We start from the raw sequence: 144,179 nt of genomic DNA, 5'->3' as shown, positions 1-144,179 counted from the left end.
GCTCTAGAGGTCAGTAACCACTCGCGATCGCTCCGTTCCGTTCCGGTTACCCGCTCCGGCGCGGCACGGGCGATCGCTCGCTGCCACCTTCTCTCTAGAGCTCACCTCTATTAGCGTTTTCGCGTTCGAGGAAAACGGCGAGCTATTCCGTCTAACTTTTTGCGCGGCAGAAGCTCGCCCTACGCCGTATAATGACGTTACGAGTTCTCTCGTGGCGGCACCGTTATTCGGATGTGATAAGTATCTAAATTCCCATTTACGCAGTCCTTCCGAGGGAACTTTCTCGGTCCCATCAGGAAAACGTAGAGCGCGATTTCATATGTTATAAGCAACAAGTTTGAGTTTTCTGCAGAGTAAATGCAGATATATATAAGATTGCATGCACGGTGGAGAAAAGATTGAACTGCGTGATTAATATTCTTCGCACAGTCATGTAATATACTCAAATAATTTATCTTTTGCGTGGAAAAAATGACATAAACATAATCTCCACCGTCGACTTTAGCTAACTAAATATAATAATTTTCTTTCTTTTTTTTTAATTGAGATTTGTATAGAAAACCAGCTCTCAACAGCCATGACTTTCTTTCCAATGAGGATGCATTAACATTCTCAGAGCTCCAATTACTAGATATCCATCTTCTTATTTTTTATGGAACGCGAGGCTTTAACGTTAATTTAATTCACCCTCCGATTCCATTCATTCATGATAACATCACGTAACAAGAAAATGTTTCATTACAATTTCATTCTTTGAATAAGTCGAGCTTACTAATGAAATGTGATCCTGAGGTTTAATTACCGACCGTGAAAAAAATCGATTGGAGACGAAAGAATGTTTGAGAAATTACGCCTCAAAGCAACGACATTCCATTCGCGAATCGTTCAATGATATTCCGTTACCGTGCGATTTCCTGTTCTGATCGCATCCTTCTTCCACGAGTATACCCATCTTATTCTTGCCACCCGAAGTGCCACCGGATGGTGATTGATGTGAAATGTCGGTGCCCACGGATTGCTTTAAATCATCACGTTAAATCTCTTCAGCGGCAATAAAATAGAATTTATACGTCACAATAAAATACGTCACAAAAAATTTATAAATTTCTTAATTTTTTAATATTACATACGTCAAACTTACATTAACAATCTAATAAACAAATAAAAATTAATTTACGGTTTCAAATAATAATTAATGTTAAAGAATTTAACATGGAAATTTGACATTGTCATAATTTAGTACTAATTTGTTTCATTTATTTCAATATCTTTTTAATGAAAAAAGTGTCAATTTTTTTAAAAACTCAACTTGCCATTATTGAAATACATGATTCTACTGTCGATCTCAACTCTATATATCAGTATCTAATTATAAATTCATAATGTTACAAGACTGAATTTATCCCAATATGCTTTTCAAATAAAAATATCCTGCATATCGTTATAGTACAATGATCTCACTGCTTCGTACGTGTTACGCAACTCGGGACAATCGTATAGATTTATAAATCGGATAGAGTTGGTTTCGTTGGCCGTGCCGAGGAATTACGTAGGCGTCAACTCCGGAGACTTCAATGCCAGATAGGAGACTCTGGCGAGCGCGAAGCTCACCAGATGCCGATGAAGCCATAGCCGTATCTCTATATCCGTTCGCACATTGGCAAAGCTGATGTTTTTGTGTTAACACAAAAAATACGAACCGCACAAAATCGACGATCTTCGACTGGCAAGCGGCTTTATCGCGATCGTGACGATCGGCTTCGTATACAACATAGTACCTCTCGGCTACATCGCGGCAACATAGAACTCTTACAAATTGCGGTATAATATTGCAAAGATATTACAGAGGCATGGAATTGCAAAGTACAAGGTTGTAGGAATATTGCAGTAACAGACCGCCCGATATATCAACGATATCTCGGCTTTGATAAGTAAAATCTATGCACTAAGAAATATAGTGATTACCATTGGCACGATAAAAGTAGAAAAATGACTGTGATTTATTGCAACTATTTCCACATTAATTATCTATGAGTAGAATTCTAATTTAAACAGCTATTAGCTTATTTAGAAAGATAGTACATTATATCTCAGATTGTGTGACGACATTACTCAAAAGAGTGTTATTAAAAGTAAAATTACAATCTGAATAACGCAGATAATATGTATTCATATTCAAGAATATACTTTATGTACTTGTAATAGTTATTTAAGTTTGCTTTGTGTCAAAATTTAATTTGTCGTTTTTTAGATATCTCAATCATATATAATTTCCATTGTAATTGTCTGTTAAAATGTAAATTATAACTAATTTTCGAAGCATAAATGTTGAAACAATCAAAATTAAACAAGTAATTAATTAACGTTTTATATAAGGGATAACGTCGATTATAATAAGAACCATCTGTTCACCGACAACGGTCATCGGAAACGCAGACGAAATCGAGAGGGACACATTTCTCGCGCGCGGTGGAAGGTAGACAAAGTAGTTAAAAACAAAACCGCAATATACGTTGATCGCCGTCGTTATCGGTCATCTCCGTCGTCTCATCAGCGGCCACCAGATTCCCCGTCGTTGCCCGTCGGCCGTTAAGAAATCCGAGGACTGATGGCACACGGATACTCGATGGAGCCTTACCGTTTCACGGCATCTCGTAAGCAAAATCGATGCGAATATAATGCTGGCGATCGGACGACTCGTATTTTCGGAGGTCAGTAACCAGAAGAAATGGAGAGGGCATACACATGGGCAAGCATTCGAAGAGAGTAATGCCGTAGATTGCCGTTATACGGTATTTCGTAAGAAAAAAAATTTCCTAAAATTCATCCTACTAGCGAATATGATGATCGGTTTGTATTTTCGGAGGTCAGTAACCAGAGAACGTGGAAGGCATGCTCGTTCGCCGTTCATAAGGAGGGAGACGGAAGAAGAGACCTACACGCGTATACGCTCGAGGTAGACTCCAAAGAGGACAGTGGAAAATGTTCGGGATGGAGGAGATGCAGAAGGAGAGAGAAGGACAGGACGGAGTAAGAGATTGAAAAAGAGAAGAGAAAGGATGAATTAACAGACAGGGAAAAGGATGGAATGAAGAATAAGGCAGGATATATAAAAGAGAAAGAGAGAAAGAGAAAGAAGATGCGGAGTAAGAGACAAGTAAAAAGAAGTAAGAGACAGGGAAAGGGAAAGAAGGAGAGACAGAGTAGAACGTATTTGAAAAGAGACTAGGAAAAGGAAGGATGAAGTAGGAGATAGAGGAAAAGAGGCAAGGAGAGACAGGAAAGGTAGAAGAAGAGAAAGAGAAAGAGAGAGAGAGAGAGAGAGAGAGAGAGAGAGAGAGAGAGAAAGAGAGAGAGAGAAAGGACAGAGTAAGAAAAGGGAAAGACAAAATAAGAGGAAGAGACGGAAGAAAAGAGAGAAGAAAAGAGAACGCTAGCACCCACGGAAGGAAAGAGATAAACCGAAGAGAAGATGGAACGAAGAATAAAACAAAGCGAGTCGGTGATGAGCGCGAAGAAAATTCTCAAACTTTAAATGTTAATAAAAGTGTGGAATCTCGAATCTACCTATTCTTAACACTTCCGTATTCTTGGCATTACGTCTGTACGCTGAGAGTGCTGCAAAACAATCTCATTCCACGCGCCATTGGCGTAGATATAGACTATAGACTAAAGTTAAAGTTCTACAAATAACAAAATTTGCTTTAATAATATGATAAAAACAAAAAAACTGGATATTTTAGAGGGCTGAAATCTAAGAATAAAAGAATACACGGCAAAGCGAACGCAGCGACGATCAGACACCCAGGGCACGGTGATAAGGAGGACGAGAGGGGTCCAACGCAGGCGAAAGGGAGACGAGCACGAGGAGGATGAGGTGCAAGAGAAGGTGAAGGAGGCGAGTGATAGCGTATACACACGGGAGAGAAGAACTCGATGCCGAGCGATGCTGAAAACGGGGGTGGGGAAGAGTACCGTTGCTTCTGTCGATGGGGAATGCCGGCGTGCGCGCACGAACGAAACGAATAACCCGCCTGTATACCGCGGCGAGCACCAACCTGGACGGAACGAACGAGGAAAGACAACGTGGCGCGGAGGAAGAAAAGAGGGAACGGACGATCGTACCAACAAGCGAGCGAGCGAGCGAGCGAGCGAACCAACGAACCAACGAACCAACGAAGGAACCGAGTGCGCAGCACGAGGTGTTCACCGCGTGGCCGTAAAGAGAGAACAAGCAACGCGCGCCGCGAGAGAACCAACGAACGGCCCATCGTCGTCATCGCGGCTCTGTCTCCTCTTCCTTCCTCAGTCCCCTCGCTGGTCCCCTCGTGCATACCCGCACACAGAGACACGCAGCACGCATACACTAACCGCGGTACGCACGCACGTAGGCCCGCCCGCCTGCTCGCGGCCTGCCTACGTGGGTCACGCACACGTGCGAGAGCGAGAGCACGGGCAAGGAGACACCTAGACTCACCTTACCCGCTTCGTACTCGTCAGTTGGAACCACGCGGCTCCGCACGGTGTACACGACCGTACGTCAAGGACGAGGCAGTCCTCGACTGCCGGCGCGGATCAAGAAAGGGAGAGAGAGAAAGAGGGAGAAAAAGAAGAGAGAGGAGTCCTGACGCGCGCGATTACGAGAAAGCCGCACTCTCAGTTCGACCATCTCGTCGTAACCGGCCAGCACGCGCGAAAGGGTGCGAAAACGTTCCGCGACGATAATAAACTAAACATCGGCAGCGCAACGATACAGCTGAGGGAGTCTCTTTCGTGGGTGGTGCACCGCGAATGCGGGATACCGTTAAAACATTGTGACATTGCGCTACGAGATCGTCTCCTGCCGGGTGATACTCCGATACTTCAGTGTCAAAGAAATCGTATTATAGAAACAATCGCGAGACGTGAATCGCGGCAGTACGATCGGTTGACACGATATCGATGGTGGATTATCAGCCGGACGTCGCCGGACTGGAGATATGTCAGTGACTTCGACGTGTGAACTTTGACAGTTCGTCGTGAGAGGATCCACCGGCTGCCAGGCAGACACGTCGCAAGGTAAGTCCGATAAATTGTATGATAATATCACTTCGAGAGGTAGAGTTATACCGTGTATGACACAAATATACCACTTAGACACTCTGCAATCGTTTTGTCCAATCTTGGTATACGATGCTTTTCACAATGCAAACATAAACCCACGATTAGAAAAATAATTCATAATAATAATGTCGATATACTTTCAAAAAGATTAATCAACCTTTTTACACGAAACTGAAATGACGTCAACGCTTTCTCTGGAAATTTACCATTTCGTAGAATCGGTGTTAAATTTTAATTTCACAATTACTTATTTTTGATCGAGAAACCGTCTTCGCGTAAATGTCAGATTCTAAGCTTAAATATTGCAAGTTGCATCACGTCGCGTTTAAAGGAGATAACAGGGTTAAGCTGTTTGCTTTTGAAAGGCGAATCCAAGTTATCAGATCTTGAGGTTTACGGCAACGCAAGCTTTTCAGCGATTTCATAATCAAAGATTACTACATGATGTACGTTAGCAGCAATGAACGTGAAACGATTAGCGTTCTTAAATTGCATATAAATTGGTTGATTGCCATTACAATGTATTTATAACCTTTATCTTGATATACAAGCCCCTCTTGTATCTTAATAGATTTAAAGTAATTTAAAGTAAAGTAAATATCGAATTTGTATTAAATCATTATATAAATACGTTCCTAGAATGCAGATGCAACGGATGATATTTCATTGCTATTGTAATATAATTTATAGCGAATTAAATTAATGTGCGACATAATGGCAAACGATCGGAAATCTCATTAAAATCAATTAAGTCAAGAACTAATCCTGAAAAGCGTGACGCTTTTCTTCCACATTATCGAATTAAACGCGCGCAAATCCGCCCTCGTTCGTTATTAATACTCGCATCCGCAATTTCATCGGGATATCATTACGATGCAAATCGTCGTAAATAAATCAAGAGGTATCAATGTGCATTATAATCTGGTCAAATCCCATTAAACTTGATCGTTGTTTTTTTAAGTCTCCGCGCGTACGCTGGCGGTTAACAAAACCAGGTATAACGAACCGGCAAGCAGAAAATAAAATGAATAAATTAGCGACAATGCAGCGACGGAGCCCAACAATTATGCAATTTTGCATAACGGTCCATCGGGACGGCGAGCAAGTCGGATAAAACGGCGAGCATAATCGCGCGGAACAAAAATTAATATATACGAGGCAGTCCCGAGTACTTTGAACCCTTCGATATACACGTTACGTCACGGGAGATGCTCTTCGAATACAGAAAGTGTTTCTTCACGCTCGTTCTTCGAGAGCCTCCGTGTGTCCATAACGGTACCAGGACCAAGCCGAAAGTCTGGAAAAAAACAACGGTAAAAGCAATAACACAGTCCGTGTTTTGCGGAGTACCGCGGTATACTACGACATACGGTTCATTTTTCATACAATATATATCATCTCGCTTCATTTCAATCGCATTCGAAACCGATGTTATTTTAGCAAAATCTATCTGCGATACAAAAAGTCAATTATAATCTTTTCATTATTTACGAACAAAGCATAAAAACTGTTGAATTTTTCGAAATAGAGATTCTGTAATATGAAGTATAATCTCAGTTTCATTTTCATAAGATAATAATTTTCTAAAAATGATATCCTAAAATTGTAAACAACACAATAGCAAACTAATAAAAAAAATATGTTGAACATATGTATTAACCGATAATTCGTGCAACAAATCAATCAATTAATTTATCTTTTTTTTCCGAGACAATGGGCAAAATGAGAAATCGTTAAAGAGTATTTTTTTTGCACAATGTGAACTCTCAAGAGGTCATTGAACCAAAAATTAATAACTGTTTACCGACCATTCGAACTTTTCTGCAGTGATTCTCGACAAAGCCATGAATTATAAATGATTATATTATAGATTTTCCTTTTATTTTTATTTTAGAATAAACAATGGATCTTTTTACGTGACATCATACGCATCTTGTTGCGCAGTTGTTAACCGAGCTTAATATCGAGTTATAACTGATTGTGAGTGAATGATCGGAACCGTCTGCCTGTCATAGGAACGAGAAGTGTGCGGGGAAACACCGTTAAACGCATGTATTTCCTAATATGACATAACGGTGTGTGTTGCGGCCTCCCACTTTTTCTTCGGCCGAACGAAATTTTCGTCGGCGCGTAACTCACAGTCCAGCCGAGGAAAATCTCGGCTCGGAGAAGGACGACGTTTCTTATTTGAAATAAAATCCCAAACGCGGACAACGATAAAAGAGGAAGCGAGACGGGGAAGGGAAAAGCACGGGGAGTGGAAAATTGTTGAGGCGTCAAAGGATTACGAAGTATAAAGGAAGTCGAGAGCGGAAACGAGTCCTTTGTACCTACGGCCCACGTTTCCTATCGGGCGTTGCTTCAAGAAGTACGAAGAGACTTGTCTTTATCGAATGCGCACCATGATTTAATAATCGCAAAATAGAAAGATGGGTCTCCAGAAAATCCGATAATTCGGCTCTATAGTTTATGAGACGTTATATAAAATTCTAAAATAAGGATACCAAATTTATATGTATGTGAAATCCTTTATTCCATAAACACGCCCGCACTGTTATTATTAATTCTTCAAAAAAATTATATCTTCTTAAAATAATGATATGTGTGTATATATAATAGAAATGTAAGAATATAAATATTGAAATATATATATATATATATATATATATAGATAGATAGATAATATTTGAATAAGCATTAAAAGTTGTGTGCTGAAAAATCTAAATGTAAATAACTTATGAACTTATCACTATATTAAATTTTACACGTCTCTAATTTGATATATCCAGTAAAGAATTAATTGCATGAGAAATAACACGACTGTCTATCTATAACAAATGTAAATTTAGAGAATATTTTTAAGTATGTCACAATGGTTTCCATTTTCGACCTCTTTATTGCAAATATGTAGAAATAAATAGACTATATATGAAATTTACAATAGCCGTTTGTTTATCTACCAATATAAATTTTAGATAACATTAAATCAGGAACTTTCAAGAATTTTTTAATTTCTATTTTGTGATATAAAAAACTTTGTTATAACATAACGTATACGACCCTGCTTTGATCAAATAATGTTTTAAGTAAAACCAGTCAGAAACAAAAAAAGATATCATAATTTATTATTAATAAACGATTGTTAAAATAATGTAAAATAGAAATTAAAATTGTGCGATTTCGACATAATTATTATGGCACACAAATCTATAATCAATTTTATAACCACTTTAAATAATCTCATAACTTAAAAAATACTGAGACGCATACGAAATTGCCATATGCATATGCTGTCCTATTTTTGCAAATTCTTCCATATATAATTTTGAGAGAATAGTCTTTATATATTTACCGAGAATGCGCAAACGCAAAAATCCATTTAAGATATTTACGGTTCGCGGCATTCGCAGCGTCGCAAATCGAGCTTTTCCGGAATTGTACCGGTTTTGATTATCGATTCAACATCCTTCGTCCCGTGACGCTGCAACGCCTAAATGTCCTGCAAGCGTGATGCCACGCTAGGATATTTTCAGGTGCCGGTTCGGCCAATCTCGATGGCCAGTACCGTTTTCTCGCGTGTTACAGGATAAGTGCTTTTCGATTTTGAGAATGGCACGCTGTGGGAGAGGATAATAATTTTAACGCTTGCAGGTGCCTACTAATGTGACATAACGGTATCCGCAGCCGCGGTTCGTAGCCGCGGTCACTGCGAACTTGCGTATATGTAATCATTTTGGGACGGGTGGTGGGGCGAGGGATGGGGGAAGTGGAGGTAAGAGAGAGAGAGAGAAAACGAGAGAGAAGGGCAAGGGGAGGGGGACGGTCGATTTATTGGAACGGTCGTTGCACTTTTCGTACGGGGAGCACTGATCGAAAAGATCCGTACTTTCTTGTATGTCCGCGAAGCGCCCGAAGATCGAGAGATATTCCCAATCCTAGCATCATTCGATTCGACTTGCTGCTTATTTGCTTCTATCATTATCAATTTTCAATTAGGCACAATAAAGATTTTATCTTTACGATAATAATAAGGATTATTATTGCTTCTACTCGATAAACTCATTACATTTTTATTGTAGAAAGCAAAAGCAGAGAAAGAAGGTCAGTCTGATGCAATGTTTTCGGAAAGGATATATAAATTTCAATAAATATATTACAAACACTCACGCGCAAACACACACACACACACACACATTTAGCGATATAATTGAGGACGCAGATAATATTTAACTAAAAATTATTTTGTATATATAACTAAAAATTCTCGATTATCTTCGGGAAGGTAATTCGCGCGTGTCTTGAGATATGTATTTCGCCCGGCGCCGCACATACCGCAACGCGGTGTCATAATCTAATCAACGGGAAATCGGACTGTGCGCGCGTGGCGGCGCGGCTTTCTCCGTCTTTAGAAAAAAAAAAAATCAAGGGTGGTCGATGACCGTGTCGTTCCTAGGCCTAGCCTAGATTCGTCGTCCGCCGCGGACGAGCGGCGAGGTTGAAAGTACCGTAGCGCCATTTTCCATGCAAAAATTGCGCTTGTCCTGTGCGATTCCGCGATAATACGCACGCCGAACCGTAAAGTATTACGCGCTACCGTAACGATGACCGTCCGTCGCGCGTATACGGGGTGTCCCGTTCGGCGCGTCGTGCCGTCGTGTCGTTATGTTCAATGAACGAGTGTATATCGTCTCATAATGCAATTCTCGAAATCTCGTTTTGTATTATCTCGACGGCGAAATAAGAGATTATCGACGTTATTTGAAACTGTTTGAAACATGATAGAGTTACAAGACTTGAAATTTCATTTTAAGAATCTGTCGATTATTAATGAACATTATAATACAATGCATGTCCATTATGTAATAAAATTGCAATTAGCATAAATGACTTAAATTCGTTATTATTCATTATTAGTTTTTGTAATGTTGGACAATTTCGACAATTTCACTTATTGTTTTCATATCTTACTCATAATAATATTAAATTTTATTCAAATTACTGGGACCGTGAGCATTTCACATATTTACATTTAGCACTTTGGAAAAGAGGGATTTATTTCGGTGAAGAAGGTTTTCTCATTCGCGGTGAAGGCTCTAGCGGACAGAAACGCCGAATTAGTGCAAATTTTCTCCCGGCGATCGGAGTAGTGCAATAAACTCGGCCTGCATTTTCTGCGGCGCGCAGGCTAGACTCTCCGAAGTATTACGCGGTACCATAACCCCGATTATGCTATCTATAGGGTGACTACGAAATGTACTAAGCCTAATTCGCGATTTGGATTGTACGAAAAAAAATGTTCACACACAATCAATTTCTCTCTCTTCCTCTCTCTTGCTCTCCCTCCCTATGTCTGTGTTTCTTCTCTCTGCCTCTCTCTTTCTCTCTATCTCTCTGTTTCTCTATGCACTGAACTCGGAAGTGTTACGTCCGTGTCTATCGGGTGCCGCTAGATCGCTCATGAACCTGCGGCCCTAATGCGTACGATCAGTATGAGAAGATAAATTCAGGAACAATAGAAATTAAGTTGAATTCGTGTCAACGTACTGTACGTGATGTGACACAACTCGTAACAAATAAAAAGCGTTGGCACGATAATTATGTGGCACATCCGCGAAAAAAATTAGCATTTGCTAAACGAAAAATTCCAAAACGGAATGAATCCTCTTCTTTGCCGTTTCTATTCTCAGCGCGAAACGATTTTAAAATATACTATTATCTATGACAAATGTAAATTGAATATTATGATTTATACTTTGTTCCTCTTATCATATTTTCTATATGATTCATTAATCGCGCAAATAGAAGCTCACCGTAGTATCAAATCTGTCACGTTTCGTTTTGGAAAATCTTACACCAAAAAATTGGAAATAGATTTCTTAATGATGATAATGCGAGTATTGGATGGGTCATTTTCACCAAGATTTGGCAGTCCATCAGTGAAAGCGCGATTCGCTTGACAAAATGAGCCGCGTTGATCGTGCGTGATCATTATATGCGCGCTTCCTTATTGTCACTTACGCCGCAGCCTGCGGAATTCGTCGCGATAAAATTCCCATCGCGAGCCGTGCGAAGCACCGCACCTCGGATCGTCAACATCTCGGAATACACGCGAGCCGAGTTATACGAGTGTTTATCGTAAGAACGCATCGTTAAATCCTCGTTTATTTACGGACGAAGACCTTTTTAAGTTCGCGCTGTCGCGTGTATCGTCGATCGTTAGTTAAATTGCCAAAAAAATATTGTATAAACAACGATTCGTTCGAAAATCAAGATTTATCGTCATATAATTTACTTCTCCGTGATGTATAATTATAAATAAGAAACTGTAGACTATTAAATTAAATTTTCGAAATTTTAAAATCTCGGAAATTGTAAGCAACGCGTTTAAATACCAGAGAACATATACTTGGAATTTGGAATCGAAACTCCCGCACGACGAAAAAAATTCGACGAGAGATACGAATATTTATATAGAAATTCATTGAAAGATATAAATTTAAGATACTTAAATTCAGCGGACTGAGATTCGGTGAATCCCACAGTCTGGCGTTCTGCATTTAAGGTCGAAGATTTACACCTGTATATAAATGTAATTTATTTAATTTGTATATCAATAAGTCCTAAATGCAAGATTAATATTGTATTCTGAAAAAATGTTACGAGACTATCATTGGCAGCAAAAATATGGAGTTTACGCGGGAGTTCTAAGGCTACCCGGTATACCAAGTGTGCGATCTAGATGAAAATTAGCGTAAATCGGTAGAGAATCGAATCGCGGAGGTCAAAGCGCGCATCGAGCGTCGAAGTATCACGAGTCGCGTGGCGCGCTCATATACCGGGTGTCCACCGGCGAGAGGACGACGTCTGCGGATGGGAAGGAAGGCTCGGGCGGCGCGGAATCGACTCAGGCGCTCGCGTATATAGGAGGCTCGCGAGGCGAGGAGTCAATGACCGTTCTACATTGACGCGTTGCTCCGGCCCGAGTGCCGGCTGAGTTGAGTAAAGTCACGGCCAGCCGTCAGCCGTGAGATTCCCTCCCTTCACTTCACTTCGCTTCGCTTTAGCCTTGCTGGTCGGCCCAGCAACGGCGACGAGTCGCGCGCGAGTAGTAAACTCGTCACTTCTTCCCCGCGGCGGACGGAGTCAAATTAAAGTAAATATACCGTTGAACGACCAATCTTAGGACAATATGTTACTGAATCTGGCTATATACGAAATACCGTAAAAATTACGGGAGTATATCTGACAAGATAACCATTTCTAGAAGAAAAATTTCTTGCGGAGAATATAAGAATGTTTAAGATTTGTGAAGAGACTATTTGTTTCAACATTTTAAAGAGCAAAATAGACGTAAGGAATCAATCTCTTTTCTTAAATAATTAAATTTTACTTTTAAAAATTCTTTCTTCTCTTGACATTTAAAATTTCTTTTTTATCAATTCCTTAATTTATACATGCAATATTATTTTAATATTGCTATTGCTTTTTTTTATTAAAAAAGTAGGAAGAACTTACAACTGTATTCTTTTATTAACATTTTTTATCAGCGGTATGTTGATATGCCGTTGATCTTGGTGCATGGAGGTTTACTTGCAGAGATAATTCTATGGAAATACAACACTCTCTCTCTCGCGGTCTTTTATAAATCAAGATTTCAATTAGCACGCTTAAAGTATCCTATATTATTCCGCGATCACAATTAAATTGATATATTATCGATGCATCAGGGTCGCGTGCGCGTGGAACAATGAGAGGTGACGATAAATTGTTGCCGGTAACGTTACCGTGGGATGAGAAATTCAGTAACGCGGAATTCTTTGCGTTTTGATTTAATCGAAGCGAGCCGCCACCGCGCCGCCGCCGATGAGAAGGCATACCATTCTTATGAAACTTTGGATTGTATAATCATCCCTCCATTATATTCCGCCATTCCGTATAGACTGTATTCTTAATCCGGCAAAAGGCAATTTGCATTCGGCCGCTCGCTTTGACGAGGGTAAACCACGGAAATAACTTTGCGATTATTTTATCGGGGACGAGCAAACTTTACGAAGCGGTTTCCACGCGCGTGGGTTTCAGGACCGTTCGCCCTTTCGAAAATTCCGCGGGCGAATACGCGAGAGAATACGACGATAATTAAAGACGACGTGCGCTCGCAGCGCAAAGAGCGGACGAAATACTTGTGTGATCCCGCTGCGACCGGCGGGTACACAAAACCAGAAGACTGTAAAGCAGGAAGCGGTCCGGTAGGAAGATGCGCGAACGACGCTTGAGCGCGAATAAAAACAAGTCACGGATCCGTTATTGCTAAATGCGTCTCTCTCTCTCTCTCTCTCTCTCTCTCTCTCTCTCTCTCTTTCTCTCCGGATTCTGATGTGACAAACGATGAATACGGTTAGAGGATTGAGTAAATGAGGCTCGGAGAATCAGACACGGCCGCGCAAAGATGTGAGAAAATAGTTCGCGGCGCGAGGGATTGTGTCGCGCGAAGGGATTTTTTTCACGTCGCGGATTTACCTACTTTTCTCGGTCAGCTGCCGACTTCTTCCACTGTCAATGCTGAAAAGTTAATCGTCCATCTTCCGAGCGGCGCTAAATTTAGTTCGCCAAGCGATACGCGGACTCGTGCCGTGAACGTATCCTTTACTCTCACCACGGTCATAAACGCATTTTACTATCGCCACGCTGCACCGAAGAAGGTACACTTACCTAGAAAGATACCTCTAGAATTTCCATTTTCTCAAGTACACGCTGCTGGAATATACGCGGGTGGACGGAAGGAGCAAGCCTTGTTCGATTAGCAATTTAAAAAAGCCGAGATTACTGGGCGAATGGTTAAAAAAAATACCCTTCAATTTCACAAACGAGTAACAGAGCAACGTACTTCGAAAGTCATTTATGGCTTCGCTTTAATCTTCCCCAGCGAAATCAAGAAATTCTTGGAGAATTCTTAAAAAGTCTCAATCGACACATGAGAGACCACAAATATTTAAATAATTTAATATCCTAATTATATCAGATAATTATTACGTGTATAACTCGTATATCCGAATGCGAGAGAAATGAGAAAATCCATAAAATCAATTAACTAGATAAACGAATATAAACAAACCCACTGTATTTAAAGGTACCTTCATTGGTACACTTATCCTTTTAGTAAAAAGAATTTAATTGGAACTTCTATTATCAATATTTTTCTTCCTTGACATGAAAATAAGTGAGATTTTATTGTAATTGATAGATTTAATTAACGTAAGTGTATCTATTGACGTGTGTCAATTATTCTTATTCATAATTACTAACCAATCCTTTAAGTCTGATAAAAAAATATTATATCTTATGACACAAATTTCCAAAGAGGAATATTTATTTCCAAGAAAGGAAGACTATAACTTTTTAAACCCGACCAGACTTATACGAAAACAATCCAGTGAAATTATTAAATTTGAAAAAAATCAGAAAAATATTTTCAAGTTCCCGAGGTAAAAACGGTGAGATGACTGTGGCTCGCTTCGGTTAACTGTCGTGTAATGTTACACTTGCTAGATAATTAGTCGGAGCTGCCGACCGAAACAGGATACAGCTGGGAGCCGACGGAAGAAAAAGAGAGAGAGAGAGAGAGGGTAGAGACACGGGAGAGAAGATTCCAGGATTAGGAAGGATTAGACACGCGAGAGCGCGTAATTTTCGCATTTCCTGATTCTTCGGCGAGCGGCAAAACAGGCGGCGGAATTATTTCGTCGTGTTCCACGGCGCGCGCGTTCGAATCGCATTAAGCGGATAATATGCCCGAGTCTCGGCGGCGAGTCAGCCGCGCTCATTCGTTATATAAGGTGAAAGGGCGACTGACATTGACATTGAAGTTCCGAGCCGCTCAATGCGGAAACGCATAAACTCCGTTATTTAATCTCTTTCGCAACGATTACGGGGTGTATACCGCTTTATCGTCGTACCGAAGTTATATGATTACACGGACATTTCTCGCTTTATCGACGATTAAGAACGTATCGTATGCAATGTATACAGAAATAATAATATGATAGTTTCGACAACTGACTTTTCTATTGAATCTGAAACGATGATTTGTGGCTTTAAAGGAAATTTAGAGAAAATTGTTATCATTTGCGTTGCAACTTTCTATTTATGTTAAATATTTTTGCATTTTATTTTACGTGTTAAAATGTGAAAGGAATAAAATGCAATTGAATTGAACTGATTGTGAATAGTAGGAACGGATGATAGTCTGAAAGCTTCAATCTTCAATTCATTTTATAATTCCCGAGTTATTTGCATCTCGATATTTCAGTCGCGGAAAAATCGGTTCTAATATAATCAAACCGCCTTAAAACTCCGCTATTAAAATTCCCTATGGATAGCTTTCGGTTTTATAAACCGTGCGGATAAACTAATAGTTTCCGTTTTTTTTAAATAAACTTATATATAACACCGAAAAAAGTTTCGCGAAATTTTTCAGTTTGTCCAATCTCCATGATATACATCGTTACAGCGTGCTTCGTTATTCGCGTTATTCAACGCGAAAAAAAAAAAAACAATTCACGTTGCAAAGCGCGCGACGCGCATTTGATAGAGTCTCAATTTTCTCGCGGCCGTTCCGCGCGCGTTCGATAACCCCATCCTGAAAGCGAGAAACGTGTGCGTAAGATATAGAAACACTTGACCTGCCTCACTCTCTCACGCCACGTCGAGCACAATACCCGAATATAACCGACGGTTCTTATCTGTTCGCGACAATTTCTCCATTTCGACGTACCAGCACGTGCTACTACCAGCGCGTTATCAGTTTCGTCTGGGAAATTTTATAACGCACGTGCCAGCCATCGCGGAAGCACAAATAAGGGCGCTCAAACGTACATTATACAGCGCTTAGGGGAGACCGGGGCTCGTTGGCACCGTTTTTACAATTTCGGCATTTGAGTTTTTATACAACTAATTATCATGATTAAACAGTACTAATATGATAGAGAGAACCTTTCTTTACATTTTCATGTTAGGAACGCTCCTGTATACCGTATAGTTTCTTTGTAATAAATGAAATATGAACATGCTGCATTGTGGCCAACTTTCCCCGATAGTAGAGTAAGTTGGCTATGCGACAAAAGTCCACGTTAAATTAATGAATACGTAATAGAAACACAAAACGGGTAACACATACGTACTTCTTGATAAAGATTGTATCTTTTAAAGTTATTTTGTAATGATCGAATGTCAAAACGTTGTTGCAGAAAAATAATTGTGAACTATTTTAGATGTAGCTTTCTTCATCATAAAAATATTAATATAAATATATATTTAGCTCCTATCAGCATTGTAGATAGTAAATCACGTGCTCAAACAGGTCTCACGCGCACGGCAACACCAAGTCGAGCTAAGCGTGTCTTGATATAAGCCAACATACCCCATCCCTACATACGTTTTATTTCAGTCGTTTTATTACAATAGATTACTATTGTTAGTCAAAATAACATGTCGTATAATAACAGAAACTTTTCTTTTAACTAATGATACGTCACTTTGATTTACTTCTCAAGCTAAAGAACATTAATACGATATTTTGAAACGCTCGAAAATTTACTTGTCACCTCTTGACTCAGACTTTTCTCTTTTTCTATTGCAATACTTGTTTGATTAAAATAAAACTTTGGAAAAGTACCTATGTCATATAAGAAATATTTTGTGATAACTTTTCCATTGTTTTTTTCGCTATAAATACATAAAAGGAACGCATTGCCAACTTGCCTCTTGTGCCAACGAGCCCCGGTCTCCCCTACATGTTTTTCAAGTCTTATCTGTGTTGTTTAGTTTTACTAATCTCGACTGTTCTTTCATAATTTTATTCTCGCATGCACTGCTCTTACATAACATATCTTTTGACAATGAATGTTATAATTTGAAAATTGTAATTAAAAAGTTTAATGGAAAAAGAGCCGAGAAATAGTATATATTTAAGTCCATTTTTCATCAAATATCTATATTTAAAAAATTCTGAATGATTTGTTTTGCGGAACTGTTAAATTTTAATTAATTAATGTTTCCATAAGAATTATTAAATTCAATTACAAAAAGATACTTTTTTGCTATATATAATACAAAAGTAATTTAAAAAATAATACATTTTTCAACATAATTTTAGATGTGATTTTAAAACTCGGTCTTCTCTATTCCTGACTTTTGTGCCACTTTGCTACTTGCGAAAAGTCAAATATACTACTTTAGCTTAAGTAAAGGAAACATATCGACACCGGACACATTCAATCGACCTACTTTATTCTAATCAAATAATCATGCAAATTCATTAAATTAAAGTCTTGGGCGACATGTCAATTTTTATAGAAAGATAAAATTAATTTCCTTTTTTAAACAGAAATTTTGCGGTAAATTTATGCACAAATTCATATATCATTTAAGAGTTTAAGAAAGATAATGACAGTTAAAATATACGGAATTTGAAAGTTATTGCATTAAAAAAACCAGACATTATAGAACATAAAAATTACATACAAATATAATTTTTGAAATTAAAGAATAGAACATAAAATATAAAATTGGATTATAAATTTTAAAACAATAATTATTAAACTTAAAATAATTATAAAGTTAAAGCGTGGAATTAAATTAAAATAAAAAATTGTAGAAAATTAATGTACCTAATAATTTCCAATATACTGTTTCATCTCTTTCTCTCATCTCTCTCTATAATAAGATTCCAAAAAAAAAATCTTGAATTGGAAAAATTATGGAAGATAAGAAAGAAAAAGTGCAGGACGTTCAATTGGCAGCACGCCACGACGAGCAAGCGTGAACGCGCGCAGCCCATTTCGGAATGAGGATGTCGCGCTGGTGTACCGGTTAGCGCGGCACGAAGTGTGCTATTACAAAATAGGTTATGCAGCGCGCAAAGAGAGTCGGGTTCAACAACCGGCGAGAACGGTGAACCGTGAGGCGCGCAGCCCGGTAGCGAAAATGATATAGCGGTCGTCCGTGACTGTGCGCGCTCGCTCGCTCGCGCCAGCAAGTAGAGAGAGGCGCGCTTTGGTCGGCCGCGAGCCGCGAGCGAACGCCGCCGCGGCCAAGAACCGGCGGCGGCGGCGGCGGCGGCGGCCGACCATGAGTACGCGCGATCACGTGTCCCCATTGAAAGCGGCCGTGTCGTACGGCCCGGCGTCGAGCGGCACTACTCGTCGAGGCCGGTGCGGCCGACGTCCGTTTCCACTTGTACTTTTGCGAAACGGCGCGGCGGCCGCGAGGGTCGATGTACTCGCGGCCGAAGGAGATCAGTTTCGGCGTGTTCGCCATGCTCTCTCGCAGGAGACGACGTTAAAGAGAAACATGCGGCAACCGAACGGAACGGCAATTTGTTATGTCCTGAGGCAGCATGCCATACATTTTGGATCTCTTTCGAACAATGGAATTGCTTCTGAATGATTGAAAAATTAGAGAAACACGGTCAACCAGACATATAAGTGTGTATATGTACGAATTACTCGGACACCACACAAACCATAGTTAAATATATATTACTTTTTCCTAAAATAAATAACATTATGGACAAAATCCAAAATGTAAAACATTTTCAATATTTCTCAAAATTTTAATGAACCTTTAGACCTTATCTTCAATACTTGAAATAACAACTTCACAATAACTTTAAAATTGTTTAGATTATATTGTACTTCGCTGTACTATGAAATTCATTAGCGTAAAATAATTATTCTATCATATCGTAACGCGCTTAAGGAGGGCATCACGCGATTAGTGAACTACATCTTGTCTCGCTTCCATCATCCGTTGATCAAACGATGCTCTCCTTTTGCCGTTGCCATTGTATAAAGACCTTTGCGAAAGTGAAGTGCGCGTAAGAGCGACACAGATGTAAATTACAAGCCCGTCGTCCTTTTTAAGCGATGTTTTCTATTTCCCTAAATGCACTCGAGAAATGCGAGTAATTTAAAGTTAAGAAAATCCATGCTTTACAAATCAAAATTAACAGCTTTTCCTATATTTATAAAACGACTCATCTCGAGCTCCTTTGACTATTGAACGTAAATATATACATGTAATTACAATTGTTCAAAATATACATCTAATTGTATTAGTGTAAAAAAAAATTATTCCGGAATAATATTAAAAGACATTTAAACAAAACTCACTATTTAATTATTGCAAGTCTCTTCAAAGAGATTACTTTTCGATTTTATCAGTTCTGCGTTTTTTTCTATTGCTGAAAGCAATTTTTAAACTTTTTCTTTTCTCACTATTTCTCATTGCTTCTGCCAATTTTACTTGAATTTTGGCACAATAATCAGCAAATCTTTTCCTTTTCAGCTGCATTTTTATTTTGAAAATAAAAAGTCACATGAAATCAGGTCGACAGGAGAAGTAGGACCTCCCCTGGTTTTATTCATGTCACTTTTTTGCCAAAAACTTCTAGACAAAGAAAAAGAGGAAGGAAAGAGAGAAAGAGAAAGAAGAGAGAAAATGTATCAGCACACTTCCTGCCCAGCAATTTTTAACAGAAAATAACGTGTCTTTGGTCTTTCATTTATTTTCCCGATCTGACTTCATGCGGCTTTTTCTTGTTCCTAAAAATAAAAATGCAGTAGAAAGTACTAGAAAGGGAAAATTTGTTGACATCGCCGAGATTCAAATAAAATCGCTAAGACATTGAAGAGTATTGAGAAAAGGGAGTTTGAAAATTATTTTCAACGGTAGAAAAAGCGTTTGAATTAAATCATTCTGAAAACGATTGTAATAATTAAGTTTTAGATTTATATATAAATATATATTTTTTAATACACTCCCTATAATCTCTATACTATAATCTCACTTAACGCTGTTCGAACTGTATCTTTCCGTAAAGCGTAAAAGTTTTGTTAATTTATAGAAGTACAGACTTTAAGAAAGAAAGATTTATTTATTTATATATATATATATATATATATATATATATAAGCATTAAAGATTTTCGTGAGTGTCACATATTTGAAAAGCAAAAAATTAAACGGAGATTAAGACAATAAAAGATTAAACACGCAAGATTTGCGCAGTTTCAAGAAGGAGCTAGAAAGAGGCACTCGTCGTTCGGAGTAAGAATGCACAAGAGGGCATCATGCGTGCGCGCATATATTTTCTTATATAATATGCATAAAGAGAAAACGCAGACACGCGTGACAAGGAAGATCCGGAAGATACTCGTGATAAGAAGATAAGCGAGTCAGCCGCCTCGAGCCTTACCGAAAACGAATTCGGTTTTACTTTTGGCCATGCCATCTCCTGCTCCTCCTTTTCCACACTTCCTCCTTCTCCTCCTCTTCGCCGTACAACGGTGCTTTTACGCACCTGTACACGCATAGACTCGCGACGCGTGCATAGTGTGGGGCCCACGTGTACTCGCCGTGTCTTCGCGTATTCACGCGTTTTACGACCGTTCGGCCGCGGCGCACGGCGCTGTACGTACCTGTGTACGGTACTTTCGGTATATACACAAGGCGCAGGTATGTACAGTTAGGCGAATGACGTGCTCTCCGTCCGTTGGTTCCGTTTCGATGCCGGAACGTGGTAATATGCAGGGCCGAATCGCGGAGACATCACCCGTGTATGCTGGAAAATCCTCTCACGTTACGCACACATGCACACGTGTGCAACCCCGCGCGATTGTATATCTGTCGCCGTTGCAAGTAAATAATAGCGGTACCGTTCGTGCGCCCAATTCACTTCGGTTTTGAGGCGCGTTCTCTATGACGACGCGTTCGGTTTTTCACGTTTGAACGCGCCTCACGTCATCTTCAAGGATATGAAGCGAGCTGACCCGCAAACCGTACAGCAACCATTTGCCACGGTTGCTGTAAAATGAGATAACTGAAGAAGAACTGCTTACGATTCAAGACAGTCCTTTATCGGGAATTAATATTTTCTATTGTTTTTCTTATTTCTAAGAAAAAATCTATTGCTAAGAAAATAATAAATTCTTCGTTTTTACTCGTCGTAAAAATTCAGCATGAAGATTCGCGCTTCGTATTGTACTATTAAAATTAAAAAATAAATTATATAAATTTAAAAAAATAATTATTAATCATTAATTGTTAGTCTTAATATTGTACAAAGTAGCGTGCGATTATTATGATTTTTTATTTACATATACAGTAATACTACGCGGAAAACTTGTTGTGAGGAATTGCAGAGCGATGACAATATCAAGAGAGAACGTTGCTCGATGCAGCGGAAATTACGCAAATCTGCACGCGTTAAAGTTTGTTCACCAACGCGATACTATTTCTTTAACCGCTCTCCTGCGGCAATACATATTATATTGACATATTGGATGTTTTAAAATCTCACAATTATCACTTCACTTAAATTGATTAAAAATTAAATCTATAAACGTCTTCCTCTATAGTTTTTAAAATCTTTAATGACATATTTTTTAATAATATTTTAAACTAAATTTTCATTGCACAATTTTCCGTTTCAATGATGTATAAGATTCCGTTATTATTTTTCATATCCGAAGAAATCTAGACATCTCGGCGTCTTTCTTAAAAGACAAAAAATGCAAGAATCCGTGTATAGACAAAAGTAGCGACGATAGTTCCGGGACACCCCGTATACGCTATGCAGGCGCGAAAGGGGGTCCCCTATGGGGGTATCGGAACCTCGTTACTCAGTGCACCATGCCTATGGTGTGGTCCAAGTCCAAGTCCAAGTAGACCTCCAAGTGGGACAACGACCGGCAGAGACCTTCTTTCAGATCCGTGGCGAAGAGAGAATGGAGAAGGTGCCGTGGCGAACGAGGAGAAAGAAGGACGAAGCTCACTCGGGCGGGATGCGGGGAGAGTGAGGTTGGTCGAGCGGGGGGGGGGGGAGGCAAGGAGGTGGTGGCAATCGCGAACTCACTTTGCTAATTCACTTGCTCGTTGCTTTTCCGGTTTACATTTTGCTATACCAGCCGGGTACGACGGCCTTTAAAAGCCGCGCTCGGCCGACTGGAAAACGAGATTTTCAATGTTACGCGCCGTGAATGAGAACTCGCCGAAATCGAAGACGCGGATTTTTCGCCCGTCATTCAAAAATGGCGAGGATATAGGGCAGTTTATGAAAACGCGCTACATCCTGGTGCTAGAGCATTTAATATGTTTCTACGGTTTTTCGTATACGCAAAATCTATGAAATAACGACTCTAACTTCGTTTCTCGCAAATTTAGATTATATAAGGTACGTAGCTTGATTTTTCGTCCTCCAGTTTAGATTGATATTTTTCTTATTCGAAAATATTGGAATGGCTTTCAAATTATAGTCGATCAAAAATCTAAAATTTAAATTCAACTAAGTAAATATGTAATATGTTATGTGTGTGTGATATATATATTGAGACAAGAATATTTTTCTTAATAATATTTTATAACGTAAAAAATATTTATGAACATCAAGATCCGCGAAAATAACAGCAAGTTTTTCTGCAAATCATGAGACGATTCTTTATAGATGCTGTCGGGATATTGCAACTGTCGCGAGCAACACTGGACGTTTAGACGGTAAACTTTTTTAAGTGACAGGAAACAACAACCGATAGTTCCTTGATGCTCAGGATGCTAAATATTTCAGTGAGTTTCCTGCTTGGGGTACCGTTATCGATAAGCGAGAGTACACAAAGTGTCCAAGCAAGTTAGACAGAAGCTAGATTTGACGTCGTTAAATCGGCTTCGTAATAACGATATTTTATTCGCCGAAAATCCCTACCATTGATATTTAAACACATCAGGCATTTAAATATCATCAGATGAATAGCAGAGATTGAAATGTGTAAATTAAAATTAAAATGAGCAAAGTTTGACGCAAATTATCGTAACAAAGTCAACCAGACTTTGTGCGTTAAATATTTTCGTGAACTTTCTTCTGTTTCGTAAAATAGGGAAAATTATTCTAGCCAACGTTTCAATTAGCGTTTGCCAGATTTTAATATCTATAATAGCGGATGATGAGAAAAATCAGGGATTTTACCGAAAGGTGGGACAACTGCATGGTTTTATATATATAATATATATGTAATATTCGTTTCATGTCCTCCGCAGTTAAGAAAGGTCTGGACGTCTGTAAGAAGGTCGATGCTTCACCGACAGTGCGAGAGGTCGATGACCCATAAGGCTTTGAACCGGGACACGTTGCGTTTAAGCTTTTTGTAGAAAGTGCTGTTACTCCGCGTTACTTTTGTATTAAAGTGAATCCTCGCCGGCCTGCCGCGGAACAATTTACCGTTTTTCGCGTGCGATTCGTCTCACTGTGGCGTTTAAATTATTCCGCCCTTCAACTTGAACATGCACCTATGTGAATGCACACGAGAATCCGAGCTGATCTATTTGCGGTGGAACAGTAATATTGGAAGGGCAAAATTATGCATTTAAAAACACATTAAGCTATTTACTTCGAGATATTAATGATCCAAAAGAATTGAAAGGGTGCAGCAGCCCTTTCTCTTTAATGGGATCCTTATATATATAACAAGCACATATTCCTTTTTTAATAATATACTGTAATAAAATTGATAAATATATTTTTTTAAATATATTTATAAAATGTTCTCCCAGAAAATTTATATAACATAATATAATATAATATTTTATATTTCAAAATAATATTTTTTGATAAAAATCAAAATACTGAGATCTATAATTAAATTTCATTAAATATAACAGGACTATATAATTAAAATAATCTCAGTAATGCGAAATAATGCATGCCATAGAATCAAAACATACACGAAAATATGAAGAAAATAAGCATCTTGTTTACATTTACTACTGTGTAATTACTACATTTACTACTATGTAATTATGACTTCCTTAATTAGGTAAAAACAAATACAGCTATATCGTACGTTCCATCAAATCAGAAATTCAATGATACAATTTCGTAGTTGAGCTCTAAGGACATCTCGCGCAGCAAACAAATTTCTCCCCGTTATTCGCCGTAATCTTTACGCACACGCAATCTACTTGATAAACACGCGAATATACGTACGCCGGACGGTCCGTTATATACTCCTAAAGTAACAGTTACGAGTGCGCGGAGCGCGGCAGGCGTGCGCGAGGGGAGGCGAAACACCTTGCTTCGATCCGAATGGGTTCCATGGAAACGACGTTTCCGGTTCACATTCGGTTTTCTATCCGTGGTGGCCGCTATTACGCGTCTGATTAGAAACCTACGAGTGACGCGCGACATGTCGCCGTCGCCGATTTTCCGACTTTTTTTCACGCGGCGTCGTGCCATCCCAATTTCTCTCTTAATTGAAAATCGATATAAACGATATTTTTATTTGGAATTATACAAATCTACGGATGAAATAAATTAGAGATGCGCAGAAATTATCTTTGGCGCCAATAGCTGAATAAAATATTTTTGTTTCATTGCATGTAGAGATCGATCGAAGATCTCGAGAGCGAGAAAAATTAATTTTTATTTGGCGCACAATTATTTTTATATCTTCAAGAAAAAATTTTTATTAACTAACGTTGTGATAATCTTTTTAAAAAAATTTTAATTTAATATTCTATTTAATTAAATATGAATGATCAATATAAACATTCGTTTTTTCGAAGAAAATTTCTTTAATTCATAATTTAGAGATTATTAAGAAGTTAAATATAAAATCTATCAATAAATTTTATTTTATTTATAATAAATTTTAATTCAATCGCAATGCGGACACATTGAATATTAATTCGTCGGTTAACTTTATTTAGACAAATTTCTTTTAATGATGGGACATTAAAATCAGATTGTAATAACAATTATAGATCGTAACAAATGTTTCCGATTTGATTATAGCATCACTGCGATGCCAACGTTTGCGACGACGCTCGGATTCTGCATCCGAGAGTATTGACCTACGGAAAACGAACTATTCTGAAAGTTTGCAAGCGCCGACGTTCGACTGCGATTCGTGTGCAAGAAGCGGTCGTGCCGTAGGAAATTAATATATCTGGTACACAGTCGTTCTCCTGCCGAGGAGAGAAAAGATCGACGACCCCGAGGAACGTATCTGGGTTAGTAGTCGTCGGCGATTCAGGCGGAAACTTCTTTCGCTAGGCGGGACTGGCGTTGTCGACTGGCTCGCCATCGTGGAAATCGCATCGAGGCGAATCGCACGTGTTTCTCCGTCGAAAAGTGAAATTCGGCATGAGCTGTCGTATCGCGTATATGCCCACGCCGAAATTTCGTCACACTGGCGGTGGAGGAGGTGAAGGAGGAAGAAGAGGAGGTCAATGGCTTCGCCAGCCATATAATCGTAGCGTAATACGAGAACATCGTTCACACATAGACCGGATTTGCCACGGTGCGTGTGTGAACGACACATTTTATTGGCACGTATAGTTCTGGGTCTTTATATTTACTTTATTTTATTTATTTATCTATATTTGCAATGCTTTCTCTGCGTATGAGAGAAAACATACACTTTTTTTTTAATGATCGCTCGCCACACACGTTTATAACGATCGGTCAAATGTAAATTTTGTAATGGGAGTTTGGAATAAAATACATAGTCGAAACAGCGTTGGAGAAAAAGTCTTGCTCGCAAATGAAATTCTACAGTTTGCTCAATTTCGATAAAATTGCGAATAAATCATGTGTAACCCAATATTCTATTAATATCGGGATCGGGTACAACGCAAATGAATTATAGCGCTGGTGCTGAATCGTCCTGCGGTAAATATGTATATTTTGCTGCTTCTGTTCTCTATTGAAAACCCCTATTCTTTTTCCGTATAAATATAAATAATAATAAATTATGACACATGGGTTAATCGCTAAATAATGTTGAATTTATATACGTTTTTGTGAGTATTATATATGTGTATATATCACATACTATATATGTACCAAGAATATGGTTAATATAAAAAAATGTAATATCAGATTAAGATTTATTACTCGAATTTTTACGACATTTAAATTTAGAAAGAATGTTTCTCCATTTTCGCAGAATTTTATAATAATCGACTTCTTTGTATTTCTTTTTCAAATTAATGATTGAATTTGTCGAGGTACGGATGGGCCCCCGGTGATCGCTCACGTAACTTTGCGCGATATGATCGAGAGACCGGTCTTTCGGATTAGGGTTCGAGAGTTTCGAGAGTTCCGAGAGTTCGACGACCTTGCTTCCCGATGTGTCGCGATGTGTCCACGGCCTCATCGACTAATCTCGCGATGATTCGAAAAAGACTTGTCAGAATCGCGCACGTTCTCTCGCACAGTCGAAGTGAACGGGGTTACCGATCTCGAATGGCCGTGACTCTGGGCCAGGGTCTGGGCCAGTCGGATTCCACGTACTCGGTGATCGCGCGAAGTCGACGCGCAAAAAACCGAGGATTTGTATGCCGGCGGCGCGCGAGCATTATGTGTACCGTTGCTGTCTTCGTATAATTTGATAATAAATCGCGATAATAAATCGCTTTGTATGCGAAACAACGATATTCGTACAATAATTGCGATCGAGCACTGATGGTCCTTATCAATTAAATGAACCGCGCGTTTAGTTCGCCAAATGTTTTATAACGTAACTCGAGGGAACTATTAATATTTTCATATCTTTCGCTATCGTCATCTTTAGATAATAATAAGCTCTCTACTGATTTGTATGTGTGCATTGTACGTAGTCACTTCATGCACCAAGTCGTGAATGAGAATAGATGGTTGGAGGGGTGGTCTGAAGTAGTCGGAGGGGTTAAACGTACGTTCTCTCCCGGCGTAAAGGGGTTACGAGAGGGCGCTAGACAAGAAGAAACGCCGAGAGAAATGCACCGAAAAAAACATGAAAATAGCAAGATAAAAATAGTGTAAACAATAGGTGACAATAGTATACGACGAGAAAGATTTTTTAAGAGAAAACCATAATTCCTGAATTAAGACTATACAAGTCTCGTTGATATAAAAATTAGAGAATATTTAATAATTGATAGTAAAGAGACGCGCATTTTACAATAAAATATAATATTTAGTTTATTATCAATAGAAACCAATACGTCGATCACAAATCCTTTTCTGAAATTCTTCAACTTAAAAGTGGTTAGAATTATTTTTTATATTAGCATAACGTTTAAGATAATATTGAGCTTTTATATTGACGTGCCAATATTTTCGAATATCGAATTTCGAATATTAAAATTTCCAAGGACACTTTTCATCCGACTGTTAACCGAGTTCCTCCTCGAACTTCTTTCTGCTTCTTATAATCGTAAAAAGTTATCTGAAGAATTAAACTTTGAAACCCCGACCGGCGCATGTCTTCTGCTGTCGACAACGACGAGGGATGAACAAACAAGCGCCGCGATGACGGCGAGAGAAAGGGAGAAAGCGACGTATGGAATAGGGGTAGTGCGCCAAAGGGTTTGGTTGCACGCGCGTCGAAGCGGGCGGTGGGTTGAAAGGGATAATGGAAGACCGAAGAGAGACAGAGAGGGAGACGAGGAAGGTATAGCGATGACGAGACAAGGATGCAAGAGGGAAATGCACGAAAGAAAAAGAGACGGGGAGGAGGGAGGAGGAGAATGATGGTAGGGGCGAACGAAGAGCAATGAGCGGGGAGTGAATCGGGGTGGTAGACGAGGTTGGAAAGTGGCGTACGGTGAAGCGAGACGCATAGAGGGAAGAACGGGAGGATTCGGGGTGGCGAGAACCGAGGCAGAGAGAAAGAGAGAGAAAGAGAGAGAAAGAGAGAGAGAGAGAGAGAGAGAGAGAGAGAGAGAGAGAGAGAGAGGGGAAACCTCTGGCAACGGGTCGATCGAAAGCGCAGCGCAGAGAAATGCACCACCTCTGCTCTGGTCTGGCAGCTTTGCGGGCGCACCACCGCGTCCGCGTGCGTCAGAAAGAGAGAAAGAGAACGACGCGACGGCGCGAGAGGGGGAGAGACGGAGGAAGAGGGAGAGAGAAAGGAACTGACGGAAGCGGAAGGGAGATCGACGTATATCCGCCGACCAATACCGACGCAGGGGGAGGAGGACGAGAGGAGAGCCAAGCCGAGTCGCGTTGGGCTAGGTCAGGTCTACCCGAGTTCCACACACACCGCGCTCTCTTGCGTGTACCATCCCGTCGAGGAGAACCACACGAAGGCGGAGGCGCAACCCCTTCGCGAAAGAGAGGATCGTCGCGGATTCCCAGTTTTTCGCGAGTGAGTTCTCCGTAAGCGCTCCAGATTTTTCAAAAAGAAAGAAAAAGAAAGAATTCGCGCGTCGCGTTCGCCAGCTACACGGTCTTGACAGCGAGAGATCGGTGCCGAGGAGTGTGAAAGCCGGTGATAGTGCGCGTCGTCGAATGACGCTTCGACGAGAAGGGTAACGCGAGAGAGATACTCCGATCGGTGCGGTGAATAATCGCTAGTGTTGACGCGCGTGTGTTAAGCCTTAAGCCAAAATCGATTTGCTCTCGATCCGTTCTCGAGGAAGGTGGAGGAAGTAAAAGAAAAGTGAGAAACGACTTTCCGAGGAGGAGATTCCGATCGGCGATTCGCTCGGTGCGGCGGCGGCGGCGAGAATTGGCATTGTTGACAAACAACGAGCGCGACGGCGACACGGACCAGAGCAATGTCGGCCGATCGGTGGGAATCGATTGCAATTCCCTTTTTCCGATGTCCTGATAATCGATAAGCGTCGTCGACGCGTAGGTGGCCGCGTAGGGACCGCCTAGGCAGCGAGAGAGCCGGGGCAGCGATCGGCCTTACCGACGTAATTTCTCGCCCTCGTCCTCCGTGCAACCCTCGGCGCGATATCAGATCGAGCTAGATAAATGTTGAGGGTAAACGGCGCCCTGCGTCGCCCGCTAGCGCGAGGCCAGAAGAAACGGGCCCTAAGTGCAACCGGAGCCGGCGCGATGCCGGTCTCTCTGAGAAACCACAGGATCACGTAAAAAGCGGCCGCCGGTTTATAGAGCCCTTCGTACCGCGCACGCACGGTCGCGCAACGGCGAAGGGATCGCGACGGAAAAGGGTGTTCTCCGGGTGATCCAGGGTGGTGAACCTACCTACGTCTCCACCTCGAAGAACAACGCTGTCGACGTGGAGTTTGTCTGGTCGCGTCCGATGCACCAAAAACCGTGAGTACCATAAACCCGACTCGCGACGTTAAGATTGCAAAGCATGAGGAAGGGAGTATGTTATGTTCAAATTAGAATATAAGAGTCAATGTAAGTCCAAAATAAAAATACGGATTTTCGAGTAGTCCTTTGCTATGTCCTGGAATCTAAAGTGAAAGATACAGGGATGCAGGCAGCCGACATTGCCGCCTCGGAACTAACGGTGGTGAAAAAATGGAGTTTTGTGTAGAGCTCTTCGCTATTTCAAACTTGACAATGGTGAAAAAAATAAGTTCTCCGATATACATAATGCGTCTTCTTTTCATGTGCGGATAATTGTTTTAATAAAAACTACACGAGAGAGAGAGAGCAGTAGATAGATGGATTCGAATAGATTTAATTGAGTATTGCGAAAGGATAATAAGAAATTGAGATAACAGATATTATTTTCATTACAAAAAGATTAATGATTATAAGTAACATAAGAGAGACAGAAAAATTCGTAACGCAACGCGTACCGCGACCGACCAAAAACCATATATATCCTTTCGCTAGGGATCGATCCTGTCGCGGCTGCAATTTCTGCAATGTTGCGAGTGCAGCGATCTTTTGTGTAAAATGTGATGCATTGCGTGTTATTTGAACAATTTTTTGCAGTTTTCACATTTTCTGTTTGAAAAGTGCAAAATGAAAGATTTGGAAGGAAGAGAGCTTTGTTATAATTTGTGTTGAAATAAAATACCGGTGTGTCGACAAAAATATTAATATAGAAATAATTTAAGTTAATTACTATATTGAGAAACAATCGGTTAATTCTCTATGGCATAAGAAATTAATTCTCCCGTTTAAACCAGAGTAAAATAGATACATAAATATAACTGAAAGTTGATGAAAAATAAATATCACACGGAATATGGAATAACCGGGAAAGAAATGTCTGCGTCGGAAAACCGCATTATTATATTCGTGCTTTCAATATTTTACGAGACAAAAAGAAATAAAGAAAACTTAGGACTTTGGATACAAAAATCAATTTCCGAAAAAGCTATTACAAAAAGGTAAAAATAACCGATTGTTTGTCGGTTCAATTAAATTAGCATCAGTAAAAAATGAAATTGTACAATGTTCATTTAAAAAGGATCGTGAAACACACTGCCTAAAAATCACGAAGCTTCCGGGATGTAAATTTACATTTATTACGGTTCAGCGAACGAATTAATTTCGAAAATGTAATATCTATTTTGTAAGAAATATATTTCCCCGAGAATTCGGGAACGTGATAAAACGCTTTTGGTCGGAAAATCGCGTCGAAAGCATACGCGAGCGAGCGGTTTGCGATATCGGCGGTGCGCGATTTTCATGGAAATCGAAATCCACCGGGTAGCGAAAACCCTCAGCGGGTGGTAGCGGACGGGGAGGACTTCGGAGTTTATGCCCCCGTCCGCCCTACCGCCCCCTGCTACTCCTTCCTTTCTCCCTCCCTCCCATCCCCTGCAGTCGATCAATGCGTGGACGGGTTTCACTTTCGCGGTGTTAAAGTGTTGCACCACCGCAAATTGAAGAGTCGGCACTGTCGAGGAAAACTGGATCGCGAATCGCGATTCGTTCAATGACATTTATTTTTCATATACCAGCAATTATTTGATATTCGGAAAATTCGTTGTTATATTAATTTGATGTTTTAACAATCTTTAGCTGCACGTGAACGGATGAAAAATCCTTTGGAATATTAATTCGATGTTTTAACAATCTTTAGCTGCACGTGAACGGATGGTATTATTCGAATTTATACGATCATTGATTATACGTTATTTCGGGTGACTGTCTAAACCAAAGCATCGAGAAACAATTTGATTACTGACCGTTAACTTCATTTCATTTGTTACTTATTTCTACATCAATTTGGCCAGTTCCAAATAGTTTGTGTTTCGATTTGAATTTATTGCAAATTTATAATTTCCCGGAGTTGCGCGAATGCATGAAGCAAGAAATAGAACTGCGCACCGCCAGGACTTTTAATTATTCCTTCGATAACGATCGCGCCGGTTAACTTTTGCGAGACTTAATGATGACGCTTGAGCTTAATCGAGTGTTTGCTCGACGATAAAAATAAAAAAACGTAAATCTATAAAAAAAAACAATATGGGTAAAAAATAGTGGGTATCAATGGCGAAGCTTCGATTATTCATTCGGTGTTATTGAACGCATAAGAATGGAATATACGAGTTTGCTTCCTAGAGACCATTAGCCAGTAGGATTGAATAACTAGTGGTAGATAACACGCGTGTGACAGCGATATATACGATAGAATTAATAATCTCAGAACATATAAAAATTCGAAGCCTCCTTAATGTATAATCCCCGCTTAAAAGGACATTTAATCCGTCACTCGATTATACATAGCTTTTCGGGGATGCCAGAGGGATATAAATTAGCTTCTACTATTTACTAAGATTATGGAAGAGTTTCTAAGATCTACTTAAACGTGACTTCTGCTATTCATAACGATGAAATTTAAGAGCATCTTGCGATAAGTGTATGGCACGAAACATTCCGTGGAATATTTGTTACTTTTGTTAACCTAATTCATATAGTCTTGTGCATTGTAAATGCATCAGATATACCAAATATAGTAAATAAGTACATTGTTAAAATAAAAAAGTTACACTGTTAAATTCGTAGTATCAAATTATACTCAATTTGAGTCATTTTTAACTATATATTTCTCTAAGTCGCCACTGTTCCTACTCAATATGTTGTTAATTTAACTAGAACACTGTTAACTCAACTAAACCAATGGAGTTAAAATAATACTGTTTTGTGTTAAAATAACAAATTTCGACATATACGGTAGTTGAAAATAACAAAATGTTATTTAACTCAAGGTATTGGCTTAAATTTTTCCCTTTAACATCTAACAGTGTAGCAAATATTTTCGCGAAAATTTCCCAATGTCAAATCAAATTAACAAGAATTTTCCGGTTCTATTTGCAGCGAAGGATGGAGGCCAGCGAGTGGGATCACGCGACCTTGAGGGAGGAAGAATTCGAGCAGCATGCCGTATATTTGGTACCGGATGTGTCGGCATCGCCAGGCGATACCAATCGTGCGGAGGCGTCCTTGCCACGGAACCTGGTCCTCAAACCCTCTCAGGCCCTCAACGATGTATGTTCTTTCGCAGAAGAAACTTATTCCGAAATTACCTCGGTAGGCGAGCCGCATATTTAGTCGCGAATCGCATCGAGTTATTAATTTCTTTGCGTCAGTTTAATTCTTTAAACTCGCGCAAAATCACACAAGAAAACTGATAATTTCCAGAAAAAAAGACGTAATGTCCTAGAGTAAAACGCTAAGCGTTATCAAATTGCAGAAACTTTAGAACTTAAACAAATATTAATACACGCGAGTAATATTACCTAATAGCGTGTAATATTAAACTACACTAAGTACTAATGGAAACCTGGAGATAATCAGACTTTTAGTCTCTCATCCATTAGAGTTTTCCCTTTCTATCTGTTATAGTTTCTAATTTATAAACAGAATCTTCCAATACTAATTACAATTCATTTAACTTTGGTTTTACTCAACAGAGTATTATATATCATAACTTTTAGGAAGTAATCATTTTTTTCAATTTTTTCAATTTCTCATCAAAAGTTTTCTTGTGAAGGGAGATAAATGGAAGATAAATGCATGAATTTCAATGACTGACAAAGAAAAATAAGTTTTTTAGATAGGTTTTAGATAGATATGACATAGAATATGTATAGCATGAAAAGGCGTTGGCCCCGAACGACGCCATGAAATCAAACTTGACCGAGAGACGAGAGGCTAATTAACTTACGAGGCATGACCTAGAGGCGAAGTCGAATCGCGTTACACTTTCCTCAGCGCGGCGAGAATCGAGAACGTTCGGTGTAATCGGCGCGAAACTTTTGCTCGAAGCTTCTCTACGCCACTTACGAAATTTCGAGTCTGGCGATAGAAGCCGAAACGTTCGCGAATCGCATCGATGTAATAACATTGAGGAGAAGCGCACGATGGGCTAATCGACGTTCGTCAGTCGAGCTTCCGTTTGTCAAAAGAGAAACAAAAGCATCGGAAGAGCGCCGCGCTGGACTGAAAGCACCGAAGAGTTAAATTAGTTTTGCCGAATGTACGTTACTATGCAATAGGGTGAATTCCATTCTATTTCTCAGTCGGAATGAAAATAGGTTCTATCTTCTGCCGATATCCGCGTATTTTAACACAACGCTGCGATAGGATGAGAACGGGCAATGAGAATAACGGAGGAAGCAAACAATACGCTTTTACCAATCACCGATCATTTATACATTTTTCGGCAGCGCAATTTCTCTGCCGAACTTTGCGAATCCATTATATGAATTACAGAATTGATTTATGATTCCAAATTATTCAATATAATAAGTGCAAATATAACTATTTATAACTACTTATTAATTCTTTTTACTTTAATTATTTTTTGCACATTTTTTTACAGTACCTTTTATCAAAAAATAAAAAATTGATCAAGTTATAAAATATTAAATCTTATTGGAGAGAATTTTCAATTATAAAATTTGATGTGTGGATGTATAAATTACGAGATGAGAACTAAGAGGCTAAATTGATATTTAAGCTTTCAAATATGCATCATCCCTCAATTTAAGTCGACTCGATTAATCGGAAATTACGTATGTGACAGGTGTTGGGTGTGTGGAGCACCGGTTACATCCCCAAAGGGACACGTTTCGGCCCTCTGGTCGGCCAGGTGTACACGAAGGATTCGGTACCGGCAGACGCGAACCGGAAGTACTTCTGGCGGGTAAGGCCAATTTTACATCTCTTATTCAACCGAATTATTTTCAGATTACGCGGCGAATGACTCTTCGCCGAGACCGTTAACGTAGATAGATTCGAGAGACGGACCGGTAAAAATTAAAAAAAGAAAGAAAACGTAGAAAAAAAGCTAAAATGGAAGGAGAAGCCAGCAAAGACCAGAAACTGGTTTCAACCGATCTAGCGAGCCTTAAAGCGAAACCCGCGAGAAGCCGTTGATGTCTCGTAACTTATCAATTCGTTACGACTACTTGGTTCCTCTACGATCTTCGCACACGATACATACATACAATACATACAAATCGCGATGAGATCTAACGAACGCGAACGTTAACCAGTTTTTTAGTGTTTTCTTGTAGTAATAATTCAGCGTTTCATAATCATAATAAGAAAATTTGTGCGTATTTGCAATAAAAAAAGATTATACAGAATAAATATAAAGATTTGGGTAAACTTTTGAATTGTAACCCTGATTGAAAAAATACAAGCGCCTTTGATAATCATGGTCATTAGCAAAATACATTAATAATTACTGACAACATGTTACATTATTAAGAATGGGCTAGCAATGGGCGATGTTTAGCGTCAGCTAAAAATGCTATCCAAACTCTAAGAATATATAAAAAATTTAAACGATTTTTAGATATTCATTTTTAGATATTCAAAAATGTACGTCATTTTTTAGACGTTTATATTTTTTGGGGACATGAGATTGGAACATATCTATAAACAACGAATATGCATGCCTATAATTAAAAATTCGTCAATCGTAATAATATTCTCATGGAACCGTTTCAATCATCGCGAATATAAAAATGATTTTCGAATTGTCCATCAGGTATACAAGAACAACGAGCTGTTCTATTACATCGACGGTTATGACGTCCAGAAATCGAATTGGATGCGTTACGTGAATCCCGCCTACTCGTCCGAATCGCAAAACCTAATAGCATGCCAGTATAAGGTAAAGCAATTTTGTGCAGCGTATCTTGCAAAGAAGTATATATTTTTAATCACGTCTAGATTATACGCGCAGGGAAAAAACTCACAATTGTTGCTATACCCGTGTTTCAGATGAACATTTATTTTTACACGATCAAGCCGATATTACCGCATCAAGAATTGTTGGTTTGGTACTGCAGGGAATTCGCGGAAAGGCTCAATTATCCGCTCACCGGTGAGCTGATGCTTCAGAGAATACGTAAGTAGATTTATATTCACCTCAAGTTAATATAACGCTAAAATTAAATCATAACATGGAAATTTAATGCGTAAACCGAAATCTCGATATACCGTTGACATTTGTAACGAATTAAAACGATTAGTGTTATAAAGAAGCTATCGCGAGAGTTATCGTTTATAACTTGTATTATATTTCACTTAATTATTCATGCATTTCTATCAAAAGATTTTATGACATATCTGTGTTTTATATCTTCTCTATAAAATAGAAATTATAATTACGTAAATAATAACTGGTGTCATGATACAGTTTAATTCAAATTAAGATTGTAAAAGAAGCTATATGTGCCATCATCTGTGTCCACTCATACAGCAGAGAACTTTTCAGCTATATTGAAGCAATTTTGCAAGTTACAGTATAATATGTTACAGAAATTCGTTAGACATACAGAATAGCAAAGTTACAGTAAACTTACGACAAACTCGTAATTGTGCACTCGACTATATATCTCCAATAGGTCTTATACATAAAATCCTAGCATAACTTATAAGCAGCACGGAACAAGCAGGTAAGTGTAAGACAAATAGATACATACGAGAATTGTTCCAAAATCTATATAGTGCAATCGAATGTCCGTATAATAAAATGCTATTTTGTAAACTCGTCTGTGTTGTGAACTGAAAGCTCGTAAAATAAACCTTTTCTGTGCTGCTTTTTCACCCTTTATCACATTTGTTTCTGATCATGTTAAATTTTATTTTGCGCATATGTCATCGGAATGAGAATGTATATTGAGGGGAAAGTTCATAATAAAGAGGTTGTTTGATTCCAATAAATTCACAATACGATCGTTCGACCGTAGTGGAATAAAATAGTAAAAAATTTATTTAAATAGAAATAAATAAATGGCGGCATTTTTTTTGTTCATATGTCTGAATTGTAATCTTTCTATGCTGTATGGGTTATATCCAATTTTATTTAAATATACTCGCGTAATTGATCAAACGTACTATGTAACAATTATCTACAATTAACTAATTCGAAGATGGCAATCGATGAAAATGACCTTTTAATATTAACATGACATATACAATAAGTAAATAATATCTATGATTTTGGTACAAATATATTCGTTCATGAATTTTCAAAAGATATTCGTAACAACAGTACAATTTGATCAGTTTCGTAATTTCACTGTACAACGATATTTATTATTGAAAGGATTTTTATATATTCATTATCAATTATTTTCAGGACAACAAGTACAACAATCAACGCTACCCACGGAAATTTCACCCGCCGTCGACGTGATATCGCCACTAAAAGACTCTTCGATCTACGAGAGGCGTCAGATGACGCCAACGGATGGTTCCGTGAGGTCAGACGAGGGTTATCACTCAAACGGCTATCACGACGAAATCCTGACACCACCCGAGGAAAGCAGTGAGTCTGACAGTGAAAATAACTACGTGCTGGATTTTAGTAAGAATGCCAAATCGTCAGTGTGCAACGATGAGATTCTGAAGCAAGACAACACTGCAGCGAAGAACGAGTACAGAAAAGTCAAGATCAAGATCTCCAAGACCTACGTTAACTTCCAGGCGACGAAAGGTATAGCTGACGGCCCGACGAAGGACAAAGACCAGGAGATGTCCAGCCGGGCGGTCACCCCGGAACTCCAGAAGCCGGTATCACCTATCATCCTGCAGAAGAGCACGGTGCTGTCGACCGTGCCTGAGGATGAGATATCCGAGAAGAACATGAAACCCTTCTACGAGCCGGAAGTCAAGGGTGGTAATCTGCCGATGTCCGGCAGACCCGCCTACCTAGCCAATCCCAGCAGTTCTATCCTGGAAAACATTTTGCTGCGTAACAGCACGGACAACAATAACAATAATCACAGCCATCATCATCACAATGGCGGCTCGCAGCAGCACCATCAGCATCATCAGTTGCATCATCAGACTCACGTAGACTCAGTGACGCCGCCACCCTCCAGCCCCACCGAGATGGCGTATTCTTACAAGAAGTCCCATCGTTACGGAAACATTCTACCCTGCAGCCCGGACTCCAGCTCAAACTTGCCCATACAAACAGACTCGTGCGTGAACTCGACCAGCGGCAACGGCGGCGTGCTATCCAGCATGCAGAGTCCTACTGGCAATCTTCACTCCAGTACGGGAGGAGGACTGCATTCGAGCACCGGCGGAAGTAATGGCAGCCTGCCGCCGCATCCCGGAAGTTTGCACTCGTCCAGCAACGCCGGCGGCAGCATACATTCCAGCACGAGCGTGCTCTCGTCCAGCACGATGCTGACGTCCAGCAGCAGCCCGCATTCGGCGTCCACGACGAACAGTTGCCCGCCCAAGCGGAAGACCAAATCGCCGTCGCCGTCGTCAAGTCAGAACGGCGTACCTACCCCGACGACGATTCTTTACTCCGGCAGCTCGGGGGCCGCCGGCTGTCAGATCGAGTCCGCCAGTCCGGTTTACCCCAACTCTGCCGGCAGTAGTAGTAGTAGCAGCAGCAGCAATCAGAGCGTCTCGCCGATTTCGCCAATCCAGTCGCCCTCGTCCTACAGTCCGTACGGTAGTCTGTACGGTCACCAAAATGGCTCGCTGCATCACAACATGGGCGCGTCATTGTCTATCAATTGCAGCGCCTATTCGCCCACGCCAAGTGGCAACGTCGTCTACGAGAGGACCACGGACGGCAGGCGACTGGAGGCCACCAGCAGCGGTGGCCATCAGCTACCCACCTCGTCAACGATGCAAATCGACAGTAACCAAGCGTTGATTACTGGCACGCACAATCTTCATCTCGGCCACCATCCGGGTCTCACCATTCATCCCAACTCCTCGTCATCTCTCAACAGATACTCGCCGGCGAGCTCCTTGTCGCCGGACGATCACGGTTGTTCCCAGAGCGGCGCCCTCAGTCCCAACTCTCAGGGCTCGAGGGGCTATAGGTCGCTGCCTTATCCGCTCAAGAAGAAAGACGGCAAGATGCATTACGAGTGCAACGTCTGCTGCAAAACCTTCGGTCAGCTATCGAATCTCAAGGTACACCTGAGGACGCACTCCGGCGAGAGACCCTTCAAGTGCAATGTTTGCACCAAAAGCTTCACACAACTCGCGCACCTCCAGAAGCATCATCTCGTGCATACTGGTAAGCTTACTAATCCGAGTATTAGTCTTGATGTAATTGTCGGAATAACAATCAAGTAGTACCTCCGTCTTTGTATTTCATAAGATCTTTGCTATGTATAGAGCGCTTAGTAGATTTATTTAAAATCTTTATAAATTATTTATTGTTTTTTTTTTTAATTGATATCTAACAATTACTTTCCTTTTTGTATATGTACAGTATATCGAGTTTGCAAAAATCTAATAAAGGCATTATGTTGCAAATCATAATATTATATAACATTATTAGTAATATCAGGTAACTAATTGATATGTACAATATTTTTTATTCTTTTGTTCACATCTATTGCATGTATATTTCCTACACACAAAACAAAAGAGGTATTATTGTGACAAACAAGATTTGCTTATCAAGAGTTCGATCAAGACACAAAATATATTATTATCAGATCTTCTGCCAAATATTTTAGACAATAATATATTTATACATTTATTTGTCAATGCGTCCTCAGGTGAAAAGCCGCACCAATGCGAGATATGCAAGAAGAGGTTCAGTTCGACTTCGAATCTGAAGACCCACCTTAGACTGCACTCCGGTCAAAAACCGTACGCCTGCGACCTTTGTCCCGCCAAGTTCACCCAATTCGTTCATTTAAAACTGCACAAGAGATTGCACACAAACGAACGACCCTACACCTGCCAGGGTTGCGACAAAAAATACATTAGCGCGAGCGGCCTCAGGACCCATTGGAAGACAACGAGCTGCAGACCAAATAACATCGAGGACGAGCTCGCACTTGCCGCGGCCGTGGGTTCGCCGACGTATTACGAGTACGGTCCTGACATGAATGTTGGTAAGTACGAACTCTAGATCTACATCAGATAGGTCTACAATCAAAGTAGAATGAAGAAACAGCTTATCTTTCGTTGTTGCACGTCGCTAAGACAATCATAAGAAAGATTCATGTTAATAGGCAAGCTTATCGACAAGTTTAGGACCTCGGAAAAAATTGATCGATTATTCAAAAGTATAGAATAATAAATACGTTAGGTATTAGATAAGAGGATGAGGCTAACACTGGACGGGCATATCCTTGCAGGAAATATGCCCAAGGAATGCGAGTTGGAGCACATCGATAATTACGACAGGCATGGATCGACGCATGGCCCGCACTCGACGTCACTCCACAACCTGGAAAATTCCGTGGGCCGACCGAGCGTCATAGAAACATCCCAACCACACATTATCGAGTGTACATAAGTACATCACATAATGCTACATAATTACATAAGTCGCATGATGGGGTATGAGCCCCCCTTCCGCTCGGGCGCAAAATACAATCGTGGAAACGTAAGAGAGTCGCTCGCAACTGACCAGAAAAAAGACCGAAGATAGGAGCTTTCCCTCTCTGAAATGGCAGTAAAGAACAGAGCATATAATGTCGCGCGCGAAATCTTCGCAAGTTTTCCTTCTTAATTTCGATGAAATTATGATAGATTTTTGAAACAATAAAAAAAATTTGATAAGTTTCTATTAATATTCTAAATTTTGAGAATTTAAACTCTATTTGTTGTCTCCATTCTGGAGACGAAAAATAATTTTTACTATGATAAAATAATATATTTAAAAAATGTTTTTTGTTACTCTCATCATCTTCAATTTTTATAATTCTGGAATTTTGATGTTAAATATTACGTTAGAATAATTTTAAAAACTAAACTTAAATGTTAGTAGAAATAAAGAAAAGACTAGATTTTAATTATTTCATTTAATCTGTTTTTTTTCTCCCTAAAAAACCGACCATATTTCATCAAAATTTGAGATAATTTGTGAATGATTTCTCAAAATAACGAGAAAACGTAGGAGAAGATCGTAATAAATCCATAGAGTGATCGATCATCGTTAATTGCATAATAGAAGTTGTTTAATCGACTGATCAACAACCGCCTAATTTTTTAGCGGACACTTTGTTGTTTTAATACCTAAGATGATGTGAAAAAAAGGGAAGATGGATTTTTCCCAGGAAAACCGACGAAGTTCTGTCTGGAAACGCGCATAAAGTTCCTTCCTTGTAAATTATCCTTGTAAATACTCGTTTCTATATTTTTTCTATCGTAGCGTTATCAACGAAAGGGAGAGTGATGTTCGAAATAATTAGGTTTAATCGCTTGAGAAGATCGTAATGCTGTCATTTCAGAAATAGGGAGGATGCTCGTATAAGCAATGGTACCAAAGTCACTCGAATCTCTCGATTACTCTTCCACGATGCATTTTAGAATTGCACGTCGAAGACGCATCATGATGAATGAATTCCCAATGACTCGAATAAATGTTAATCTAAAATGCCTCCAGTTGAAAAATAATCTTATACAGTAATTTTTCATGTTTTTTACATTGCGATTTTACTTTTTTCCGTGTAAAAATATCTGTGTAAAAAGATGCAAAAAAATGTATTATTATTTCTTAATTCATTCAATGCTGTATATATGTGATGGAAATCTAAAATTGGAAGCTATTAAAAAATCAATTTTAATTGTGTAAATATTAAAAATGCAAGCTATTAAGAAAATTAATTTCAATTTTGCAAAAGTGATCAAGTCTGATTCAAAGTTTTTTTTCTGTTAGACAGATTAATTTCAAATAATTTAGCAAGATTGTATTATATATATATTTTCAGAAGATCGCGATGATTGTCACGGCATTAAATACATTGCGAAAACTAACTTGAAATATATATTTCAGGCATAATTCTTAAAACAAAATTTCAGTCTTCGACGTGCTAAGGTTTTAGGTCGGTGTGTAAAATGGCGGATTTTGTCGGCACCCGTCATAATATTCGCGTAATATGCGAACGATCAACAGCAAGAAACAACAAGTAAGACTCGAACAACTAGTGACGACACGACTGCAACTATACGAGACCTGTACCTGTATATATATTAATATTACTATTAATTATTCAATAATTTAAAAAGAAGTAATATAAGGAGCTCTAATTTATAAATACCTTTATACATATATACATATAAATATATATACCTATATATGTGTATATACATCCGTGTGTGCACATGTATATGCGTATGTGTACTTGTGTGTATACGCACATACATGCGTGCATACCGTCGTCGTCGGTTGGCGGACGGTAGACTGCGCTTTATGTTAACTTCCGCGAAGTAAATTTTATATTAAAGATTTTATTAATGATATTAATTTATTAATGCGTGTGTAAAAAAGAACGTTGAAACTATCGACGTACGCTTGTGTTATACTCGTGTTTTGTGAACACGATTGGCATTTATATAAGTTATATACTATAACTTTGTTGGCACATTGAGAAAGTGCCCTTTCTTTTAGCATCCCTAATACTACGTTTACGCGAGCGTTACTTCTGTAGTAACTTACGATAATTCCTTCGCGTAAACGGGTGAATTATCATAAGTTACTACAGAAGTAACGCTCGCGTAAACGTAGTATAAGCAAGAGATTTTAGATTTACGATAATAATCGTGTTAATATTTATCAAAATTTTACGTCGAGAATTTATTTTCTCGTCGGTATATAATGGTGCATAGTTAGCAATGACAAGACTTCGCTCTTTTCGGGGTTTAATTACGGAATGAAGTGATATAAATAATCATATACGTAAAATCGTGCGCCGCAATTTTTAATTGCGCTTATTATCTCCATATTTTTTCGGCTTTCGATAAATACATCCTCGATAAATACATACGTATTTGTAATATTGCTATTAGCTTCCACATGCTGCATGTTTCTATTTATTTCAGCTATGCTGAATCTTTCTTTCTTTAATGCTCATTAACTAAAGGAGGTTGTATTTTGTATAAGTTGGGTTTTGATCGCAAAAAAATATCTCCTTATTATCGTGCGGTTTGTTGAAAATGCCCGTAGCTTTAAACTATCAAAATTTAAAGGAGGAGAGGACAATTGCCCGTAAAATCGGAGAAGTTATTATGATAGGAAATCTAGTCAAAACGTCTTGAGAGAACTATTGTGCAATTACGGCGTTTCTTAAGAAAAATGTATATTTCAAAATCGAGTTAAATCTTCGCGGAAATGATTTCTCAAATCTCTCGCGTGCGCGAATCAATTCTTCGATTACGTCGTGCTTCCTCTGTACGTAACACAGAAAGTTTAAAAGCTAGAATTAACGAATTGTCGAAAATGCTATTTTTCTTTCCCGCGCAGTTTCCATTGATTTTACGCAAACTCGGCGAATTCGTACTTCCATTAACGCTAAGATCGAACGAGTTAATTCTGAGCGCAGCTTACCGTACGTGGTACGAAACAACTCACTCTTACTGAGAGACGACTCTGAGGTTTCGTCATCGCGGAAGGGCGGGGACGGAGAGAATTTTTTAACGAACGATAAGAATTTTTAAACACGATATCGAGATCTCCGAGTCGTCGTTCCGTAAAGATATTAATCTAAGGGACGTATCGCAGACTGATATACACACGGCTATCGAGCGTTTGTGAGATTTTTAAGGAGTCACGTGCATCGCGATACGATTCCGTACGAAGCGAGAGAGAGAGAGAGAGAGAGAGAGAGAGAGAGAGAGAGAGAGAGAGAGAGAGAGAGAGAGAGAGAGAAAACGAGAGCGAGAGAGCGCGAGAGTGAGAGAATGTGCGATTTTCAAGAATGCAGGAGTGTATTAACATTATCGTTCTAAATTTCGGCTTCCTTCGCGAGATCATCCCCCGAGGCTTCGGTTTCGCAAGAATCTCCCCCTAGCTCGCGTCCAGACGTTGCGACGCTACGCCGTAACAATTTAAATCCAAAGAAATCCCGTTTTTAGCTGAATCCTTCATCTTTCGGGACGTGGCGGGAATACGCGACCACTATTCTCTCCCCTATGCCGAAACCGCGGTGCTCGCGTGCGAGATCCTTACGAAACTGACGAGATCCTCGTTTCTCCATACCCCGAATTACCTATTACCCTCGTACTATTCATCATCTACCCGCCGGGCACCGTCGAACACACTCGAACGAAGAGTCTCCTCCTCGACTGTCCCGGCAATTATAACCGTAATAAGTTTAACGAGCGTTCGAACTGGGTCTCGCGAAATCGAACGCGAGACGATGTATCGTAGATTCACAAGGCCTTTACATTGATTTGCTGATATACCCTTTTAATAACCAGGCAACGTGGACGATTCGCGGGCATTCTACGGGATGTCGAGCAATGAAAAAGTTTCTGTACAATGTAGCGTACGCTGTACTAGCGATAGTATTCTAATGACGCTGCCCTGATCACGCTTCAGGAACTTTTCGGATGTTGTATGAGGAATCTGATGCGCACGCAGCGCACGTGCTCTCAGTATCGTTCTATAAGGTGCTTATCTTACAGAACGACGCTGAAAGCACATTAGATGCGAGACAAAGTGGAAGCAACGACCTAGAAAAACATTTTTTTCAGGACTCGTTACACAATAATATCGCAATTACAAGCAATAATGGAAAAATTTATTTTGGTGACGGTCGCGATTCCTAGTGACGTTCTTCACGACCGGTGTTCGAGCATCATTCCGTACATTGCCTTCGATTCCCCGCCTTGCCTGTATTTTGAGAGCACTATTACGAATAACAAAGTTAAAACGGAGCTAGAGGAGAAACCTAGGTGCTTAGGACTTTGAACACTAATAGCGATACGGGAGAAGGGAGCAGCACACGGCGCAGCGCGTAAAGAGGCAAAACGGTGAAGACCATGTAAATACATACGCTGAAAGTAGAGAAATATCGAGAGAGGAAGCGACAAGCGCGAGGGCGACTAACCGCCTCAAGAACAAACAAGCAATATTTAGTTCTTATCATCTCGTAATAATTAAACGATAACGATCCAACTGTACCGTGCACGCACACGCGCGCGCACGCGTGCACGCGCTCGTACGTATTTAAACGACTATAAATTAAATGTTAATTATCCTTACACTTCGTATACATATATATATATATTATATATATATAGTGAAATTGTTACGCATTTATTATCATTATAATTATTGAATAGGTAATGCTCAATTAGCATTTGTTTCTTAAAATAAAGAATAAATATATGGCTGTTGGATATTTATATGCACATATCACTACCACACCTATACATATATGTCGTTATAATCCGATATCATTTAAGGTAAATGTACCAATGCCTGGATACCTTTATCATTTAAGTTTTTAAATAAGTATAACGCGAATTAAAATCAAAGATAAAAATATAATACAAATACAAGAAAAAAATTTTTATCTTTGATTCCTTGATTTTAATTCGCGTTATAACTTATTTGAGGACTAAAATGATAAAAATGTCTAGATACAGGTAAGTGTCCAGGCATTTACCTTATATCATAAACCGCTCATGCTTGAAATGATGCAAGAGTCACGATAACGATCACACTTGAGGAAAAAAGAATAACGAACGACGTGGACATGGACGTGAACTGGATATGTGGAACCATGGGACAATAAATTTTTCAGCTTTTATTGTAAATTGATCTACAAGTCATAATAACCCGATTCAGCGTTGTTTACATCATCATTATCATAAATAATAAAATGCAACAGCTACGCTGCCACTTATTGTTTCCACATACATGTACAATCAATCCGAATTTGCCTCGAAATCCCCACCAATGGTTTCGTATAAATTCGTGGCATAAAACAGGATTTGTGTTATTCGAATTTCGCTAGTCTTTCGTCATAAAAATCAATACCTCCGGCGAACAAGTCGCACAAAACTGGCAGTCGCCGAAAAATAAAGGGGGGGAGAAAGCTATTTCTAAATTATCATATATAAATTTTTTACTTGCATTATCGATCTCCCCTAAACGGAGATACGAATACGACCTTTCTCTGATGCATATTGAGAGAATAATATACATTCCTATAGTAATTAGAAAAATAATACAATTTCGCCTTATTAATGGAAACAATTAACTATATGCATAATGTATAATCATGCATGTTTTATATGGGTACGGTCATTTGAGTATGTTGTCACAGCTAACCAATTCTCTGGAAACAATACGAAAAGTGGGGCTTTTCATTTGCAAGATATATCGGGTGACGCGACTTTATGTCGCTATTGCGAGTTCGTTTAATACATATTAATTTGTTCCATTAAAATGCGAACATTCTGAAGACGGCGACAAAATTCAGATATACCTACCTTATCAAGGTACGGGACTGTCTGTTCCACTCCCACTGTTGGTCCCAGCTTCCGTTTTAGTGGCGGCCACTCTATCACCTCGCTTGGACGTTTTCGATAATGACGCTACTTCCTTCAACAAACTAGAGATCTTGTGCTGCATGTTGGAGATTTTTGTCTCGTACTCTTTCTCCGAAGCTTTCATCTTATTGCGCAATTCTGTTTCGGACGTGAAGTTCTTCGCCTTCAGGTCAGTAATCTATAATCAAAATGTTGGTTACGCATTGTCCACTTGAATCGTTTCTAGAGAACATCCAGAAAATCTTTCACTTACTTGTCTATCTTTTGCTAGTAATTGGCCCTCTTTCTGGCTGATTTGCTTTTGAAGATGCGCTATCTTTTCTTTGAGCTGCGTGACCGCTACCACGTGATCCGAGCTGTTCGGATCATGAGGGTCGTGAACGCCGGCCATCCGTGCTGCTTTCGCGGGTGTAGGACCGTTCGTGTCTCCGGCTTCGGATTGCGGCGGCAGCTTTGTCACATCGACTCTGTGCGGTCTTTTATTGTAGCCCTTCAGTCTGCAACAGAAAACATAAGATAAATAATTAAAAATTTAGTTGGTACAATTTAAAATGTGTATTTATCGAATATACATGTCGCATGAAACAGGTTTGGAAAAAAATTGTGATGTACACGCAATATTAAGGCTATCAAGAGTTACCTTGTGATATTATGTATTTGGATAATTACTTTTGTTCTTTGTGCTTCGCAGCCCGCTGTTGCGCCAATTTCATATGCGCTCTTCTTTCCGCGTCCGATTGCTTAGTCTTTGCTAACGCTCGTTTATACGACAATGTACACAGCCAACATAATAACTTGCCGTCTACCTAAAAACCAAAACATCACCGTAACCAATTAAGTAGCATTGCGGTAGAATAAATTCATTACCATGTACCAACAAGAGAGAAAGAGAGAGAGAGAGAGAAGTCTTAGCTGTAGAAATTACACTTGATGCTTATTCGCTCTCTAAAAAAAAAAAAGAAGTCGTGACAGAGAGGAAGTCAAATGTATGGACTCAGAAAATATAAGTATTATAGCGAAATAGCATACACAGCTACTCTCAATTATTCAGAACAATAAGAGGGATAATAAAGTGTTGTATTTAAAGTCATATTAGTTTGCTAAGAAATATGTGTATATAGATCTCACTAAAAATTAATTTATTACATACATAAATTTAGAACACAGTATTTATTATTGAAAGTGTTGTGTCAGTGTATATAAACAACAAAAAAGAAAAAGCATTAGGGAGAAAAAAGATAATAGTTCTCAGTATAAAATCTAATTTTTATATCGGCAGATACATGTCGCACAGCTAGAGATCGTCTCCTTCAAATATTGAGAGCTACAAGCATACCGCCTTTGCATTACCTTCTTATCTTCATCCTGTCTGTCAAAGGCACACTTCTGCTTGCATTGCTCGCACGTGACCGGCGGTCCATAGCGTTTCTCCGAATTTGTACACCGTTGGCATTTGCTACCGATAAACGCAGCAATGGTATTGCAGTACTCGCAAGCTGACGGCTTTCCATAAGACTTGACATTTTGCTCACACTTTTTACATATGGTGCTTGTGTTACCTTTTCTGTGGAAATAATTGCAATACAATTTTGTTACATTTTATAAGCAATTTTTATAAGGGAGAACAGAAGCGATTTGTTTTCTCACTTACATGGTTTGCTGGAATTCCGATCTGCAGTACGTACATTTTACTACAGGAAAGGCTCCCCTGCATTCCTATGTAAACAACAAATTTTTCTAATTATAAAAACTATAACATAATTGTTAATTTATTCAATATCTCTTTAACTTTTTTCATATTCTCAATATCTTTCACAATTTACTATTACACATTTATACAATATAGTGTGAAATATTCTAACAAAATAATCTTAATAATAATCTATTTAAAAATATTTATTTCTAAGCCATGTATTTCAAATTTCTTAATCAAAAAAACATTTTTTCACAACCGCGCTACGATGCAATAAAGAAAACTAAAATCATCACAATTACAATAATATTGTTTATTTATTAAATATTTTTATTTCAATTTTTTTTCCATATTCTTCTAATATTTTTGCAACTTTTATAACTTGCTGTTATTCACTCATTTACTCCGTAGTAAAATATTCCAAAAATATAATCTTAATAATAATTTACAAGAAAGTTAATATCCTAAGAAATATTTTTAAATCACGTATTTCGAATTTCTCAATTCAAACACCATTTTCCCGCACAATAAAGAACTAAAATTATCCGAGTGCTAAAAATGCAATTTATTGAATCGAATTGAAATTTCCTCTCCTCAGTTACATATGCAACATATTTACACAAAACCCATCGACCCACGACGCGTCGTGGAAAATTTTATCGAGGGAAAGAATTTCATTCATCCCTACGGCACGTGACAAGTCACATTCTGTTCCACGGAAGGTTCGAGCAACATGAGGAATCCTTCCGGAATCCTCTCGCCTCTCGATGCGACGGATTCGTCGCGTCGATTTGAGAGACCGACGAGGAACGGACGGACCCTGCGGTGTGCGTACCTTACACAATTGTTGACCGGGCGATAGATCCTCGAAGGGATGCCTGGAGAAGCACCGGGAACATGCAAAGAGCGCCTGCACATTGTTGGTGCTCATTCTCGGCGACTACTCCGCGATCGGCGGCGATCACGACTCGGCGATACGTTGCCGCCGTTGCCGGACAACGGGACAACGGGGAGAGGCGGTAGCCGCGCGGCAAGAGACGCGATATCGAAGATGGGGAAAGTCACGACGCGTGGCACCCACGCCGGACAACCGGACAAGGAGATTACGGAGACGCGGAGTAAACGTAAAACTCGACGACGGCAACGCGGCAGGAACGATTATCCCGACGAATCTCGATTGCGACTGCTATACTCCGGCGGAACCGGTTGTTGACTTTCACGTAGCCATCTGTGTGTGACCGCTGCGACGGAGCAACATGGCCGACCGCCGACCGTGGCGGCGGAGGTGGCCGTCCGAGGACGCCACTGCCGCCCGCGGCCACGTTCAGACCGATGCGATCGGCGCTAATGGCGCGACGCGCGGCGTTTCGAAAACCGTCAAATAATCCGTGCACTTCATATGTGCACAGCTGAAACTGGTTTTCGTTGCAGCTGCATTTTCGTCTTCCTTTATGTCTATTTCTATCAATGCAGATTAACTTTAATTTCGGTTTAACTTACTTTTTCAAGTTTTAAGAATTAGAAAAAGATAAAGATGTAAAAAGTAAGTTAATCGACAATAAAGTTAATTTGCTCATCTTTGAATGCGGAAGGTGCAACGTAACGCAGCTTTGAAAAATTTTGATGTACGAGTCACAATTGTATATATGTATATATACACTTTTAAAATAAAATCTCTTGCACTGGAGACGAAACAAAACAAAAGAACGGTCAAGTTTTAGATCGTGATGTCAGTGTAGCGAAAAATTTGGAATGAAAAAATACTTCTGATCGTTTTAACACGTACACTTAACATTTAAAATATTCCGAAAAATATCCTTTTTTTATTGATAGTTTAAATAAATTCGTAAAATGAATTAATTAATGTAATCTAATACGAGGCCTAGTCATGCAGGTTTATGCGCAGGCGGATTCGATAGCTTTGCTTACCGGCTTTACGATAGTCTAATGCTCGAATCGGCTTATCGATTTTTATTCTTTTGGCTTGATCCTTGAAATCATTCGCAAGAGAAACATATATACATATAATATATTATAATATATGCAAATTCTGCTCTTACAGAAAAGTCGCAAGCTGATTGGCCATCACATGGATAACGAGAACGGAGATAACCAAATAACAGAGATAACGGAGATAAGATAGAATTCGGTCGATCCGCGATCGCAGTCAGTTTTGGTCAGTTTTAAAACACAATCTCATGGTGGAAGAGCGATCACCGCGAACAATCCCTCGTCTTCGTGAATACTAATAATTGCTAATTGCAGTCGGTAGGAGGATCAGTCGGTAATCTCGCTGGATAAACGACGAACGACGTGAAATTTACCTACGACCCAGAATGATACCACGTCGACCGCGTGACTCTGCTGCCGGGGCAAATGGGATCGCCTCCGCCTCCGCGGCGGTGCGGAATCCGTTACGTGGTCGTACCGTCGCGCCGCGCTCTTGTCCTGCTTGTCCAGCGTTATCGCGGGGAGGCGACACCGACCGCGGGGTGTCGCGGTCGCGCGTGGTCCCCGAACCCGAACTCACCGTCACCGATCCCTTCGCGAAGAGTGCGAAGACGCTCCCAGCGAGAATGACGTCCCGTCACGAGAAGGAGCGCGCCAAGCAGATCCAGGAAAAATGTCAGAATCTGCTGACGCAGATGCTACGCGACGAGGATAACAAGTACTGCGTCGACTGCGACGCGAAAGGTTTGTTCCCCGTCGGCCGCGACCAGCCGCGACACGGATGCGCCTATCTCCGCTTCCCCTTCGGGGAGTCCTCGAATCTCGAGCGTCGTTCCTCCGCGTTGGACGTGCCGTCCGAGCGTACCTTCCTGAGGGCTCGGGTCGACTCGTCGATATCGATCACGGGAACGACCCGCTCTGTATAACGCGCCGAGACGTTATGGATTTTTAATTTCCGCGTGACATACCTGTCAGCGCGCTGTCACTCGCCGATATCAACGTCAAGGTCCTCCCGAATTTCACGTTAATTTCATCGGGTGTTACCTCAAAAAATCAGAGCGCATTCCTTTGTGCGCCTCTCTCTTTCCCTCTTTCGAGGATCGGTGGAAAAAAAAACGCATCCGTTGTTGCGCGACTCGATATGTCATCGAGTGTTGAGAACTTATAATTAATAGCCATGAATATTAGATAGCTCGGTCGGCGTGATACTTTTATCGATAGTCGTTTATCGCACTGCATGTGCGTCGAGTCTCCAAGCGAAATGCGCGCATGAGAGATAATGGAATTATTTATTGTCTTTGATGAAATTACATTTCGCAGGACCAAGATGGGCTAGCTGGAATTTGGGGATTTTCTTATGTATTCGATGTGCTGGTATTCACAGAAACCTTGGGGTACACATAAGCAAAGTAAAGTCTGTTAATTTAGACACGTGGACACCAGACCAAGTAGTGGTATGTAACAGACATACGGTTCATAGTTTTTTAATGGAAGATGTGATTTTGTTTACTTATTAAACTTTTATATCGAAAAATATTTAAAAATGTTAAAAATTTGTAAACTCATATTGTGAAATAGAATTGGATACAGTTGCAATATGATTTGAGCAACATTTTCGTGATTTTTAGTTCTGTATTGATTTTTGTTCTGCGTTGTGGACAGGAGTTTTTCTAAAAACTCATATAACGCGTGGAATTGTATTTGAAGAGGATTACAGTTTGGTCATTATATCTGAGATAACGTTGATAGATACAGAATTTTATTTCTAATGTTTGCGAAATTGCTCTAACGGAAAAGTAAAATTTTGGAGTTGGTTCTGCATTGACATATAGGACTGCGTTCAATTAATCTTTCACACACACATAAAGAAATAGATATAAATAATTTATAATATTTGCTTTCTATGGAAAAATGTCAATTTTTCTGTTTTTATATAATATTTTTTGTATTATATCTAAGGTTAATTCTTATTTTTTAATAAGCTTTACATGTTTCTTTAAATGTTTTCTTAAACATTTTATAAATATTACAAATAAAAGCAATATTTCATATTTTGAAGCTATGTTTTTTTTTTAATTTTTATTTGTTATCGTGTAACTTCTATAATTAATATAAGAATATTTTAAGCGTTAAAAATCTATATCTAACTATATGCTATATGTATAACGAATTTAACCATGTTCAACTTTCTAGAGTTTACAACAAATGGGCAATTCTCGTGCCAGAGCAGTCTACGAAGCCAATCTTCCAGATAGTTTTCGAAGACCTCAAACGGATTGCAGCCTGGAAAGTTTTATTCGGGCAAAATATGAACATAAAAAATATATAGCTAGAGAATGGGTGCCACCTCCTTTACCAAAAGTACGATTATCACATTCTGTTTTAATACTTATCTCTCTCTTTCAGTATATAATATTATATATAAAAATGTATAAATGTTAAACACGCCAAAACTTGATGATATTTTGTTATATAGATACGTATATATATAATTTTTATCTATTTATGCAGAAGATTACATTATATTTATTGCTTTAACTAATAAATAATTTTCATAGGTAAATTGGGACAAAGAACTTGATGAAGAAGCCGAAAGACAACGTAGACGAAAAAAGGAAAGTACGGAAGCTACGTCGACTGTACTTCCACCTGTAAAAAAGCCGGAAGTAGTGCCTCAATTGCCAAAACCTCGAAGTTCTGTCAGTCCTAAATTGGGCAGAACAAAAGAAAGTTCTGCAATCCTCGATCTCTTAGGTCTTGGTATGTTTTTTATATGTTTGGAATGTGCTCTCATTTACTATTGCTTTAATGTAATTGTATCGGAGTATAATTGCTTCTCGTACAGAGAAAATTGCATTGTATATTCTATGTGCGTAAATTCTGTCACTATAATTCATGAAATATGAGCTTTCTTCGCGTCATTGTCATTAACAGACGCACCAGCAACTAACCAAACAAATGGAAATGGTTCTGGAGACGACGTATTTTCTTCCTTTTTGTCTGCACCGCCTGCTTCGGTAGCTTCAACTGGAAATGACGCTTCTAATGGAAGTAAAACAACCACTATCGCAAGTAAAAGCGAAGAGGAAAGCTTCTTTAACCAACCGACTCCGCTACCTCAGGAAAAAAGCAAGATGACAAAAGACAGTATTTTAGCATTATACGGTACTCCGAGTCATCAACCAGCGATTTATGGTGTCTCGGGTAATGCATAAGATAGAAATGTGCAACATTAATAAGATTGTATAATTAAATATATCTCATTATGTTTTCTAACGTGTGATATATTTCAGGGGGAGTGTATCCTCAACACTCCTTACCATATAAACAGCAAATGCCTAATGTGGGTGCATTTGGGCAACAAAGCTCTTTGAATCAACTTGGCCAACTTCCTACGCAAATGCCGGTTACAAATCAGATACCTGTCAATCAAAATCAGACTATAGCGAATCCTAATTCGATAGGTGTTATAGGAGCCAATCCTTTAGGGTTGCATATAGGACAAATGAATCAACTAAATGGCGTACCTAATGCTGCCATTACAATGCCACCTCAAATGGTATATGAACATAACGTTTCTTGCGTGATATTGCTAAATACGTTCATAATTAGTCTCTTTTTATACTTCGTTTTTTCTACGATTTCACAGATGATGCAGTTAGGACAAAGTAATGTTGCTGGTAATAATGGATGGAGTGGAATGCTGACACAGAATATTCAACCAGCTCCCGGCAGCAATCCTTTCTTCAATTTAACAGCACAGCAACAACAAAGCACTGCATTTGCTGCTCAGGTATGTAAATTTCAACGGGGTCCTGTGCAATTTATGTAATCATATTTTCCAAATTTATGTAATTATAGTTCAAACAATTTACGTAATCATAGTTTCCCCACAAGACATGGACATAAATAAAGTAACAAATTTTCGTCAAAACATAATTTGAACGAAATTAATTTCATTTTTATGACATAATCTATGTTTCAGTTGCCACAACAAATGTCACAGATGTCCCTGGGCGATATGAACTTTGCCTCTGCGACGGGCAAGCCTGCCACTGCCGCGATACCCGGGCAGACGCTTTCCACCAACTTATGGCAGTAAAATTATTGCGGATATTGTTAGCCTGTTGATTATCTCATTCAGTGTTGCGTACTAATATGTCGACAGTTTATTATCCAATGTAATAACGTTTCCATGTTCACCGATTGGACATTGCTTCGGAAAGTAATAAAACTGACGATGGGGACACAAAAATGAAAAAAAAGAGCATCTACTCGAATGCTGTCAACACATAAATTCAATGTTTATAGTGCTTCAAGTAGATATATATTTTTGTTTGACAGCCTTCATCAGCTTTCAATGTTACTGTTGGGGGAAAAAACCGAAATAAAAATAAGACAAGTCTTTGACTGAATGTAAGAAGTTCTTTGTGTGACACTAAATGTGTACCTCACGGTACAAATTATGTAGCTACAATAAGAGCTTCTTGTAATTGCTATTATAATATTGCCAGGGTCCACTTACAACAAAGTATTCATTCGAGTCAGCAGAGAGAAACGGTATAATTTTTTGATTAATTAGTATTTCGTTGCTATGATTATTATGCTAAAATATGTTCGTGAGTGTTATTCGTGAAAATGGAAATCCTGCGATTGACGTAAAGTAAATTTTCTCGCATTGAACAGAATCGAAAGTTGAATTTACTGGAATTATACCGATTTCAAACGCTGATTCAAATCAAGTTGTACACGAATATGTACAAGTTTCGTTAGAAACGTAAAAAGACTTGGATCTTCAATTTATTTTTAAGGTATATCCGACACGTGCGATATGTGTCTACATTTATTCTATATTGGTAAATAAATACAAAATAATATAAATGCAAGATATAATGCATTTTACATTTGAGTAAGGTATAGAATATATTACTGTTGCGACAATGATTTAAATGGTTCGGCAATTTATTATGAATCGCGATATCTACGAATCGTGAGAAAAATTCGCAAGTCATACACTGGTGCTAAGAATTCCGAAGCATCCTGATTGAATACGTCAAATTTTAGTTAATTTAATTTTTTGCATAAATTATTGATTATGCTTGTCTATGTATTATCGTGAAACAATCACGTATTACGAACAACAGTTTTTATTAATACATTATTCATATGCGGAGATAAATTTATTTAGTATGTGGGAGGCACTACTATACTTAGATGTATAATCACAACCTGTCTTTCAAAGTACCGATAATGATGATTACGCAGACTATCTAAGCATTGCGCACATTTTCTCATTTACAGGTTCTACATAGGGTTACAATTTACAATGAGTTAATAAGTTCAGGAATGTGAATGAAATAATCTTATTCTTCATGATTTTATGTTACTTTCAACGACTTGATTGCCAATACACAAAAGTTCAAATCTAATTTCCAAGGAACCTGTAGTCGAGAAAAAAAGAGCGCGGCACAGAAGGATATTGCAAAACGCAGTATTTTTGACAAGTATTTGCGTTAATGTAAACAGATAAATCACTCTAAGTGATTCCTGATGACGAAAGCTATACCAAGAGGGACTTAAAGGAAGCTCATTTTAATTATTGCCTACAGTATCAAGCTGTTATTTATATGAATTATTATTATTATAAGTGATTATGAAATAGTGTACTTGTGTCAAAATATAATGACATTTTATTGTAATTTGATTATTGTATTATTCATCACTCGCGAAACTTGAGCAAGATGAATAAAACTTACGACATTAACAGACGCGTTTAAAAAGACACGTTAAATCTGACAATAAGTTGCTGACGCATCTCTCTCAACAATCCTAAATTTTTAACAATTTTAAACTTATACTAATACCATTTATCACACATAACGCAAAATGTTAAATTAAAAAAAAGTTTTAAGTAACATTTTTTTGAAAAAGCAGATTAATCTTTCTGTAAACCTTTTTGGACGTGTTCCGTTTGTTATACATAAAATAGATAATTTCGGTATATCGTAAAAAATATGTACAGATATATTAGATATGTTATTCGGGTGAATCCTGATGAGAGAGAGGTAGAAACGTGGCGAGTAGTGTGTATTCTATAATATTTAGCTGTATGATAAAAAAAGTTTAGCAAATATATGAAAGATATAAACAGCATTAACATTATCGAGCAGTTAATTCCATTTAGCAATTAATAAAATTTTGAAGTATTATAATTCAACTTGAATCTAATCTAAATAGAAAAATTACGACCTATTTGTACAACATAAAACCCTACGTATCTTCGGATTTCTATTTTTACATTTAATCGTACGAAAAATCTACAAGAATTTGACAAATACGACGAATAGATTTTGAGATACTAATAACGTAATAAACTAATTAATTAATTAATATATCAACTTTGATAAAGATACAAGCTCTTATTTATATCAACGATGAAAAATCTAACGACATATGCTAATAATTTTTATAAAAAGGAAAATTAATTAAAAATCATTAATAAGTTATTGCAATATCGATTCGTATTTAGTTACTTGCGACAGCAATCAATAAATTCAAATAAATATTTCTTGCAGTAATATATAACAATTATTTTATTCCTAATGTTTAATAATTTTATTTGATCAACTGTCGCGCGAGGCGTGTGTAAAAGTGAGTTTAAAGTTAAAAAAAAGTTAGTAGGTATCTCGGTAAATATAAAATTTCATATAAAAATGAATTACGTTTATGGACAGTGGCGACTCACCGGAAATTGAGTCGAGTCGAGAACGACGAGAACTCGAGCGTTTGTCTACGCGTGCTCAGCGTGCTCTTCCATTTGCGCCAGACACCTTTACCAAGTCGCAATCCACGACATCCACGTGAGAGAGAGGCGATCACTATGGATAAACCAGTCGTTTTGGCGCGCGTCATCAAGGTCCTGGGCCGCACCGGCTCGCAGGGGCAGTGTACCCAGGTGAAGGTGGAGTTCCTGGGCGAGCAGAATCGGCAGATTATCAGGAACGTGAAGGGACCGGTACGAGAGGGCGATCTCCTAACCTTGCTCGAGTCCGAGCGCGAGGCGAGAAGGCTGCGATAATGCGGGGCTTCGTTAACGCCGAAAGGAAAACCGGTCGCCAGCCGCCGTCACCGCTACCGGACCTCACCAGCTACGCATTTCCCGAACGTGGATGTGGATCCCTCCCACGCATGGATCATGGGTCGTGCATCGCCGATTATGGATCATCGATCGTCGACAATGGGCATTCCTGACGTCCGAGTCTCTGGAGGATGCTGGAGGATCACGGAACGGGATCACGTTTTCTTGGAAACATTCCTGACGCATGAGAATTCCACTTTTGCAATAAATCTCGGCTGGTAACCACAAGTTTCGGTGTTGTCATTGTGTCCCCTTCGTCGAACGTAGCTTGTAAGATACTTGCGATGAGAACCGTAAGCTGAACACTTCTCATAACTTAAGGATTATTGGTACAATATATCTGTATTTGCTACCTATCTTTTGCATTTGTTCTTTTGTCCATTTTTCTCTTAGCGTGAGAACACGATTACCTATATATTCAATTGCATGTGATTCTAAATTTTTACATTTTTAAAATAGAACAGATATTATATATATTGCTTTTAAGGAATTCATGGAACAAAAGAAACGAAGAATGTACAAAATGTAACTACACAATTTAATATCTTGAAGCAAGAAATTATTCTGAAATTCGAATAGTATCGATTCAATTCTGATTATGGAAATTCCACATTTTTTAGTAGATGTATCAAAAGTAAATGTTTTATCAATACTAAATACATCGACAAAGACAAGGCTGTTTAAAAAGATGTTATAGGTGATATATTTACAGCACAAAGTATAAATTTTTTATAAAGTCAACTTATAGTCTATATATACATCCATGTCATTAATTGAACATAGTATCATGTATCATGTTGTGATAATTTTATACGATAAATTATGCAATTAAGGCTCTTGGTAAGACAAAAGCAATAATGCCTTTCTTATTAACGATGACTGTTATATTCTTCTTCGTTTCGGTGGAGGTGTATCGCGTGGACTGGAAGAAGCTTTGGAAGAACTATCGACGCTTTGTCGAGTTGGTCTCTTCGGGATCCTTTTCATGAGCTCGCGACCAGATTCGGAATCCTTGCGCTCCTTCTTTCCATTCGATGCTTAAAAGAAATGGAAATACAATTTTGCGTCCAGCTAATCTATTGAAGAAATTTACTAAATAATTGAGATCAAAATATGTTTATTAAAATACCGCTCTCTTCCGAATCTTCCTTCCCTTTTGAACGACCTTTCAAAGATTTATGTTCTTTCCTTGCCTCTTTTACATCCCTAAACTTATCCTTTTTCATATCTACCTCCTTCACATATTTCTTCATCTCTTCTTTTTTCTTTTCCACGTCTTTGGTTCCTTTAAAATCACGCAAGACGCTATCTTTCTTAAAACTCTCTTTCATGTCCTTTTCTTTCTTAATCTCTTTATACTTATCCCTCTGTTCCTTTAGCTTCGTCTCCAATTCTTCCTTTTTCCTAGGCCTTCCCACAAAATCTGTCTCCGGTAAGGAAAAATCCATCTCATGACCAGGAAAAGGTAAATCTTCCATGTCATCCTATCAAAAAATTCAATTTATTTATATACACACATCACACACACACACACACACACACACACATCACACACACACACACACACACACACAAAATATATTGTATTCAATGTGTTGCATTCAAAATAATCTTCTGGTAACTTGTTTATCTTGATATACCAAATGAATCAAATATAACTTTATTTAAAAAGTAGACAGATTCTATTATAGAAAAAATGAAAAATCATTCAAAAATAGATTTAATAAAAAAAACTGCTCTAGATTCCATAATTTTGTATGGAAAAACTTTTATCTGAACTCTTTCATTTCTTTACATCGTTACTTACCAAAGCCATAAGGTCGTACATGGACTCCAAGTGATCCCAAATTATTTTCAACGGAACATCTTTGTGGATGGCAGCACGAAATTTCTCCCATATACACACCATGTGGAAATATTTATTGACACCTTGTAATTGAACGATCCATTAAATTATGATTTCAAAGTATAGTGATCTTTTGTTAATAATAAATTTAAAATCACTCTAATTAACTTAATTGACAATTAATTCAAGTAATATCTGCAGCATTCCGTTAGCATAGATTTTTTGTTATTTAATATATAAAAATAAAAATTAAATTACGAATGCTACAATCTGGACAGAAATCTATCAAGTTATATATAGTTAGAAATTTTGTTTTAATCGATTAATTGCTGATAAAGTTAATTGGAGTTCGGTTGAAATCGCCTGAACATAGAGGCGAGGTCGAGGGTAAACATAACCTCCCGTCGCCGGCTTTTCGCGTCTTACCGACTGGCTTATGTCCATTCATAGCGAAGAAAAGTTGGATCTCGTTCTCCACGTTCCATTCTATCTCGTCGAACGAGGTTTCGTTTTGTCTCTCTTTGACAGCCATTTTAATAAAATTCGCTTATGTTATGCGCTCGAGATTGGGGCCAGGGCCAGTGATCCTGGCTGGTGTGCCGCGCCGCTGCGTCGGCGGCTCGGGCGGCGGAACGTGATTGGCCAGATCCGGGGGCTCGACTCACGAGCCAATCGCGTTCGACGGGTTCTCTCGCTCGACTGTGCGGCGGGCGGCGGCACAACGCACAACGCGGCGAGCCCGCGGCGCAAGTAATACGTGACACGTTCAACGTCGGATCGCGACACGTTGTCGGTCGTGTACTTAATTCCTTTCTCGTGAACGAAAAGAAATTCGATTACGGGGTATTGGAAGATGAATGTACGCCGAATATTCCGTTCCTTCGTTGTGCGTCGACTGAAACGAGTGAGATGCCGTTGCTAGACGAAATGAACGTCGAATGCCGTGCTGGACGCTGTGTGATTTGGCGGGTCTCCTGCAGTGCGCCGTGATTGAGGTGAGTGAATTTATATGTTACACATGTGAGAAATAAATGATTCAAAGCGCGATAAATCCGAAATCATAATGGAATCGTTCTGGCGCGTGTCGCAGTGAAACGATAACCTCGGAATTCACGTCTCCTGCTGTCTCCATTTCGATTTTTTCGAAAGAGTGAATCGCGCGGGAACTTGAACCTCTCGTTATAAGTGCGGGAATTAATAATTAATTAAGTGATTGAAGGGAACGATCGCGCGTTTGACGTTCTCTTCGAGCGAGCTTCGAAATGCGTATGAAATATATCGAGAGTGCGAACAAGCTGAAATGTGCATCAACGAATACAATTCCGTTTTTCGTTCAAAAACAGACGCGTAATTCGCTCGTTCACGTAAATCGTCGCGTTTACAAATGTTTTAAATTTATTTGTACGTGTGCTTTTTTATTTTTTCGAACCTCTACTTTATATAAAATTAACGTTAAACACTGTATTGTTCGTAAAAATTTCTTTGCGATCGTTCTCGCAACGCGGTGATTTTAAAATAAAAAGATACTTAAAAATGATAAAACATTCTCTGTGTTGCTTGTTCCCCAAATATATTATTCGTTTTGCTTACAAAAATTTTCCAAACGGAGCCTATTGCTATTCGGATTTTTAAATTGTTTGATAGGAGATACGTACGTATCTTTTATTTGAAATAAGTGAAAGTGAAAGAAGAGTAAGAGAGAGAGAGAGAGAGAGAGGGGGGGGAAGAGAGGGCTATTAGATACCTAACATATAAAGATATACGATACATTTATTTATCCATACATATGTAAGATATAAATATTAAACTGATCCTCAACCAATCACAATCGAGAATCTTCGAGAACGAATAGATCACAATTGTAAAACTCTCGATGGTGATTACGCTTCTCTGTGCGTGCATCGTCTTTAGCCTGTATCAGAGAAAAGCCTGAGAGAGGCCATTCCGGCCCTTTTCGTGGGACCAAAATGATGTTTTATCGGAAAATGAACGTGGCTACGTAGTATCAATTTCGTAAATGGATGTACTGGCGGTAGTATACAGGAGCTTTCGACGATCCCATGGGGGTCCCACGAAAAAGGTCGGGATGGTCTCTCTCAGGCTTCTCTCTGCCATCGAACTGGTCGAATTCCCGTTTGTAGCGTCCTCTGATTAGCTTCCTAGACTCGAATTTTCGAAAATACTCGGTTGCGATTCTCTAAATCATGTTCCTTTGTGAAATTGGTACATCGAATCATTTATAGCGCACACTACAGATTTCCACATTTTATTTTACAAGATATAAAATATTCAATTTTTTCGATTTTAGGTATTCGATTTTAAACACAAGCTACAATTTATTTTTAATGATGAATGCTCAATGCATCACTTTGTACTTCGTGGCTCAATTGCGTCTGTAGATTCGATAATTTGTTTTTTAACGCTGCGATCCCCATCATGACGATGTTTTCAGGTTTCAGGGCCCCGCTGCTCTCCACATTAAAGTAATACTTGTTCGGTTTGGCTTCCCAGTTAAACGGTGCTTCATCTGAAACATACGTGCTATAAGTATAGCTATAAAAAATTTTGGATTTTTACTAGAAACTTATGCTCACATTGATCCTCCTCTAATTCACTGTACTCTGACTTGGGCCACTCGTCTGGTTTGGGATACAAAGTATGCCTCATAGAATTGTCCGGATCATATTCGAAGCTTACACCGGCGGTTGGATTCCACTTTGCATGCTCCTTTCCGAAACCTTTCTTTGCGTACGCCCTAAGTTTCAGTTCCTGTCCTTTTCTTAGTTTCACTATCAAGATCTCTGAAACGTTCCAAACGCAATCATCGTAATTCCTTTATTTCTTTTTACGATAACTATAATTATCACACGAAAAAGAAGATACCAACCATCTGTTTCTCCATATTCGCTCGCATCGTCTTCTCTGTGTCTGGATGTCACGGGTAGCACTCTAGGATCGCTCGACTTGAAATCCGCGGTGGTCACATGCCTGGTTTGATCTTCGGTGCATTTAACATCCAGAGTGAATTCCACGCTACACTCTGGACAGAAATCCAAGCACTGGCAATCTCTCGTATATTGTATCCTGTCAACCACCTAAACAAGAAACGTTTTCTCTAATAATACGAGCCATGGTTTACCAGTGCGGTCTCTTTTTGAATCGTTGAAATTTATCTGCATTTTCACACTTTTGTTGAGAAAAATATATTCAATTTTTTACAAAGAGATGTTGACACATACATCATCGCTGATCAATGGTATCATTCCAATCCTATGCGCCAAGAATTCGTCGCTCAAAACAGTAGAATTAGCTTCCAGTTGTATCCAATCAATGGCCATAGTCGGAGTTTCGGCGATAAAGACACGCCTCATGCTGTTCGCAACGCTGACGAGGAAACATTAATTGTAAATTAATTTACAGTTGCGTGTTTTGATACCACAGCTTAACCTAACCTATCTCACCTTAATTCAGTATCTTCCACTTGAAATTTAACATTTTCCTCGGTTAAATCCGAAATATGGACCGACGGTTGATTAGCGTACGGCATTTTATTTTGCCAAGCTTTACAGTTACTTTTTTCCTGTTTACTTCATAAATTTTAAAACACGTCTCGCGAATAGAGTCTCGAACTTTTCTCTGTTAGTCTGTTATACCAATAGTCAATACGCAAATACGCACGGCGCAAGAATGGATAGTAACGACATCTGCACCAGTTTTGAATATATACCTATATTATATCATATATGTGTGTATGTTAAATATATATGCGTATATGTTCAATTGCTCGTAAAGAAATAATTTTAAAAATAAAATTATGAATTGTTTTCCTATATGTGTAAACTACAAAACAAACTCGGAAACGCAGTTTTAAATTTGAAGACATATTTATGCACGAGAATTTTTTTTTAAATAAAGAGAATATGAAATTGTTAAAATATTTTATTACAATTAATCAATGCGTATATTATTTGTCGAAGACCTGTTTTATAAGAATAATGCACACATTCGTTTAATATCACCTACATTGAAATCATCTTAATTTGTCGCTAAATTAAGAAAAAGTAGTGCTATGTGCGATACATACTACATACATATGTAACATGTTATATAAGTGTGTGTGTATTACATTATATATATATATATATATATATATATATATATATACAGTATAACACATTGATGCAATTCAAACTTAATGACGCACTATATGTAATTACAATGAGAAGTATTACTTTTGTATGTGTGTTGCCTTAATATATTTTTCTTCCCACATTCTCTATTATGGCACTCATGTTTGATAAAAAGTGGAAGACGATGGTTCGTACGTTACGAATCGTCGTGAATGTACAAGATGTGTAAATTTCGTTAGTTTTGTATGTGCAATTTGTCGCTTAAAAAAATTTTATTCTAATGACTGCGTAGATAAGACTTGAAAGGGAGATGAAGAAAAAATATTGATAAATATACTGCTCAAAACAATTAGTAGAACATTTCCTCTAATAAATTTATGATCTAGTTTTAGCAAATCTAGTAGTTTTTGAATATATTTTTCATGATTTTGTGTGTGTGTGTGTGTGTGTGTGTGTGTGTGTGTGTGTGTGTGTGTGATGTCCAATAAACACATTTATACAAACATAGTATTTTAAGCGTTTTGGATCCAAATATATAGAATTCTTTAAAAGAATGGTCTTGTTATTGTCTTGAGCAGTGTATTAAAAATATTTTCAATCATACATATCTCGAATGAGTATTATGAAAGATAACACAGTATTATCGAATCAAACTGATCGCTGATTTTCAGAGCTCGTCATTAAAACGTTCGATCTCTTGCAAATGGTCACCATAGTCCGTCGCTTCGCTACCTACGAAAGCATCGTGATGATCCAAGATCTCGTCGTAGGATAATCTATTATCGTGATCGTCATCTGAACCCGCAAACAAATGATCCACTTCGTCGTTTGCTATTTCTCTGAAATAAATGTCGACAAAAAGTTATGAAAAGGAGTGATGTTGGATTATCATGAAATTTTTTATAAAATTTTATGTGTTATAGTGTACTCACTCGTTACTTGGGACGAGCCAAGAAAGAATTTCGTCCGCATCGAGTCTTCCGTCTCTATTCTTGTCATGTTCAAAGTCAAATTTGTCTTTTTCACTCAGCAGCCATTCCTTATCTTTTGACTTGGCTCTGTCACCAATAAACTCCTGGAAACTAACGTATCCATCTCCATCTACATCTTTGTCAGCCAAGGCTTGCTTCAACAAGAGTGGAAACATTCTAGGTGTCTCCTCAGGATGTGTATAAGCTTCGAACTCCTCTCCATCTAAATAACCGTCTTGGTTCAAATCGGCAGCCTCGAATGTCTGCTTGTCATCTTGGATCAACTTATCGTCAAGAGCCAGATCTTCGGGATCGCTGCCGTAAGTGTCTTGCAGAATTTCGTCCCAGCTCACTTTACCATCTTCATTTGTATCAGCATCATCCAAGCGATCCTCAGATTCTTCTGCCGACAGCATGCTGTTTACAGAATTTAATCAACTAATGTCTTTCAATAATTGAACAAATAAAAATGACATCAACGATACTACCTAAATGAACGCAAGATCCAAGCTTTCAACTCGTTCCTCTCTATATACTTGTCCTTATTCAGATCCATTTTGGTCAGTAAAATCCCTAGTCGCCTCTTTGATTCTTCTATTGGAAGTCTGTCAAATTCTTCAGCTTCCTTTACGCTTCCTTCGCACAAGAAATAAAATATTCAAGACGACTAGTATTCAAACAAAGCAAGTGTATTAGATGACGTTAAAACAGTTCTCATCTTTGTCCTTGTTGACAACGAAACTAATTATTCTTAAAAGGAGCTTTCAAGCTTCAATAAGACAAAGCGATACACTAAACAAGCTACAAATCTTCAATTATTATTCATAAATACTGAGGCAAAATATGAAAGATTCACAAAGATGTCAAGAGAACTGTAAAAGTTGGTCTTGGAAATTGCAACGTATCCAGGCATCTCAATCGCACCTAGGATGGCTTCGTGATCGAATTCCTGGTGATGCTCGCCCTCCGTGTAGTGGTCGGCATCCCGGGGGCTGAAAGCACCGTCCTCCGTCCTCTCATTGCTGTCGACTTTGTTGTGCTGATGTGTGTGGATGTGCGCGGAGGCGGTGTCGCCCAAGGCTGGCAGCGATGCGGCGAGAGCGACAAGGAGGAGCAGAGGTCGGGTGAACGGTCGGGCAGCCATCGCGCGTCTTCTGGGAACGGCGGGGCGATTGAAAATAACGTGCCTGCAACGTTTAAACGGGCAACGTGAGCGCATAACCTTGTCAAGTCGGAGCGAGCTTCAACAGGCGCCGCGCGGCGCTTTGCCGTGCTTTGCCGGTCGACTGACGACTGACGTTACGATGGTGACGTTCGGCACTTCGGCGGCTATCACGGCTCACGGCATCACGGCGGATATTATTGATTACTTTCCATTACGCGTGACGCGACGATCGCATGAGGAAAATTTTCACGAGTAGGTACTTCGTGTCCTGACTCCTGAAGACCGTTTTTGAAGCGACGTCGGGAAATGTGCGCGTTGTCTGGGCAGTCGGGGATATGCGTGTTTGCGATACGTTTTTCAGGTTAAAAAATATGGAAAAAAGATTGAAAAAATACTAGATATATATACAATATTCAGTATTTTTTCTATTGTATATTTCATATATATATATATATTTAAATAACATATGAAATATATACAAAAGTCACGTTAGATTTACTTAATTGTTTCAATTTATTATTCGCATCAGTGTCTTTTCAATTTATATCAAATGAACGAAAACCTAAAGCCCAAGTCTCTAACTTGGCAGCACGTTATGAAAGAAAAGCAGAGGAACGTTGCCTCAACGACAACGAAGAAGTAATAGTAATAACTAAATAAATAAAAAATCGAATATTGAAATGACGGTCGTAGTCGCGATTGAAATATAATATAAAAGTTCACCGCGCTTCCGTACCTTTGAATGCGGCGCCACGCTTGCGCAACGACCGGTCGACTCCGATTGCTCTGAATATGTTTCTTTTACCGCGCGAAGCCGTTCTCGCCGATCGCTCTGACGTTGTCAACTTTTCGCAGTTTTCGAATTTTCGTTACGAGTCACGAGTCGCGACGCAGCTTCCGTTGTGTGTGGACTGACCCGCCGCTACGCGTGCTGACCCGAATCGCCGAGCTGGGTGGAAAATCTTGCCGAGTGCCAGCGCGGAGGCCGCCGAACGTGCCGTTTGCCGTTTTTCGCGCCGAGTCTTCACCCGCGACGATCGCACGAGAGCGTGTCGTCTCGAATTGTAAGTATTTAACTCGCGTCGCGTATACTGAGTGAACCGAGTGACTGTCGTGGCGTCGGGTGTCGCGTATGTCGCGGCAACGAAAGGGAAGCGATCTCGATTCTCGCGCCGGGCAGTCGCTTCCTTAAGTCGTGACGCGTGTGCGAAGTCACGATCGCGTCATCCGGGGGATGAGGCTCGTGCCGAGCGAGCGCCGTTCGAAAATAGTCGGGGCATCGGCTATCGACGTCGCGTATCGTCGCGTCTATTTTCAACCCAGCGAGGGTGTACGCGCGCGCGAGCGCGAGCGCGAACACCCGCTCATCGGCGAACCGGCCGATCCTCTCGAGCGCGTAAAAATCTAAAGTTTCTTTATTTACAGTGAAAGATCGATAAGGGCGATCCAGTTGAACTCTCGGCGTGGGCGGACGCGTTCGTCCCGGCATCTTCTCCCTGCGTCTTTTCCAGTTTCGTCGTGACGGCCGGCTCGTCGTAGGAGTTATCGGTGAGTGAATTTTCCGTTTCTGTCTTTTCTCAATTTGGGCATAACGGATTGAACGTTGTGCTCGCGATATTGCAATGTCGCGATGCTCAATATATCTGTAAAATAAAGGATATATGTTATTTGTAATATCTCGAATCTGTCGGCGACTCGAGCATAAAATTTTCTACTTGCAAAATGGCGGGTTGCGAGATATTTGAATTCGTGAGAATTGCAAGCTGCGCTGATCCGAATGCGCGCGAGTTGCTTCTGGGATCGTTATCGATTAGCACTGTCGGTAAATGTTACGAAGTGGCGACAGCTTAATTTTTAGTAACCGTTGGTCGATAAGAAACGTATCTTTTTTCGATTGTCGATAGTTCACCGGTATGCGGTATATCATTGAATATGACGATTTTTTTAATGATAAATATATAAATTGGAAAATGCTTTTTTAGTTGGTAACATAGAAAAACACGTTCTCGTATATATTTAAAAAATATTACTTCCGTCGTTTAAAATCATTTACTCGTTATAATATGAAGAGAGAGAAATATTCTTTTACATTATATTTAAATTATTATAATGAATTGGGGTTATTATTATGTAATAAAATTAATCTGTTTTTGCAAAGAAACAGAACGGAAAAAAAATATGAACTTTTAAGTGTAAAAACGTCGTAACTGCATTATTTTTTAATGACAGACTTTGGCTAATTTAGAATTCATTTTCTTTAAAGAAAATGTCGAGGCGTTTATTGTTTCCAGTCTCCAAATAATTAACGATCGAAAATAAATAACTTCCGAAGAATTAAACTTTGAAGAAAAATAGATAGTAAAATTATATCCTCCATATTTTTTATATTTTCTGATAAATATTCTATTTTAACAGATTTATTAACGCTGACTTAAAAAAATTGTGATAAATAATGACATTTCTTTACATTATCGACCTGAGAAAGAAGGAATCTAAATTGGTTACTTATATATACAAAACGTCTGTTATTAAAATATGATGCTGTGACAGAATGTGACGTTCTATATATAATTCTATGTATTTTTTCTCTGTATAGACATTTTATATATTCTCTAGTGACACATGCTATATTCTCTATATTATATACAATTTTGCATATATTTTTTGCATATATTTTGACATATGACATTATACATAATATATAATATATGTGCAGGTACATATATATATATATATATATATATATATATATATATATAGAAATAAAAATAGAAATTTAATACTCTGTAAGTGATTATTTAGCTAGTAATTAATTACTTATTTTGAGTATTAAAATCATTATGATCGCTTACAGTATTAAATTTCTGTAAGGGCATGAAATTAATATTAGTAAAATTACACAACCGCGTGCAACGCAAATACGTACCACTTTTTAAATGTAATTTGAATTAATTTCGCGTCGAATCTTGTCACAGCTTTGCTTGTGCATTTACATTATTTTCATCGCATTTCCGCAATATTCCTTTTATTATGTTAATTAAATTCTGAGCGTATTAATCTCTCCCGTATTTACCGACACGCGGGAACTCGAATACAGCGCGAAATCTGTTAACGGCTATGATTATTGAAATATGCGTTTAATTTCGCAGAGTATGACGCATTGATATACACGATATTTTACTTTAAATATATATTCCGTGCCAAAAATTCAGAATTGTCGCTATCTTTTGTGTTCATCGGCCAATCGTATGTAGATTATCAAAGGGCGAGCGGTCAGAACTGATTGGCGAGACGGAAATACGGCTGTTTTGCATCAACGTGCCGAATGTAAACGGGTTTCCGGTCTTTTCTGGGGTTCCGTAAAGATCTAGAATCAAAGGAGTTCAGTGTTGTCTCTTTTATCTCGAGGAGATACGGTTCTATTTTAGATTTTACCTCGGAAAATTCTTTCTTGCGTTACTATTCGCTTCGAAGCCCATCAGATATGATATTTCATAAAGTATGCACAAATATGCAGTTAACAGAGGGGCGATTTTTCTTCGACCCGTAATAACTAATAAAATTCGACCAGTTTCGCATCGCGAATATCTCTATTTGCGTAATTTCTCGCGTTTCGTTCCGCCCGAGCGTTCTCGCGATGAGACGGGGATCTACGGCGACGTGCTTGTACGCGGATAGTTTCTCGGTGGGGTATAAGAGAGATATCGAGGAAACGCCAATGCGAACGGGCGCGTTGCGGCGTTCCTTCTGACATTCAAATGTTGGCCGCCGCCGACGAAAAAGGATACGTACGAACCCGACGCCGCCTATTCATCGCTCAAAGGGATCATTTATCAACATATTTGATATGCTCCCCACACCCACCCCCTTTCTAGACCGATATAGCAAAGAGTCGCAAGCGCGTTACTCTCTTTCTCTCTCTCTCTCTCTCTCTCTCTCTCTCTTTCTCTCTCTTTTTCTCTCGTGCGGTTTCTGTTCGCTCTCGCGGCTTCCATAGAAATAATATGCTAATCGCACGAAGGCGGAGTTTAAAAAGTGCTCCGATAAATTCTCGAGACTTTTGACGTAATTTCGCCCCTTCTCACCGCAGCCGCAACGTCTTCCGAAAGATTCTTTTTGCGCGCGCTTTCCGGCGTCTTGAGAGAACTTTACCTTACCGCGTAACGTGCCCCCGCTATACATATATCATCGGAAGGATATACTTTTGCTCGTAAGAGATCCTCCTAGATCCCTGCGTTGCGTCACGTTTAGCGATCCTTTTTTTTTCTCGATCAAAATATCTCACCAACAAGTAGAGAGTATAACAGACGTCTCTGCAATAAATATTAATCGGTGAAAAATAACAATAACCTGATTTTTAGAAAGCTGGAATTAACTTCATAGTGCTGCAATTAGATTGTTCAGTCAAAAACGTTTCTTGTTGGTTTTCTAAAATATTGTACGTTTGCGAAAAATTTGTTTACGGCACACTTCCCTCTGCAGCTAAAATTTCTCAAGAAAATATATTCGCATAAGTTTGCTTTTCAACTCGAAACGAAAGTATTCGCGGAATAAGTAGGAAAATTGAGTTACACGCCTGATCGGCTAACAAAACCTCGTTGAAAGTCGAAACCTTACAGTTTTCTTTACGCGAGCGTGCTCGTGCGTGCTCGGAACGGCGTAAGTGATTGACGCGGAGCGCTAAGATCATTTACAAATCCCCTCATCGGCACTTATGCGCGCGGTGACGCATACGCACATATTTATGCACCCCTGCCCCTTACATGCCGCGGCCTCATACATACATCGGTCATATTAGCCGCTTTTGCGGTTAGCCTAAACGCCTCGACGTCGACAAGAGGCGTTCGTTTATTTAAAAGCGCTCGTGTTTCATTGAAACTCGAAATTAGCACATTCGACGAAGATTATAATAAAGTATAAACATTACTTTATTTCTTGTATTTGTCTCTTTGTTCTCTATTGCCACGAAAACTGACTTGGCCCCTCCTTAATGCATCTTAACAGCTTTTTTATCGCTATTCTCCGAAGCAGTAACAAAAATCTGTCAATTTTGCGTCGTCATTGATCGTCATGGATGTTTACGTCGGACTATATAATCGTCCGAACGTTTAATTTCGAAGCGCCACGTCAGCGAGAGACACTTTCAAGCATATTGAGACGGAATCCGCGGTCGAGATCATCATTTACTTTAAGCTCTCCTTTCCATATTTATCTTGATCTATTTCATTACGGCCACTTCGGGCGTTCCTTCTTCCGTCTTCTTTTCCGCCGAGTGTCTTTCAGTTAGGATTACGACTCACTCTCCCGGGTGAACGAATGGCCGCACGGTTATTAGGATCACCACCGGCGCAGATTGCTTTTGCGCGAGCCCAGAATTTATGGACGGCGATGATAAAGTCCCATGGAATCATAATCGAATGTCTTTCACGACGATCCCGCTGGAAAGTTCCCCGATGTGACGACGACTGTAAATTCCTCATCTCGTTGGATTTGCTTTCTTAAACAGAAAGAAAATTGTGAAATTGATTTCTAATTTGATCGACGATGATCTAAATTTGTTATTTGAAGTTTATGCATTACACACACATGTTTCTTAATGATAATTTTAATCCTATATTAAAGAATATTATGTTTAAAATTACTTTAATAATTGTTATACTAAAATATTAATTTATGATATTAGAAAATAAAGTAACATCTTTTTACATTTGATTTAATGATTTTAATAGAAAAAAGTAATTTAACTTCAAGTATAGGATAATAATTTTGAAAACAGGAATTGATAAAATATAAATATATAATTTGTAAAAAGCTTATACCATATATTAATATGTTGACTATATGAAGATAAAATACAATAGTTATATTTTAATTTTTTAAAATAATTTACATATTTTTTGGTTTTATAATGTAATAGCGATTACTTACAAATTGCGATTTTGAAAACGCGAAAATTGTATCTTCTTTGAGATTTTTTGAGAAACTATTGTTCAATTCCTGTTTTCTTAAAAAATAAAACAACATATATTCCAAATACGTCAAACAGTATCCGCCATAGTATTCGAGGTTTCTTCCTTCTTTCCGTCGGGGCATACGCCCCGCGATTTAAGTCGTCAACTTTTATGGGGGTAGTTTTCGCGGAGACGGTCCGCGACAAGCCAACATAAAAGGGGGTGGAAGTTTCCGGTAATATGGCGTCTTCTCGCGGAATATGGCGGCAACTGTATACAAGAGATAGCGACAATATTGAGGCGCGCGAGAGCGCTCCAAAAAAATACCGAATTGACCCTATAAACTTGCATGCGTTGCAACGTCAAGATCGATCGACGTTCTTTCTCAATATTTCTTTTTTATTTAATCATTTATTTATACTGTATCTATCACGTAATTATTGACGCAATTATTTTTACGTAATACAACAAGTTGAACCGTATTTTTATACGGTTACATATTTATAAATGCAGAGTGTCTCAAAACTATTGGATCTTTTATTTAAGAGAGTATTCGATCACTCCTTTATTATATCTTCCTTTAGCGATAAAATTCAGAAAGACCGCTATAATACTATACTAAAAGAGACAGAAGGTATATAGGAATAAATCTTTATACACAGAATTTCGAGATGTGGAAAGGATATCATAAGCTGCGTAAACATATCCTTCTCGTTGGTTGAATAGGGGGTAGAGTAACTGCACTCGATGATCGTGGATTAACACAGGGATTGCGCTGAAGTGCGCCTTCCTTCGCAATCCGTTGATTGCATCTGGCATTTGTGTCACGCTCTTGAGCGTCCGGCCGATATGCCCGGACAAATTGGAAATTGGTATTCAGCCCGTTGCCCACTGCTGAACGGCCAGACGGATTTGCGAAGGAGCACCTTAGTCCTCGGGTACTGGGCAAGAGTGCTCGTACGTGCTGGTTGTGGGCTGCGGAGTAAGCGACGTTAAAGTTGCTCAAATCGCTTCTCGACGACCGCCTAACGCCGGAATACCAACGGAAAAGACGGAAATAAAGGGGGGCAAAACGGGTTTTTTCCATTACAAATCCGTACGACTTAAAAATTTTGTTCATCAAAAGAATGAATGCAAAAGTATAAAAAAGTGTCAATAAAAGAGTGCAAAGTAGAGAAAAATTAATAAGAAAAGCATGAAAGGCATTCGATAAATTATAGATAGGTGAATATAGCAACATACTTATTATGGAATTATTCTGTATAACATAAATTATTATGTGTTATGCGTTAATAAAAAGAATTTTTAGTCCAGGTAGGAACGTGATAGAAAAATAACTTGAATAAACTCAGAAATATAACTTGACTGTTTATAAGAAATATTTTAATATGCATAGTTCTTCAAACAAAATAATTTTGAATAGAAACAGGTATTGCGTTATACAGGTAAATTCGGGCTCATTGCGCGCCGCAGTGGAAAAATCCACGTATGTTCAGCCAAGTAGAAATAATCGCTAACAGGATCCAGTGTAATTTATGATCGACCCAATTACGCTTTCTCTCCGTGCGCATTGTTGGGCATATTTGCAAAATGCAATTCATATAGTGTTATTCATTACTCTTTATGCAGAATTAAAACGGAATATATTGCACTAAAAATTTTATGCGTACAAAGACATAAATTATAGATACTTGTCGATCTTTAAAATCTTTGTTTTTTTGTTTTATCTTACTTCAACTACAAAAAGAGTTTATTATTTTTTATTTAAGTAAAATATGTTATTAATGTTTTAGAAATTATATGGATGTAAAACGGTATTGATATATTATATAAATTCTGTTATAAATTCTATTACTCTTATACGCGCATTTTTTACTTTAATTAATTAGATCATGTTTTATCACACACATATATATATATAATGATAAAAGGGAATAGATAAAAAACATTATTTAATATATAAATTTTTAAGAGCATTATTTTGATGAGTTCAATTTTTCAATAGAATTGTTCTCATAACCTATATAAAATATTTGCTATATTACATTTCGTATTTGATTGTCACGAGTAAATTATACTTTATATTATATCGTAAATAAGTACGAAGTTATTTTTGTGCTTTTGAGGCATCAAAATTTAAATTTACTAAAACCAAAGCGGAATTATAATTATATATTAGGGCTTTTAGGAATTAACATATATTATATTTATTTCAATATTTAATTTAATCTCTGATAAATAGGTGAACTATTAAACACAAAAAGATTACTATGAAAATAATAACTTTTAACACAGCAAATAAATATGTAGAATCTATATGAAATCTTATATAATTTATAATATATTTTCATATAAGCAATACATTAACTGTACGTTACAGCGTAGCCGAAGATTTCATATAATCTCAAATTAGGTCACTGAGATTTATTATATTATAAAAGTATAATTTGCAAATATCTCTTTTTCAAATATCTCGTTCTAATATGAATACTTTTATGTTGTCGAAAAATTTATAAAAAATTAATAATGACTTATTATGCAAAATAATTATAATAAGTAAGGTATATGATAGCATAAATAATTAACCGATAAGCGATAATTGATTAATGAGTGATAAAATTTAATGATAATTTTTAATATGATTTTTAAAAATATATTTAGTGCTATCTGCAGAGCTTCAAATTACAATAAGTATTATTCTGATAAAAATGTTTAAGAATATATCGGCATTGTGGGATAAACATGGATTTAAGGCGAGAAGCGTTTACGATAATATCGCGAGACAATCGGCGTTATGCATTTCGCGAAAATTATGACGGTGTCTTGCAGCGAATTTTGCCGACGACTGTACCTTGATTTACTTCCAACCGATTCGCCAGGAAATCGAATTACCCCCGCGGCGAGCACGCGGAGAAACCTCGAATTAAGAAACACTGAGACCTGCGGAAAATATCGACGCGATATAAATCAAAGCCTCCTAGAAACCTTCTTTTTCTCGTCCCTATTCCACATTCGTTATTGGCGGTGGCGATCGATAACCGTCGCGCGGTTCGTCTCGCGAAATAAATGCGAACGTGAACCTCGAAATCGTTCATTTCTCGGGCAATCGAAGAAACGACTTTAATGCTTGTTACTGGCGATTTTGCGATCGCGAAACGCATCACCGACCGCGATAGACGAGCACGTTAATCGTCGGCCATCAACGCGGCTCTCGCGTTCTGCTTCCGTTTTCGAGGCAATCGATACGTGAATATCCACGGAAATTTTATGTCCCGGAAAGGAGAAACATCTAGACAGTTAAAAACTTGATTCGATTACCCATAAAGTATCCTCGTTCGGCATTCTGTTTCTGGGATACTTAAGTAGATTTTATTTCGCGTGTTTTACGACCACCCGTCGCACTCCTTCATGTGATTCGGAATGTAAAAATTTTTAAATGTGAAAAAAAATTCGAAAAGAACACCTCTATGTATTATTAAGTAAGTTGGCTATTATGAAGGAATTACAGTTTTGACGTTAGTGTTTTCTTTATTTTCACGAAACCTAATCGCAAATTTGCGACGTTCACTTTTGCGTGCTGAAGCCGCAAGAAGTTCCATCGTCGAATCTTTGTAGATGTTAAAAGTGAAGCGATTCTTTGATTACCAAAGTGACCTTTTTACCTCTTAGCGAGTTTAAAGAGCCGGGGCACTCTCACGGATGTGCCAAGTTAGGAGGAAATACGGGGTAGTGTCCTTTAGAGAGATCCTGTGCTTAATGGCGCTGAATCACAGATTGCGCGCACCCCTAAATTTGAATTTATTATCAACCCTTGCCCGACGGAGTGCCGTGCGGTGGCGGATGGCGATCGTACGCCCGAAAGAATAATTTTCTTTCGCTGCCAATCGTCAGCCGTCTGCTCCGTCGAGATCAGAGAGCTTAAGCTTCTAAATGCCGAGATCATCGTTTTTTTTTATCAAAAGCAGCAGCGGGTACCTCTAATCGATTTCGCGGAGTTTGTCCCGAGAAATTTATTTGTTTTGTTTGTTCCTCTACATATTCGTGTACACATCAGTTTTAGTTTATAGAACTTCGATAGATATCTTCAAAAGCCTTTAAAATAAAGTAGAAGATTATAAGGTAGTATAAAGAAAGAAAAACTGTACGCCTAAAATACGCCGTTAACGAACAAATTAATTCCTAGTAAATGTTTATTTAATTGATAAACAATATACCTCGGGAATAATTCTTTTCTTTGATTTCAACATCCGTGGATGTTCCTCAAAGCCAATTGTTTACCAGTGCATTTATTCCGAACACTGCGCAGGCGACGGCTAAATGAACACGTTAAATGAAACGACACTTAACGCGGTTGCTGAGCACGTTGCATATCCGAACGAGCCGTGTCAAATGAATGCTCCCGCAGGCAACGCCGAGTCGACCGGAAGCGGTCTATCGTCGATCGCCGTTCCGTTCGATCGGTTCCGCGGCGCGTCGCGGAACGGCGCGGCGACGGGACGGGACCACGGGCTGATAAATCCTACGTGTGTATCGCGTTGGCGCGATAAATCAATTATAATATTCCACGGCTAGTTTGGGTTATATCGGTTATTAGTAAAATCCGTCGGCATTACGGAAGGCAGCCACATATATCCGTCGATCGTTTCTCCCTAACAAATTTCGTGTTTTCTCTCTCTTTTTCTCTCTCTCTCTCTCTCTCTCTCTCTCTCTCTCTCTCTTTTCTCTTGCGGATCTAATGGCGAAGAACGCGGGGTCCATTATCTCTGCGCGCTCTTCTCTCCAACGATATATCAAAATATTCTGTAATTCTAATATTAATTTTAGATATGATTGTTAAAAGAATAGTAACGTAACGTTAGTAATATAATAAGCCTCTTAATTTATCTTTTTTATTATGTAGTAATATTAAGCATCTTAATTTATGATTTAAAAAATAAAAACTTTGTGTTAGAGAAATATTATATTGTACATTATCTTATTAATATTATAATATTATTATTAGAACTGAATATCACATATTACAATAGGGAATGGGTTAATTTATTTAGAAATTCTCTGAATTATATATAATAATTCACTTTAAAACCCTTTTATATATGAGACCTTATATATCGCGCCTAATGGATAATCCGTCGTTATTCCTCTTCTCTCTCTTACTTCCCTTCCCTTCATCTCTTGTTTGTTTCGCTCTTTCTCTCTCGAGCCTACCTCACTATACATTATGTCCTCTCAACCCCGTTTTTCTTCTCTCGCTTCGATAAATACGCGATCGGCCATCCCCAGTCAGAACATCATCGGACGAACCTACGGATTCGCACTTCGGTAACGCGCCCGGCATTATTCACCCTTTATTGGATTTACCGATTCTTCTCGCGCGAGTCGCGACAACGCGGAACGCGCGCGCGATGCACCGCACCGTGACGCTTCACTGCAACGACCGCGCGATTTGTAACAACGTAGCGACGTTAGCCGATCGTTACAAAACACTGGGGGCATAAATCCTTCGCGGTCCTTTCCGTGGCGATGCGCAGGGCGGAAGGAGGCCGATAATGGTTTTCAAACTCGCGCCGCGGTTGATACGTCGCGACAGTCGCCCGCTCCCGAGAAATGTTTTCTGCACCCGTCGCCTGACATTTCCACCCCGTTTTATGTACTTACAATGTTCTTGTATTCTCCCGAACTGAGACAACAGTCAACTAAATGTGTGAAATAGATTCCGCGTAATAATCGATGAATGTATAGAAATATCACGGTTTTATTGTTGCGGATTAAAAGAAATCTAAATGCTAAATATAAAAAGGATTAAGATTTAGTTCAAATTATTTATTATGTGATTATCGATAAATATTTCAAATTATTATGTTATGTCTGGACATGTGAAGCTGCCAGTGTTTGTAATAAGGCGCATCATCTCGTTACGAAAAGCAAGTTATATGGGCATAACGAAATTTCCCGGACTGAATCTTTCGCGTATTTTTGGCGACGATATGGGAAAGTAAAGAGGGTTGGTTCGGCACTTCCGAGTTATTCGTCCAGATCTAAAGATTTGGAACGCACCGTGTATTCGCATTTGCATACCCCGCCGATTCCGCCGGTGTTTCCCGTTCCCCGTGACTCTTCTACACGGTCCACGACTTAGTTCTTTCCGCCGTCTCCGATGCAAATTACAATATTCCCGTGCCGTTCGTTCGGATATGAAAATATATGCGACTCCCGATAAAAATAGGATACGCGTTCCTCGCCCTCCTTCGCGCGGCGGAACAAAGAACTCCACTTCCATCTTTCGTGAGCAGTGCTTACACCTGTGCCCTTGCCAACACTACTCACTATGCTTTTGTTTCTTATTAATTCTTTTATTCAAATTAAATACTGCACGCATTTTTCACATCTTTTATAATATTTTTATAAAATAATTATCATAACTAAAAATTTCAATTCTTTAGATACTAATGCTTCTTAAATTGGAGCTAAATTGATAACTAAATGTTACTACGAGGATACATTTTTTCTCGCTAATTAAGATAATTGAAAAGGTATTGCATTGGAAAGAAATACATATAAAGTTTCTAATTTTGTAGAACAATTTGGATGTAATTACTAATTACAATTCCATCGAAGTGATCCAAGTGTTTTGTGTAATTAAATAAAAATTTTACATATTTCTTTTTAAAATAGTATTTTCACTCTTTTTGTGATCGCAATATAATTTTCATAGATTCCTGTTCAATGCGATTACTATTACGCGAAAGGCGTATACGTGAGTCGTAGCTTTAACGCAAGGGCTTAAGAATGTAAATCGGGCTTTGCAGCCATTGAATCACGCGAAGCGTGCTATGCAGGCGTGCAAATCTTGGCGCGTTTTAAAAGATTAAAATTTTACTCGGGCCCAATCGGTTCGCGCCATGCTAGAGATCGCACCTCGCGCCCGCTTCTGCAGAATAATGTTTCCCACGCGACCGATAGGGCGACTCCCCAGGCAGAGTCGCTTCTTTTTTTCTATGGCAATATTTAGATAAACCTCGCTACGTGTGCCGACTAGAGAGCAGGTAGAAGAGATATGTTGTAAAACATTATGTATTACCGCCCCAGCGGTCTCATTTTATTGGCCCGTAACAAACTTTGCCTCGAAACAACCATTTTCTCATGGGAGTGTCTGCCAAGACTGGACGCACAATATATAGTAAACAAATATTATTTTTATTACTTATTTATTACAAATATTTTTAAATAGCAGTATTTTTAAATTAATAATTAGTAGTAATCGTATTTATCACGCAGGTACTTGGTGAAATATTAATGTAATACTTTTTCTATTTTATACACTAATACCATTTAATACATTTAACATGTTATAAACTACTATTGTGTTATTTTTTATTTACTATAAGAATAAGTGCACAGATATTAATGATATTATCAAATAAAAAAATGTCTCAACTATTTGGACGCTGATTATACAACGAAATCGCGGTGCTAATTCGCAAAAACCTCCGCTTCGGTGACGAACGATCTAATTATTTTCAGACTTTCCTCATTAGTTACCCGCCTCTTCGGCGGTCGGTACAAATCGTTTCTTTTGTTCCCGACGCGTCGCGCCGGCGGGTTATCTAAATCGCGTCGAATATTTCCGCGGGTAGGTCCGCGGGAGATCCGCGGCGACGGCGCTCACCGTTATTCCCGTTAAAAAGCATCTCGCGTATCAATTTCACGGGACAACGCGGTGCATCGCGGGTAATCCGGCGTGGTGGATCGTCTTTTTGTTCCTGGCCGCTTAATATTGCTTGTCCCGCCGTAATCTCCAACCCCCGACGCACCCTGTTACACCCCGTGCCATCCCCCTCGCTGCTGCCCTCCTCCCTCTCCGCGTTTCGCTCCACGTACTACGTCCCGCTGTCATCTACCTCCACGTCGCAATAGCGTAGTCGAACTTTTCCTTCGCCAGTAATCCTCTTCGCGCGTGAAGGCTTGTATTTTTCGCGTGCATACAGATGTGGAGAAATTCGATGCAGTCAGAGCAGTGCGTCGCAGTCTTTCGCGATCAAAGGCTATATGGAAGCAGAATAAATTTAATTGTATTAAATCGATAGTTTCTTGGAGATTATGACATAATCGAATATGAGAGAAATTGAATTGGAAGCGTTTTAAGACAGAAGTCCCTATCCATATCCATCTTGACAGAATCGCGAATACAATCGAGACGACTTATAGACGCGCGGAACGTTAATGAGCTAGAAAAATGTAAAATCCACAAATTAACTGTTTCTTACTTTCATTTATGGTTTTTCGTGAAGACGCTACACCGCGCGCGCCGTTTCGCAGCCGGCTCGCCTGCGATGCGAACCGCTACACTTCCGCGGTACTTAACGTAAGTACGCCGGGACACACTTCGGCGAAGAAAATAAAGAAATTACTCGCCGCGCGCTCTCTCTCGCCCGGTCCATCCCTTTCGCCACCGCCATCGTCTCACCCCCCTCATCTCCTCGTTGCTCCGTATCGCGGGACAATGTTATTTTACGGCGTGGTGAGTTTGAGCCTCTTTCATCCGGCGACACGGTGGTCGTGGCGATGGCGATGGTTGCGGCGCGGTGGTTTCTAGCAAACCGCCACACCCTCGTGACTGCCTCCGCCTCTACCTCTGTTTCCTTCTCTCTCTTTTGCTCCCTCACTCCCTTTCTCCCTCTCCCTGTGCAACGTTTAATCTGATCAAGCGCGGATTATATCGGACGGCACGCTGACGAGGAGAAAAAAATCGTTGCAGCGCGACAAGAGACGATCTTGTGCGTCGTGTCGAGCTTCCGGCAAAAGCGCTGTTTCAACTATAAATGAAGTACAGCATTATTTCATGAAATTAGAACGCCTTACGTTGAGTCAATTGGACTTCGATATTATGTAATCGTTGTAGTTTAAAATTTTTTTTAAAATTTTATATTTTTAGGTCGTTATTTGACGAGAGTCAATCTGCAATGATTTTATGTTATAAAGCTATTACCTCTCTTAATATATATTTTTATTTATTAAATAAGAAACTTTTGGCAAACTAATTTTTATAGATGCACACAAACAGATAATATTATATTCTTTAATAAGAAGTTTATTTAACAAAATTTTGATTTAGATCTAATTGTAAAGACATATATAATATCAAGGATTTTTTGCAAAATAGAGACAAATGACTCAACATTTTCATTGGTTAAAGGTTAAAGATGACATCTGTCGTTAAATGAGATGCGGTAAAAAGACACTTTCTCTATATTTCACTAATTTCTTTTGTGATTATGTCTTGTGCCATCTTGTGCCAATGAATAAGATGTCATCAATATGTTTATAGAATTGATTATATATATCGAGATATTATCCCACATGTTAAAAAGTACGCGCGTTCTGACGAAATTGGACGGTGTTCTTGTGAAATCGCACGGTGTCGGGAAAATTGGAGAAGGATAGCTGGGTCTTGCTCCATTTTATTAGATCAAACGGACTGTGACCAAGCTGTACGTTCTACTTGACTCGGTCACTCGGCTCCTGTCCGACCGAATAAACGTCGCCGTGCCTTATTCCACCAACCCCCTTTTCGCCTTGTCGCTACCCCCCGAGGGCACTTTTTTATATCATTGAGAGATCCGAGTGTCGTCCCGGTAGCATTTTATCGGCCAACGTGCTCGACCGGCTTCTCAATTTCATTTTTCTCGCCCTCTTATTGTCAATTTCTTGATACAACCGAGCTACCGAATAATTCGGAACGCATACATGATTCCAAGCTGCTAATGTAGCTACATAGTGTACACGGAGCTAGATCCGCTATTTAAGTTTGAAAGAACAAAACAAAACAATTTTTATGGATCTTAAGATTAAGACAAACAATTTCTGTAAATTACATACATGTATATATAATAGATAGGAATTGTTTAATATCACACGTAGAATACACTTTATATATATGCCAGAAGGGATGGATTGTTTTTTTATGAGGGAATTTCATTTTTGACTTTAATAGTTCTTAAAGATAAGATATATTATTTCGTTAGGGACAACTTTTCAATTTATATTTAATTGTATTGTAAGAGAACGCTAGATAATAATATTGGCTCAATCGGTCAATCGATCTACTCGATCGCAAACTCTTTAGGCGATGTAACAGCCATATATCGCCTCGATACATCGCCTACGTCGCTTATTGCAACGACGACGACGAGGATGGCGTTGGCCGTAACTCGATTTTGCGTTCCATCTGAGACACTGAAAGTCCCTCCGGCCGTCCAGCCTGCCCGTCAATAAGGCAATTCGCTGACCTGAATTGGCTCCATTACTCGGAGAAGAATGACTTTCGAGACGATATTTCACTCCGTAAGAAAATATTGAGGATGCCCTCGCGACGACACTACAAAGAAGTGCTAAATGTGGCAATCTAGTCCTTCTCCTGTCGATAAAAGGTCGAGTGGCGTTATCGAAACGATTGATGGCTATGTGATTTCTCAAGGATAAAAAATACTTATTTAGATTTATCGATAAAATTAAAATCTTAAGAAAACAACAATTACTTAAATTTGTTATTTAAATTTGTTAAATATTGCTTTTAATTAGATAGTTATTAATTTTTATTATTAGACACAGATTGCATATGTAAAATATCTTTCACATAATTAGCTTTCGTGATTTTCTACAGGGTACAAAATTTTCTTTGTCGAATCTTTTTAAATCTTATATCGATATTGAAATTGAACGCAGACGTGAGATTATAATCAAAGAGTCAAATTCGATACTTGCTCGACCAAATCGCGCTTTTCACGTCCTTGCATGCGTTCCAACTTCGTGCGATCAATTCGCATTAACTTTCGGGAGACACATCGAGCACAGCTCGGAATATTGCGGAGAACATTTCATCCTCTCATGCCAGGAAAAAAAGGTTGGGGCGGGGACGGACTCTGATCCGCAAAATATTCGTTTGGACTGCTCGAAAGATCGTTGTCGCGGTTATTATTTTTCGAGGGATAGAAGCCCGGCGGGCGCGAGAAGCACGGAAGCGAATCCAGGATCCTTATCTAACCATAAAGCTTAATCCCTCGACGCGGAGGCGCTCGTGCGCTAAAATGTATTTTACGAGCTGCTTATACGTTTCAGCGGTCACCCTGACACCGAATCCAATTTTCTCGATAGGATCTTTAGTAGGGATCAGGTGTTAGAGGTCCGAAAGGTCTTCGCATGATATGTCCGCATTCACACACGTGCACATTGTAACGTACTATTCCCGTAAGCAAATCTTTTTCTCGCGATCGATGGATGGCTCGTTTGAATTTTTGTCTTTTTTCTAAACAATAACCATCATATGTAGCAACATGTCGATCTGATTTACTACAAGAATGCATGATTCTTTTTCAATCTTTTTAAAGTAATAATTATTTAAATGTTATAACATTTTTAAAAGTAGTAGATACCAATTTTTTATGGATTACAAGCATTAAAAAATGATGAAGTTTTACAATCGCCATACATAAATACATAAAAGAGACCTGCGGTACGGATTTCTTTAGCACTCAATCGGTGTGTTCTATCGTCTATCGCCATATTTGAATATTTCTCGTTCCGGCGACACTACTGGAGGCAGATAAAATGCTTTACGACGCCGAGGAATTAACCCTTGATTTCCGCGCATTACTCTCACCGTAGAGTCTACCGAGATAAAGGGGTGGCTGCTTCCTTACTATCTCCGTGGCATAATGGCCGACGAAGAAGGGCACCGTTCATCGTGAAAGATATAATGGAGCCGTGGCGTGGTTCCTCCACGGGCTTGTGCACCCACGATTTATGGTTTCTTTTATTTAGGGAAATAATGGTGCAAGGTTACCGGAGAGCATCGAGCCACGAGCCGTCAGCTTTTGGCTTTTCAAAGCGAATTGCAACGTGTCGCAATGTTGGGAGATATTTAAGCGCAAGTTACTTCTCTCGTTCGCTCATTAAAAAAACTGGGCGGAATCTTGCCATTCGTGATTGAAAAAAAAAACCATTAATCTTTATTGAGAATGTGTCTTTAATTTCGTTTATATACTTAATCTTTTTTGATTTATTTTTATATAAATATAATTTTTCTTTAATCAAATATAGTTTCTCGTATAGTTTCTATATTAAATTAATTATACGAAATTACGAGTTTCTAACAAATCAGACACCATTTGACCGATATATGCAATTTATCTCATAAAAATTAGATATTATTGCGTGTTTTAAAAGAATTAAGTTTTTCTCAGACGAACAACAGTAATCTTCGTAATCTCACTTTTATCCGCGAGATGTTATGCATTTTACGCATGGCATGTAGCAGCAGGAATTAGCGAGAGAAAGGGAGAGCGTCTTGCATTTTCACTCCCTCCTCAGGTGTAAGAGAAAATCGAGAAGAGCCAAGGCGGATAGGTCGCTCGCTTGCACGCGAAATCTGTGTATAGGTGCGAGGTGGTCCGTCGAGTCGGCGGTATCAATATTCATCAGCCATCCTATGTTCGGCTGGCTCAAATTCGTAGGATTAGCCGCGGAAACTTCGCGCCGCTCCCTCCGTGTTGTAACCGCCTGCGCGATGATACACGCACATACACGCACACATACGTACAGATATGGCGAGATTTAGAGGAAGAGGGATGCTGCAACGCGCGCTGTACCGAGGGAGACGGGCGTAGGCGGGCCGCGGGGCCGGCGCGGCGTTCACCACCGTGTGATGCTCCACCGCGGGATTCTAATCCGGATAGGTCGGGTAGGCGTGTGTGACGTCATATTGCATAACAATTAATCAACGGGCGATAACAGCTAGCCGGTTCTCTCTCGACGGAATGGGAAGCCCTGATAATCATTTCAACGGGCAGCTTAAAGTGCCACTAGTTAACGCTAAGCCGATTTAAAAGCGATTTAATATCCGGAATATTATACCTGACTGTCGCGCGGCGCGCGGATGCTCGACAATAGCGATCGCATTGGAATGGATCCGCCGACGCTTTCTTAGCTCACTTCTCGTCAGACTCATCATCTATTGCTATTAGATGCTTTTGCATCCTGCAGTTTAAGTTTCTTTCTTTTTGTGTTTAGTTACCATGTTTTAGATCCTTAGTTTTGATAAACACGATTCTTATTATATTAAATAAACATTTATAGTTTCTCAGATTTAGGAAAAGTTTTTAGTTGAACCTCAGTTGCACTCCTCCTTCGGTCAAGTGAAAAAATTCAACGTGAGTGTATTCTCGCGTAACTCCACTAACTCCCGACATCGCGTCGTTAATAAGCGGTGGCACCAGCCACATGCTCTCTCTTGCTTTTCTCTCTGTTAATACATAATGCCGATCAAACAACTGTTTAAGCAGTCCCGAGTTAAGTGCGCGTTCCATTCTTTCGCGAGTACCATGTCGTCCTGGTTTTGCCCCTAGCCTTTAATATCTACTGGCAGGGATGTTTTTGACCCTACAAGGGTCACTATATACGTCACCGTACATTTTCTTTATGTTTCCGATAGTTTTTCCGTTCGAGCGAATTTAGTGCGATCTATTTCCGATTGTCAATCCACAGTTTTCAGTATTATTACATTGAAATAAATATAAAAGCAATTTGGATAGTTTTTAAATATATAAGGCAATGTAAAAATTAAATTTGTTTGTAAAAAAATTTATCGCGTTCGTAAACATTTTTTTAAACGAAAAATATTTGTTAGTTATTGACAGCTGTAAATCACACAGAGTTGCCTTGTCACCCGTTGATCTTTATTTATCGCCCTCGCGGCGACGACTGGAATGCTCCCTCGTACACAGGGTAGGTCAATAGTTTCCCGCCGACGAAGACGTGTATATCCCATTTTCGTAGGCCGCTGATTGAGGACAGATGCACGAGCAGGGGAAGTGCACTGTGTGCAACGTGGAGATGAGGGTACAGTCGCTTACAATGACCCCGGCGAGAGAAGTACAATGGCGCACCAGCTCTTTCGAACTCTCGGGGCCACGCTGCCGCCGATCCGAAAATTACTCGTCTATGACAAAGAGCTATGTTCGCGCTGCCGCAAATATGCCGTAAATACGCCAAGGTGGAGTATCGATTGTCCAGCGACTCGATACTTTCAACTATAAATCCAACCATGAGCCGAGTACTTGATGTTAACACGTAGCGCGATTTTCTTTTGCGATATTTTGCTCAACAATGCCATTGCGTTACGATATATTAATATTGTGGGAAAATATCTCTATACTATATTTTATAGTAAAATTTAAAAACCTATTATATTAATTAAAAAAGAAATAATTTTTTAGCTGCGTCAAGTTCTAATAGAAAAATCATATCTTTTTATATCATATAAATTTCATGAAAATTTGTAATATTCAAGTCGGTCTGTTTTATTAAGCACCGTAAATTGGTTTGAAATTTGTTATTTGATATTAAATCATTGCCACATGGAAGAGGGATTTTCCCGAATGGGTGACGTTTACCCAACAGCGGAAAGTATCGAAATAAACGGTCGATTGTGGCACGGCCTGATTCGGCAGACCAGGAACGCGGTTCGTTTCCATAAAATCTGTTGCTCGCACCGACGCCCGAAATCCTAATTAAACGGCAGATTCGAAATCGTCGACCGTCCATGTACAAGCTTAATCCGCGCGCGAGCGCCGATAATATCGATCGATCGAGAGAGAGAGAGAGAGAGAGATGCGCGAGCTGAGTTAATTAAATTAAAATACTCGTATAATAGCGCGCCAGATGGCACGACCAGGACATACAAGCTGGTATTGAGTAGTCCACCCCACTCGGCTGTCCTTGGCATAATACATAACTCGTTTAGCCTTGCAGGTTGGCAAAAAAGCCGGGGGGGTAGCTGGTAGGATTGTCACGGGGTTTTGGTTGGCCAAAGTGTTTAGGCTCTCCCTTCGGTTACTTTCTTGCAATGTCAAACATCGAATGTTTTAACACATTTGTTTCGCGATTATTTTATAATGTGAAATACTGAAAGCTAAAAAAAAATGAAAAAATATAACTAAATAAAATCTATAGATATGATAGGTATAAGAGACAGTTTCTCGTATCTGAAAAGCAGAAGAGAATAATATTGGTTTTTATATTTAGTAATTGTTCCCTTTAAATTTATGTAAAAATGAAAAACAAGCTTTGTGTAAATTAGAAAATAAAGTAAATCGAAACGTTCTGATATTTGTTCATGCTTCTTCAATTTATCTTGAAAGTGGACATAATTCAGGACTTTGCAGAATTCAGAAATAAAAATCTGAACATATTCTTCTACAAAAGTATTACTGAAATACAATATTACCGATTAAATCGGAGATATTCTGTGATTCGAGATCGTCCACAGAAGGCAAAAATCCGCACGTCCTAAGAAGGCTCTGGTCGATGCTGTCATGATTACCTATTTACCAATGACAATCGAATGGTTACTTAGTTTCATGGGGTGCGGATCGAACCGCAGTTTAGCATTACGAAGGCCCAAGGCAGGTCGTTAGCGGCGTTGTCGTAACATATGCGCTGGGCAGGCTCCATATGGGCTACCATGGACCCAGATCCGAAGCTCCCGGTACCCCCTTACGCGGGATCGATACCATTTCGCTCCTTAATCGGTCTGCTTTGCGGCTTTACTCAATGCTCGCCACTACATTCGAAATGCATTCTAGTTGGATTTATTTTTGTCACGAATAAAAATAATAAAAAATTATTAAACAATATTTCCAAAAAGTACGTAGTAATAGATTTATTTATTCGCTTTTAAGTGGACTTTTCTGCAATACGATTTTACTGTATTGGTCTGAAATTCGGCAAAATGTTTTTGCTTTTTAAATATCCGATATGCTATAACGTTTTTAACCGATGTATTGGAGTTAAAAGACATTTAGGGAGAGGGATGTGGTCAATGAAGATTTTAAATGCGACCATATGATGCTGGGTGGCTAAAAACCTGGTATTTTCTATAATCGTCACGCAACGTGGAGCCGGTCGGCAAAAGCGCGGAGATGAGTTTGTGCGGCAAGTGCATGTACGGTGTATACACCGAATAGTTGGGTGACGGGGGGGAAGAGAACGGTAGCGACCCCCGTGGAGAACGTACGGGCAGTGAGCAGGTTGACTAGCTTTGTCCATGGTCGATGATGACGATGGGGTCGGTCTCGGCACAGATGGGCCGCTAATCTCATTGAAAACTCATGAGGACTCTCGAGCGGAGGGAAGGGGGTGGCCGCGATGGTACTGCGAGGGGGTGAAAGCCCCCCCGAAGTCTCCAGCGAGGCCCTCCTCGCTTCATGGGGGCCCAAGCACCGTGCTAACCACCATATGTCCTACGTATATGCATACTCGTGTACGCTCGTGATGCATGTTTACGAGAATATGCTGCGGAGTTCTTCGGCAGGCGGTATCTAGTCACGCATCCCCATGTGGCAGAAACGCACGATCCACGATCGAGATACCACGATCGGTCGTTTCACCTGTAGAATCGAATGCCGACCCTTTTTTATCTCGAATATCATCGAGAAATTGTTTCGAGATTACGACAAATCCGTATATATGAGTTAAATGATTCGCCAGATATAGAGGATTAGGAGATGATCCAATAGATTTAATCCTAGATTGTTCCAAGGGTCGGAATAATTCAGCATTTCAGAAACATGTTCGTATAATTATTTTCTTACATATTAAAATTCGCGAAATTTGCGATTGTGTTTTTACTGGTCATCAAAGAATATTTATTTCACGAATGTTTCTTTTCTTGGAACAAAATCTAGTAGCGAGAATATTTATATATTCGCGGCGGTGCGGTGTCCTGAACGAGAATCGCTCTAAAACGGTATCAAACTCACACGAGCCGCTGCTGGCTCTTGTTTCTGGACAGTCTTTGATTGTCGCGTTTCGCAGCGTGGCGCATATACATATTTAAGGTCGCGTCCACCGTTAAGATCACCGTAGCATAACTCCGCCGCCGGCTCTCTTCTCCTACCTCATGCATATTCCTTCTCGTTTAACAAACACTCCGCGTAGACGTGAAGCGAGAGGGAAGGAGATGGAGTGAGATCCGGCATCGCCGAGACGGAACGTAACGGAGAAAGAGATAGCTCCGGCACGCACTCCCAGGCATACGGGGTTGCTTTACGAGCGGACAACTAAGGTATGCTTTGGATTTTAACCCTGCCCGCGCCCCGCCGGCCCACCGTAATCACCGTACCTTTCGCAACGCGACCGTCGCAACGGGCCAGAGGTTTTATACCCCGGCATCTCCCGGAGAGCCTGGCGCATCCACCGTGACCGAGCGTCGTCTCACTCGCTGCGTCCGGGATGCTGCGCGTAAACCTTCGGGAACTAAGCAGCTACCAACTGGTGGCCGTCTTTGTTCTTGCAGACGATAAACCGCTAAATGGATTCTCGGTAAAAATCTTCATAGAATGTAACACTCGGCGGGCTACTCATTAAACTTTGCGAAATCCTTCTTTGCGAAGCAAGCATCGGAAATCAGTCTTCAGGGATTTGAATTTATTTCACTGAAAATCTAGGTGATACCTTTTTCGAAAAGTGAATTTTATGTATCTTCTTGGGGACACTGTGGAACTTACGTTTCAGTACTTGCGCTTAAAAGTAACAGCTAGACCTGTTACATTGATATAAAATCGAGAAGGGATTCGTCAGGTTGACAAGGGTGACTCCCGAAGATCAAACGTGATCGTTTCTGACAGCGCTGTTAGGGGCGATGGACAATCGGTGGATCAAGAGATAGTGAAACCCGATATCTCGTACATATGCTCGGGCGTAAATGCATTTGCGAAATATGTTCTACGAATTTACGATCTACGGATAGCTGTTTTATCACTATGATTTGATGCGCGTATTTCTGTTTAAAAAATATACATACTTATTGCTGGTTATGTTTGGCATGGGTTTTCAAATTTTAAGTTTGATAGAAAACCAACAGCAATAATTGTATTAATAGTAATTATATACAGCGAATACTAATACTTTACAAAAAATATTTAATTATTAAATGTTTTTTTAATACAAAATATTTTTTTTATATTTAAAAAAAGTTTGAGACATTTTTTTTTTACAATATAAATGTCGAAAGACATGTACGTATAAAGAGTGCATTGGGCGTTTAATGAAATGTAATATTGTTTAATTGCTTTTGACAATGAACTTCTAGAGAGTGCCGTAATACGCCGATAAAATCCGACGTCAATCGAATCGGTCAGAAGGGTGTGAGTGTTCGATCCGTTCTCGGTCGCGGAATATATATGACCTGACCGTCGCAGGAAAACCGAGTGACGTATGCGATGTTCTTCACGCATCACGTCGAGATACATACATATGTATGTACGAACGAGCATATGTGCCGGCAGCCGATCATGCATGCGTTCGGTCGCGAGCAATCTCTGAAAATTCGCCATTGCCGTACGTTCGCTCGAGTACAGGATTTATTCGCCGCCGCCGCCGACTGAATAGTTTCGCGATGTATCGCTATTTTACAACTAGAATGTATCTCGAATGTAACGAGAAAAGAGTTTATGATCGTATCAAGAAAGATGAAAATCCACGATAACGCCAAGTTTTAAGCAAAGTATCGAAATTCCAACATTCCGCGTTTGATATTGCAAAAATCTAAAATTTCGTGATTAATTAATAAAAAAATTTTGATTAATTAATATTGTTATCTTATTCTTTAATTTTATTAATTTCATTAATATCACATTTTGTGGTAAGATTTCCTGGTAAGTCTTCCTTGATAAAGCTTATAATCTTAAAAACTTTATTATTTCGTGAAATTAAATTATGCAGACGATTTTTAAAATACCTAGGAGTTTTTGTCTTGTTTTTTAATTTCTTAGTAAGCAAATGAGTATTATGGATTTTTAAATTAGTCACCGTCGAAAATATCACTGTAATGCAAGACGAAGTATAGAGTTTAGAATAAAGATTCTTATGACTGAGCGAAAATCGGAACACTATTGATGTGGTTCATGATTTCTCTTGAACGGGAGACCACAGGTGTTCGCCTGCTTTCAGGGCATCCAGCATGTCGAAGACCGGCCGAGACTTGGACAAATTACTCGCGAGATCAGACTTAATCTACGTCGGTATCTCTAGGGAATTTTGGAAGAGAATCAAGGTCGCATCTGTGAGATCCGGAACGACACTCCGCTTGTCCTGGAGTCTTTTCGCGCTAAGATTGATGACGTCCTCTGTTCCTCTTTCTCGGTCGGTTTCTCTCTCTCTCTCTCTTTCTCTCGCGCTGGGGCAACGCGATATAGGGAGACTGGTGGGCGATAGTAAGGGAAAGACGCGATTTCTCGGTGCAAATGAGACATCTCCGCCCGTGCAAGCAGCCGGAGAGCTCGCAGTTGATCCTTGGAGCAAGTGGAACGTCGTGACAAATGTTTCGCGACATTGGTTCAAGAAGTCTCATGATGTATCTCCGTCCATCCGTTCCGCGTGGCATAAATAAGTGCCTTAAACTACTTATGTCTTAGAGTTGATGGAAATTTTTTTGGTTTATTTTATAAACGAAAGGAAGGAATAAACTTTGATGTCTGGTGTTGAGAAAATTTGATGGCATTTAGATGATCGAATTGACTTATCAATAGTTCAACAATACAGTTATCGTATTAATATATATTTTTGTTTAATGTTCAACACATTGAGATTTTGATAAAATTAGCAAGTTTCCGAAATTGCATGTTCAATGATAGTAAATTAACGCAATTTTTGATAAACGTTTTAAATTCTAATACTTAACACTTGAATTGCGAATTGTCCTGCGTGTGTATTAGCCGCATTCGTTTCTTCGTATTGTAAAAAGATCGCTGCGCGATTCGTTCATAGATCCGACTGGAACGCGTCGTCCGCCGAGAAAAGGAGCCGCAGGAGCGGATCCCTCGGCGGATCTCTCGGCGTCGTCCATCATTCGTCGGAACGGCGAAACGCTCGGTAGGTTCGGGTTTTCAGCGAGCAGGAAAGATCTGCATAGCGCGAGCCGGCATCTCGGGACGAGCGAGCTAAGTGCGGGATTATGCAAAGCAGCGGCCATACAGTATAAAAATACGGAGCGACTCCGCGCCATCTTTTCCGGACCATTCTAATAACTCCCTCCTCTTATACCATCCACCTTCCCTCCGCCATCCACCGTATCTATAACCGACTCCTGCCGTTGTCGAGGGGAAGAGTCAACCGACCGACGGACCGATCGACCGACCGACCCCCCTGATAGCGGGGTAAGATTTCGGCTACTATACTCGTAAAACTGTCAACGAGTGGTTGCCACGTGCTCTCCGTTCTGCGAACTCTGACCTACGTTAGGTGGACAAATTGCTGCGCTGACGTTAATGAAGAGAACGGGAGTTCTTCGTAGTTGCCAATGAACGATTCTTCCTTTATTCGCGTTTATTCTTAGTACATTCATACGATTACTCGAATTGCAATTACATGATTAATGTAATATAAAAATATATTAATTTTTAATTATTACTATAGTTGTATATTGTATAGAATAAAGAATATGAGCAGTAAAATTTTACTGTATACGCATGCAATTAAATTAAAACACAATTAATAATCGCGATTAATAAAGGGATCGTTGTATTTACTTGTTAATCATGGTAGATCATTAATTATAGGAAGATAGAAACCGATTCTCGTTCTTTAGCTCAGAAATATCGTGAGCTTTATTTGCAATTGTAATGTTCGTATATAAATAACAAGTACGCGTCGATACACGTCAGCCCATCTTTTTCTTTTCTCTAGGATCATCAATACGAATTAAACCGGCGTTAACAGAATGCTTTTAAGAGCACATGGCGCTTCCGTCTACCGAGTCATCGTTATGATAAACGAGCAGCTTAGTACCTTCCCGTTAATTTCTTCGTTCCATTATATACCGTCGGTCTTAGTAGCGATAGACGTAGTTCTTTGACAACAGATGCAGTTGTCGGCAGGACACATTATTCTCTAAGACATCGGGACAGTTCATATAAAATCTAATTCAAATTAATTTTCTTTCACATTTATAAAATTACTTATATGACATTCAAGAAACTGATTTTTATTAAATGTAAAACTACTATATAATCACCGCTTAACATCTATAATTGAGTTGAAACGAATGAAACGACTAAATTCACCATATCATGGAACTATTCTGAGAACAGACGCGACTGTTCGCCGAGAAAGACGCTCCAAGATATCACGGTGTCCTAAACGCGCGTTCTCCGTTCGCGTGAGGCCACGATCGCACGGCACTTTCGGCGCATCTCCGTCGCTTAAATTCGGGAGCTTCTCGCCTAGGCGACTCACGTTTGCGGCGCGCGGTCGAGGCGCGAGATAGCGGCGTCTGATAGCGCCCGGCTGGAAGTCGCATTAATTTTCCTCGGTCGACTCCCTCGCGCGATGCTGCGGTACCGTCAGCTCCCCCGCGCATCGCGAGAGGGGTGGCTGGTTCATGAAATGGGTACGCAAGGGACGTCTCTCCCGCGGCGGCATTTAGGTAAGGTATTCACGTAACACATAAGCAACCGCCACGCGCAACCCACCGTGTGCACAGAGATAAGAGCCGAAGGTGGCATCTTAGGCGGTGCTCCGAATAGAATTAAATTCCCCGGAGCCATCGCGACTCGGGTGGGAGGGAAAGAGAGAAAGAGAGAACGCGACTCGATATCGTCGGGACGATATCAACAAGAGCGGGGATGCGGGACAAACTTCTCTCGTAGAACAGATAGACGGATAGATAGGGGGAATAAGGGGGCGTGAGCGGAGAATGGCGTACGTTGATAATTCTGATGTGGCATATATATACAGGCAGGGTTACAGAGTCACTGCCCAAAGAGCACCATCGCGAATGCGGTTTATCTATAAGTCGGTTAACTGTCGTTCAGTAAAGCATCTGAGAGAAATTGTTAAATCATTAGAAAATACAAAATGCCATGTTTTCGCTGACTTGGATATCTATATATAAACTGTATCAACAATTTGTTCTTACGAAAGCTTCGTTTCGTGAGAGTTTCGACAGAGCGAAATTACGAGAACGTTTAAACAGCAGTTGATTCATTTTGTATATGCATGGTCCCGACTATAAGTTAAGGAATTGCCTAAACGTCCGTAAAATCTAAATCTCCCGCACTCTCATCTCGCGAACCTCCCTCCTTTCGCCGTGAATATGTACACCATGCCAAGTTATTTCAACAATCCTCTGAATTTATCGCACATCCAATTTGTCAGGCCAAGGCCACCCTGTTTCAACAATTCCTGAAGAAGTATTACCTTTTCTCATCTCTCACCGTATTTTCTTATTCTTATTTTCGTATGTGTTGCTCAATTTTGTAAAAAAGAGCAAGATAAATTAGTATCAGATACAGATGAGAGATATGCTTCATAAAATCTTACATTTTTAATACAACTTAGATTTCCGAGTTTCAAAATCTTTGCTTTTAAATATTCAAATTTTCGAAGAGCTCTACTTTTTTGTATTTTTAATGTACAATTGTGTCGGTTGCTATATAAAGAAAGAAAATTGTTATTGCGATATGTTCATCAATATTTAGTTATTATATTGATTGAATGACTTTCCAGTAATTTTTAAATTTTTGCTTTTACACGTTGCTTGCTTTTGAACAACATGGATAGTGAATTTTAATGGAAAACCGAACGTGCGGCCAAAGCGGCCGGAAGGGAATCGCGATGATTCTGTGAAATATGGCTCAGGAGCGAGCAGGTTTTCGGTGGGGCTGCGTTAATGCTGGATGATTGATAAACGACCTTTTCTCATCAACTGCATCGGCTGCATATTTATCACTATGCAACCCCGACAAAAACGCGCGTGCACTCGCTCCATGCAGCCGCGTCAGCGATGCGAAAAGCGGATGACATTACTCCCTTCGCGCGAAGCGCAAAGCATGGCATAAAAAAAACATCAAAAAGTATAAGCTTAAATAAATAATCATGGAGTATGCTTTTACTATGCTAACGAGCTCATATCATATGAATGTTATATCCAACGATGCAATTAAAAAAATTTCATAATTTCACCTACGATTTACTTTTTTTTATTTTATTCATTTTATTTACTTTATAAATATAGTGGAGAGAGAATATGTACAGAAATTTGTATAAAACATTTAATACAAACTAATTGGCGAAGAGTTCTAAGAATATTTTCTTCTGATTTATTTTTAAAAATAAAAGAGCAAATATGCCAATTTTCTTGTAATGTATATCTAGATGATATACATACGCAGATCATGTTCGCTCGATGACATATTAATTCCCGTGTAGGAGTCAATCGAGCCGAAGTACACGCGTCATGTATAAGGTGTCCCTTTCGCGGACCCCCACGTAACAGATACAGCGTCGATGTTAAAGTGCCCTTCGACGAACTCACACTCGGCGCTAACAGCTCACGCGTGTCCGCCACGTGTCGAGCGTCGCCGGCTCGCCCGCTCGTGCGTTTAACTTGGTCGAATTAGGCAACACGAAACTTGCCCTTTCTGGCCGATTTGCAAAATAACATGGGCAGATGGTGACAAAGTGAGATTCTCACGCGCGACGTATTTTTCTACTTGAAGATTTAGAACGCATACCAAGCGAGGCGAATTTTCAGTTTATGCGCGTTACAGTTTAGTGAGAATACTAGTCGGAGAGAAAAGATAAATTGGTGATATATGAAGGAAACAAACGTGACGCGCGAGGAAAGAACTTGAAATATATCATTTAAATTAATTAACGTGTTTTTTTTTAAATATTTGTTTTTAAACCTGCATAGATATATTATTTGAAGTTTATTATCTTTATTTCTAAGAAAGAAGCAATTTGTAATCTATTGAAATTTAAAGTTTATAAACGAAAAACATTATAAATATGATGTTGATGTACATATCTCTTTCACTTTCTTGTCACTACACATCATATTGTGAACGAGAGGAAAGAAGGAGGAAGTAAAGCTTCTCCGCGAGAATACTGTTTTACGCGAAGCGAAGCAGAGGGGCGTAAAATGGAATTAGAGATCGGTATATCGCCGTTTCTCCGAGTTCGCGGGGAATGGCACTGTATGATCGGCAATAAATATGGTTCATAATCCAGGAATGGCTGCGCCAAGATACAGAGACGTTTCGTAGCCGCCCCGCCGTGCGACGCGTGTCACACGTAACGTCGTCGTAATGACTCTTTCGACTTTACGACTCTGAATTAGGATTAGACTCGGCTGTATCGCATGCTGCACTATCTGCTGCACATGAGACGGGTCGTTTAATTTATTCCGTGCATGAACCGAGCTGAAGAGAGTTATTGCCGATACAATCAAGCTTATCAAATCACCGAGATTGAGTCCACCATTCTGTTATTCATTGCCGCGGAAATGAATTTTGGTGCAATATTATATAATTTTTCACGATAATGAAATGCATCAATGATTTTGTTTTCCAGAGATATCTAGCGTTCTGTGACGAATTTAAGATCTATCAAAGAATATTTAAAGAATTTTAATGTAAATAAAGAATTGTAGTGTTAAATAATTTTAAATAAAAATTTATTATTTAGCGTCACATGAATATAACAAAATAAAACAAAATTCCATTCAAAATGGACAGTGATATTTTTTTATTTATATCTATATTATCTATATAGGTATGAATGTAAATTTGTCAAAATCTTCTTAATTCTTCTTCGGATTTATTTATCGACACCTGTCGCTTTTCTTAATCCGATTTGCAGTATCTGTGGACAAAAGATACTTTGTTTTTGAGACACTCTGTGTATAAGATATAAGAAACTGAGATGTTCTCTTCCACAAATACTCGTTTGCGAATCTTCGCCGGGCGCGGGATAGCGCCAATCGAAAAGTCATTACAACTTTTTGCCGACTCAATCAAGAAGTTAATGTCCTTTAACCTCGCGGCGTTCCCCTTAGGATTTGTCGGGATCTCGGGAATCGCGTAAGAAATCGACGGCTCTCACATGCCCGGTAAAATAGATCACCGGCGTATGATTGATCGCCTATTGGCTTCGCGGCGGGTTTTTGCCCGCTGCACCTACTTGTATCGGAAGTTATTTTTCCGGCATGAAACTACGATGCCATCTTGACTTATTTCGAGGTTTACGTACGTAATCTCACAAGAATGATTAGATAATTCGCAATGGCTCATATTTCAATAATTGTGCACTCGAAATGCGCAAACGTAAGCATCATTTTTAAATAATTATAAATAAGCTGGGAATCTTACACAGAATTGAAAATATATTATAATTATATAATTATGAAAGAAAATGATTAGTAATACTATAAACAAAAATAATATAATATGTAAATGTGCGTAAAAAGTTACTTCTTGGTGAGCTTATTTATGTAATTGATAAAGCTTGTTTGAATGAAATTATTTTCAATGTTTCTATCGTTCGTTTTATTAAATAGAATTTTTACATATTTTGTATGCGCGTTTTTGAAACGACTTTCTTTGCTGTTGTCGGACCTTCTCTCATCAGCAGACCTGGGTCGTCTGCCGAACGTCCAATATAGTCACGAAACGGCTATAAAAAAGGAGCGAAGATCGGGGCGCGGGCGTTAAAAATATTCAAGATCGTTTGTCAGGCTGAATTACAGTCCCCCGGTCGTATCCTCTCCCCGCCGTCGTCTTTGCCACCCGGTTCGCCACTCTGGCAGAACGTGATTCTGCGGTACGCGTTGCGCAACGCGGAGAGGGTAAGGCAGTCGGACGGAGAGGAAGGGGGGTGGCAAAAGCCCACGACGACGACGGCGGCGACGGCAACGACGACGACGACGACGACGACGACGACGACGACGACGACGACGACGACGACGATCCCGGGCACATGTGTCGAACCTGAAATATGTAGGCGTGGTCTGGACGGTGTTAGCAGACGCGTCCCGACGAGCGAATATGTTCACCCCGTTGCTACGCTCCACCCCCGTATAACGCTGCAGACACTGCTATTGGCCAGTGCCACCCTCGTCGCGCCTCTACCTGCCACGCTCGCGCTACCCTCCGCGACGGCTACCCCTAAATACGGGGGATGCGCGAACAGCACCCTCATTTTAACGCGAACCGCCGATACGGCACCGAGTGTTCGCCACTTTAGTGCGCCCCGGACTGTACACCAGATCGGTGGGTCCGTTAGGGGGTGTTAATTTTGCTTTTTGTGGTTTATTTTGGACTCGCGTGCTTGCGAGGATCGGTTTCAACGAGATAGCCTTGTGAAAAAGTGCAGTATGATGCCTTAGAGAAGATCGAAGAATATCCATCCTGAGGTATGGGAAACGTGGTCCAATTAGTATAGCTTACAAACCGCGTGTGTTTAGAAGAAAACACTTGCCATCATAATCTGGTAAGTAGGTACTGTTCTGTCACTTATGTGCTTACATATAACGGAATACACAAGTGTCTAAAATAAGTCATACATTTTTTCTAGAAGCCTTATTTATTTCTTTTTATTACTTAAAACGGTACTCTAATTTGTAATGTCATTATGGATAGTCATATTACAGTTCTTACTTATATTAATAAAATTTAGTTTTGAGTCGCAATATAAAAAAAGGACTTGTATAAAATAATTATTGAAAGAGATATTATAGGAATAAATTATATCACACATATCAATAGCAAAAAGTATAGATTGATAATAATGTTACGATTATGTGATTAAGTATGAGTTTTTACTATTATACTATCAATCTTTTGGGTAATAGTCTTTTGTTACAAACAAAAGAAATTTCTAAATTTAAAAACTTTTTGCTAACACAATTGTATATAAATTACAGATTATAATATGGACTGTATATTAATTTATAATATATGTATCAATATTGTTTTAAAATGAAATTTGGAATGGTAGCATATTTTACCTAACGCTTTATGTTTATAAAGTATTGCACTTTCATTACCAGTATCACTTTAACTTTCATAATGACAATTACAAGAACATTTGAACTTGATGTTACACGCGTGAATAAGAAGAAAACGTGCTTAAATTTTTCTCAATTATTTCGACAAACTTGCCTCGCTCCGATTTATGCTTCTCGAATGTAGGACATCTGGGCCGAGTGTATCGAATTTTGGTCGATCAATCACTCCGAATCGCTGCAACGTTAGCACTCACTGTCCACTCACCGTCATTGTCGTAGGTCGATCATCCGGAGCGAGCAGGATGACAATGGAAGATCGCACGGGTGGCATCGACCGCGCCACCCCCGCGACATCGACGCCGGCCACGACGGCATTAACGTCGGCGTGCCCCGCGTCCATTAGCGACGTCACGCCCGAAGCTTCGTACCCCCTTCAACGAGCTAGCAAGCGCTCCTTCGATGTCGCTTTCCTCGTAGCGCCCGATGAGAACCTGGCGCGTCGTCAGCACGAAAAATTGCGATTGATAACCGGACGGAAGGACCGTTCGCGAGACGACATCTCCGTGGACAACGTTTTGGATACTGACAGGCTGCCGCAAAACCTCACTATCAAACACTACGACAACGAGTCTGGCGGTGGTTCAGACAGAAGAAGATTGCTGCAATGCACGGAGAACTCACTCAGTCCACCATACGTATCACCCAGAACCTTAACGCCAACCTTGCCAGGGCTTTCGCCAGATACTGACGGGAGGAGATACGCGCCGACCGGCGGTCGGCTTCAGAAGACCCCGAGTCCGCCTATCTTTGTTGGCCATCATCAGTCTATGCTGACCACCTGTCCGGAATCGACAGATTCTTCGATCTTGGCCTGCCCGAAGGTTTACGAGACTGGTATCTCCTGCGCGACCGATCGCCACGGGGAATCTCGCAGTGCCTTCACGAAGGTAAATCTGGTCGGGCAGCGGAACGGCTTCAACGACGACGGCCAAGCATCGCCGAGGTCATCGATATCGCCGGATGATCGCGCGAGTTATCAAAGCAGCGTCAGTCCGCCGGTGGTGTCGTTGCCCGGTGCGACGAGCTACAAGTATGCGCCGTTTCCCACCAAGATGGCGTACCCCTTTCTGACCATGGGAGCAGAGGCCGGTCAGACGGGGCTGTTGGAGAACTTGAAAATCCCGCAGATCGCTCAGCCGCCTAATGTGCCCAGTCCGAAGATGCCCGCTTTTCGACCGGATCTTCCGCCAGTTTATCCCAATCTTTCCTACAACCCCATCTCCGTATTCCCACCGATGGCGGACGCTCTCGCCAGGCCGAGATTCCTGGCTACGGCCGCCGGGGTGGCCGGCCTCTTGCCGCCGTCGTTCGCCGCTCTGACTTTACCGGCGCAGAACGTCTGCGCCAAGTGCAACCTGTCGTTCCGTATGACTTCCGACCTGGTCTACCACATGCGTTCTCACCACAAGAGTGAGAGTGCGGGCGAGGCTGCAAGGAGGAGGAGGGAGGAAAAACTCAGGTGTCCCGTCTGTGATGAGAGCTTCCGCGAGAGGCACCATCTCACTAGACATATGACCGCCCATCAAGATAAGGAGAGCGACGGCATTGTTGACCAGGTCGAAATCAAGAGGAGGACTACTACTGTTCACAGTAAGTGACGACGAAAAATGCCGATCGAAGCCGATATTCTAACGGCTGGCTATTCCTTTGAGAACTGAATTGGTGCGCAATGAGACGTAGCAGATTATGGAATTTGTGATAACGGTGAACTTGTTGTCCATTTATATCTTATTAAATTGAGAGAGAAACTGAGACATTACTTCTTGCAAAAAAAATGTTTGAGCTATCAGAAATATATAAATTTAATATTATCGTGTTATCACACACACACACACACACACACACACATATTATCATATTCTCAGTAATTTTGGTTAAACAAATTTTCCACATCTTTTTCATCGTGAATATATGTAATGTGCAGATTTATAGAGGCATTTTTTATTTAATAAGTATCTGTTTGCTAATTTTTAGAATCGATTTTTTCTCAACAAAAATATCGATCGATTAAGTTTTTAAGCTATGAGCGATTGAAAACGAAGACTTTCTCGGGAATTAAATTTCAGGAATGCAAGTATATGAACAATCTTGTTTTTTATTTAATTTGAATAGATTCAAGTGGATACATTTATAATTTAAAGATTGATTATAACATATATTCTTGTTAAGAACAAATCGATTTGAAATTGAATAAAAAACTCAAAAAAGGGCTGCTCCTTGAATCCACACTCTGTATAGATGTATACTATTGCGGTATTTACATTGTATACGTGTATAATAAGAAAATTTTAATGTTTACATAGAACAATTAATATCTACGGATATGTCGATCCATATACAAAAATACTCTAGTATAATTTATGCACTGCGATGAAGACATTCCCTGTCTAGTCAATATTAGGTAGGAACAATTTGTAAATAAATTTAATTCATTAAAGTAAGTAAAATAAGAGTTATCTGTGAAGAAAGAAAGAAAGAGAGAGAGAGAGAGAGAGAGAGAGAGAGAGAGAGAGAGAGAGAGTGCGTATGTGTGTGTGTTTGGGGTAATTGAATTTGATCAATTTAAAATATCGAAATTTATAGTTTTTAGAAAATAAAGGAATTATTGAAACATTTTAAATCATAATTCTTACATTCCTTTAAGAAAAAGGTTGAAATATCAAATAGAATAGACAGACTCTGAGATGTAATTTCGATTTTCCGCAGAAAAATATAAAAATTTAAGCTATATGATAATCTACATAATTAGTATTTGGGTATTTGATTGAAATACACATTAAAATACACATTAAATTCATTAAATAGACATTAAAATTCTAAAGTACTTTTAAACCTCACTTTTAGACTTCACATATTACATCCGTTTTTATATTTGAGTGAGACAATGAGTATTTGATATTTCTATCTCTTTTTTTATATAAATTCTCAAAATTTTATAAATTTTAAAATATATTGAAGATTGTTCATTATTTTAAAAATAAATAAAATAAACAATCTAAAAACACGTAGCTCTGGACACGAAACCAACTGTAGTAAAAGTATCCTAAAATCATGCAGTTATTTGAAAAGCAGCGTGCTAAAATTGTCAGAGATAAAATAATCGCAGTCGTATTTCGATATACTAGCAAATTACATACGGTCCATTCGAACGACTCTATTTCCACGATGTATTGTAGAAAGTAAAATATTTGCTGCGTATTTACAGCGGCAGACAGGTGAAACGGGTGTAGTGGGTGCGAATGTGGCGATAGTAGCAGCGCAGGGGGGCGGTCGGGGATGCGGAAGGGTTGCGCGTGTTGCGGAGGGGTGGTGCAAGCGTGTAAAGCGCATTTCGGCCGTGTGTACGGAGGTGAGGGCGGCGTGGTAATAAATAGATCGTAAACCGTAACCCGCGTCACACACAAACCGTCGGAGCGCGCATAATGGTAGGAAACAATGAATGCCGTAATCGGAAACAGTGCCGGTTTGTTATCTGCCATTTACACTCCATTTAACTTCAAACGGCGAATCGGCCTGCGCGCATTCGCGTTTTAAATACAGCCCGGTTTCCAACCACCGTCGAGAGCCGCCCCCACCATCGTTTTCCACCCCCGTCGCACTCCCACCGACGGTATGCGGCTTAACATAGGGTTAAGCTGTCGTCGAGTGGCTTAATATTGTCCGAAAATTACGTGAATTATCGCCTCGCGCATCCCGATGTCACTGGAAGAACTGAATCCATACAGAAGTAACATTTTAATCTGCATTTAAAAAGTAAAAAAAAACAAATTATTATTTCTGATTAAATTAATCGTTTAGTTTTGATTCATATTGCGATTCAATATAGTGGAATTTCGAATAGGGTTATTTATATAAATCTCGAGGAGAAGGCGTATCATTAGTACGACCTATGCAGTATTCTGTACAGCAATAATCACAGTAGCGTGTAAATACAGGTAGTAAAACTTTTAATACGAAAGAGAATGCGTTTATAAATTATGGAACTATAAGTAAGTTGGATGTATCGATATTGAAAGAAAGGGACAAACTGAAATATCGTATAGATGTTTAACGAACGATTCGATACATTCTACAATTGTCAGAAATATTATCAGAAATAAAATATTGACAGAAATATTAACTAAGTAAGATATCGCAATGCGTGTGTGTGTACGAAGTTGTTTTAAGATTAAATGTGATATATAAGTCTGTATAGTAAACTATTAATCTCTCTTCATTATAGAGATATCGATGTTCTGTTTCGTTTTATAAGAATTGATTTATCCAGATATCACGTTGTATCACTTTGTTGTAAATATCACATTGTACATAAGCACTGTATGTAATCTAGCTTGTTGTTAATTAATAAAAGAATATCCGTGATAATTAAAACTATATATATAATATTTTATATCCTCTTTTTTGATTTATTATTTGCTGATAGGTTATTAGTTCATATATTTATATTAGTTACTAATAAAATATTAATTGGAATTTATACCTACATATATTATGGAGTATATTTTTATATTTTTATTATTATTTATATTGTTTGTGATAAAAACATCTTTTTACACAACACAGATACGTAAAGATCTTTTTATATATATTTTTTAAAACAATTGTTCTTAATTGATTTTGTTGGGCACGATACGAGTTCACAATGACTTTCCAGATATAGAATCGATCTTGCTCTTTACTTCATCGACGTCGTCCATCCTCCTCTTGTCTCCTCGGTGCTAAATCACCGAAAGCCGATTACGCGGCAATAGATTAATTTCTGGCCACTCAGAGACCTTTCCCTGACATCCGATTCGCGGGTGCCGAATCGATTGTTATTTCACCCTACGTTCGAGTAAAATAATACATAAAACATCAAACAATCTCTCTCACATATTTATTTGAGTAAGAGTTACAAAGAATTTTTAATTATAAAAACGGTTTGTGCATCAAATGTCTTTGTAGTCTTTAAACTTTTTAATCACTTTAATTTTTTAATCACACCTGATATTAAAATATTTGCGTTAAAATATAATATGTATATCTCAATTATATATCCCAATAATACAGTTTGAAATTAAATATAAGAGAATATTGTGATGTATAATTGCTGTTGTGATATAATTGGTAAGTTACGTTAAAGTAGAATTATACATTAACACTTATCGCATTATGTCGTTTTCATGAGTTAAAGCAAACTCTTTCACAAAGACAACTGGCTCTTGTCTCTTCTCTTGAGAGAAAGTCATTGCAAAATCCCCTAAACGGGTAACGTTAAGCTCGTCGAAACCGCGGCCAATACGACAAACAATCTCTTACCGCCCTCGTTCCGGCTTAAGCTCGCCCCTTCACCACCCCTGAAGTAAGTGTACTTACCCTCTGCCCAAGGTCCATAAAGATAAATAACATGGAGCACCCGAACCTCGTAGTTGTATCCCTTACAGAGCGATGAAGGGATCCCTGAGGACTCCCATCATCCCTTCGTTCTTTTCATCATTCCTCTTTCTCTTTCTCATACTTTCTATCGTGGCAAAATTCTTTTCTCTTACTTTTATCTTTTCTTTTTCTTTTAACTTATTCTTCTTCTGACTTTGATTCTTTTTAGATTAGCAAATATATTTCTCTATACAGTCTTAATAAACGTAGATTTGCGAATTTTGTTTTCTAAATTTTAACTTTATTTAATAACAATCGTTTATTTTCTTTACATCTATGATAAAAAGATAACATTCATAAAAATAAAGATAATTAGTAAAATAAGAAAATTGATTATTATAAATTATTTGAGAAGCAAGAACAAATTAATGAAACAAAAGCCTTACGAGATCGGGGCCCCACGCTTTCATTTAAATCGAGCACCCTGTATCTGTCTTCCTCTCTCGCGATCAGTCCGCTGCTCTTCTCACCCTTGTTAGCGATACTTCCCGTGGAGAATCGCGCGCATGCTTGTTCTGTCAGTGAAATAATGACAATGTCATAGCCCGGGCCCGATTCGCCACGGCACCCTTGCCACGTGGGCGACGATTGGACGCGGATATGCTAATATGGCGTCCGTTCCGAGACATTAAGTTCTCGGTTTACCGATTCTCGCCAGACGAGCCGCGTCTTGACGTCCACATCACCTTCCGCCATTGTGCCTTCAATCACGGGATACGCATTTTCTTTGGGGATCTCATGGGGTCTTCACAAGGGAAGACATGAGTCATTGCTTGCATCCATAGAATTTGATCTATAGATTTTTCTAACTTGGAATTATTTTTACAAAATTTTCAAAATTAAGTTATACATATATATATAGAAAAGAAAGAAATTTTAAATTAATCGTATTAAATTGCATTATTTAAATGTAAATAATATTGCGAAATATTGCAATATGCAAAAACCGATTAACTTTATTCATTGTTGTTTTCAATGTAACTTCTCGATTTTTAACTAATATGCAAACACAACGATTAATCGAGTCTCGTGCATCGCTTTTTGCCTTAAGTACTTGTCTGTCCTTTATCATTGGCCACCCCGATTCCCGTTTGGTCACGGTCTTCCGGTACGATTATGTAACTTGACTGCGAACACGCAGCTTACATCGGTCTCACGATGCAGCCGGTTACAGCATTTCGGTGTCAATCAGGCGTCGCTAAACGATTTCGTTCGCGCAAGCTAGCACTTTTCTAGGGCATATGTTGTGATTTGCTCGTGGAGCTTCGCACGTATATTCGGTACGCTAATAGTGCCTGTGAGATCTTTATATTACGCTTCTGATTTAAAGCATCTGTCGTTATTATCTTCAGAACTTTCTCTTAATTTGAAAAACAAAAGATTCAAGAAATTTGACAAGAAGATTCCTTTTCGAGAGAGTGTTTCCATGTACTTTTTACATGTCTGATAAAAATTGGAAGTGCTTTTCATCGATATCATTAAGAATATAAATGAGTATATTCTCACATTTGTTTTGCGCTATCTTCGTTATATATTTAATTAGGATCAAGAGAATATTATTTCGCTCGCTGGATGAATTTTCGGTCACGGGTTTTCGCAGAACTTGACTGCTCCCGAAGCGCAACGGGCTTACGGGCGATCGAAGCTCGCGGTGGCAACCTTGAAACGTTGAAGCGGCGAGCTGTCTTGGCTTATTTACGACGTACGTATGATGAAAAACGGAAGCAAGCTCCGGTGCGATCGTGCGGCCGCCCGGAGCGGATCGTCCGGCCGGCGGAGGGATGAAAGGGGTGAAAGGGCCAGGGCCTGCTCTCTCTTCTGCCGGAGCACCTTGATTTACTGTCGACGATATTTTCTCGTTGGTGCTAGTTGGCGCCTACCGCACCACCGCGCCCGACAATGGCGGGCTCGCTTGACATTTTGTTTCGAATTATTGCCCGCGCTCGCGCGGCCGGCCCTTTCTATTTCGCCGCTCCGACCGCTCCTCCACCGAGCGCGACAATGCTCTATTTTATTCTGCTCTATTTTTATTCTGTTTTGCCTGTTTGCGTTTTTTTTTGTCGCGTTATTTTTCGGCAGCCGCTTGCTCTTTGTTGCGCCGTCGCGGAACGTCGACGCGTATCCGCTCGAATTTCGCGGCTCTCGTGGCACAGATTTATCATCACAATTACGCAGGGAATAGCCGCGCGAACGATCTTCTAAGTGCTAAGAGTAAGTGCGCAAATAAGGCGCCGTTGTATATATACATATGTGTAGATACTATGACGAGAAAATAAATCTTCTAACTTCAAGATAAATTTTAATAATAACAAAATCGTCATTTTTTGTGTTACAGGTACACGAGTATCTTCTGTAACTGAGCTTCTGTGTGTTTGAGAAAATGAATGACCAGAGTAAGCCGTTGCTGTAAGAAACGCCCGTTTTAAGTCTTTAGTTTTCTTTCGGTGAGTCATTATTTAATATATTTCTTTTTATTAATTTTAATTGCTATTTTTAAAGAACATTTAAATGTGTTTCCCGCGAATCAATTGTAATTTTTTCCATTTTTACTTTTTCTCTTTTTGGTAAATCTTATAATTTTAAGTAGTTTCTTTGTGGTAATTGCGACTTTTGGAAAAGCAAGTTGCAACCTTCTTTCATCTAAAGTGTGAATAGAGAAGATGAGAAAGAATTATAAAGAATCAATGGCGTATTGGTACACTAGTATATTATAAAAAACTATAATATTCATATAAGTATATTTATACAATCATATAATCGTATGATTTTGAGAAAGATATGTGAATATTGTATAATGTATATATTGAAGACTCGAGTTTAATTCTCGCGTTATTTTCCTTTGTATAACCAAGCGTATATATTCGTATTCAATCAGCAGCTGGCGTGGCACGAATTTCTAATCTGCGAAGATCCATTTTCGCGAATAACGGCGGAAAGTTAATAAAGGGAACCGCATCTTTTCTCCCTGTCTCTCTGCCGTCGGATCACTCGACAATGGAAAAAAAGACTTTCGACCCTGCTTAAATATGTCCGACCGCAAAGCAATAAAATATCTTTATCTTACTCGTGCCATTACCCCCTTGATTCGGAGGGTTCCAATTTACATTCCTATCGGGGGGCTTCGGCAAGATAAGTCCATTTAAATAAATTAGTAATGCTATCTCCCGCGCCGCGGAGGCGTAGAGCTGGGGAGGAGGGGCGGATTAAACAGTATTTTATCAATTTTCGCTGCGATTCGTTACGCGGCGCGATGCCACTCTCCATTCAAAACCTCGTTTTGATCGCGTGTTTTCGCGCGTTACGCAACGATGAATCACGTTGTCTGAAAAATATTTAGGGTGACCGCATTGTTACCAATGTGACCAAAGATGGCAAAAAATGACGGAACATAAGAACACTGGTTACTTTGACATAATATTTTATAAAATATAAAAAAATTGCAATATATATTATATCGGTACGTTTTCGAACTGTTTACAGACTGCATTTTTTCTTCGTGTATGAGCGATACGTGTAATGGATGATAAATACAAATCTAGAACGGAAAATGTGCCACGATAACTTACAGTTTATTATAATTAAAGTACAATATAGTCAACATTCCGTATCTTTAGTAGAATCGGAAAGAATGCATCGTGCGAGAAAGAGAATGCAGGGATAACACACGTTTAATTTTTCAAAACGGACCGCACGGCGAGCTTTTTCGCGGGCCGTGACGCCCATCTCTACACGCAATTGCCTTTTCCCTCCGTGTGTTGGCGTGTGTTGGTAGGACAATATAATGGGGCATAACAACGGCGTTAACACGCAGTGGCCGACCCCGGACACGACCCGCGACCCACCCCGAATGAAATACACCTCTGATAATTACTAGAAATTAATGCGGCAGCCTTACACAGACCGCCCATTGTGAGCGAACGGCGTGCGAGTTTAACCGGCGGTCGAGTTTACGCGACCTTGTATTTACCTGCGTTAGGGGTGGTAATCGCCACGATTCTAACACCAGATTAGCGAGGCTCGCTCATGTTAATTACCTCTGCTCGCCAACGGGAAGATGGAGCACGCCGGTAAAATAGAGGAAGAAAGGAAGAATGATAATACAGAATGGACCGTGCAGTTCAAGTCTTTTTTGTCATATATTTGGAAATCTAAACATGTGTTTAATGACACGTGTGTTTATTAACTTTTAATGAGACACGTTTTAAAGTGATTAAATAGAATAACTGTAATTCCATTTGAAATAAATAATGATTTTCCAGCGATAGATATCGAAAATGAGATTCGATGAAAAACATATAACATCTATGAATAAAAATTATATCTTTATTTAGCTAAAGATAAAGTTATTTAATATTTTGTAGATCAGTGTGTAGGTCGCATCTCTTTGTAGTTGAGAATTGATGAAAAAGTGTAATTAGAAAAGAGAAAACAACAGCGCAACAGTGACACGGAGAAGATCGTAAAATCAGAAAATTAAAATTGGCGCCGACAACGAAGCCGCGGCTGGACCATCCGTTGTTCAGGGCGGCGCGGCGGGGGTGGTTTTGCACAGGAGGGCACAGGCGGACTACGGTGGGGTCGCGGGCGGGGACGGGATGTATTAAAGCTGCGGCCAGGACCATAGCGGAGCAGATAGTTTAATGTGAATTTATTGCGATCGAGATATCGCTCCGGCCAGAAAGCAGAGTCGCGTGCTACGCGCGCGCCGTTGAGCCGATAGCCGGCCGCGGTAATGCTCGCGATGGCCGGTCCATTGTGAGCGACTTCAAACTGACCCCAAATCGCTCGAAATGAGACCCAGGCGGGCGGCGAGGCAGGGAGACATCGAGGGGAGATCGCGGGGCAACCGTTTTTAAAACGGGGAGGCGCTATCGCGGTATCGAAGTGCCCGGCACGTGCAGCGTCTCTCCGGGGTTGCGCGCGCGATTTGTCTTCGGCAGATTTTCTGCCGCGACAAATTTGCGTCCCGCGCGCACGCTGGCAAACACCCAAACAATATACAAAAGCCCGAAAACTGTCTAAAGGATGTCGGAATCGTTGATGCCCGAACTCATTCAAGTTAGTCAATGAATGTAAAATTGACGATCAGTTGAAATTTTTAAGGGAGTATTATAAAAAACGAGAATGTCTTGCCGTCAGTAAAAGATAGGATGAAATTGTTATATTTTAAACTTTATATATACAGCAACGATTTTGTATATAAAATGAATTTCACAAATAATCAATTTTTTCAGCATTAAATATATCAATGCAGCTAATTAATTTTAGCTTTCTGTTGATGTTATAGTTACTGCTACGATTCAGAAAGAGATATTTATTTACCGTGTAACTTTGTTTTGATGATTAGCAAATTAAATGTGAAGAAATGGGCCGACAGTTCACTCTCGCTCCGAAAATTTTAGTTCATTTTTAGGAGATATCTCTGATCTCTAGAAATTCGTGATTCTTTTGTAACCGGAAGTACGATTTTATTCCCAGCGACGGTTCTTGAAAGATCCAGGCTTTCGTGACTCGCGATTCCGCCTCACCGGCGCCCTTTCCGCCTTTCGCGTTTCTTGGATCCGCAAGTGTCTTCTTCAAATGCGGCCGCGTTGGACGTGCCCCGTGATCGTATATCACATTACTTTAATTCATATGGTAATTCACGCGGCTCAGTCGCTATGCCGGCTCGCCGAAAACTTTCGGGACAATACGAGGGACAATGCCGGAGGGGGGTGTGTGTCAGCGGGGGTGACAGGGGAGGAGGGGGCACCGGGCACACAGAGGTAGCTGCGGAGGGTACCAACGGGGCCATTGGAGGTGGAGGAAACGGGGGGGAGGGTTCGACAGTGCGAATGCGATATTGAATTCGCCCCCTGGCGACGTGCCTGTTATCGACAATGTCCGACCGCTGGACCGGAAGCCATTTGCTCGCTCTGTGACGAAATTTATGAAAGTTTCCAGCGCTCTCGTGGTGGACAATTGTCGGTAAGAGAGACAGAGAAAGAGAGGCAAAGGGGGGGGGGAGAGAGAGAGAGCCCGTCGGTCGCGCGCGTACGGTAGAACGTGCGCTAGGTGTCTGTTCATACGAGCATCGTCGCCGGGAACATGTTCCGCTCGTTCCTACACTAGTGTTATGTCAGAGTGAGGGAGGATCATCATCCGGGTGAAGAGTTGCTCACGGGTTTTTTCAAAAGGAAAATTTTTGACATTTGGGATGTTTTCAATATCTGAAATATAGACGTCAAAATTAGTATATAATCGTGGAAAAAATACGATTATTTTTTGATATTGTTAATGATATTAACTGTTATCTCGCAGCTCTAGAGCATTCTCTAAAAAAATATACGATTGTTTTTGTAGTTACGTATGCTGTTATGTAATACCATGTGAAATTAATATTGACATCTGATTTAAAAGGATAATTTTAAGACTCGAGAAACTGTCTCGTATAAAATTACCTTTTGGCAGTTTGATGCATTAAATAAAATGCAATTAATCTTTTATCATGCACGTGTTTTAGATTAATTTTTATATTCTTAAAGATTTATCTCCAATAGAATGTATTTCATACTCATAAATCTTTTGAAAACTATTTTATATAATTCCACGGAATAATCTGAATCTTTCTGAAATGTTCTTTATGAAAATACGCGAAATAAATATATTAACGATATTATTTACAATTTATATATTTTTATAATTTTTATATTGTTCTGGAATCATTTTTGCAATTGGTTTCAAGGAATTCACAAATTATTGCACAATTCTCATATTTCATATGGAATTGATTCACATACAAATCAATAACAAGCGTAAGATAAGAAATATAAGTTTTAATCAGAGCGATTTCATAAAGATCGCGTAATTATGACGACGACGCGACGATTCGTCTCTACTTACATACGAGACCAAAAGTCGCGGAGTAATCTCGGTAGCGGTTACTCCGCGGCGAGCAATCATAGACATGAATTTCCCATTAAGGGATGGAAACCGCGGGTCAATCCGCGACGAATCCATATGCCGACAAGCGCGCTATCCAATCTGAAAGTGGCCGGTTAACGCAAACAGCTTATGCGCCATACGTTGCACGCGCATATATACCTACACATGCACATGCCATCGTGACCATCGTGTCTTCGATCACGAGCTATGGAAACCACTGAGGGAAATGAGTATTACCGCTCATGAATTTCTACGTTCTTTCTCTTTCTGGGGGAACGATAACGTTTCGATCTCGTTAAAAAAGTTGATATTTACTTCACTTTTTATTGTCGTGTTTTCTATGGATTTTGATGTCGAATAAACAGTTGGAAACGATTTAGAATAATAACGGAAATATTTTTAATGAAACAATCATATACATTTTGTTTTATGTGACGAAAATTGTCATTATCAATAATGGAAATGATCTCTTTTGAAAAAGTGAATTAAGGGGTTTTTCAACTTAGAATTTTAGATTAATTCGTTCTTTCTAACTACGCGATTCGAAAGTCGATTTATTTAGAAAAGATTCTAACAATCTCTGGGAGAAAAAACTGAGCTTTGTACTGGGCGAGAATCTTCTCACTACATCCGGTTTCGGTGTTTCAGCACGCGAGGAAATTGACCGGTCGGCCATATGCGTCGACTCTCGTGCGCGCAGCAAAAGGTAGCGACGACGGGGTGCGAGGGTGGCGCGGCGTGACGCGCGGAACAGAAAACGGGGGGAGGGGCGTGGGGAGGGCAGGGTGTTCCCGCATTACAAATTTAATCTTACAAATGGATCCGAAAACTTGGAAACAATGGAATATATGAAATGCGGCCGCGTATATCATGCCGGTGGAGACGCGGGGTGGTTCCGACGGCAATATTGTCAGGGCCGATCCATATTCTCCGAAAGCGCGACGGCGAGAGGGCCGTCGGGGGTCGAGGGGGCGAAAGTGGTTCCCGCCCCGGGATGGGGCAGGATGGGCGAGCGGCAAAACATGCTTCTGGCACGACAAGAAGCCGCGCGCTGAGGTAGACGCACGGTTCCTGTCGCATTCGAATCGTGCATGTCGCGCAAATGCCGATATAAGCAGTCTTGTTTCTCTGTTTCCTATACAAGGCGAGAATGATTTTTTCCTCAAAACGTGATCACGAAAGTTGGATTCGAACGACCGGACGTTGTTGAGATATATCTATCAAATACGAATCTGCGAATGATGGTACCATCGTAGACTACAATCCTTTCAACGTTACATGTGCTTTAATTTATAAATTATAAAAAGAATATTATTATTGTTTTTACTATATACTAAGACGTTTATATGCATTGGTCCTTCTTAATGCACGAGGTTGCAAATACATAAATCTACATGTTATAATAATAGAGAGAACTGTCTGTTTTATTATCTCTCATAATCCGGATAAGTGCCATTATATAATGCAGTTTGGTCCGTATTGAGTGAGAAATAGCGATAGAAACTTTGCCAATTATAATACAAACTGAAGGAACACTTTGAACACACAAAAACAGCATTAGTTATTAATAGATAGTTTTCTTTTTGTATATTAGATAAACTATTTCGTCGAAAATAGGGAATATTGCAAGCACACACATATGAATATCCATATTCATTTTCCATCAGATTATTATTTTAATTATATTAAATTTAATTAGAGAGATTATACATAATGTATGATACGTATATTTTATGTGTAATTATAAAGTAATCTGATTCGAAAATGAATATAGATATTCATTTATGTTTACAATATTTTATATAAAGTTTATATGTAAATTCACAACACGAAGTAAAAGATAATATAATTAATATGCAACAGAAACTAACATTCAAAACATTTTATATTATATTGTCTCATTTGTTATCTCTTAATCAGTATCAGGAATTAGTAATGCTCAACATAAAGAACTAGACGATACATCGTGTTATGCTCATTTCAATTCCAGCCACTATAAAAAACTGGAATTATAAGAAACAGTGATCAGTAATTCATAAAAATAGCAACTAATTTTATCGCGGAAATCCCATTGCAATTAAATCACGGTATCCATTCAGCGCGACACCCAGCGGAGGAATCTGGGTTCGAGAAGTTTGCGTACCGAAGTACCTGTCTCGTGACTCGAGGAAGGGAGGATCCCGGGGATGGTTTTCTCGGTGCCCTCGGCTTCTCGTGTATCTACCAACCTACATCGGCGGTTTCCTTCCTGCGGGACTCCCGCTTGCGGTGATCCGCGGGGAATACATACCAGCTCGACGATTCACAGGAGTGTGACTGGGCGAGTCCCAGGAAGCGTGTGCTTTGCTAACGATGACAAACTGCCCCGTTCTAAGACGCCATATTTATGCTAATCTCGGCGCAAGGGTAGAGAGCCCGCCGCCTCGAACCTACGAATTTACTTGCGTCCTTCTGCCCCCCTCGACGCTTCCCGTCGTCTCACCCCCCTTCCTACCCTTCCTTTGGAACGTCGGAATGCTCCGCACCGGCGATTCCACGCGACGTCGAAAATTCGGTGAATTACGGATTTCGCAAACGCACGAGTTAAGTTCTTGTTCATCTTCGCTTCGTCACTTATGAAGCTATTCTTCCAAATTGATTAAAAGTTAATTCAAAATTTTGAAGGTCTTTTTATGGCAATTAATCAGAGATTGAAATCGTTATAATTTTGATGCTACAGATACATGAAAACGATCCTTATATCTATTTCAAATATATTGTAACTTCTTAATATTGTCGTAATTACATAAGTGCATCAATAGGTATAGATTATTGTTCTATATATTATATTTATACTAATGAATCTCCACATGAGTCACAGAGAATTATTGCGCAGATTTTCTCGGAATGAGACCTTCTTTCTTATCCGGAAAAATCCGCTCGGTCTGCATTATTATGATCGGCCGTTGCTATCGTCACCAATCTGCTAAAACGCATCGCCATACTTCATAAACACCCCTACAAGCCGTAAGGCATATTATCCAGGAGACGAAGAGGGTTAACATTACTTTTCTATTAGAGTGATTGAATCAAACCGCAGTAGAATCGATATTATTCCACATGCGATGCTCATGTTGACATTGCAAACTATATATTTAATTTATATTCACTGCGTTTTTTTATATTTGCCTCTAAAAAGCAATTAGCTAAATCTATATTCTGAAGAAAGATATGCTATTTAGTTATATTAAGCTAAATGAGCGGTGATGATACGAGCTCTTCTATTTGAGTGAATTGTTAAATGCTATTCCAAATCTAGTATTCACATATGATTATCATTGCCAATTACATAATATATTAAAATTTGCAATTATTTAATACAGTTTTTTATTACCAAGTTTTGCGCAAAATATTTTACTAATTAAAAAAAAAGCAAATTTGAAGTAATATATGTTTAAACATGTGTTTATAGAAAACTTGTTCAGAAAAATATTTTTTCACAAAATATGAGATAATTAGGGGAAGTGCTTACAATCTAAAATTCATAAATAAATATTTATCATATTTTATGTAATTAGAAATAAAATACTCAAATTTTATGATATCAAATAGCAATCACAATTGAAAAGCGGTTAATACTGCATTAATAAATTTAATAACTCCGTGTTATAACAACTCGCTTTATTAAATTCAGTAAATCCGCGATCATATATTTAATAACTTGCATTATTAAATTTAGTAACGATGCGTTAATTTGATAAGTCGCGTTATAATAAATTGTGTTATTAGATTTCGTAATTCTACGGGAAAATATATCACTTTTATAATCGTATATTTTAATAATTCATTTCATTAACGTCATATTAATTAGGTTAAATGTGTTAATATTTTTATTGCACTGTTTTGGAGCTCCGCGTTATTAAGTGCCGAAATCTGTCGATAGCTTGATAGCCGGTGACGTCTTAGAATAAAATCGCAGCCGTCTCTCGGTCTCTTTCCATTCCTCGTCCACCCTCGAGGGAGCGTTTACCGCGGATAATTCATATTTATGACCGAACGCTCTATCAACCCCACTTGCCTCGTATACATTTAATTGAGACGTCCGTGTCGGAGGCAATAGGGTGCGAACCCCGTTGTCTCGGGGGGTCGTGAGCACAATACTCGTCGCGTACGGGGCACGATGGACTTTGTGCTCGATTCTCAGGGCTGTCGTTAGCGGTCGGTTCAGATATTTCAGACACGCGAGCGTGTCCGGTATCGTCATTGTTTGGAATCATTGCGGCCGTACCGTGAAGAATCCGTATCTATGAGATTAGCATTTTATTTTTCAGAATTCCGATATAATTAAGAGTTTTATACAATTTCTGAAATATTTTAAAAAGAGTTTTAATGATTAAATGGTATAAGAAAAAAGATATGAAATATTAATTTCACATTTTTGTTACACGGAAACTAATAAATGATCGTATTTTTTCTTTATCGTATTTAGAAAATATATCTAATTAATCGTCTTACTTTGATTTAATTTAACACAACATCGCAATAAATCTTTCAACTCATGATTGTACAAACGGACGACACACAACAGCAAATAGTTAAATCGTAACTCTTCGGAGAGTTTGTTTTCGATATCCCGTCGTCGATTTCTCTCTTCCGACTTGCCGGTGGAAGCAAAGATTTGTCGCCGTGTTGGTGGCCGCGGTAGCCGGTAATTTTTTTCTTTAGCTGTTATTTTTCCGGCACGGCTTGTAATTCGAAGGTTGTAGCGAGTAGTAAATTTTCTGCAAGGCAATACCGATAAACGAGATCGTGCCGCCGACGACCCAACCCGGACAGATCCACTTAGTTTTTAGAGAATGCCCTCTCGCGTCCACCGGCCCCTCGAGTATTAAATACTAATTCCATTAAAGCGAGGAAGGGTTGCGCGCCCATATCTCTGACCCATATTTCATACCGAAAGCTTTTCAATCTGAGAAAATACTTATGGATCCGCCGTCGTCCCTCGTAGTGTTCGCGGCGAAATATGGCACGTCGCTACTCAACGGAAGAAACGCATTTCGACGTCGGAATCATAAATGGAGATCTTATTTGTCTATATATCTTTTGCTTGAAAAGCAAAATAATTTGCTCTTTTTTACCAAGAAATAAAAAACGAACTTTAGCTTTTACTATCTCTCTCTCTCTCTCTCTCTCTCTCTCTCTCTCTCTCTCCTGCTTTATCTATATTAAATAAATATATATTTTTTTCCTACTCTTATTATTTTCATTGTTCATAAGCTAAATCATTTGTTTCTAACTTTTATGAAATTTTTGATTATACTATCACTTATTATAAAAACGTAAATATGGGTGTATATGATATGTATAAATATATATGTGAGTGTCCGCGATATTGTGCTCGGGTCCGTGAGTTTGCTAAGCCCAAATGACTGTATCACCAGGAATTAGTCATCTCTACGGAAAAATGATCTGCTTTCACACATTGGAGATATGAGTATCATCTTCTGTATGATTATCTATTTATCTTCTGTATGAACACAAATCTTGAGAAAAAAATTTCCGGGATAGAGAAAATTTTCAAGTAATTTTCTGTCTAGTCCTCCCTGATGCTCTAGATACGCGTCTTTATATCGAATGTAAGATTGCGAAGCTTCCGTAGCATCTATCATGTCACCGCAACGCGTTAATTCGACTAGCAGGAATAAATCCTCGAATTGCCAAAGTATATATATTTGGTAGGTTTCTCTTATCTGCGACACGGCGTATAATGCCAACTATGAGATCGGCCGTAACTCAGGCTCGATTAAGTCGAATACTCCAACTACACGCCGGAGATCGGCTAAAAAGCGGCGGTTTTCGGACGGCACTTCGCCGTTGCTCTTCGATCGCGAAGTTCTTGCCGAGGCAGATAAATGCGAGCGATTCGCCGTCGCGCGCTCGATGCAATCACGTAGAAGGCCGTGATAACGGGTTATTCAATTATCGGGCGATTCGCGCGCGGTAATGGGGAATGATCGCCGCGAACGGCCGGCCGATCCGGGATCGAAGATTACGGGAGCCAGGAAGGGGATAATAAAAGTGTCCTGGACCAGGTCGCGTCGCCGACTTTCGTCGGACACACTTGCCGTCGTTGCCTTTCCTTTGGTCCTCACGACGTAGTCGCGCTATCGGCACTGCGAGGGCAGAAAGTTTCGTTTCAATTACTTGGAGAACCATCTCCAGAACTACAGCGTGATAACTCAGACGACTCGGGCAGATACATGGCTTCAATCGCTAAAAGGTCCTTCGACGGTGACGCGAGTGTCCTCCAAGCGAGAATGCGATGACCTATATGACTAGCGACCATTGTCGCTTTATGAACATGTAATAACGTAATAACTCGCTATAGATTATTCTTATACTATAGATGCTTTAGAGTTACTACCTCGTTTAGCTTAGCTATATTTTTAACTTAAACATAAATCAATAAATGATTTTTCTTTTCTTCTTTTTTCTTCCAAAGAGTTCTCGTTTAAAAAAGTTACATGTATCTTATTACGTTATTACATTATCGGGATATTTTTGCTTTAATCTTCTATTTACATAAAATACATAAAAAATCTACATAAACATCATAAAAATAAAAATAGTATTTTTACTTTTTATGTAATGTATTAAAATCCACATTCTTAAGAAACTTTTTTTATTCAAGATTTAAGAATTATATTAATTAATACATTACGTTGCAGAGTTTTAAATATTTCATAGATGCACAATGCAAAAGCTAATAAATTAATAATAACAAAGCTATTACAATATTTTCAAATTTGCTTTGACATTTTCTGTTCAGAATTAAAGATCTTAGATCCTGGCGAAGCATTCGCGAATCGGATAGCTCCTGTCGATGATATTTCCATATTTGTTATAATAGTGTAACCAATAATGGTTCCAAGTCACCGCGAATCGCATCTAGCTCGGTTTTAACTCGCCCACGCTTCTGCTTGACACGCCGGGGGTTGGCGGTCAATGAGCGCAATAAACTCATTCGACGGTTTACCGTGGATCGCTTTATAACCGTCAGTTATGGCGGCACCTATTTCTACCCCCCTTGTAGCAACCACCTCCTCCTCTACCTTCACTCGACCGATTTCGTCGTTCTTTCTGGTCTGGTTCTCTCCGAAAGGGGAGAAACTAGTTACCGAAACTGCGCTAGTTTAAATTACGAGCCGCGGCGCCTTCGCGATATATTTTTAAGGGATGGTCGCCTCTCATCCATCCTTCCCTCATCCTCTTCCCTTAGTCCCGTTAGCACGAAACCTTGAGTACTCGCAACTCCGCGCGGCTGGTGATATCGAGTACTTTATTTCTCGCGAGTCGCTCGTTTCAGTACCTTACTCTTTCCGATCCTTCTATTTCCCGCCCTCCTCCTTTCGCTACGACAACGTACTGCTTAACGGCAAACTTTCTTTGTGGAAGTTTCAGGAGACGACGGTACGGCGACGATAACAGGGTGAAAAGTTTGAAAGTGTTCGAAGATTATGTGATACGGTTTTCTATTGGCCCGTGACAATAAAGCGCTCGACGTGCTGCTTTATGCCGGTGTTTGACGATCGGGGCGCGAAGAGGGGTAGTTTGGTTCAAAAATTGAGATTGCTGATATTTGTTGTCGCTATATGGAATTATGGACATTGCGTGTCGTCGGTGATCCCTGATTAACGACTATTGTAATAGGTCATTAACCTCATTGTTAGCTCGACATAAATTACATAGGACATGAACTATCAATATTTAGATTTTTATTTTCAATATAAATAAAGATAATGTAAATGTAAATCATTTTCGATTACATGATTGGCAATTCTATGTTCGATTATTAAAAGACACACTAAAAGAAAACGAATTTTACACATACATATATTTATGGTAGCTTTTCTTGTTGAAATTAAACTTAATTTTAATAGGAAATATTTTGTCATTATTTGTTTCGCACTATTCGATATTGAATATATTAATTATTTTATTGATTAAATATATTTATTATTAAATATATTAATAATTAAATGCGACAAATTAAAATTCTATGAAAGTTAGTCGGATAGCTAATCGGAAGGAGTAATTTTTTTCGAGTAGCATAGTTTGATATCAAGAAAGAAGATATCTTAAGGTATTTTAGAACGAGTGCAGCTGAAAGCGATAACACTTTCAAGTCGATTTCTTCTTACGTCAGTGCGACAAACTATATACACGTTCATCATACTGTTGCGCATTTGCTATCGCTTTCCGCAGTTATCTTCAGCTACTTCGGAAAGATTCTCGGGAGATTCGTGCAGGTGCGACAACTCGTGGATGGATCATGGAAGTCTCATCCGCCCCTTCTCGCTCCCCCTCTCCTTTTTCCTATCAATCTCGCGCAATCGTTCCCTCTCGCTCGGACATTTACATGGCAATAGCTGGTGCACACCTACACCACCGGCCGGGGTGCGCGCCCCGAGGCCAGAATTGAAACCACCTCATTACCACGGCGGACTGTGGAGGGCTGCGGTAGATCGGGGGAGGTTAGAGGGGACAGGCGGGTGCGCTCTGGATGAGGCGGCTGCCGGAGAATCCGTTTTGCGAATATTGGAGGTAATGTCGCGAGCGGTTTTATACAACACCCGTTCCCGTCCTTTCCAAAGCCGCCCTCTTTCCGCCTCCCGCCCTGCGGCCGCCGTGGCACCTCTCTCTCTACCCCCGCATTACGAGGATCCTGATGAAAAATGGAAATAGCAAACCCGTCGGTCTTCCCGCCGACGTCGTTTATATTTAAGCGGCTAAAGAATTTTTTCCTCGGGCGGTGCCGTTGCACAAGCGGAAGCTAAATATACTTGTCGCCGCCTAACCGGAAATCCTTACGAGATTAAAGCTTCTGCGTGGAAAAGACTACCTTTTGAGTTACGCCACTTAAAATATCCTATTGTTATAAAACAAATTAGTTTCATTTTTACCTGGGCAACATATTTTTTAAATGGATATGATTATCTTTTTGTAAGGAAAGTTGCATTATATAAAAGTATTGCGCATATGCGCAAATGCATTATATATTTGTATATAATTAACAATTGTGTAAATTAATTAATTAAATAAAGTTATATTGTAATTTTAGAAAATAATTGTAATTTGAAGTTTACAAAGGCATCCAATATAAACTTATATTGGAATAAAATTAAACTGATAAGTACTATATAAATGCTCAAATATCATAATGCTCGGAATTCTTAATTGATTGTGAATGGGAGTTTAGTTATCCGTTTAGTAAACACTAAGACGTTCCGTATGGATTAATTGCAATTTAGATATTTGCGAAAATTTTGTGGGACGGGGGTACAAAGAAGCCAAGTCTTCCGTTGCTTACCGGAAGGCAGCGGCTGGGCGAAGGCATTGGCGGGAGCGGAAAGAGCCGGAGAGCAGATGACACGTTCGTCCGGGTCGAGATAAGAAAACGACGGGTCGTAACACGAACACGAAGATGCCCGTATTACAAAACGCGGCGCAGCAAACCGGCAATCGCCTTTACGACGCCGTGACACAGGGGTCGGATTTCTCTACGCCCCGCGCATAACAACGGAGAGAATCCCTTAACCGCGAGAAAGTGCGACGAGGGGGAGGAGGAAGCGGTGCGTTATTACAAATTTAATTAAATGTTTGCCATAACGCCGCTATTAAAGGTTGCCGAAGAAAGCACGTCTGGATCTCGGAACTTTAGGGTTGAGCCCAATGTAGCGCCGCCCCCCCCGCTCGCTCTACATCGCGAGTTTGCGTGCTTTGCGACGTTATCAACGTCAATTGACCGAAACAATTGCCCAATTTTATAAATATATATGCAATAATTTGGATTTATCCTGCTTTTTAGGACGTTACAAGTTTTATTAAGGTAAATGTACCAATGCCGCGACACTTAAGACCTATGTCTGGACACCTTTATCACTTTAATTTTTAAATAAGTATAATAACGCGAATTAAAATCAAAGATAAAAATATAATACAAGAAAAATATCTTTATCTTTGATACTTTGATTTTAATTCGCGTTATAACTTATTTAACGACTAAAATGATGAAAATGTCCAGACATAGGTACGTGTCCAGGCAATGGTACATTTACCTTACGTAACCAACAAAATTGTGATAGAAAAACAGATATTTATAGTGCAAAGCACAGATTTATAACGTATATCAACATATTAAAAAGTACATTTCTCCAAACAAACGATATAAAAAGAATAATATTTTTACTGCTTAGACCTTGCTGATATAAATCTATGAAAAATAAAGTCTCTTATCATATAGTCTATGTTACAATTCTCCGTTGACAAGTTCGACATCAAAACTTTTCGGTACACAAAGCGAAGGCGATATATTTCAACCGCGAGCGTGCCAAGTTTCGGAAATATCTAAACGGTAACTCTATTCGTTCACCGAGAAAGAATGGACTCGCCGTGTCGCGGGCATATTGGTAATCTCGGGCACGGAGAATATTTTTGCCACCTCTTGCCCCCGGACTCGACAAGACGCTATCACAGTCAAGATGGCGGAGTCCGTACAGCGTGCTCAATTTTGTGTTAGCATACAAAACACGCCGGACTCGAGAAACCGTTTTTCATTTTTATGACTGCGACGCGAAGGTATTGAATGCGCAAAATTTGGAAAAAATGTCATGCATTCTTTTCTCGTTCAAGCGGATTGACTGTTTAAGCGACTCTTTTCGCATCGTATACAATTCTTCATTGTCTTTACGAATTATATATCTTCTTGCAAAGTTATTTCTGTAATTATAAAAATATAAAGCTTTTAACAAATTGCGTTTTAAATATTGTTTAAAGAAGTTCATTACATATAGCGAGATTAAAAGAATAAAAAATAAAAAGTAATGTTGCAAAATATTTAAAAAATATTTTCTGTTCTGAGAAATAAATATATGGCCATATTGGTAATCTCGCAACATTTTGCGCTGTAAATTTCCAAGACGCTACATTGCGGTCAAGATGGCGACCGGCGTACAGTGTGCTCCACCTTATATTAGCATATAAACTCCTAGCCTCCAGCAAGGGCCACTCGGGCTTTGATTTATGTACTAAATATGCCTTCCTTGCAACCAACCACCGTAGATGCTGTGCACAAGAGGGACCCAACTTCTCCTTGCTGAATTTCCAGACTGAATCCTTCTTGGAATTACGATTTTCGAAGGGAAGATCATTTTCTAAGTTTCACGCAATTTTTTGAAATCTTTATATTTTTTTAACGATAAAAAATTTATAAAATTCTTTTCTTTTAAATAAGCGCTTTCAAATTGCCTTATATATACATTTGTGATGTATTTTCAAACTATACATATATACGTACGTTTTATACGTACTATAATTCTGACTATAACAGCATTTATTAAATTTTTAAAGCTCTAAAAATAAAGTTTTTTTTCAGAGAGATTGGTATTAAATGCGAAGCAAATAAAATAAACCAGTTACGTATACGAATGACAAGCTTTGCTTTTTTACATCAAGAAGCAATATTTCTTTTTAACATTATACGTTAAAAAATTTTCATTATTCCTCGTTTTAAAGATTTTAGCGAGAAACACGCCAAAAAGGCGGTCGGATCGGCCTGGCGCGGCTCGGCGAGACGCGAATCGCTCGTACGCTACGATAAGTATGGTAATACGTTAGAATTAAAAGTCCGGTTAAGCCGGTAATAATTCAAGATCCGCGGGTGTATCAAGGCGAATAAGCATAAATGAATAATTGCGCGATAGATAATTTAATGTAGCCGCTGCACGTTGCTCTTCTGTGCCGTGCCAGGCCGATTCATCCTCCGGATGCGACTGGAGCTGGACGGTCGTAGGTCGGATCGTTATCGAGCTCAACGTTCTTTCATTCTCGGTACGCACATGTACACGCATGACGTGCAACAATGCAAAGCGTGCATATACAAATTTTATTGTAGCATGACAGGAGTGGGAATTTATTTTAGTAACGCGAGTCTCGTCGTATTATCAGAGCGCTTAGTGGCACGAGTAGCGAAATATTAAAAACCTTGTATAATAATAAACTACCAGTCTGCAGTAATAATTTAAGATATTCGAAACAATAGATTGGTGAGTCTCTTCTTATAAAAGGAAAAAAAAATTATTACATTTAGCTTTGAAGGAAAGAGTAAGGCTTAGTTAACAATTTTGAATTGATAAAGGGCGTTTTTGTATATAATTTTATTTTAAATTATTTGAAAATTTGGCAGTAGTGCAGAACTCACTTCATAAACTTTTCTTCATCTGTCAAATTTTCAATTACTTTCAAGATTAAAGTCTCCCTGGTAGAAATGTATGCAGTTTTCCTAGACACCCTTCCAGTTACTGTCTAGTATTACTGCATTCTCATTAGTGTAACAATACTGCGTAGGAAATGGACAAGAACTTGATAGAGTTTTATTCAGTATCAGAAATGACAACTAATAAGGCTATATGATTGGAGGTGAGCAAAATATTCTGATAATAATAATATTAATGATATAAAAAGTAAAACTTATATATAAAACTAATCTTTAAAAATGAAATTTTTGAAGAAAATTGTAAAGGTGTTCATGATATATGCAATCCGAATATAAAAATAAGGTCATTGAGAGTTTCATACTGCAAAACATCTTCGGTATATAATATGTATTATATTATACCGCTACTTTTAGTATAATATATATTACGCATGAAAGATTTCCTGCATTATGACTCCCTTCCTGCATTAACTTCAAAATTTTACATTTTATAGCAATAAAATATTACTAAGGCAAAACTGTCCATTTCTTTATCAGTATTAGGTTTGCTTATTAATCAATTGAATTGTTCATTTACTAGCTGTCCTGTTATTGTTCAGTAAATGAGTTCAGATTTTGCGCATCTTTTGTGCGCAGTAACTGAAGGAAAAGCGTTACATCTTGATTGGAATCCCAAGTAGTTTTACTTCTTTTTACTTCAGTTATTAGACAGAAGTTAATAAACTGTCCAGTAACTGCTAAAAAAATGCATGACATTTCTACCAGGCTACTGCGTTTAAGATTGAAGTCTATAACTATTTATCACGTTGATGTCCATCGGCTATCATGGTAAAAAGGCTTCCGGTTACAACTCTGCTCGAAATGATTTTGCATGGAGGGGTCGCGCGCGTGACACGGGCGCGCAATCCCCGTTTTGTAACCGAGTTTGCGAAGTCGTTTATGCATATCACGCAATTTTCTTACGGTTTTGCCGGTGTTAAAATATGTATGGAATTGAGTTAAGCCGCGCCGTGCACAACACACAGTCGGCGTGTCCGTCGCGCGGAGAATACAGGCGCGGAAGCTGTTACCGGGCCATTTGCATGGCATCACCACGATTTCGTTAAAATCCCTCCATTCTCTCTCTCTCTCTTCTTCTCTCTCCACAGAACGCCGCGGTAGCGTCTACGTTGAACTCGATTTACCGAGCGCAATCTAAATGCATCCATCACGTTCGTGCGGGGCGATATCACGCTTTATTCTAGCCGGCGTTGAAATTGGATATCCTGACGCCGTCGAAATCCATCGCCGACGTGCAAAACGTCAAGATATCCTCAATACTCTCGGTCGGAAAATTCAACGGGACATCGGGTACAGAAGATGTCTTCGCGATAACGCGCTGTTGCCGCAGATTTTTTAACGAAACTAGAATATGTTTCTCTTTCGAGAATATAAGTTGAGATGTGAGTTTTATTATTTATCATAATCTTTTTTAATATTAGTTTGATAAAAATAGATTGCAAAGTCGTGTGTTGCAATTAAAGACATGGTATTTAGGTTTTCGCGTTAAATTATTATATATTTAAATATATTATTATATATTTTTAAAAAATTATTGTATTTAGAAGATCCCACCCGATTCCTGTCTATGACAGATTAGAAATGGTCATGTGAATGTGCCAGTTGTCACTCTGAAACTCCGAACGAGAGAGAGAGAGAGAGACAGAGAGATAGATAATGCTTTAGCAGCGCAATGAAAGTCGCAAAGTTGGATACGCGCCTCGCGACATTCCCGATGCAATATTTCTCGTTTCCGGAAGACATATGCACGACGTGTCGAAGAGAACCGACGTTACCCCCTTTCCATACTCCTACCCCTTTGTGAAACAGGGGCATATCGCCAGAAGTTACGGCATCAGTGAGCCAAAGAACGGAGGGGTAACGGAGAGGGAATCGGATTCAAGGGTGGAGACCAAGGAGAGAAAGAGATAAATTGGCGCCGGCAGACTTTTGTTTCCGAAGAAACATAAAAATCGTTCCCCCTCACCGTCCTCCCCCCCTCTTTCCTCACCGTCCCCGACGAATTCCAGAGACAGTTTTATGCGTCTCATATTAATTTGCATAATCGAATATAAAATTTGAATAACGCGTTTCCGCGGCGCACGAAGTCATGTGTCACGCCGTGGAGACTGCCCTTCACTCTCGCCGTTATTTCACCCCCGTCTTCGATTTTTGCCTTCTCACGCGGGAATGACTGCCTGATTGCCTGATGAGGACTTTGGTATTCGTCGTTTTCGAGGGAAATCTGCGAAATTGTTTGGCGAATATATAATAATATTGATTATTGTTGAAAGGGAGGATTACGGAAGGTAAGGGGATATGATCATTATCATTTTATCGTGGGGAAAACATTAATATCCGTACGCGTTTACATCAGTTGTCGGTGACGAAGCCTCCTAGAAAGTTTTGTTATTTTTCATCGGATATACGAATTTTTAGGAGAAATATTCGACCGTAGGATACGCACCGAATGTCAGTAACTGAGCTACAGTTGGCTCAATGCTATAAAGGGATATTGTCGAGGCAGAAATTTCCCGAACAGAATTTCTACCTTATCCGCGGTTAGTCACGTGGCTTTCTGAAAGAGATTCTCTGATAACAAGGATTGCACACAATTGAAGTTCAATACAAAAGATCTAATCTATTTTCTCAAGAGTTCAAAGAAATTTATTTAATTGAGAAAAATTAATCATTCTTTATATATATATATATATATATATATATATATATATATATACAGAAGAAATTAAAACATAGTTGCATACATCTCTTTCCTTTAATTCCAATTAATATTTTGCTGAAGGGTTGATTGCTTTTAATAGAATTCCAATAGATGTCGGCATGTTATCCTTTGTCAAGAGTTGGATTTTAATTTTTTTATATAAAAAAAAAATGTTTAATAAAAAAGAAGAAATTGATTTCTAAAAAAATATCTGTTACATATGTATTACTAAAATATTACGTATTTAATATAAAAATATTTAAAATTAATTCACATTTTAATTAAGAAAATAGTTGATATATTTTACGTTAAAATAACACATTCATGAATTACGCTTCTCAGTTTTTGTTTTTAACAGAAAGTAACTTTTATAATGTGTTGCGATAAAATATTGTAAAAATAATTTTACTATAAAATTCTACAATCAATTTGTTTTGATAATGGAAAGTTTTCACGAATTTAAAATAAACATCACCACGCGTGCAATAATATTTTCATCGTGAAATTATGATCGCGTTTGATGAGGCTGAAAATAAACTGCAGGGTTTTGCACATGCCGATATTAATTAATCCCGGGAAAAAAGTGATCTCGAAATATTACAATATCAAATAGATATGCTAAAAACGAAATATCATTAACCTCAATGAATTTATTGGTGTTCTCTAATTTGTCAGTATAATATGTAAAGTAAAGGCATAAATCGATGATTAAACGAATTAATCAAGTGATCGGGCTAATTCGATATAATTAGAATTAAACTATACTGACTTTAATCCACAAATTACATCGTCGCAGTAACCATGCAAAATTTGATAACACGGTGAATATCAAATATTTTAAATGGAGATCGGGTAAAAGCCGCGCGATCGACGCGTATGCATAGTAACTGATAACAAGCAAAGCTTATCGCGCGGTTGACACAATTTTCGACTAAAGGTGTTTTCATGCACTGCGTTTATTTTACCAATATTCGCCGATATAACTATTCCATCATGTAGATAAATTTTATATGTATAGATACACGTATATGTGTGAAATTATATGAATGCAATTCTGTGTTTAATTCGTGACGCGAATTATAGATCGTCCAAAGTGGATTTTAGGTGAAAATAATAAAGATTAAACGTTTATCAATTATAAAAACATTGTTACAAATAAATATTTTTCCGCTTACTTTTTATTTTATTTGTTGTTCAATATTGATAATTATAAAAAATAAGACAAACACACTTGTGTACGAATGAAATGGTTGTAAATTATAGTGATGCGTGTATAATATTTATCTCCGCGATTTAAAAAGTGAAATATAATTTTACTTGATGCTGTGCGAAACTGACGTATATTTAAGCGTTCTCCTGCAGGGAAAATATGATTTACATAATTAAGCGATTCACGTAGAACCCAAAAGAAAAGGTGGCAAAATTAAAGCATTTGTCGATGTTTAATTTTCACTGGTAGAATTAAAAACTTGTAAATTGACTAATTTATTTTAAAAATTAATTTCTATTTCATAAATTAAAAAAAAATAAAAACTATAAGGGCCTTCGCTCTGAATGAAAAATATAAGGAACAAATATTAGCGATTAGGACTAAGGAATCAGGAATAAAGCTGGTGTAGCATTGATCGAGATACACGGCTTCCGATAGGTTAAAAATCTATTGCCTTTGTTATTCCCTATTTCTGTTGCCTCTGTTTTTTATTGTGCATCCAGTTTTATTTCTGATTCCTTAATCCTAATCGCTAATATCTGTTCCTTGTTCCTTATATTTTTCATTGTGCATGGGCCTTAAGAATTAACAAAGAACAGTGATAATGATGAAACATATCTTATAGATACCTCGTGTGTGTCTCTAATCACAAAACTATCCATGTGTATGAATGGAATGTTTGCGAGTCCAAATGAAAAGTGTACTCGGCTCGAGAAATTGAGAAAAGGAATCATTGGGAGAGACCACATGCTGCTACAGAATTCTGGAACGAGGTTGGGGGTATGGAATGAAGTGGAAATTGGCAAATTGCCTATCAACACGAATCACCAGACCATTCAATATCCGTGTGAGATATTGTGGCAAGAAGGTCATCGAAGATCGAAAGGGTTAAAGACGAAGGTGGCTCAAAGCTACCAAGCACGGCTGGTTTTCACGCGTTCAAAGAAAATCGCATTGTTCAAGCAATTTCCTTCCTATACGTGTCGATTGATGCCACTATCTATAGGATAATTCTCGTGATATTTTGTCACTTGGAAAATTATCACTTGCAATTTTTCCAAAATACAATCACAGTTCTTTGAATTTATTTCATTATATATATCTTTATACAATTTAATAATTTTTCTAATAAAATCGGTATTAAACTAATAGAAAATAAATTCATATACTAAATAAAAAATATTGTTGATATGTATAAATTTATACACATCTGTATAAAAAATTTTGAGAATATAATGAGCATTTAGTAGAAAAGATCTGTTTGCACTTTAATTACGCTACTTTTGGTTTTATTTACTTGACTATGTTAATTTAGTTTAATTCTGCTCATTATCTGCGTGTGTACTTTGTATCTTCAGATGTGTCTGTGTGGCTTCATGGAATTTTATCACCTCGAAAATTGTTTCCTGCAATTTTTGCATTTCCAGAACTATAATTACTTTGCAGCAATTACACTGCTTCTGATAGTTTTATCATGTTTATGTTATTATCTTAATTTAGTTTAATTTTATTTAACATGTTAACATGTTAACATGTTACTGGTAATTACGTGATAGTCTATAGGTGTTGCATCGCCGTAAAAAGAGTTATCAATAGAGTTTCATTGATCGCATGTTTTCTGTCACGATAATTAAAAATGAATTCGAAAGCTACAGTTTACATTCCGTGAACATGTACATACATGTGCATCGATAACAATTTTACACTCTGCATTCAATCCCCATTAAACTGTCTTCAATCACAAAATTTAACTTTTTTATTTCGTTTCTGTACACATATAGAACATTCATATTATTATATTGAAACGAACATGGGATTTTTTTAAAGTGCTTCACCATTATTACCGTTTCTCATTAAATTTGATTAAAAAAAATATAATTTTTAATTTTATGTGAATATTTCAATTAATTGCTAAGATAAATTTCGTCAATTAAGCAACGTGCTTTAGTTTGCCAGCTTTTATTTTGCGATTAATTACATATATACAAATAAGTCGTTTGTTGCCAACACCGTTTCCGTGTCTCGCGTAGTGCAGCTGGGTAAACGGAGGGAAGAACACGGAAGAGGCGGTTGTGCATCCGGTTTGCGTACCTCAGATACAAAGGTGTTCCTTACGAGCTTGCGTCGGCACGTACTTCCGGACGTGTCGGACCTGATTACATCCCTTCAAAGCGGAACGCGGTATCTCTTCAAATAGAGCCTCCCTGTATACATCTTCATGTATAAACGTGTCTCTGGTCGCCTCCTAAGTTTCGGCAAGAGCGCGAAGCGACATTGCGCGCGCATCTGTATTCCGGCGACTGTTTTTCAATAAATAATACGGCGCGTTTAATAATTATCCAATAGTTGCGTCGCGTGATCGATGACGCGCAATTTTAGCTCCGTTCGCAATGGCAGTTTCACGTTCCGCACTAAATGCCAATATTGATGGCATTAGCGTAACGAAGCATTTCTGGGTGCGATCAAATATGCAGGAAGGCCATTGCGATCGCGCACGTGCACATCGCCGCTTACATCTTTTATGTGTCTATATAAAGTCAATTGCGAATTTTATTTTTCGAATGTGACAAGTGATGAAGCTAACTACTTCCATCCAATATTGCATTACGATCGCTTTAAATCAGCGTTATTTTTACTACATGAAAAAAATCACCTGAAATGTTATCAATGGATGGAGAAAAATAGTTCCGATCTTCTGTCATTTTCATGAATCACGATAATACTTTCATAGGTCAACAAATCAGTAAATTTACATTCAATGGAAATAAGTGAAATTGTGGAATTGCTATTTCTGAATTGGATGTTGCTCAACCGTGATAAACATCAATTCTTTGTTTGAAAAAAATAATTTCAAGATAGCGTCACGTTTGAGCGCTTAAAAATAATACTTTTTCCACGTGCATGCGTGTATATAATTTACAATAATACCGCTCGCACCTTGTAACTTTTATTCACCAAAGAAATAAATTTACGCAATCTAACGTCGCACCCGCTATTGCCGTGGGCTACATTTTATTGGCTTAATTGCTCCAAACGCGAAATTTGCGCTTTAGTATACAAATATTACTACGTTATGTATCTACTACGTTTCTGTATATTTCCGTATTTGAATATTGAGTTATCACTCGTGTATATTTACGCTATCACATCAAAACTCGCGCACAATCAGTGTAATTGTATTATCAGACTCGTGCAACCAAAGGATTAATTACGATTCCAGGGAAACCAACTTTTAATAACTGCAGGCTTCTTCCAATTGGAGATATAATGTTTTATCAGTGTATATATAATTTTTTCTTTTTAACCACCACTTTTGGTTAATTATTAAAATTTTTATTTAATACTTTAATACTTTTTTTTGTAGGGTAAACTCGGGTGAGATGGCCATACAGGAAAGACGGCCAACTTATGTTTTTTCAATTTAGCTCGCCATGACACATCGAATAAACATGGGTTGGCCATCTTTCCTGTATGGCCATCTTACCCGAGTTTACCCTACGCTATAATTCATTATGTCACTATTAAACGTGGCAATATTATTACAACGATTCGTCATTGCAATTAAAAATCACTTTTGCATTTTGTTTCTTCGTGGGTCTCTAGAATTCCATGATTGTTAGAGCATTGTCAAGGAATGAATAGATCATGACAGAAAGGATTGCGTGACCTCGTGCGCTGTCGCATCATGCCCGAATTTTTCTCACAAACGTGCATTCGTTTAACATACGACGAAGGCCGCGATGTGCGTGTACATGTTCATTTTTACTGTCTCCTTTCTCGCGTGGCATCTGCTCGTTCGCCGCGAAGAGTGCAGCTAGTTTCAGCGGCGTAGAGACGTAAAAAAGGACGATTCGTCGAAAAGATAGCCTGGCGCGGACTATGTCGGGACTTATGAGCACGAGCGTACATACACGTGGCATCACGATTCCCGTCCGCAGCCATTTAGAGTCAGCCTTGTCTTCGGCTGTTTATGGTATATTGCTTGAAAAACCGCTTCTCTCTCTTTCTCTCTCTCTCTCTCTCTCTTTCTCTCTCTCTCTCTTTCTTCTTCTTGACGACGCAGTTCTCCTGTCCCACAATCTTCGTCCCGAACCCTTAATCCAATAACCGAAAGTTTCTGTTTCGGATTCATTGATAAGCAGGTTCTACATAGGTATCTTACAATTAAATTCGATGATCACAGTTGTCAAAATATAAAAATTCCACGAAATATCTTAATTATATTTAGTAGCATATTTAGTATTGTTATAAAGAAAGACTTTTATTTTCTTGTAACAGGGCGACAAACTTTCGCAATTGAAAAGAGCAATTTAAATTATGTAATATAGAATGCTTACTTATTGTTCCGTTTAAGATCCCGTAGGTTCTAAATTTATTACTACTTTCTAGATTTGATTTGTGCTAATGAAATTTGTTTTTCTGAAACTTATTGTTAGTGAAACTCGTTTGGTCCACTCATATTTTTATTAAGTTTTTGCTGAAAGTGAAAATTGATGAAGATCTAAGTAGTTTGTACAAAGAACATGGAAAAAAAATTATGCGATGAGATTTGACGCGGCTAGTGAGCATATATCTTTAAATCCGTAAAAGGTAGGAAGAAGAAGAAGAAGAAGTCTCTTTTCTGGCCGATGCCCGTGGTGGCCTCGCCGGCGTCCAGGTGGCTCCGTGTATCCGTTTCTGGCACGCATGCATACTGCGGTGCACCTTAGAAGGCGTCAGGTCGTCGTAAACCTTTGTCTGAGATCCTTCGAATTCTACGAAATTTCCGGAAAACGTATAGCGATAGCCTCGAATAGAACGTGGTCAGTCGCGGGCAGGGAAGCGATGGTTCGAGTAATATGCAATGAATCATAGATTTCGAGATAATCATCTTCTGAATTATTATTAATGAGATTCCGTGAAAAGTAAATCTTTATCTTATCAACGTATTATGCGTGCGGTTGTCGCAACGTACAGCATATTTCTCAGAAAAGACAAATGCTTCGATTTAAATGGATTTTTGAATCCACACAGATCTGTGTTATGCTATCCCCCTTTTAATTAATTTCAAATTAGATATAAATATAGAAGGTCGAAAAGAGCTATGTGCACACACGCGCAGATAGCTTCTGTGCAATAATTTGGTGTGAACTCATTTTCTCGTCTGTCAAACTGACTGTTCTCGTTCTGTCGGAAGCTGTCGAGTGAAGCTTTTAAGGCGCAAAACCCGTTCTCACAGTGTCGAAGCTTTTTCTTCGGGCTACGCGATATGGCGACGAGGAGCACTTTTCACGCGACCGAAGACAGTGCATTCGCTTCAGTAAGATTGATGCTCCTGAAGACAGTAAGAGCCGCCGGCAAAAGGTGCGAGGTCGCAAGATCGGCGGCAGTGGTGGGCCGAGTGGCAACACAGGGAATGAATCTTATACAGGGTGACACGGGAGGGAATTATTTTAAAGAGTGCGTTACCCGTGGAAGACGTTAAAGTAAGCAAGAAAATTCACATAATCGTAAGTCTCAATATGTCTCCGAGTTAAATAGGAGATATTGTACCTATTAAATAATTTGACTGTCTTCTTATTAATAAAGTATAAAGTATACGAAATATTAGATTGCCAGGTAAATGTCGCGATTATTTAGGACCCGTATACGTACTTCACCTAGATTAAAAAATAAACAAATAAAAGATACAAATTTTAGACAACAAAAGTTAATAATAAACAGCTCTGCTTTATTATTCTTTAAGATAGCATATACAATTGAATATTAATTTTTCCGATAAGATATCTTAAGAGTTTAATGAATGTTTGAGATAAATATTTATAGTTAGCGTTATTTTCAAAAATACCAAATTTCAATAAATTTTAGATTACTCATACAATTCACATTAATGAATTACATTTAAATTGATGGTTGGTCTTAAAAATAATCTAGTTTTTCTAATAAATTCTATTCAAAGTAAATATATTTTTCTCTCTGTCAGGTTTATTTTTCTGACAACTAATTCTACTACTTTTACTATTAACACGCTCTACTTTTTTTACACAGCGGAGGTTTGAGCTTTGAACCTATATTTATATTGAGACTTTTCTCTACTTTTATTCCCTAGATACGTTTTTCAGGTATTGCGGTTCTCGAATCACCCTATATAAATCGATCTATCCCCGAACGTATCCGCCCGGATTTTGCACCGGTTCTTTTCGTAATAAAATAAAGCTACCGTAACTTTTTACCGTAGCGTTCTTATCGAGTTTACTCTGCACTAACGATATTACCAGAGAAAAGAAGACGAGTCTCTGTCCTCCTGTTTTCGATTCTTCAGTTCTCCACCCGAAGAAATCGGCATCAGTATCGTCCATATGTTGTACTAATCTTTTTTCCTTATTTCGCGGAATAGAATTCTTCGGAAAAAGTCGCGATTCGAACATTTTAACGTGAATTATTTGCAAATATGACGGATGATGGACTGTATTGGTTCGTTAAACCGCACTGATGAATGGTACAAATGAAACTGACGACGGAAATAGACCGCGCTAATGCTAAAAAATTAGTATTTTTTTTAGCACTTAACAAAACATGTTTTTTTATCAGTCGCGTATTTATTCTTTAATCCATGAGCAGATAGACTTGGGTTTCCTGGAGAAACGTTATAGAGATGTGCATATTAATATGACACGAAAAATATGGAAGTTAAATTACTAAGAAAAGGATTAATGTTTGATAAGAGAACTTAAAATTATCTTCTAGCGAAATGTTAGCAATATACAAATTAATAATAAAAATGCGCATCACATACATTACGTGTCACATCTTTGAAAGTTTCTCTTGTGAGAGAATGGGCATTCCGCTCGGAATCGCTTAACGGTGACGTTCACGCTCTCGCGGGGCTCTCACTCTTGCTCAAACATCCTCTCTAATTCGGGAATTATTTGGGCAAACATCGCTCGCGCACACTACGATCAAATGCTGCCGGCTCTTTCCCGCCGGGACGTGAGAAATTCAAGATCTACTTGAAGCCGCCTTGCATGTGTATGCATAGATCCAAAGCTTCCGAACCTACGGAGGAGGTCGGAAGGTACTGTCGCGCGGACCACCGTCTTACGAATTCCGTATTCTTGAACGACACGCCTCTGCCTGTCTCCCTCTCTCTTTCTCTCTTCTCCTCCTCTTCGAGCGTTTGCCTATCTCGTTAGAGCGCGGCTTTTCAAAGAATTTGAGGTAATATTATGAATCACGCAAATTCGCGCGCGCTTTAATCCGTTCTTAATTAGATAAGCGGGTTCTAAAAGCTTCGCTGTGACGAATCATGTTCTACGTAACGAGATGTACGTTACACCATAAAACCAGCGAAGAGAATATAATTTTTAATTTTCTAATTTTTTAATTTATATTATGAAGATATATATGGAGATTATGCATGCATTGATGATTTCCATAACTTCTTCAAAAAAAATTATTATTTTAATACGAAGCAATATAAAAATGCAATTTAATTAATACACTTTTTTAAACTTAAACTTCTGCGTCTTTTTATCGTATCAAGCGTTCATAACATCGACTCAGTATGCAAGATTATATTGGACATTTCGTATAATTTATATTTTATAAAATGTTACTAGACTCAACGGCCGGCACGGCCGACAGTGTCGTTTGAGATCCAGAAAATCATCATCTAGAGATGAGAGTCGGACGATAAGATTCGTCGCCTAGAAAATCTTTTTAAATGCATGGCACAATGGCGGGATACGTATTTACAAAGTATAATGCATATAAAGTAAGCCAGCGGATACGAGGTAGAGTAATACAGTGCCGCAGCCGTAATGGGAAAAGCGCAGAAGAAAGAAAAAAAAAGGATCGCGCACGTATATATATATATCTATGTACAACATGTATACATATGTGCCGGTCATGTGCCTCATTTTTCAGTTGAGTTTCGTCAAAACGAGACCCGACATAATGAATTTAAGGCGACGCCAGGATAATCTCCTCGTAGTATAACCAAAAGACATCGTTACGTACGAGCTCACATGCGTTATGTAAATCGGTGCATGGGGACATTTTCACGGATTAATATCAGTGACTAAAATATCACTAACAAAAACTAATATCATAAATGTCGCCACTGTTCTACACTATTGTATGACCTATGTTATATATTATTCGAGATTTTTGCTATTGTTCAAGATAGAGAAGAAATTGGCTTAAGTAAAGTCGACACGAATTTCAACGCGACTGTGGCTTGTGATAAAATCAAAAAGACGATTGAGCATCGTGAAAACGTCTATCGGTGCACATTGCTCGTACTTTAGTTTAGCGGAGAAAGAAAGTCGGCGTTCATTCATCGATTTATTATTCAAACTCCAATCAGACGGCGGAGTACGAGGAGAATTGCGTTTCCGTACTCTGCTAACAGGAACACTTACGACTTTGAAAGAACAAATTTCTTCTGATCTGACATTTTCCTTGCATTTCGCGACTTTACGAACGCTCGTTTACTCTGCTGCACCGAGACACATAGAGGTTACATTGTCGTGTGTCGCTTCTCAAAGTTTTTCATTTGTATTCATATTGTATTCTTTAAACATTCCTTTCTTAATGAAAATTATATCATGACAAGCGTTTTTTGACAAACTTAGTCTTGTGTTCCGCATGAAAGATACATATTCTGACGTTTTTTACGTGAAAGAAATTAGACGACTCGAAACTGAGTTTCTAAAGTTCTCCTGCAGAAAGGAACATGATAACGTCTTACGTCGTATAAAGAATAATTTATAATATGATAATTCAAGCTGTAATCTAGCAAGCTCGGCTGTACGCTTTACGTTATCACTAAAGAGATGTACTTCCTTCTTTTTACATAAATATTTGTAATGGACTTATTCGAAAATTATGTGGAGAGATAAGTAAGTTACCCCTTTTGATATATCTATTCGTTAAATAAGAGTAAAATCTGCATTCATTTAAATGTACTTTACTCTTGAAGCTTCTCCCGTAACTATATATGGATTCTCCCGTGAATCTGTACATATAAATTGCATCTATGCACACGAGAAAATACTTTTAAAAATTTGACTTACACCACTATGGTTTTTACCCCTCTATATGTAATTATATATATATAGTCCTATACATTTTTTTTACTAATTATTATACAAATCTTTACTTACAGAAATGATAATGTGCTTATATATATATATATATATATATATATATATATATATATATATATATGTATATGTATACAGACATCCCAGCAAACCAGGTCTACACGAGATCTCCGCGAAATCATTAGACCCCCCGAGAACGCGATTTAAAAGAACCTTACGGCGGTGGGCCAAATCCACGCCGGCGGTCGGTGGCCGCGCACGGGCCCATTTGGACGGACATATATAATAACGTAAACTAGGTGGCAGGCAGGACCTGTCCAGAGTAAACAACGCGGTGGCCCAGGACTAATCGCCGTTCGACCGTGGTTATGGTTCCCACATCGAACACCGTGGCATTATAGGACCTATCGTGCTCTCACGCCTTCACATCCCTCGCTTTCTCTTTTCCCCTTTCGATCTATCTTCGTCCTCTTTTACCTGGATTCGGCGGCACGACCGCTTCTACCTCTTGTCCACGTTGCCCGGTTCTATAGCCTATAGCCGCGCTATGCGCTATGCCTAGACCAGTTTGCCATACGACCGGCTACCAATAACTATACGTACGTGAGGATCGTGTTTAATGTTGTCAATACACACAGCGATCGTGCGGAAGGCCGAATGGCCTCCTCCTCCGTCCCGGTGCGACCCAAGTTCCAAAAGTTCCGATCATTCTGGAGGTCGGCGCGATGGCGACATTTGCTGCCGCAATTAATTCTTGGGTCACGTTCCCGATATCGCTTACGCTCCCGATATTGCATGCGGCGGCTTATTTAATCGCGCGCAAGCGTTTAGGGTGGGTATCTGTCTGTATACGCCATCAGCGCACACGTTGCTATGAATTATTTTTGCGCGAAAATAACGAAGTTAGAGTTTCGAATTAATTTTCTTTTTAATCAACGCTATCTCAACCATCAGAGCCTTTGACGTTCTTAAATTTCCATCAATCGTTTAAAATTTAAATATCAAAGAATTAGGATAGAAGCGCGCGTGAAAGAAAGAGAGAGAAAGAAGCGAGACAAAGTAGTTTTGTCATTAAACGATTCCTGCATTCGAAAATTCTTCGATAATTAAAAATAGCGAAGATGGATTATCAGCGGTATTAAATTTAACGTTTATTGGAGGAATAAGATTTATTTTTGTTTTTATTGGAAAAGTAATTATGGGAATTATTGTATTAATATGCTTTATTATTTTTAATCTGAAAGTAATAATAATAAACTAATTTACACAAATAATTTCCCGAAAATAAAGATAAATTTTATTCTTCAAATAACAGTTTTTATAATTCTTTTTAAACAAAGTCTAGTATTATCTATATAAAAATTAAAGGAAAGAATTAAATAATTTGTGTGTGACAATTAACATTTGCTATTAGTAGTATACATTTATATATGTACATATTAACCTGATTAAAGTTTAAATTCTTTCGTCAATTTGGATTCAAGTAACAATATTTCAAGTAACAATATTTTAAAACGTTCTCGCAGTCAAACAGAATTTCGTAATCTTAGGCAATACTATAACGAGTCCACATCAAATGAAGCACAAATTAGAAAATAAAAGCTTATCAAAATCAATTTAAAATACAAGAAACAGTTATAACATAGTTTAAAATACAGAAATAGTAATCGACATACATTTATTTTATAACGCGATGTATATTTCGTAGAAGCGAACATTTCTGGCAAACGGCTTTGTTTTTTTTTTTCGGTAGCGGCGTAACCGTTAACCGCGTAAACATCGCCGCGTCGCGCGCCGCGTTATCATTCGCAAAGTGAGACTCGATCGGGCAGGCAGTGGCGCGAGTCGCTCCGTACGTGGGTCATTATTATCCCTCGAAATGCGATCGTTTGTACGAATAGCGATTCATTAACTCGTACGATATGTAACGACGATACATAACTTACCAAAATAACGTATCAATAATTAAAGTAACGATTTTATCGAAGCTGATATTTCGCGCGATTTATTTAGTTGCAATAGAAATCAAGGTGATTTAAGACCTGCAGGATTATGAATTTTTGCCTTATTTCGATAGCTTTGATCGACGATTAGCATTGCGCTTTGAATTTTTCGCCAATTTAAATCCATCTTTTACTTTGTGATTTCAGATTTGAGATCGTAAAATAATACGTCAATTACCCGATCGAATTATTTAAATAAGTCGCGTGATATATTAACGTGACGTTTAATTAATATTAAATGTAAGAAACTGAATATTTATAGGGAAGATATATTTTATAAAGCATTAAAATTTTGAGATGACGAGTCTAACAAGACGGTTAGTATAATGGCCTTAATGTTTATGTTTTTACGGAATACAGTGCGTCCTGTTTACAAGAATTATCAGAACACAAAAAATTTTATATATGGAATTAATTTGCTAATTATTGGCTATTTTTTGCTTTTAAAAGTAATTTTTTTGCTCCAGCTATTAAAAAGTTACGAAGGGCTGGATAGCTTAAGATTAAGCTATATCCAGCCATTGTAAAAAAAACATATACATAAGTCGAAGCAAAAAGTTAATAATACCAAAATTATTTGCTACTTTTTTGCTATTTTTTGCTTGCAAAAATAATTTTGTTGCTCACACTATTAAAAAGTTACAAAAGGCTGAATAGCTTAAGATTAGCTGCCACGCCATTGTAAAAAAACAGCATATACATAAGTCACAGCAATAAATTAATAATACCAAAATTATTTGCTACTTTTTGCTATTTTTTGCTTGCAAAAATAATTTTTTTGCTTACACTATTAAAAAGTTACAAAAGTTACAAAAGGCTGGATAGCTTATCACAAAAATAATTCACGACCGTGGAAATTAGAAAAGCACATCGCTTTTTACGCTATTAATGTGCTAGATCGGCAATCCCGTACAATATTGCGTTGCCACTAAATTCGGCGGAACATGGCACGATCCCGGAACGAGTAACTCGGTAAGTTTTTGTAATGAGTTTCCTCTTTGCGACGTGCGCCGAGAAAGGGTGGAAACTCGTTGGAAGAAGCTGGCATCACTAGACGGGCGGCAAATCTCGACAGAAGTTCCTTTCGCAGGATTTCTCGCGGAGCGCAAAGCAAAAGAACGAATGCCGAGCACGATCCGACGACTACATCATTCACCGAGCTATCGGCTGTAAGACGCTTCTCTGCGAGCCACGTTGGTCGAATAAAGAGAGCGAAGAAACAGAGAGGAATAAGGAAAAGAAAAATATTGTGAGAGAGAAAGAGAGTAGAAAGGCTGGGAGAATCGGTACGAGCGGGAGAACACGGTGATTAATGATTCGGATTTTGGCTTCGACGACGACGCGTGCGTCTTCGATATTTTACTGACATTTTTACTTCCCGACGTATTCTCGATTCTCGCGTAAACGATTCCCCCCCCCCACACACATACACACACGCCGCTTCTTCTGTTTCCGATCTTCCGATTCCGGAAAAGAGAACGCGTCGCTTTTTATACGAATCGCAAAGCGGGAACTTACGTTATGCTTCGAATAGCGTAGAACCCTTCGTGCGGGAAAAATCACAAAAGATTCTCGACGAGTCTGTTGCAGAACATCAGAGTTGTTACACAGAGAAAATTCGAAACTTTCGGAATTCTTGGTTTTCCGAACTGTAATAGGGTTTTGTTGGCATTTATGAACCGAAGTTCTCTACAGTTACTCTTATAAAGAAAATGCGAACATTGTATAATCAAAAGAAAGATCAAAATATTGACTTTTAAACAAATCTTTTGAATTAATTTTTACAATAATATTTAAACGTCGTGAATATATTAATAATTATTGTTAATTATGTCAGGTTTTTGCGATTTTCGTATAACAATGTTTTTATAGATTAGAAATTAGATCATTGAAAGACTCATAATATTACCAATTGCGTTCTTTACGTCGTTTGTTTTTACGTTGTTAAAAGTTCTACAGATTCTGGATTTTTTTATTTACAATTTTCCGAATTTATGAGCAGAATCTTGAACATTCGTAACATTAAGACGATCTTAGTTAAAGGATAAAAGGATGAGGCGAAAGGTCTAGGCCGAGAAAGCTCAAAGTCGATACGTCGAGTATCCTTCCCTGCCCAATGAATCAAACGCGCGGGGTCCCTTTGTGCTGTCCGAAATACAAGGCCCGGTCGCCCCTGCGGTCCCGCCGTCTAAATCTAACACGATAAGTAGGCGGTGCCGATTAATCATGGTGGTAAAGTCGTCCGGTACGATTCGACCAGGTCCTTTCTCTCTCTTTTACCTCTTTTCTTTTTCCGACATCGTATATCCATATATACATATATATCCATATAAAATATGTGAATCTATAGGGTAAACCTTTTCCGATTGTCTCGACATTAGGATTATATCCTATATAATCCTTCACTTAAAAGATATCATTCTTCGAAATTTCCGGCAAATGGAATAAAAATACACGCGATACCGCGTATAGAAATAAATCTTTTGCGATTGTTCCAAAATTATTCCTGTATGATGGTTTATTAAAAAAATTATTGCTTTAATTTTCCGACAAACGGAATAAACATACACGCGATTCCACGATTGTTACGTCGGCCATGATTTTATTGTACCTTATCCAGTCACCTCTTCGAATTAAATGCGCGAGTTATTTCGGATGGTAAAATCGACCGGACCACCCTGTATGTCTGTATGTATGTGTACACATCGGGCCTCGCGGCATATCCTGTGAGATTGAGACCTCCTCGCGTCGAGACTCACGCCGGTCGAAGCCCCGTGTGAGGCCGCTCCCTCGTTCTCCCTTTCTTTTAGGGCCCTGGGCCCCACGATGGAGGTCTGCCGCGCCGCTGTGTGCCCACACACCGTGTAGCAACGCTATCGTCGAACGATTTCTTTGACGCGACCCGGACGACGCATTTTTGCCACTCGTTATAGGCGAATGTCATCGCGAAAAGTGTAAGAAAAAAGCGAGATAAAGAAAAGGAATTCTTAATGACGAGCTAAAACAAGCAGATACGGATACTTGGATTCATTTCGATCATGACTGACTCTAAAGAAAATTATTACTTGTCCCGTTTTGGAAATAATAACAAACTTTTTATTTGGAAATAGCAAAATATCCAGTGTACAAATTATGAAATTTTGTCCACAAAGCACGCGTGAATATAAAATACAATTATAATTCAAATTCAAAATTTTTCTTACAATCGAGAATATGACGAAAGTATCAAATATATATATATATAGTAAGAAATATATAGAAAAGTATTTTATATATATATATATATATAAAACTTCGAGTATTATTTCAGATGGTAAATGTTATAAATCTTACGACTGGATGAGTTAATTGATTTTTACAGAATTTTTTGGGGATCTTATTTAATTTTTCGATATGTAATATAAAATCGTTTTAGAGTCCCTCTTCGAAGTAATACTCCAAGACGCTAATTCCCGCATTCTGGAAGTCCAGGTGATCATTTTAAAAGGAAAATAATCTTGACATTCTGACTTCGAAAAGTATTCGAGTTCTCAAGACGGGCGAAATTTAAGCGTCAATTAACGGTGCCTGTGCTAATGGTTCACGGAAAATTACTGCCGCTATTACTGTCTCTTTTGTATTTAACGCAATTTGCTGAACGCGTCTGAAATGGCGCGAGAGAGATACGCTTGCTGCATGGTTTCCGCGTTTCGGTGTTCCGCTCCGCCCGAAAATCAACCATTGTTTTAAGGTGGCTGATCGCTGCGGTTGCCGGAACCAGCGAATCGAAATTGCATTCCGTCTAGACGTGGCCTAGCTCGCAGAAAATGTAATTAACCGATTCCACCGCTCTAAGAAGGCGCGCCGTTGCCTCTGTGAAGTTGCGAACCACACGTTTAGTGAAAAGGGTTCCTTCTCATTCATCCCTCTAGCACCAAGCTTTTATTTAGGGAGAGAAAGGTAGTTTAAATTTTTGCGGGTTGTTGCTATCCGCACAAAATTACCTTTTTTAAAAAAAGGTAAAAAAAGGCGCCAAGTACACGTATAGTAGTGTATATGTTGTTACCTAAAAAAAAAAAGAAAGTGGTAGTATTATACCTCGAAAAAACCTAAGTAACAAGTGGTAGATCTTTATATCTCGAAAAATCTCAAAAAAATCTAAGCAGTAGTATCTTTATTTCCGAAAAATTATAACCCAAGTGATACACGTCAAAAAATTATGTTACCTTATCAAAAAGAAGAGTCGCGCTTCAAGTGATCTATTACAATTACAAAAAAGAAATGATATCTCTTTAAGTTAGAGCGCCAATTACAGAGAGAACATGTATATTGCCTCAAAAAATAATTGTTGCACTACATTGAAAAATCTTTACATTGTGTCAATTAGAAAAGAATGTATAATAACAATTTTATAAGATTAAAAAATTTTATTTAAATTTAACAAGGGAATACAAGATATTTAAATACAAAGTTATTTACATGTGTATTTTTTAATGGCCACAAAGAATTACAGAAGTAACAGTACAAAATAAAAATATTTTATTAAAATACATAAATTTTTCTTGTAAAAAAACTTGGCGCTGCTAGACCTTTTAAATAAATAAAAACAACAATAAATAAAAATAATTCAGAGAAGAATACAATGGGAGTAATATTAAATGATTATCAGCGTGGATGTGGGAATGAGTGATATGGGTGTGCGTGACTACGTGGACGGCGGATAATGCGGCTTATAATTAAGTATAGAATAAGTTTATTTATTTATTTAAAATTTCGAGGTCTAGCAGCGCCAAGTTTTTTTACAAGAAAAATTTATGTATTTTAATAAAATATTTTTATTTTGTACTGTTACTTCTGTAATTCTTTGTGGCCATTAAAAAATACACATGTAAATAACTTTGTATTTAAATATCTTGTATTCCCTTGTTAAATTTAAATAAAATTTTTTAATCTTATAAAATTGTTATTATACATTCTTTTCTAATTGACACAATGTAAAGATTTTTCAATGTAGTGCAACAATTATTTTTTGAGGCAATATACATGTTCTCTCTGTAATTGGCGCTCTAACTTAAAGAGATATCATTTCTTTTTTGTAATTGTAATAGATCACTTGAAGCGCGACTCTTCTTTTTGATAAGGTAACATAATTTTTTGACGTGTATCACTTGGGTTATAATTTTTCGGAAATAAAGATACTACTGCTTAGATTTTTTTGAGATTTTTCGAGATATAAAGATCTACCACTTGTTACTTAGGTTTTTTCGAGGTATAATACTACCACTTTCTTTTTTTTTTTAGGTAACAACATATACACTACTATACGTGTACTTGGCGCCTTTTTTTACCTTTTTTTAAAAAAGGTAATTTTGTGCGGATATCACGCCTTTTTGTAGTATATTACGCATTGTATAAACAGTATGTACAGGATAAAGCTATTTGGAGGTATAATACTACCACTTTGTTTTTTTCGAGGTAACAACATAACAGGGTAACAACATAATACATATACACTATTATGCGTGTACTTGGCGCTCATTTTACCTTTTTTTTAAAAAGGTAATTTTGTACGGATATCACGCTTTTTTGTAGTGTTACGCAACTTAATCTTATAAACAATATATCTTATAATTTTATAAACCGTATATAATACAAGGTATGAAGCTAAAAGTGTTACGGACTATTATTTCTAAAGAAAACAACAATTTAATATTTTGCTCAGTTTTTTAAAAATAATAATCTGTAACCCTTTTAGTTGTACACCTTGTATATATTTTTCAATTTCAACATAAAACATAATCGCAATAAAGCATGATTAATGTTAATAAGTCGTTAACTGTAAAATTCTTTATTTATTTTTATTTGCGTGTCTTACTGAATGTTGTTCGCAACTGTATATGTACCGATATCTTCAGGTATCGATATTTTTGATAATTATTTTTACGTCAGACATAATTTTAATTCATCCAATTTTTATTATGTCTAAACATAATTTTTGTCCAATTTTTATTATGTCTAGACATAATTTTAATTCAGCGATTTTTATTATGTCATGACATAATTTTAATTCTGCCGCTAGGGAAATTTTAAGTCGATTTTTATGAATCAAGCTTGAATTCAATGTTTAGGTGTCCCAGGTTGCCGATGACGAGGTCCACATAGCGCGCTCTATAGTTTTCGGTGTCCAGGTGTATTAATACCTTGAATTTGATGGCCACGTGTTCCAAGTTGCCGATGACGAGGTCCACATAGTGCGCTTCGTAGTTTTCGGTGTCTACATGTATTAATACCTCGAATTTGATATCTACGTGTCCTACATTGGGTGCGTTCAGCCGATACTTTGCTAGCCTAGCAATCGTGAGCAGTCGCTCGTTTTCGCTCGTTTCCTCTTTTTTGACTTACTGGATTAAAAAGAGAAGAAACGAGCAAAAACGAGCAACTGCTCACGATTGCTAGGCTAGCGGAGTATCGGCTGAACGCACCCATTCAGATTTAAAGTTATTAATACACCTAGACACCAAAAACTATGAAGCGCATTATGTGGACCTCGTCATCAGCAACCTGGGACACCTAGACATCAATTTCAAGGTATTAATACACGTAGACACCGAAAACTACGGAGCGCAATATGTGGACCTTGTCATCGGCAACCTGGGACACCTAAACATTGAATTCAACATATTATTACACCTGGACACCGAAAACTACGAAGCGCACTATGTGGACCTCGTCATCGGCAACCTGGGACACGTAGACATCAAATTCAACGTACGATTACACCTGGACACCGGAAACTATGAAGCGCACTATCTGGATCCCGTCATCGGCAACCTGGGATACGTGGACATCGAATTCAAAATATTAATACACGTAGACACCGAAAACTACGGAGCGCACTATGTGGATCTTGTCATCGGCAACCTGGGACACCTAGACATCGAATTCAACGTACAATTACACCTGGACACCGAAAACTATGAAGCGCACTATCTGGATCTCGTCATCGGCAACCTGGGACACGTAGACATCAAATTCGAGGTATTATTACACCTAGACACCGAAAACTACGGAGCGCAATATCTGGACCTCGTCATCGGCAACCTGGGACACGTGGACACCGAAAACTACGGAGCGCACTATGTAGACCTTGTCATCGGCAACCTGGGATACCTAGACATCGAATTCAACGTACGATTACACCT

General features: G+C 38.8%; 8 protein-coding genes and 1 long non-coding RNA gene across 12 annotated transcripts; 5 read left to right on the top strand and 4 right to left on the bottom strand.

The window, feature by feature from the left end:
- The first annotated feature begins 28,061 nt into the window (after nucleotides 1-28,061).
- Nucleotides 28,062-45,109, top strand: Blimp-1 (PR domain zinc finger protein 1). Of its 2 annotated transcripts, none has more exons than XM_077417581.1 (8): nucleotides 28,062-29,202; nucleotides 32,176-32,388; nucleotides 33,887-34,006; nucleotides 34,859-34,984; nucleotides 35,095-35,221; nucleotides 36,458-38,371; nucleotides 38,862-39,203; nucleotides 39,450-45,109. In XM_077417581.1, exons 2-8 carry the CDS (start codon nucleotides 32,182-32,184, stop codon nucleotides 39,608-39,610), a joined length of 2,997 nt encoding a protein of 998 aa, XP_077273707.1. In that variant the 5' UTR covers nucleotides 28,062-29,202; nucleotides 32,176-32,181; the 3' UTR covers nucleotides 39,611-45,109. The 2 variants fall into 2 exon arrangements, with proteins under 2 accessions (XP_077273707.1, XP_077273708.1); XM_077417582.1 differs by having other exon boundaries at nucleotides 28,064-29,202; nucleotides 32,176-32,346.
- Nucleotides 44,835-48,574, bottom strand: LOC143903722 (protein FAM76A). Its single transcript, XM_077417585.1, has 7 exons — nucleotides 48,126-48,574; nucleotides 47,249-47,313; nucleotides 46,948-47,161; nucleotides 46,267-46,403; nucleotides 45,851-46,094; nucleotides 45,538-45,775; nucleotides 44,835-45,383 (listed from the first exon to the last, which is right to left on the bottom strand). The coding sequence occupies exons 1-6, from the start codon at nucleotides 48,219-48,221 to the stop codon at nucleotides 45,542-45,544; spliced, it is 990 nt and encodes a 329-aa protein (XP_077273711.1). The 5' UTR covers nucleotides 48,222-48,574; the 3' UTR covers nucleotides 44,835-45,383; nucleotides 45,538-45,541.
- Nucleotides 48,575-49,634: 1,060 nt separating this feature from the next.
- Nucleotides 49,635-54,939, top strand: LOC143903721 (stromal membrane-associated protein 1). The gene is made up of 8 exons (XM_077417584.1): nucleotides 49,635-49,984; nucleotides 50,561-50,694; nucleotides 51,434-51,601; nucleotides 51,799-52,000; nucleotides 52,175-52,444; nucleotides 52,534-52,799; nucleotides 52,890-53,033; nucleotides 53,226-54,939. The coding sequence occupies exons 1-8, from the start codon at nucleotides 49,867-49,869 to the stop codon at nucleotides 53,340-53,342; spliced, it is 1,419 nt and encodes a 472-aa protein (XP_077273710.1). The 5' UTR covers nucleotides 49,635-49,866; the 3' UTR covers nucleotides 53,343-54,939.
- A 1,100-nt stretch (nucleotides 54,940-56,039) lies between these two features.
- Nucleotides 56,040-56,606, top strand: LOC143904227 (small ribosomal subunit protein eS28). Its single transcript, XM_077418676.1, has one exon. The coding sequence runs from the start codon at nucleotides 56,121-56,123 to the stop codon at nucleotides 56,316-56,318; it is 198 nt and encodes a 65-aa protein (XP_077274802.1). The 5' UTR covers nucleotides 56,040-56,120; the 3' UTR covers nucleotides 56,319-56,606.
- Nucleotides 56,607-57,057: 451 nt separating this feature from the next.
- On the bottom strand, nucleotides 57,058-58,836 carry Mrgbp (MRG/MORF4L binding protein). The gene is made up of 4 exons (XM_077418670.1): nucleotides 58,651-58,836; nucleotides 58,186-58,307; nucleotides 57,508-57,862; nucleotides 57,058-57,415 (listed from the first exon to the last, which is right to left on the bottom strand). The coding sequence occupies exons 1-4, from the start codon at nucleotides 58,754-58,756 to the stop codon at nucleotides 57,261-57,263; spliced, it is 738 nt and encodes a 245-aa protein (XP_077274796.1). The 5' UTR covers nucleotides 58,757-58,836; the 3' UTR covers nucleotides 57,058-57,260.
- A 1,140-nt stretch (nucleotides 58,837-59,976) lies between these two features.
- Rpii33 (RNA polymerase III subunit RpII33) lies at nucleotides 59,977-61,893 on the bottom strand. The gene is made up of 5 exons (XM_077418669.1): nucleotides 61,686-61,893; nucleotides 61,464-61,608; nucleotides 61,112-61,319; nucleotides 60,819-61,025; nucleotides 59,977-60,751 (listed from the first exon to the last, which is right to left on the bottom strand). Exons 1-5 carry the CDS (start codon nucleotides 61,769-61,771, stop codon nucleotides 60,567-60,569), a joined length of 831 nt encoding a protein of 276 aa, XP_077274795.1. The 5' UTR covers nucleotides 61,772-61,893; the 3' UTR covers nucleotides 59,977-60,566.
- Nucleotides 61,894-62,770: 877 nt separating this feature from the next.
- On the bottom strand, nucleotides 62,771-65,366 carry LOC143904221 (reticulocalbin-2). 3 transcript variants are annotated; one of them, XM_077418668.1, is made up of 5 exons: nucleotides 65,227-65,366; nucleotides 64,250-64,512; nucleotides 63,814-63,961; nucleotides 63,287-63,742; nucleotides 62,771-63,193 (listed from the first exon to the last, which is right to left on the bottom strand). In XM_077418668.1, exons 2-5 carry the CDS (start codon nucleotides 64,467-64,469, stop codon nucleotides 63,022-63,024), a joined length of 996 nt encoding a protein of 331 aa, XP_077274794.1. In that variant the 5' UTR covers nucleotides 64,470-64,512; nucleotides 65,227-65,366; the 3' UTR covers nucleotides 62,771-63,021. The 3 variants fall into 3 exon arrangements, with proteins under 3 accessions (XP_077274794.1, XP_077274793.1, XP_077274792.1); XM_077418667.1 differs by lacking the exon at nucleotides 65,227-65,366 and adding an exon at nucleotides 64,624-64,761; XM_077418666.1 differs by lacking the exon at nucleotides 65,227-65,366 and having other exon boundaries at nucleotides 64,250-64,617.
- Nucleotides 65,367-65,414: 48 nt separating this feature from the next.
- LOC143904228 (uncharacterized) lies at nucleotides 65,415-108,440 on the top strand. The gene is made up of 3 exons (XR_013258871.1): nucleotides 65,415-65,554; nucleotides 65,916-66,038; nucleotides 105,097-108,440. It is a non-coding gene; the product is annotated as an uncharacterized LOC143904228 (long non-coding RNA).
- Nucleotides 96,497-101,701, top strand: LOC143904087 (uncharacterized). The gene is made up of 2 exons (XM_077418367.1): nucleotides 96,497-96,769; nucleotides 97,566-101,701. The coding sequence occupies exon 2, from the start codon at nucleotides 97,589-97,591 to the stop codon at nucleotides 98,942-98,944; it is 1,356 nt and encodes a 451-aa protein (XP_077274493.1). The 5' UTR covers nucleotides 96,497-96,769; nucleotides 97,566-97,588; the 3' UTR covers nucleotides 98,945-101,701.
- Nucleotides 108,441-144,179: the final 35,739 nt, after the last annotated feature.

This window comes from Temnothorax americanus, unplaced genomic scaffold (genome assembly GCF_048541705.1).
Source record: "Temnothorax americanus isolate GAGA-0224 unplaced genomic scaffold, ASM4854170v1 Scaffold5, whole genome shotgun sequence".
In the NCBI taxonomy this organism is placed as follows: domain Eukaryota; kingdom Metazoa; phylum Arthropoda; class Insecta; order Hymenoptera; family Formicidae; genus Temnothorax; species Temnothorax americanus.
The sequence above is the reverse complement of the archived record's forward strand: the minus strand, read 5'-3'. Positions and strand labels throughout refer to the sequence as shown.

What these genes read in the sequence shown, in the direction of transcription:
- Blimp-1 (XM_077417581.1), top strand. Translation starts at nt 32,182, where the DNA reads ATGGAGGCCAGCGAGTGGGATCACGCGACCTTGAGGGAGGAAGAATTC. An exon ending in GCTGATGCTTCAGAGAATAC is followed by an intron (nt 35,222 to 36,457) that starts GTAAGTAGATTT and finishes AATTATTTTCAG; the next exon opens with GACAACAAGTACAACAATCA. An exon ending in CGGTCCTGACATGAATGTTG is followed by an intron (nt 39,204 to 39,449) that starts GTAAGTACGAAC and finishes ATATCCTTGCAG; the next exon opens with GAAATATGCCCAAGGAATGC.
- LOC143903722 (XM_077417585.1), bottom strand. Translation starts at nt 48,221, where the DNA reads ATGAGCACCAACAATGTGCAGGCGCTCTTTGCATGTTCCCGGTGCTTC. An exon ending in TCGGAATTCCAGCAAACCAT is followed by an intron (nt 47,162 to 47,248) that starts GTAAGTGAGAAA and finishes TTATTTCCACAG; the next exon opens with AAAAGGTAACACAAGCACCA. An exon ending in GCGAAGCACAAAGAACAAAA is followed by an intron (nt 46,095 to 46,266) that starts GTAATTATCCAA and finishes TTTCTGTTGCAG; the next exon opens with ACTGAAGGGCTACAATAAAA.
- LOC143903721 (XM_077417584.1), top strand. Translation starts at nt 49,867, where the DNA reads ATGACGTCCCGTCACGAGAAGGAGCGCGCCAAGCAGATCCAGGAAAAA. An exon ending in CGTCGACTGCGACGCGAAAG is followed by an intron (nt 49,985 to 50,560) that starts GTTTGTTCCCCG and finishes TACATTTCGCAG; the next exon opens with GACCAAGATGGGCTAGCTGG. An exon ending in TGCCACCTCCTTTACCAAAA is followed by an intron (nt 51,602 to 51,798) that starts GTACGATTATCA and finishes TAATTTTCATAG; the next exon opens with GTAAATTGGGACAAAGAACT.
- LOC143904227 (XM_077418676.1), top strand. Translation starts at nt 56,121, where the DNA reads ATGGATAAACCAGTCGTTTTGGCGCGCGTCATCAAGGTCCTGGGCCGC.
- Mrgbp (XM_077418670.1), bottom strand. Translation starts at nt 58,756, where the DNA reads ATGGCTGTCAAAGAGAGACAAAACGAAACCTCGTTCGACGAGATAGAA. An exon ending in TGTACGACCTTATGGCTTTG is followed by an intron (nt 57,863 to 58,185) that starts GTAAGTAACGAT and finishes ATTTTTTGATAG; the next exon opens with GATGACATGGAAGATTTACC. An exon ending in GGAAGATTCGGAAGAGAGCG is followed by an intron (nt 57,416 to 57,507) that starts GTATTTTAATAA and finishes ATTTCTTTTAAG; the next exon opens with CATCGAATGGAAAGAAGGAG.
- Rpii33 (XM_077418669.1), bottom strand. Translation starts at nt 61,771, where the DNA reads ATGCCGTACGCTAATCAACCGTCGGTCCATATTTCGGATTTAACCGAG. An exon ending in GTGGAAGATACTGAATTAAG is followed by an intron (nt 61,609 to 61,685) that starts GTGAGATAGGTT and finishes TTTCCTCGTCAG; the next exon opens with CGTTGCGAACAGCATGAGGC. An exon ending in TACCATTGATCAGCGATGAT is followed by an intron (nt 61,320 to 61,463) that starts GTATGTGTCAAC and finishes TTTCTTGTTTAG; the next exon opens with GTGGTTGACAGGATACAATA.
- LOC143904221 (XM_077418666.1), bottom strand. Translation starts at nt 64,544, where the DNA reads ATGCGCTCACGTTGCCCGTTTAAACGTTGCAGGCACGTTATTTTCAAT. An exon ending in TGGATCTTGCGTTCATTTAG is followed by an intron (nt 63,743 to 63,813) that starts GTAGTATCGTTG and finishes TTCTGTAAACAG; the next exon opens with CATGCTGTCGGCAGAAGAAT. An exon ending in TGGCTCGTCCCAAGTAACGA is followed by an intron (nt 63,194 to 63,286) that starts GTGAGTACACTA and finishes CATTTATTTCAG; the next exon opens with AGAAATAGCAAACGACGAAG.
- LOC143904087 (XM_077418367.1), top strand. Translation starts at nt 97,589, where the DNA reads ATGACAATGGAAGATCGCACGGGTGGCATCGACCGCGCCACCCCCGCG.